This window comes from Sceloporus undulatus, chromosome 3, assembly GCF_019175285.1.
Source record: "Sceloporus undulatus isolate JIND9_A2432 ecotype Alabama chromosome 3, SceUnd_v1.1, whole genome shotgun sequence".
Lineage (NCBI taxonomy): Eukaryota > Metazoa > Chordata > Lepidosauria > Squamata > Phrynosomatidae > Sceloporus > Sceloporus undulatus.
In genome coordinates this window covers 85,734,487-85,878,665 of record NC_056524.1, presented here as the reverse complement: position 1 = coordinate 85,878,665, position 144,179 = coordinate 85,734,487, and the positions used below count along the sequence as shown (strand labels likewise).

Sequence of the window (144,179 nt, the reverse complement as noted above, 5' to 3'; positions counted from 1 at the left end):
GACTAGAAATGTGTTCTTTTGCCTTTCTCTTTGTCAACAACAGGGCAAAACCTCCTGAATTGCTATGCCATAGATCCTAAGAGCCAAACTAGAGGTGATGGTTGCCACATACAGTGGTACCCCGGGATACGAATTACCCAGCTTACGAATTTTTCGGGATACGAAAAAATCCCATAGGGATTTATTGTTTCGGCTTACGAAGGTTTTTTCGGGTTACGAAAAAACCTCGGCGCTATTTTCCGCCACCGGAGGGCAGCAGAGAGCTATTTTTTCCATTAGCGCCTATGGCAATTCAGGTTACGAAGGTTTTTCGGGTTACGAAATTAGCCGCGGAATGAATTAATTTCGTAACCCGAGGTACCACTGTAGTTCATCCAAGAAAAGTGTTACAGTATTTTATTTTATTTTAATAGTAGCCATATGTCTTCACCCCCATGAGAGTCCTACTAGGAAACTGTTCCCTTTGAAGTTAAAGGTTCCATTGAGGTCAATGAGCGTTTTTTCCCCATTGCAAACATCAGATACAGAGGTAAGAGAGAATCATTCAAGCTGTGATGGTAGCAAGGGGAATATGTAGTCTAGTCCATTCCCCTCCCCATTGCTAGTAGCTATTTATTTCTTTTTTTAAAAAAGTAACCACACAAAGGCAAGCTATGTACAGTAATAGATATCATTGTCTCTGTCCCAGCCTTGCCTTACAGTAGCGATCCAAAGTTAGTGTGGTCTTGATAGGAAGCATATTTAATACCAGAACATGGAGCTTATGACTAGAACCTATACTGGCTGAAGGATTCCGGGATATGTAGTGAAAAAAGGACACATTCAAGGTCTGCTGAACAGATTTCAATGGCAGAAGCATCCACATACAGGTTGAGTACCCCTTATCCAAAATGCTTGGGACCAGAAGTGTTTTCAGTTTCAGATTTTGGAACCTGAAGGTAATTTTATATACAATGTTTTTTTTTTTTAAATATTGTACATGAAACAAATTTGTGTATACTGAACCATCAGAACACAAAGGTGTCACTATCTCAGCCACCCATCTGGACAGTTTTTGATGTTAAAGTACTTCAGATAAGGGAGACTCAACCAGTATTTACCATAACTGGGTGTTGGAGACTTGTAAAAAAGCAAGTGAAAACAAATAAAACTCAAGTGAGAGAAAGTTGATAATCCAATCTAAGACACAAGTACCTCTGTCTTCACAAACTGGTGCTTCCACTGTTATAGCCAGAGACAATGGAACAAGATGCAGGGAACAAAGGAAGCATTGTGGGGAAAGATGAAAAATGAAGCTGATCACGATGCCGATAATGATGATGACGACAGCAAACAAAATAGTGTGCCCATATTGTGTTATGGATGTCTGAAAAAGTCTAGCAGTCCACTTTCCTTTCTAAAAGTTGCAGTTGAAATAAACATACTGTATATTACAAATGGTGGAGACCAGATGATTGTACCTTGGCAATGAATCTTGCAACATTCAATTTATGCTTAATTGCCCAATCTATAAATACGATTACTTCGCCTTTCCTACTCTTCCCTACAGGTTGCATTTAAACTCACTGTTAATACCAGAATTATGGCATGGGAAAATTAAGAAAAATGTCAGTGAGCTAGTAAAAAATAGTCAAAACTCTAATAGACTAACAACTATACTTCTGGGGAGTGAGGGAATCAAACAGATAGAAATTTAGTTGAAAGTATTCTGAACTAAAGTGAGAACAGTCAGATGAGAAGGCCAAGTCCTTGGAGCAAAGCCTTGGGAGAAACATCATTCTAATCACAGTGAAGGATCACTGAACCAAACAAATCAGAAGGGCTTATTATAGTTAATAAAGCTACGGAATAGCATTAACACAATCATTGCAAGTCCTGACTTTGAATCAATTAGCATACCAGCTGAACAACTAACATTGAACTACCGAATGGAAAATTAATGGAAGAAATATAGTAAAGTTTCACATTCCTTTGGTGGAGAGAGTACATAAATTTACTGTTCTTTCCCCACCTCAATATAATATAGTAAGAAGCCACTAAACGTACCTCTCTAAGCTTACTAATGTAGTTCTATTTGCATTTGCTGAAGCCCTATAGGAGGTATGAAGGGAAGGCTGAAGGTGTGCCAACACTTCTCCAAATCCTTTGATAGCTTGGATCTTGTAAGAAAGGACTTTCACTCTGGTCTTCAGGGTTCTAGTCCAACTGCCAAACCACTATACCACTGTTTCTAAGAGGAGTGAAAGAGGTGTGATACATCCTTGGTGGAGCTAGTCTAGGGGTGAAAGAGTTGAGCATAATGAGTATGAAATATTAATGTACTGCTAGGCTTGTTTTACTTCATTCTATCTTTTTTATTGTCTTCTATTTCTCTGCATAGACTAGTGTCCCATTGAATAGCTGTAACCAGGATTCTGAACTTATTTCTGGCACCTTCTCATCTTTTGTTAATTGTTTGAAGATTTTCATCTGTCATCCAGTCAGGTTCTTCTTTCTTTTTGGCCTTTTTGAAATCTTCCCTGACAGTGTCTCTGATTTCAGTACAGTGATCTTCTGGTTTCCAATTAATTATGCGTAACAGTGCATATATGTTCTCTATATGTTTTTTAAATTCTACCAGGATGTTCTTCAGATTATATTTTGATACTGTGGTGGATGTAGTGTAGTGGTCTATATTGGCTCCCGGTCTTGTTTTTTCAGAGAGAATGGAGCTTCTCCGTGTTCTGCTTCCAATTATATACAATTGTCTATTTGGCTTTTGTACTGGACAACAGCTGATGTCCATGTATCTCATGCCTGAAGAACATGTGTGCAAAATGTTGGCCTCACAACATTCTAAGTTGCTCTCCTGCTTCATTTCTTGAACCTAGGCCAAATTGTACAGTAGTTTTTGTTTCTGCTCTTGTCTTCTACTTTTGCATTCCAATCCCCTATGATTATTAGCACGTTCTGTTTTGGTGTGAGATCAATATTCTCCTGGACACACACCAGTACACAATCTTTCCACTTTTTCCTCTTCTGGCTCTGCAGATGGAACATAACATTGGAAGATGGTTATATTGAAGGTATGACTTTTTGCTGCCTCCTGTAGCAGGGATAGTGCCAGTCCAACCATGTAGATCCATTTGGCTGGACCAGGGGTAGGCAACCTTCTTGAGCCGGGGGCCGGGTTGCTGTCCCTCAGACAACTGGGGGGCCGAAGCCAAAAAACAAATAATTAAATAATTTTTAAAAAAATTAAATAAATAAATAAACCGGGACAAATGTAGGACAAAATATTCAAATGGAGGACACTTTTTTAAAATGGAGGACATGCGAAAAAATTGCTGATTTAAAAAAAAATGTTAATATAAATGCATGTTTCTGAGGCTTCTATAGACAATTTCCCCCCTTGCCCGCCGCTTGCCCCCCCTTGCCCACCTCCTCCTGATAGGCCAAAGGCCCCACACCCTCACACGAGAGGCCAAAGGCTCCAGCGGCAATCGGCGGCACAACAAGGATGGGGCTGGTCCCAAGGGCTTGCCGGGCCGCATCTGGCCCGTGGGCCGTAGGTTGCCTACCCCTGGGCTGGACAAATGTGGAATTTCCAAGGCCCCATTCCCACTCGGTCATTTGCTCTGGGTAGATCTGGTCCGGAATCGCTAAGCCGGCACCGAATCTACCTGGAAACAAGTTTTCACTACCCTTTACCTTGATCAGTTCAATCTGTGCCTCTGAAGTACACATTTGCAGTACCGCTTTAAAATGGAGCCGCCTTTGTTGTCAATCAAATTCACTTCCATTTTCGTTAAAGGTGACATATCCTACAACCATAGGCCAACGGAATTGGTTCTCCCCCCCCCCCCTTTTTTTTTTTAAACTAGTGGTGGTGTTCGCATATTCTGTCAATATGTCACACCCTGCTTATAAGAGTCCATGGTGCTATAACAGTCAGTTAAGCCTGTGGTTAGTGGAATCTAATTTCCGTACTGCTGGTCTTCACTTGATATGTGCTGAATCAGAGCTCACCATTTTTGAACAAAACATTCTTGCCAAAGCAACTGTATTTGAAGACCTTGTTCATTTCAGAACTACCATTATTGCAAGTGCTAATACCAATCAATTGTGTTATTTTATGCCATTTAAACTCCCAGAAAAAAGCTATGCTGTGGGCAACTCACACAATACTAACTTCAGTGAGGAGCATAATTACAGGTGCAAAATGTTTGTGGTGGAAATGTCAATTAGAATTTATTTCTTATGGCAGAAATCCAAGCTTCACTATGTGGGTTCATACAAACATAATAAGCTAACAGTATCATAAACCTAGTGGTGCCTAAATACCCACAAGTCTGATCTTGGAAGCTAAGCAGGGTTAGCCTTGGTTGTACTTGGATAAGATACGACCAACAAATACCAGGGAAGAAACCACCTCTGATGGTTCCTTGCCAGAGAAATAACTTACAAAATTCCAGGTTGCAGCAAAGGAGTTGGGCCAACCGTGAGCATCTGCCTGGCCTTCCTTGCTGTGGCCGCCATGTGCTTTCTAAGATGGTTTTGCATGCCTGAGAGGGCACGTATGCCACAGGTTTGCCAACACATCTCTACCATCACCTGTCCTGCTTAGAATTTGCAGACCTAGGGCCATTCCTTTCTTGATCAAGTCTATCCACCTGGAAGGTGGTCTTCCTCTTTTCCTACTACCTTTTACTTTGCTAAGAATTATTGTCTTTTCTAGTGAGTTATAACTTGTCATGATATGGCCAACATTGGGAGAGTTCAGGTTTGATTTGAGACCAGTTTAACAGGTGCGGCTTGGGAATTCATGGATTCCATGACAGGCATGGGCCTATCACAATTGGTTTCTGGGCCAACGCATTGCGCAGGTCATATCCTCGATGTGGTCTTCAGTATGGAGCAGGTACTGAAGTGGAGGTAATTAGTACCACTGCACTGTTGTGGACAGATCATTTCCTGGTCAAGGCTGAACTAAAAGCCACAGTCTGCCTCGCTGGAGTTGGAGGACCCATTGGAATGGTCTGCCCTCAAAGGTTAATGGAACCAACTGGATTCCAGAAAGCCTTAGAGGGTTCCTTGGTTGGTAATGCCGGTGATTCTGTTGAAGTTTTGGTTAATACCTGGAACACCAATCTCGCCAAGGCTATCGACACAATTGCTTCCAAGCGTCCTTTCCAACCCGCCTCTAATCGTAAATCATGGTACACTGAAGATCTGAGGAAAATGAAGCAGGCTGGACAATGACTAGAGTGTGACTGGTGTGACACTCGACTCTTATCTGACAGAACTCATCATAGGAAATTTCTTCGTTCCTATACAGAGGCGATACAGGCAGTGCAGATATCTTTCTCCTCTGCACATATCTCATCTGCGGAGTCCCATCCAGCAGAGCTGTTTAGGGTGGTAAGGGAACTGACACAGGTTCCACCTGTGCAGAACCCTTTGTTTAACCTGACAACAGCCTACTGTGATGTTTTTAACAACTACTTTGCACATAAAATCTCTCAGATAAAAGCCGACCTGGACACAGGGATTGCAGCAGAATCAACTGATGAGGTGTCCAGTAAACCCATTATTGAGGTTAAACTAGATCAGTTTGAGTTTGTGAGTACTGATGATGTGGACAAGACCCTTGGAAATATGAAGAAAACGACATGTCCCCTCGATCCCTGCCCATCCCTGGACCCCCTGGATATGAAGAACTACAGGCCTGTATCCCACCTGCTATTTTTGAGCAAGGTGATAGAGAGGGCTGTCGCCCTTGAACTCAAAAGTCATCTTGGATGAAACCGATTATCTAGACCCATTTCAAACCGGCTTCAGGGGAGGATATGGGGTGGAGACTGCCATGGTTGCTCTGGCTGACGATCTTCGTCTAGACATTGACAGAGGAAGCGTGACCCTATTGATGCTTCTAGACCTCTCAGCGGCCTTCAATACAATAGATCATGACATCCTCTTGTAATGCCTGGGAGAGTTAGGAATCGGTGGCACTGCACTCTAGTGGTTCCGGGCCTTCCTCTTGGGTAGATTCCAGAGAGTGATGCTCGGGGTCAGTCGCTCCTCGAAAACAGAGCTTAAATGTGGCGTCCCTCAAGGCACTATACTGTCCCCGATGCTATTCAACATTTATAAGAAGCCACTGGGAGAAATCATTCGCAGACACACTTCTCCATGTCCTGATCAGCAGCTACGACGACAGATGGCATTTCTCCCCTCAATCAGTGTTTTGAGGCGGTAATGGGCTGGATGAGGAAAAGCAAACTCAAGCTGAATCCAGACAAAATGGAGGTACTTACAGTAGGGCCCCCCAAACCAGGTATAGGGTTGCAACCTCCAGTCCCAGATAGGGTAATGCTCTCCACAAAGGACTGTGTTCGCAGTCCGTGGGTACTCCTAGATCCATCACTTCACATGACAAACCAAGTGAATACGATGATCAGGAGCGCCTGTTATCAGCTCTGGCTGATATGCCAGCTGTGCCCTTTCCTGGAAGTAAAGTACCTAGAAAGTGTAGTACATTCACTGGTAACTTCACAGCTTGATTTCTGTAATGCGCTCTACATGGGGCTACCCTTGTGCCTAGTCCAGAAACAACCAAAAACAAACAAGCTTCATTTATATACTGCTTAATACTGCCTAAGCAGTGTCTAAGCGGTTTACAACTGTAAGCTAATTTGCCCCCAACAGTCTGGGTACTCATTTTAGCGACCTCAGAAGGATGCAAGCCTGAGTCAAGCTTGAGCCCTTTTGCTGGTCTTGAACTCGCAACCTTGTGGTTTTGAGTGAGTGGCTGCAGTACAGGCATTTAACCACTGCGCCACCACTTCAACTAGTGCAAAATATGGCAGCCAGGCTGGTCGCCGGAAAAACTAGGAGTGACTGAATAACATCTGTCCTAAAATCTCTTCACTGGCTGCCTATTAGTTTCTGGGCAAAGTACAAGGTGTTGGTTGTAACCTTTAAAGCCCTACATGGCTTGGGTCCAACCTATTTGAGGGATCGCCTACTCTCATATAATCCACCCCGCACACTCAGGTCATCAGGGAGGAATCTATTGCAGCCTTTAAAAACCAGACTAACTGCTTCCTCCCAGACGGCTTTCTCTGCAATTGCTCCTAGACTAAGGAACGGCCTGCCGGACGAGATCCGTCAAATTGCCAGTTTAGACAGCTTTTAAAAAGCTGTCAATTCGGATCTCTTCTGGCAGGTCTTTCCTGAATAAAAGTGTCTGGCCACAGAATGATCGCCCCTCACATCATGTATTAGCCCATTGCTCTGTCCTCATTATATTTTTATTGTGTTATTGATATTTTAATCTCCAATTTTAATTGTATCATGTTTAATCCTGTTTTAAGGAGGGGGGATGGGGGACATAATGTTGAATGTGGATATTTTAATATGTTGTGAGCCACTTTGATTGTCTCGTCACAGAAAAGCAGGATAAAAATAAAAGTTTTATTACTTTATTATTATTATTTATTTGCTGTAGAACTCATTTATTTGTCTTATTAGCAGTCCACGTATCCACAGAACTCTTTTCCAGCACCACATCTCAAATGAGTTAATTTTCTTCCTATCAGCCTTACTCAATGTCCAGGCATCCTTTAAACCAGGGGCTAAATTCTACCCCACCCCAGAACTTTCTAGAAGCTACACTAGGCTGGCACTAGTTTCCAAACTGACATGGACAAACAAATTAGAATTATAAGGAATAGTTAATTTTATATGACATATTTTCAAGATACTTTGTGCTTTACAGTGTCACTCTACAGAATATCATTTTTGAGATAAGGTTTCACAAATAAGGAACTGACAGCCCATGTAGTAAATGCACTACTGATAAAAGGACACCCATTCATATGAAGGAGCTTCCGAGTAAGTACGTGAAATACACATGAGTGTTGATTATGTGTATCCACACTGTATTGTTTTTAATTTGATGTACATTCCCCTCTTCATCCTGCCATGGTCAGGGATGTATATCAAATGTATATCCAGCTGAAATAAATGGAATGTGCAGAGATCATGTCTAGTTATGCACATGGGAGCCACATGAGGGCTTTCAATATTCTCTTCCTTCACATCTTTAGTAGCATATTGCCTTCAGTTAAAAAACAATAACACTAAATGTCCAAGTCACACACTTCAGACATTTTATTGCCTTTCAAAGAAGTAATACATTTCTTGCAAACTGAATTTAGAATACAATGGTTGGGAATGCTCTTCAGAAGAATGACAAATAAAAACAGTTCTCCTGCTAAAATATGAATAGAAAATCAGTTAATTTTTTTCCTCTTCAAGTAGTGAAGTAACAAACATTAAATGTCTAGATTAGGTAAGGTTTCTCAACCAGGACTCCCTGAAATCCAAGGGTTCCATAAGCATTGCTAGGGGCTCTGTGAGAGATTGCGATTGAGAACATGCGTGTGTAGTGTACACACAGACACACACACACACACACACACAGAGAGAGAAAGAGAGAGAAAGAGAGAGGGTGCACTGTAGATATAATAATTTATATGGAGGGCTTCCCTATGACCTGAAGATTATTTCAAAGATTCATCCAGGATAAAAAGGCAGAGAAAGGCTGGTCTACATATTTGTGTCTCATATTTCACAGAATGTGAATCCCTTAATTATTCAAGTTTAAATTTAATTTCAGCCATTCCTTAAGCATTATAATAATTTCATTACATCATAGACATACTTATTGGCATTGTAATATTATAGACCCAGACGGACACAGCAGTAGAGAGCTTTTTTAATTTAACAGGTTTTCAAAGATATGCTGAAGGATGGGTCACGATCATGAGCATGAGCAATATAACTTGCTTCACCCACAAATGTAAGGTGATGCAACCTGCAATACTCAAGCTTACTGAGCTTGCAGTAATATTATGCACAAATCTATTCAAATTAATGAGACCTGATTGATAGAATAGGAAAGGTCCTGCTCCTCCTCCTCTCATCCACCATCTTCACCAACAGATAGCACTCATTTCAACAACTTCAGGTTGTTTAGAGTTTACAATTCATATTTTAATGAACAAACATGTGCCTATCAGGACAATAATCAGCCTCAAAATAAGGAACTGGAAATTTTCACTCCAAAACAAGTAGTGTACCACTCCAATTCATGCACCCTTGCATTCAGAACAGTGTCTCTTTCAAATGTTTCCTTTCTTTCTAACTGGATTCTCTACATCTGTGTAGCTCACATTCAGTTTGTCAACCTCTATTCATTAGACCCAAAATCAAAGCAATATAAAAAGAAACAGATCTTGTACTCCTTGCACTCCTGAAAGCAAGGAGCAAGTCAGCCCAGATCACCTACTTTCACATCCATGGATGTTATGATGTATTACATAATATAAGGTTTCTCCAAGTTGATCAGTGATGGTCCATGAGGTCTTTCTTGGCTGCTAGTCTACAGTGAGTTTCCAAAAAAGAACGAAAGAAAGAAAGAAAGAAAGAAAGGAGGAAACTACTGTAGCTACTGAAGACAAATATAGTGGCAGCATCTGCCATATCCGTGGCCCCTTACTTCACATACTTTTAGGAGAACTGACCTAATAGGCTGTTTCATTAAGAAGAGTTGGGGCTAAACAAAATACAGTTACTAGCAGATTAAGGATATCCAAGATATGAAGTATAGGAACAGGGGAAAAAAGAAAGGCTGTAGTCCTTTTCCTTGACACTACAGTTCCTTTTAAACCACAGGCACTGTCTACTGCTTGATGTCTGTGAGCAATTGATGTTTTGATAACAAATTTAGCATAAGAATTCTGTTCTGTTACTTTATATGAAAATCTATCAAAATCATCTAATTTAACTTCTTCAATAAACAATATTCTCACTTTTTTTTTACAACTGAGTCCACATTTGTGAAAAGGGCAAGTCTTCCTTTGAGATTCACAACAAGTAGATGAACTGGCATGGCTAAATCCCTAATCTTCATCATTTCTGCACTCCTCCGCTCGCTACCTCCTCAATGTAAGATCTTCACTGACTATTGGAAGGGCTGAATTTATGTTTTCTAGAAAAAAATGAACAAATATCAATAATTATTAATGACATTAATAACGTATTTCTCTCTCTCTCACACACACACGCACACACACACCTTTGTTAGTTTGCACTGATTTCATAATATTTTTGTTGAGGTATGTGCACATGTGTGTATACACATACACACTTGGTTGTTACCACCCTACATGAGAGTGAAAAAAACATGCCAAGAAAACTCTGATAAGTTCGCCTTAACGCTGCCATAAGTCAAAAATGACTTGGAGGCACACAACAACAACAACAACAACAACAACAACAAAACAGCTTACAATCAGGAAAATATCTCAGTTCATTCTATATTTCCAACCTGGAAAAGCAGATACATCCTATATCAAAGATTTCTTTGGATTAAAAAAAAACACTATGCAACTATTGGGGTATGTTTTTACTTAAAAAGCCAAACAAAGCACTGCTGTTTAATTACTCTGAATAATGCTGTACTACAGAACATGACACTGTACTACTTTCAAAACATGCTTTCAAGAAGAGAATTTGCTGGCACAGCATTTGCCAGGCAATGCTGAATTGACGTCTCTTACACTGTACGAGCATAAAAAGATACTGACTAACCTTGAGAAGCTTGAAGACTAATGCAAACAAACATAACAGATTTTTTCAAAAAAAATATGTCAAAATGGTCAATGCATTTTAGAATCTCACTTATGAAGTTAAATCCTCTCATTTCAATCACCTTGAAAATATTTTTAAAATCACAGTTTTGTCCTCTGAGAATGTATCTAATTCCCTTCTAAAGTAATCCATGAGTATGCACATCATATCATGTGAGAGTAAATACCACGGGTTAATTATATCCTGTATGAAGAAGTGCTTCATTTTATCTGTCCTGAATCTCCCACCTTTCCACTTCATGAATAGCCCCAGGTTGGAAAGCAGGGAGGAAAAACCTCTTTCAATCTGTCTTTTTCCAGATCAGACATACATTTATGCACCTCTATCTTACCTCTCCTTGCTCAGTTTTTATAAACTAAAAAGGCTCAAACCTTACAAGTTCTCTGAAGATACCAGCCACAGATGCTGGTGAAACGTCAGAAAGAAACTCTGCCAGAACATGGCCACATAGCCCAAAAAACCCACAAAAAACTTACAACTTTTCCTCACAGATTAAGCATTCCATGCCTTTGCTTATGGGTTGCCCTTTTTGTGAATCTTTTCCATTCTACAATATGTGAAATGTGTTAATTTAAGTTGCACAAAGTATTCCATGTGTGGTTGTCTCACAGATTTGTATGAGGCATTGTTATTGCCAGTTTTATTTTTTATTTCCCTTTACAATACAGCTTTTTTTCTATAAATGATGAAACCAGGTTGCATATTAATCAAGTTATTGCCATGAACCCAAGATCTCTTTCTCTGTCAGTTGCTGTCAGGCTAATCTGCATTAGTGTTTATGTGAAAGCGGGCAGAAGAGGAATTGTCTCAATGTATTTCACTTTATACTTGTTTTACAAAGAACTATGCTTATCATCTTAATGCCTAATTCTCCATGTTTAGAGAGAACTTTCTGGATCTTTTCACAATCACAATTTTGTGTTTTAGCCTATATTACAGTATTTGATTTAATAGCATATCACCCTAACCTGAGGTCATTCATAAGCAGGTAAGTAAAATAATCGTGACAAATGTTTTACTTTTAAAAGTGAGTTTCAGAAGAGCGCTCCTGCCAGGAATAGCAAATAATGTGTGTACTTCTTAAGCATCAGGAGTCAGACAGGTTCTCAAGTTTTTGCACCAGGCTTGAATCAGTTGCTTAAATTTTCTGGAGCCATTTATTCTGCAAAGCAACATTTTGAGCTGCACTTGTCCTCTAAGTCTGTACCTTAAGGGGTGTCCACACTGACAAACTGTTTGACTTTGGTGAACTGGAGCCTAATGAAGTCAATGCCCAATAAGTCACACAGCTGCAATACACCTTTGATCTCGGTTAACAAAATGGTGTGCATGTGTTACTAATTAGGACATTTTTGCGTACTAATCACTACCACTGATTGTCCTATGAAGGCCTGCTGTTTTGTGACAAAGCAGTGGAAGATAATTTTTATTTTACTGTACTTTAAAAATAAATAAAATATAACTTTTCCTAAATCTAGATCACAATTGCACTAGATTATAGCACAAACTAATGAAATAGTGAACAGAAAATTCAGCTAACAATATGGTATAAAAGATGTAAGATAAATACTCATCCAGAAACTCTTCCAGATTACAACTTGTTCTGAAGGAAAGTACAGTAGAGCCCTTCCAAAGATAGGGCATTGCAGCTTCTGTAATTACCATACTAGTAAAAAAAATAATAACAATGCAAGAGTTTGGGAGGGAAGCAAATGGAAAGAAGGGGAAACATCAAGGACAAGTGTCCCAGCCTCCAACACATTCCAAGAATCCCTGGGATTCTACGAGCTTAGATTATCTGGTGTGTGAGTGTGTGTAACTGGGTGATTAAATACAAATATTGTTATATAGAGTAATAAGTTTCAAACTCTTCAAGAGTCCCAGATTATGATAACATTTGCATTCAATAAGTAATTCCTGCTGCATTCCCAATGAGTGCTCAATTGGCACCACTTGGACAGCTAAATCACAAATGGCTTAAACCAATATTGCTAGGGTTGTAGAAGTGGCCATTCCCTGAGTGACCTGCAATCAGTATTGCTGCTAGGCAGTAAATCATTACTGTTAAAAGTTAGTACTGTAATTTACAATTCAAGGCCAAGAACAAATGATACAAGTAGACAGGCAACTGATAAAAGAGAAAAATGCAACAGTAGTGTGTCTTCTAAAGGCTTACATACAAGGCTTAATAATCCCATATTTTCTCCCAGAACTGGCACAGAAAAAATGATTGCCATTATCAACCTTTCAAATATGGGGTGGGCTCTGCACCTGCTCAGCAGGCCACAGTGGCACATTTCAGTGTCCCCAAAGTGACACATCACTATTAGCATCCATATTGGCCAATTTGCAGCTGACTTTCTAATATTTATTTTGTTAGGGGGATATTTTGGGGGCTTTGAAAGATCAGAGGATGCCGTTCTGGTCTGGACTCATTATAGGCCTATAGACACACCACCACCCCTTTTCTTTTCTTTTTATTTATTTTTTTTTACTCTGGGAGCTTTGGGAGGTTTCAGAGGCTGCATGGGGATCCCAAGGGCTTCAGTTTGCCCACACCTGCTGCAATATTTAACCTAAGTGGTCGCAGGACTATCAATCTGGCAGTGAAACAGGATCACCAAAAACATGGTAGCTGGATCCTTAGAAAACTACCCAGGTATGCAAAAATGCATTAATCTTGTAAGTTTAAAGCACAATAAATGTTAGCACATATGAAGCCAAACCACTCTGACTCAAACCTGTGTTCGCTGAAATTCAAGGCACAGTTCATAATGTTGAGAATAGCGGTTGATTTTTTTGGATTGGTAAAAGCAGTAAGAATGTGATTGGCTGAGTCCCTAACAGCTTACAAGATGACAAAACACATGTTGTATGGTGGGATGTGCAATTGGAACAGTCACTTCCAGATGCTCTTTTGGCTGCTTTGGGGGAAGTCTGAGGACTTCTGGGGGTGTTTCAACTTGTTGCAAGCATTGGTCCCCGTGACTGGCCATGGGCTACACTTTACCCACCTGATAGGGGTATTTGTTAGTGTGCCTTCAAGTTGTTTCCGACCTAAAGTGAACCTATAAAGGGGTTTTCTTGTTAAGTTTTGTTCAGAGGAGCTTTGCCATTGCCTTCCTCTGAAGCTGAAACCATGTGAAATGCCCAAGATCACCCAGTGAGTTCCATAAGTGAGCCAGAATTGAACACTGGTCTCCAGAGTCACAGTCAAAATCAATACACCATAGTGGCTCATATAACCAGCCATAAAACACTGGGAGGCACAGTAGTGTTAACAGGGTGAAGAAAATGGGGCTAAAGGAACGGCCAGAGGCCATTCCCACTCTGATTGCCCTGGGAGAGTAGCAACCAGATGCCATGGTCCTGAGGGTGCCCGTTGCCATGGCCCCAAATGGGCAGCAAAAGGAAGTGGTAAGAAATTGCTCCTTTTGTGGCTGGTTTTGAGCTGCATTTGGCGTCCTTGGCATGGCCTCAGAGTGATCTGAGGGTATGCATCGTGTGCACACCCCGCCCCCAGATTGGCCTGACAGCAGCCCTTTTGGGCCATCTGTCTGATGCCTATCTTATCTGGATATATGTCCTCTTTCTCCCATCTCCATAATGACAATTGGAAAATGGAGTAGGCAGAAGAGACAAAGGACAGAAAAAGAGAAGAATGAGAACAGAGAAAGAAACAGAGGGAGCACATACATAGCACTTTCCCCAGTGCAAATACACGGAGCACAGTGTCCACTGATATGAGATTCAGCCGCTCTACCAAAGAAGTGTAAGGAGAAAGGCACAAGTTGAGCCAGAGACCATATAGCTCCAAGGGTCACCAAGAAAATGGGCTTCCCCTTCCAGCCATTTGTTTTGGAATAGAATAGTAAAATTGGCCATTTCTTTTTAGGAGTTGTAGAAGTGAGATGCTTGGATGCAGAAATAGTTTGGTGAGCACTTCAGGACAGCCAACCATGTACAGGAGTACCTGTGGACAACACACTGGGGAACCTAGCCTTATTACATCCTAGGAAGAAGCAGATGTATGAGCAAATGTATGCTTGCAAAATTAAAATCTTTCCCTTCACGAGAAAGGTTTTGAGAAGAAAGGGAAAATTCCTGTTTCTTTACCAGCTCTTCAGACACTTCACAGATGGCCATTCTCAGAATACACCAATGCACTGCCCAGGTTAGGGGTTGTCAATGAGATCCAGAACAGAGTTCTTTAATCCTGTTTAATCTGTTTCAGATGGGTTGGAAGACTTTTCTTCTGCAAGCCCTCAAATTACAAGGTTCCTACTTGAAGATAGATGAAACTCCAAATAGGTTTGTGACACACAGTAACAGTTGCTGCTTACAATGGCAAAATGGGGGAGGGCATCACTTACAAACATATATTGATGAAACATGAGCAAGTGTTGTAACCTTATAGATACTTCTGCCTACCAAGGAGACTGGAAAGATGCACAGAAAAAGAAAATATATTCCTTTGGAGATTAAAGAAGAGACCCCATAGCATCCTGGAGGTTTAGGGATTAGGAGGAGGGGTGCATACCTTGGGGTCCTACTAGCCTAGCTCTCAATCTTCACAGCCCGTGCCAAAAAGAAATTGCATCCAAATTGCAATGAGCCACATATCTAGTCCCAGAACTCAGTAATCTTGCACTAACCCAATAGTCCCTAGATCAGTGTTTAAGATCTCTGATGTTTGGAACTGGCAACTGCCCCCACAATATGCCAGGAATCTGTATCACATTTGAGCTCACTGGCTGCAGCTGTTTTTTTCTTTCCTAGAAACTCACCAAGAATCAGCAGCTGATGGTTCAGGGAATGGTATCACTCCACAAGCCACCACTTTGAGATGCCCTTCTGATACCAGCTCTAGTGATCCTATGCCTATTCATTTGATAGCAAAATGGGGCTAACTACAAAGTAGTTATGCTTGCATACATACCAGACAGATATACTAATTTATAAATTAAAAGAAATGGAATGAACAAAAAATATCAGGTCTTGAACTTTGTGTTCAGTGGCCTCCATGAACATTTTATACCATGGTATCAAATACCAGGTGTTGTAGGCTATATTTTGGCGGAAGGAATTGGCATAACCACCTATGAAGATTCCTTGCTTAGAAGACCCTATGAAATCCATGGTGTGGTGATGCCATAAGTTGACAGGTGACTTGACAGCATGTGCATGCACTGACATATCAAATGATATTTTTAAGCAGTGCCCGTCACTTAGCATCAGCTGAAAGAGGGAAGGAATTAAAATAAGAAAGTCTCTCTTTCTCTGATGCAGAGGCAGAGATGGCAGTGTATGTTTCTCAAGCTTCTTAAGTTTAAAAGCCTTCATAAAACATACAAAGAAGATAGGGTGGGGAGAGATAAAGGGCACCTCCCCTTTTCATATTCCCCAGAAACCACCTTCTCCATATAGTTAAAGGCACAAGTCCAAGTACAAACCTGAAACTTTCACAATGGGAATAAAATTTCAGGAGGATGAGGGAAAAGAGACATGTATTTTTCTTCCCACCACTTCTAAAATCCACCCATCCAAAGTAATCTCGTCCATGCATCTCTTCTACACTGGTAGGAGCCCTAGAGAGAGCCACTATTATTTAAAGATTGAGAATTTATTAATCATATCATGACTTTCTTCAGCCTAATGCAAGAAACCACATAACTGATGTCCCTCCCAGCTTTATCCTTGCAACAGTCCTGGGAGGCAAGTCATGCTGAGAGTGTGAAATTGGCCCAAGTAACTCAATTTGATTAAAAAATCAGTAGAGACTACAAAGACCCAGGTTTATGTTTTCACCAGTGGTGGCTGGTGGTTTCCATGTTAGTGAGATGGTAAATCATCGCTGGGTTTTAGTCCAAACTGTAATGGAGCTACCCACTGTGCTAAGCCTATTTTAGTTTAGACCAGGGGTGGGAGGTAGGAGGCTGCATTAGCCACCCAGGAGACTTTAGAGGGTCTTACCCACCTCTCTACTGCACCTCCTGCAAAACATAAACAAACCATTTTTGCACCCAAATGCCCTCTAGGGGAATGAGCACATTTTCACCATACTTTTACATCTTTCTGGACCATTTTAGGCCCAGGAGAGACTTTCTTAAACGAAAGGAAAGGTTTCCCCCCAAAAAAACCTATATTGACCCAGACTCTTCAAAACATTGGGGAAATGCTCTCAAACCCTCTAGAGGGCATTTTGGGCCAATGTTTTGATCTCTGTGGGCCCAGACGTGACCCCCAAACATAATGGAAATGTCCTCCACACCCAGATTCATCACCTCACTGACACAGTAGATATCAGCCACCAACTGAATTGATTTGAATCTGTCTCTCTCAAGTTCCAGCCATTATATCACACTGGCTTTGTGTGAGAACACTTCACTTCCTGCAATATTTAACTACAGGCTTCCCACTTATTAACATCCCATTTCCTCTATGACAGAACTAAGACAGTGTACACAAGTTCTCGAGAACAGCAACCTTGCATCAACACACTGACTAGATTTAGATTTTGCAAGGTGACTTCATCATGTGCTTTCATGAGCTTGGAATGCAGCAACATGCATGTACAAAGTCATTTAGTCATAAGGATAATTAAGAACCTAATGCTAACAAAAGAATAAATCATAACAGGTACATGAAATAAGTACTGCAACATTTCATCCTACAACATGGACAGAATCTGCTACAAGAAGTCAACAGTGCTTCCTTCTGTTCTATATGTTTGTGACTGTATTAAATATTATGTTCAAAACTGCATACTGAAATGGGAGGGGGGAGACTATGAATTAATTCTACAAGTGGTATGGAAAACTGGTTCATGAAAAACAAGCCAAAACAAGTCTGACTATTTAACTTCTGAGGTTTTACTAGCTGGATTTCATATCACTGTCAGCAAAAGAAGCATTCATTAGACAACATGAGATCATACAAAGTATGCCGTTTCAAGATTTACAATATAGTAGTTATTCTCAAACATCTCACTCAATGTGATTCTTCTCTAATCATATTGGCTACCAAAGCTCTGACAATAAGGAGAGAAAAGTACAAGAACTGCAAATCTGTAAGTGCAAGATCTTTCTCTGAGGTGAACATTAGCACTTTAACAACAATACCTGGATACAGCAACTCAAGAATTTCCTGTTGCAAAGTAGCAATCTTCAGGATTTTTAACCTAGCAAAATCAGGTACACTATAATGAAAGATTCTATACAGATGCTCATTAAATTTGTAAACAGCATAATTGCAAAATTGATTAAATTTGAAATTAACCAAAGTTTAATAGAACATTGATGGATTTTAAAATATTTAGTTTATATTTCCCATTTATCCCAGAAATAGCACCAAAGTTTTACACACACACACACACACACACACACACACACACAGAGAGAGAGAGAGAGAGAGAGAGATTAAAACATGAGATTCTACGCACTCACTCTAAATAAAGGATTGTGAAATTATACAGTGCTTCAATTTGATGTGTTTTTGGAACTCCCTGATCCAGACATCGATTATGCTTAATGAATTCAGGGTTTTCCCCTCTTAATTTTTAAAAGTTAACAAGCTTGTTATATGGGGTGGGTTAAATTCACCTATGCTAATAACTATATAACTGTTTTGATATTTACTATTTATGATAAGTTAATGGGCTTTTTGGAAGTCATTTAAAATAAAGGAGGAACAGACAACATCTTTTGTAAGGTCTGGCAGCTTTTTTCGCAAGGAGAAAACAAGTGTATCTGACATGGAATGGCTAAACCTCGGTCCCTTGCTAAAAGCCCAACCAAGGCCCTTGTATCTGCAAAGTGGAGGGTCCAGACTACAGCAGGGCCAGTGGATTAAAGCCCCACATTCCAAGATTAAATCCATTCTATGCACAACTAGCAATTTGTGAAAGAAAGGTCTTGGAACCCAAGACAAACCACGTGACATTAATCTCACATGTACTGTGACCTGCTTAGCAGCTATCTACATGCCTGGTGGCTTCTAGAGCAGGTTTAGCAATTTTGCCCTTCCGAAAAAGCATAGTGATGTACATGCTACCTTTAAAGCAAGCCTTTAAAAATATCCAAGAAGCAGGATTACCACCAGAGGTCAATTGCTTTGGGCCATTTCTGTCTCAGAATGGAGCTTCCATCAGAGCAATTCAAATTCAAAGTCTGCATACTAGGTTACTTGGCTAGAGGCACTCCTTCCACATCAAGCTACAATTATGCCTTCATTAAAAGTACTGAATTCACCTCATGTAACTTCCTACTTTCTCTCTGAAGAGAGACCTTGTGGCAGAATGTCTACACAAGCTTGAATTTTCCTTCAGAGTTCATCAGTTAAATTTCTAGCAGTCTTACCCTCTTGCTTTGATAATCAATTTTGCCTCCAAGAGATGCCAAAATGATGTCAGTTTATAACTGGAAACATTTTGTCCTGTGAAAAATGAAGTTCATGATGTAAGCAGCAGGTGTGACCATCACATTCTATGGACATAGCAGAGAAATATCTTGTTTGTCAACAACAAACAGAGAAAACTTTTGTGGTTCTTTAAAAAGAACAGAGTATTTTTTTATTTTATTTTTTGGTAGCATGAGCTTTCAGAGTCAGACTTCTATTCCTCAGGTGCAAGGAGTGGTCAAGCTAAGGGACAGGTACATAACAGTACAGAAAGAAGAAAAAATGTTGCTTCTTTAAACAAAAGGAGCCCAAAATTTTGTATAATAATGCAAGAGAAAAGTTGTTACATATTATACGACTGACACCTATTAGGTGTTCTTGTTTTACTATGTATTGTTCTATCTCTGATGTTGTTATGTGCTACTCTGAGCATCAGTTACTATGGAAAAGCAGCACATGATGTAGCCAATGATGACAGTAATGACATGGCTATAGTACCTTGCCAAGAAGATGAGTTCATCTCTTCTCGCCATTCTCCAGAAATCTGTTGTCCACAGCTCCATCTATAGACAGGGCTTGAAGGAATGATTTCACATGTCTATTTGAATACCTGAATATTGACAGGCTGTGGGAGCTGGAGATAATATGGGCTACCACTGTTAGCACAGTAATTTTTTATCAAGAAAAAATTAGTCTCATATACATTCTGCCCAAAACTCTTAACAAAACACTACTTTAGAAAATAGTGGTGCCACATGAACTTGAAGACTTAATATTCTTGCCATCCATACATTTCCATATTTTTCTAGATAAATTTAGATTCTGAAATGTTACAGACTGTGATCTTGCTAAAAGCCACATTATTAACCATGTTTGTTCACATTGTGAGTAACTGGGCTTTGTTTAGAATACTGCAGCAATCTTTTCACAAGTTGTCTCCATTCTAGGTTTTTGGTGAATATACCACCTACACTCAAATAGCATCTTGTTAGCAGATAATTCTATTACTTTGGACAGGAAGGGTGAACATTACCAGATCTGAAAAGGAGCAAGGAAATCAAGCCAATCAACATCACTTTTTCTTGAACAAGAAATTGCTCAGGAGACAACACAGAGATGGCAAGGAAGAAAGCAGAGTATGCACCATTTGATCTTGTCTGTAAAGGCAGCTAATACAGAGTAGGACTGCACAACATTAGTTTTCAAGATGTTGTACAACTGCACCTCCCATCAGTACTAGCCAGTATAGCCAATGGGGAGGAATGTTAGGAGACACTGTCCATCATAATCTGGCTCAGTCTGTTTTTGAAGAACCTTTTTGGTGAAGTTCACAAGTCAGGCTATACAACTTGCTGTATAAGTTGAAAAGTGCATACTGTATCTCACTTCTGTATCACTGATGACATCTCCAGATTGAAAGAAAGTGGGAGGCAACCTACACAATCAGAAGAAAAACATGCAGAAACTGTTTGCTATCATATTAATAACACTCTGTCCATAGAAAGCAGGTGTGCCAGGATAAAGAGTTAAACATGATAATTTTTCTGAGGGAAGTGTTCAGATATGCAAGCCACTCTCTGTTATGACATATTACATATCACATAACAATTACACTCTGTTATGATACATTACAATGTAAAACAGAACACATTATGGATAAAAGGTTACTATGGTCAAAGCACCATACAAGTAGCACTACACAAGCATACAACAAAATGAGTTTAACTTTGTTTTTCCTCAGACAGATCTCCCTAAATCTATGAAAACAAAGCATTCCAAACTGAGCAGACAAAATTACAGTGGCACTTGTACCACACCTTCCCTGAAAGCCAGTGTCACCTTCTGTAATTTTGGAAGCTTTCATGGCAGGGTTCACAAGAGACTATTGAGATGATATGCCAGAACAATATTTTGCTACCATATCCTGGTCTACCAGGTATTTAGGTGGTGGCCATTCATTCTGGCCTTCTGCATACATCCTAATAAAATTTCTTCCCCATTCTAGCTCATTGTTCCTCAAATCAGCTTTCTTCTTAGACTACAAGTGCAGTATCATCCCATAGTCAAAATTTGGCTTTGTGACACAGCAATGACTGGAAAGAAATGATTTCTGAACTATTTCTGAACAGAAAGCTATTTCATTGTACAAAGCTGCTGAAATTAGAGAAAGAGAAATCAATTTGTTCATTTATATCAGTTGCAAAAATCTAAATGTCTTTAAAACAAGAGATTAGTAATTAGCATTCTAAGGAAACGTCCATGCTTCAGTAAATTTATCTAACAACCGTTGTCATTTCTTACTTATGATGGCCCTAAGGTAAACCAATTACAGGGCTTTCTTGGCAGAATTTGTTCAGAGGGTGTTTGCTTTGCCTTCCTCTGAGGCTTGGAGACTGTGACTTACCCAAGGTCACCCAGTGGTTTTCCATGGTTAAGCGAGGATTCGAGCCCTGGTCCCCCAGTGTCCTAGTCCAACACTCAAACCACTACACTACTCTGCCTCTATCTGACAGATGTACCAAAGCACAATAGATCTGAGGGTGCCGCACCTGCTGTGATTAAAGACGGTAAAAACCAGCCAGTACTATCTACATTGCACCAATCAGAGGCGGGTCATATGGACAACTCAGACACATTTTTTTTACCATGAAGCTGACCTTGGTTGAGCTGAATAAATACCAAAAGAAAGAAGAAAGGAAATATCCAGCTCTTCTTACACTGTCTGCACAACAAAACGATTGACTGCTATTAGACCCAAGTGCTGATAAAACACTGTAAACATTGCTTTCATAGTATTCTATAATTAAATATCAACTAAAGGGGAAAGTTGGTAGACATGGAAACATGTTGCCCTTTTATCTTTCTCTCCTTCCCCCCTCTTTTTTTCTGCACAAGGGAGGGCTACAGTGTTTCACTCTGAGCATTTATTATAGAACAGCAAATAATAGAATGTAGAATGCAGTTTTTGAACTCTGTATTTCCACCACTCCTCCTTTTTGGGTGCAAAATGTTGACGCTTGAATAGAATATAAATTCAAATATTCCAGAAAATAACCATACAACCAGATGCAAATAGCAATCTGATACAGACCTTGTCAGGCTACATCATCGGTATCACCTGGGAGATTATTTGGAATAAAGCACAACTACTTTCCACTCTGCTTCTGCTCTAGCATTGCACATTTGCATCATATGTAATATCTCCACTTGAAAAAATACATGCTCCCAGCTGTGGCCAATACTGGTACATAAAAGTCCCATATGATACAGAATTATATCACATACAACAGGTCACTGTGTTAAAGCAGTGATGAGTGGATGACTTTACACAGGCCACTTCAAGATTCCCTCTTTGATATATAAAAAGTACTATATTGATGTGAAGCTGAGAAACTTTAAAATGATAATAAAAGTTGTTAAAAACTTTCCCTACCCCTCCCCCCCCCAAGAAGAAAACAAATTCTCTGGCAGAGTAGTCCAGAAACATATTTGCCAAGATTGTTTCACTAACTACTTCCTTTTAAATGAATACAGGTTTGTTACAGGTACGTACAGTGACTTTGGGAATCAGGCAGATTTGAAAGAGACAGGAGCATTTCTGCTCTAATTTATGTTAGTCAGCAACTTTTGTTATGAAAGGTATGGAATGACAGATGCCTAGTAGGAACTTATTACCATTCATCAGGAATTATCTGGCTTTTCAGCAAAATGGCATACATGAGAAATCAATACTATGCATTAAGAGAAGAAAAAAAACCTGGGACAAAGCCTGGAAATCACCTGCCATCAGTTTTTTTTAAAAAAAACTTTGCTGAATGTCAGCTTGCCCCATGTTTCATACGTTTGTTCTATTAAATACCACACATCTTTCCATATGGAGAAAGATTTTCCCCCCATGAATGAAAAAGCAAATCTACATTTTCAGCTTTTATTTCAATATGGGTCTTAGTGCAAATACACCACACGGTTATATCAGCTTCACAACTCTAACTGCCATGGCTACATACAATGGAATACTGGAAGGTATTCTCTGATGAGGCACTCTGAATTCTGTGCTGTTCAAAGAAGTGGGTCAGTGGACCAGAGCTGATCTATAAGTCTGTGGTGAGTTTCCAGGAAAAAAAAGAAAAAGTTGTAGTCAATAGGTACATATATGAGGCAGATACAACAGAAACAAAAAAATTCTCATCTCCCACATCAGATAGTGTGAAAAGCACTATTCCAGGGCAATCCCATGAAATGCATCACTACTGAACATGAATATCATATTATTGCTCAGTCTTCTCTTTTCCATGCTAAACACACCCAACTCCCTCAATCATTCCTCATATGGCTTGGGTCTCAGACACTTTGCCCCCTTTGTCACATCTTTCAGGACACATTCCAGCTTTCCAATACCTATCTTACTGTAGTATCCAGAACTGGACACAGTATGGTGAGCTATGAATGGTGGTATTATTGTTTCTCTTGAGGTTCTGAAGAGGTGGTACAGTATTATTATTGCCCTTTGTGAATCATCTACTGTTGAGCTCCACGGATAACTGTAGACTCAAGTGTTGTCCATCACTACAAATAGTTTTACAAACTTTTATCATATCCCTGCTTTTATCTCTTTTTTTCTAAATAAAGGCCACAATATCATCACCTGTCCTATCCTGACAGGTAGCCTGTTGTTCTAGTTATCCGACCATTTTAGTTACCCTTTTCTGTACTTTCCCCAATTCTATAACACCTTTCCTATAAAATACAGTACAGTAATTGATCCCCTTCCCTACCTGAGAATATACTATGCTTTGTATAGTTTTTGCATACTGAGCCTCTATTTCCACTGTACACTATGACATAAGAATAGTTTCCTGGTGTTAATGTGCATTTTTTATACCAATGTGCATTAGGTAAAGGTAAAGGTTTTCCGTTGCCATGAATGTCTAGTCGTTACCGACTGTAGAGGGTGGTACTCATCTCCGTTACTAAGCTGAATAGCCAGCATTGTCCGAAGACGACTCTGTGATCATGTGGCCAGCATGACTACACAGAATGCTGTTACTTTCTCAGCGAAGCGGTACCTATTTATCTACTTGCATTTTCATGCTTTTGAACTGCTAGGTTGGTAGAAGCTGGGACTAGTGATGGAAACTCAGCCCATTATGCATCACTTGAGCTTTGAACTGCCAACCTTCTGACCTTAAGATTGTCAGAATTGGCATCGTAACCACTAGACCACCGCAACCACAGTGTGCATTTCTTTACTTTTAATTATGCTTAATTATATTTGCAATTTTGTTGCCTTTGATCCTTGCTTGGAGCTCACTGATATCTTTGCAGTTTACTTTTATTTTCACTTTTTTTGCAAACTGGTGAAAGCCACAAAAATTTTTCACCTTCTTCTTCATCATGAAGTCCAGATCACTTAAGGCAATTTAAAGAGTAAAAAAAACAAACTTTTCTCAATACAGATCCTTGTGGTAGTCCACTTTGTACTCTTCCTACATTTTAAGAACTCCTTATTTGTTCCTAGTATTGGTTTCTTATTCTTTAACCAGCTTCAGATCTTGTCTTCTTATCTTTACCTTGACTGTGCTGCACATATTGTTTGTGTGCTATTATTTAAGTGACATTTTAAACTATTAACTGTGTAATTGTATTTTTGGGGGGAGGAGTTGTGGGATATGGAATATATTTTTACTGTAATGTATATTTTAATGTTGTAAGCCACCCTGGTTGTGTTGTGCAGTGGGGCGGGATAAAAATAAATGTTATTATTGTTATTACAGTGGTACCCCGGGATACGAATGCGCCGCCTTACGAAATTTCCGGGTTACGAAAAAGTTCCATTGGAAAAAACTGTTCCGGGATACGAAGGTTTTTTCGGGTTACGAAATTTTTTTCGGCGCGAAATCCAAACGCGACCGCTAGCCGCGCTTTGCAAAAGCCTTTTTCGGCTTGCGAAATGCATCGGGTTACGAACGCCGCGGCGGAACGAATTAATTTCGTAACCCGAGGCACCACTGTATTTAGACTGAGGGACTGAGTTCTTTGCCGTTTGTCAGCTAACCTGTACTTGTTTGGAGCTCCTTTTCCTCACCCTCTGGTTATCTAGGCTCCCAACTTGTGATCAATGGTATAATCTAAACAGGCAGATTTAGAATCAACACTCCTCTTAAGTACATTGGACTTTGGGGATTTTTAACATAGGAGAATGAGCAGATATCTCATATTCTTTTAGGCTAGGCATCTTATTATTCTTTTAGGCCACTTTTGTTAAAATGGGCAAGCATCTCTCCCATACATATGGAAAAACAGAGACTTCTTGTTTAGATTTATAACATCATTAATTTTATAGTGCCTGTAAATCATCAAACATCATATAAACAACTTATTAAGCATTGCTGTGAGGCAGATATATAGACTTACATTTGTAAGAAAGGAGGCATTGTGGTGTAGTGATTTGAGCACTGGACTCTAGAGAACATGGTTTGAATCCCAGCTCAGCCATGGAACCCACTGGCTGACCCTGGGCAAGTCACACACTTTCAGCCTGAGAGCATAGCAATGGCAAAACCCCTCTGAAGAAATTTGACAAGAAAACCCTTAGGCCTTAGGGTTGCCTTCAGTTGGAAACAACTTGAAGACACACAACAACAACAACAACAAAGATGGGGCTGAAATACCCTAAAAGCACCAGATATTTTGATCTTGAAAGCTAAGCAAGGTCAGCTGTGGTTAGTTCTTGGATGGGAGACTGCTAATGGATACCAGGTGCTATAGGCTATATCCCAGAACTTACAAAACCACCTCTGAGTTTTACTTGCCTAAGAAAACGTAATGAAATTCATGGGATCACTATTCACTATTAGTCAACAGGCAATTTGAAGTCACATATATATACACACACACACACACGCAGTAAATCTTTCCAGTTTCTTCGCTGTTTACTATTTTCTCTCCCAGGCTTCTTTCTCTTTTCTTCTTTTTTGGCTTCTTTCTCTTTTCTTCTTTTTTGGGGTTTAATGGCCACATACACAGAAGTAGTTGGTAAGCTGGTATTTCTTATAGAGACATTTGGCTTTTTTCTCCACACACAGACCCAATTATTTTGTTGACATTCAGATTTCAGTTTTCAAAACATGCACCAAATTGGTGGCTCTAACAACTGAAATTCTGGTGAGTCATTTACATATGCAGGAGTCACACTGTATACCTTGCCAACAAAAATAAGTAAAATGTTTACAGGTTTTAGATACATGATCCCAACAGAGACCATATCCAACCCAAACTCTATGCTACACCCTCACAGTAACCACAAAACTCAACACTTATACAAAGAGACCATCACAACATACGTGTAATTTCAGAAAGTGAAGGATGACAAAGCCCCGGTACGAATTTTTTATGTACAGTACAGTACATAATGTGAAGTAACTGGTTTAATTGTACTACTAGACCTTCCTCGTTATTTTTAAAAGAATATTTTATAATCTCCAACTAAATTCATGAGCCCTTAAAAATTAACCCATTGAAGATATCAGAAATAAATTAACCTAGAGGTTATTATCCCCTTCACAAAAAACTGAAAAAAAACATGTTCCCTATGACACCATAGTGTACAACCTGCATATACACAACTCCTAAAGCTTTACTTGCTAACAGAAATAAAATAAAGAAAGTGAGTATCACATGAAAAATCCATGGAATTCTTCGTAACCTTTTACTATTCTATGCTGAGAATGGTTTATTCTTAAAACTACATTCTCCCATTACATCCTACACAGTTGGGCCTATTTCAGTCTTGAACCCTGGCTAGGAGAAAAGACCATGCATGAGGTGGCAACTTCAGGGGAAAAGTGTACAGAAAGGTACATTTCAACCCCCCATTTCAACTGTTACCCATTCTCAGTATTAGGTTACCTGTCCACGCTTGTTTTATTTTCTGCTGTTGACAGAGTTCATGTTATAATAATAATAATAATAATAATAATAATAATAATAATAATAAATGGGCAGCTACCAGAGATTGGGGAACCAGATTGGCTCCCAAGAAGAACATGGAAGGCGGCACCACACACCTCAACGCCCCCTCCCTGCAAAAACCTGTACAGACTAAAGTGAGAATTAAAAAAAGAGTGAAGTGTTCTAGAATCCCCCCAAATACATAGGGAAATAGGCAATAAAAATCCCAGTAAATTTGGGATGTACATTTTGGGGGGGAATCATCAAATTTGGGGGCATGAGAAACTTGGGGGAACAAAAAACCCAAGCTTTGCAGCTGCATGCACTTTATGAATCACACTCAGCCTAATTTCAAAAGTTCTCTGAAAGGGATCACTTCACATCACTAGCAGATCACTCTGTCCCACTATAAGCAAACTGCTGCATGGAGAGGAAGAGAAAAAGAAAGAGTGAGAGGAGGGATATCTGAAAGAGGGGAAGAGGTTCTAGGAATAATGAGGCAGAAGAAAAAGTATTATGCAAAGCCTGCATACTATTGGTAGGTGGCCCCAGATATCTTACCCTTCAAGTGAATTTGGTCCTTTACAGAATATAAGGTCAACCACCCCTGACTTACACAAATGCTGATGTCACCCGTGCCAGGGGTGGCTGCCAAAAGGGCACACTTGGCCCTCCCCTTTGCTGCTGTGGTTGTGGACCCATGAGGAGGCCTCCACTGCCACAGCAAAGCTGGGAGGGTACAGCGGGGGGGGGGGGGGCGACTGGGTGTTACCCCTCTTCTGGGGTGTCACCTGGTGTAGGCCATACTCCCCACACTCCCCAGTAATGCCAATGACTTACATCTTCAAGTGGGGTAGAAATGTTGAAAGAGCCAAAGCACAAGAGTAGCAATCAGAACATGCCCTATTCCAGATGAAAATTATTACAGCTATCTGGAATAAGATATTTTGGGAAAAGGTGCCAACTATGTCTGTTGCAAAGGTTTTTCCAAACTATGCTTTCATACTGAAAAAACCTTCCTGTAATGTTTTGTTCTTTAAGGAGAGATGGGTGAGAAATGATGATGATGATGATGCAGCAACAAATATTTAAGCCCAATAAGAATAGAGTAGCTTATGCTCCCCATCACATGTCTGTGACCAAGGCTGGCACCACTGGTAACTTGCCATAGCCCCCTCTCCCTCAACATCCTTACTGGCCTAGAAGGAAGTCACCTGGACAAAATGACAGGGAAGACACATTGCCGCAAAGTTTTCTAGAGCACAATCCAAAGTATGTTTAATCAAATATATGTCAAGCTGAGTTGAACAGGACTTAATGAGACATTTCTTGGTGGCTGTGCCCAGATTCTGGAATTCCCCCAAAGCAAGGTTACATTGGTTTCGTCTTCGCAAGCCTTTGGCATTGAATCTTGGAAGGGGGTTTAACTGTTTGAGGGATGAGTAACTTTTACTGTTGTGTTTTTTATCAACTGGATTTTATATTAAGTTTTAATCAAGATTTTAATATTTTAGTATAGTTAGAGAACAAGTGTGGTATAGTGGTTGAAACACTGGACTTGGACTCTAGGGACCAGGTTCAAATCTCCACTCAGCCATGGAAACCCACTGAGTGACTTTGGGCAAGTCATACACTCTCAGCCTCAGGGGAAGATGCACCCCCCTGGACAAATCTTGCTAAGAAAATAATAATAATAATAATAATAATAATAATAATAATAATAATAATAATAATAATAATTTGTATTTTCCCGCCTCTCCCAGGTAGATCGAGGCAGGATTACAACCCAACAGTAACAATAAAATACAAGAAAACACATAATTTCAAACATTAAAACAGTTAAAAACAGTGCATTCAACTTTTATAAGATAAAATGTTTTGATCCTGGATAGCAGAGTGAATGATGTTGTTAAAGAAGATTGGGTGAATAGGCTTGCCGGAAGAGATCCATCTTAATTGCCCTCTTGAAACCCTCCAAGGAGGTAATAAGACAGATCTCTTCCGGGAGGTTGTTACATAGTTTAGGAGCCACTGAGGTAAAGGCTCTTTGATAAGTTGAGACCAGTTTGGTTGGATGTCCTTCCAGCAAATTTTCCCCAGAGGTTCTGAGAGTGCAGGGCAGATTATAAAGGGAGAGGCGTTTCTTTAAGTTATTCAGGCCCAAACCATGTAGGGCTTTATAGGTGATAACCAACACCTTGTATTGCACCCAGAAGCTAATAAGTAGCCAATGAAGATCTTTCAAAATAGGTGTTATATGGTCAACTTTCGAAGAACCAATGCCGCGTTTTGTACTAATTGAAGCTTCCGAACTTAGTACAAGGGTAGCCCCATGTAGAGCGCATTTCAGAAATCAAGGCGAGAGATTACCAGTGCAAGTACCACTGCTTCAAGGTCCTTTCGGTCCAGGTAGGGATGCAGTTGGTGTATCAACCGAAGTTGGTACCAAGCACTCCTGGCTGTTGCATCTACTTGAGATGACAATTGTAGCGATTAGTCCAGGAGTACTCCCAAACTGCAAACTTTGTCCTTTAGGGGAAGCGTGACCCTGTCCAGGACAGGTTGACTAATTTCCTTCCCAGGACCTTGGGTACCTATCACTAGTACCTCCATTTTCTCTGGATTCAACCTGAGTTTGTTTTCCCTCATCCAGCCCATTACTGACCCCAGACAGGCGTCCAGAGGAGAGATGCCATCCCTAGTCACTGCAGCAGTAGGAGACATAGAGAAATAAATCTGGGTGTCATCAGCGTACTGATAACACCGTGCCCCATGTCTCCGGGTGATCTCTCTCAGCAGCTTCATGTAAATGTTAAATAGCATGGGGGATAGAATGGCACCCTGAGGGATGCCAGATGTCAGCTCTCTCTTAGAGGAGCAATTATCCCCCAGCCTCACCATCTGGAATCTACCCGAGAGGTAGGAACGGAACCACTGGAGCACAGTGCCCCTAATGCCTAACTCTCTCAGGCATTCCAGAAGGACACCATGGTCTATGGTTTTGAATGCCACTGAGATGTCCAAGAGCACCAACAGGGTCACATTTCCCCTGTCGATGCCCAGATGGAGATCATCGACAAAGGCAACCATGGCCGTCTCAACTCCGTATCCCACTCTAAAACCAGTTTGAAATAGGTCCAGATAATCGGCTTCATCCAAGACAGCCTGGAGCTGGAAAACCCTGTGAAATATTTGCCTTAGGGTTGCCATAACACAGAAATGACTTGAGTTAGTCAATCTGAACCTGACAGAAAAGAAAAGTAATTCTGCTAATAGCATTATTAGTAAAATACTATTGTTTATCTGTTTTGGCAATGCAACTGAGTTTCAGGGCCAAATTGAGTTAACACTGGAGATTGAGGGCCAAGTTGTCACTTAGTCAGTTGGTTAATAAAATCAAAATGCCAAAACCCCTGAAAAGCTTAATATATAAAAATATATAATAAGCTTAATAAACAAACTAAAATGTTCCCCAGTAATTGCACATGTAGAATTACAACTTTAGTAAAAACTTTATGGTTTGATCCCTCCACATAGACTCAATATGGTGAACACTAAATTAATATTTTGAAACAGATACATACAAAATTCCAGCAAACATATAAGCATGGCTTAGCTATAAGACTTGGTCTTTGTACTCAAAGGAGTTTTGGGCTTGTCATCCTCAAAACAACATTCCTTCCTGCAATGTTCTATTTCAAATCCCTTTGGAAAATAGAGGAAACTTTATTATGCACTATGTGCCTGTCAGTCAAAAAGAAAATTCAAAATCCCATAGGACACACCCAAACCCTCAGGTGAACATGTAATTTTTTAGGATTTCAGCCAAGGTTTTACATTGTGTTGCTTTTAAAACAAACAAACAGGGAGAAATATTGTGACTAACATTCTGATTTATTTTATTTTATTGAAAATAACGCACATTTTCTGCAATCTGACTCTGCACTAATCTTTATCCCATTACTAATTTGTCAATTCCTGACTTTACTCCATCTTTATATTTTATATTCCGGGGACCTCAATCTCTCTGTAAAGAACCACACCACCATGTTCTACAAAGCTCCAGGTGCATTTGCAATTGTTAATAATTGGTAAAATATTGAGTTTATTGAGCTGTAACTTTCTCTGAACTCACTTCTCTAAGGTCCAATTTTAGAAGTGATCCACAGTGATTGTATAGTTTCATCAAGGTTCACAAATACTCCAGTGAATAAATATTCTAGAGAAGTCAAATATCTCTTCTAATAATGTGTTGTGTAATAGAAAAGGATATTCCAGAAATACAAGTATTTAGTACAATCCTTGGCACTTGGTGGAAGGACAAATAACCTGCAACCTCTATTTTCCACATTAATAGGCTCATATTGTATGTCAAAGTTAAATTTAGATCTATATCATTCAGTTTCACCTACAAAGCCACCTTAGAGAGAAATTCCAACTCCACACAGGCAATGCTAGTGAATTCAAATGAGCTATTACTGACAAGGTCAGCAAGCTGAGTAAGAACATGAACACACAAATAATTTCTCTCTCTTCTCTAACAAGAAAATCCAGTATTCTTTCTAATGTGTTCAAGTAGCCAGACTCTTGTTCTGTTAAATAAACCAGTGAAGACTATTTATAAGCCCTGATCAGCTTCATAAATTACAATTTCATTGGCATAAAATACTTTAAGCTTACCATATATACTTGACTATAAGAAAAAAAAATATATCCCCAAAATTGACCCTAAAATCCTGGGTTGACTTCTATATGGATCAATACAGTAATATTGCTTAGAAAGGTCCTGAAAGAGCTCTGTCCCCAATGTCCCACTCTCACTGCCACTACAAAAAGTTCTGAAAGAGCTCCTGAAGCACGGAGCGTATGTGAAAGAGGTAATTAACCTTCTCAATCCGATGTTAAAAGCTTTTTTCCCCACCTGCCTCCTCCAGATCTCTCCTGCTCACCAAACACCCCATTTTCCTTCCCTTCTCAATCTGGTTAAAACCTTATTTCCCCATCATCTTCCTCTCTCTCTGGATCTCTCTCCCCACAAATACCCCATTGAGCTCTCCTCCCCTCCCTTCCCAATCTGATATTAAAACCCCACCAGACACCCCATTTAACTCCACTTCCTTCCCTTTTCGATCCGATATCAAAGCCTTCTCCTCCAGCACCAGGGAAGTGAAGTTAGGTCCCGGGAGGGAGTGATATTTTCCTTTTGTTTTCCCCTTTACATCCTTTGCTGCATGCTCCTAGGTTTTACCCTCAACTTATTCATGGGTCATATCAAAATCTAGCATTTTGTCCCCAAAACCTGCCCTCAACTTATACATGAGTTGACTTGTACACAAGTATATACGGTACTGAATTTTTGTTATTACACTAAGCTTTAACTTTAAAATTCAGGAATAAGCAATGTACTTTATTCTGCCTTTCACCCTAGTATTTCTAACTACATTTTTAGTTTACATTTAAGATACTTTTTTCTACAGTAGAGTCCTTTGATTTCTTGGAGATTGTTCCATGTGAATGGTTTTCAATAGCTGTTGTCTAGCCTATGGAGTTGAAACCTGCAAAATAATATTGTCCCCAACTGCCCAAATGAGGTTTTGGAAATAAACTATCACTAGCTGTTAATAGGTTTCTACTAAACATAGATTTTCAATACTGAAATTGTGTATTTGAAACATAATTGAAACATAGTTCATCTTCCAAATACAATGATCTCGCATTATGAGCAGTCAGTATGTGATTCTTGTCTGTAAATCCTAATATATTTGCACATACTAAGGCTTTACCCCTATGCACAGATATCTGGGAATAAGCCACACCAGACAGAGAGAGTTTATATCCAAGTAGATAGGAACAGGACTCCCGTTAGGAATTAGGCATTGTAATGTTACAGACCAAAAGTATTTAGCAGATTCAAAAATGTTATCAAAGCGGGTAATGCTGATTAAAGACAAAGCTGTCACTAACAGTCCAGGTTCAAGGTAATCTGCCTTCCTTGGAATGTCAGTTGTTGGGAAATAACAGGAAAAAGGCAGCTGCCCTCATGTCTTTTTTGTTGGTCTCACTCAGGGCAGACTGTAGTGCAACAATTTGAATGTTAGACTGGGATTTGGGAAATACAGGTTTAGTTCCCTACTGAGCCATGACGGTCACTGTGTGGAGTTGGGCCAATTGCGTTCCCTCTTTCAGCCTGATCACTGAATATACCTGTTATATTCCAAAGTTCATCATAAACTTGCAAAAGAAAGTGCAGGGGGCCATGTAGCAACAACAAACACAAGGAAGCCGCAACAACTAAAGGAGAACAGTATCTTCAAATAGTTCTGGAAAATACTTTTATTAAATACTGAAAAACCAGACGTACTTTATCACAAGATATAAAAATACTGTTTTCCTAACAAGGCAAATTCAATTTTCTCGTACCATTTTAGGCATCATGTGCTTTATTGTTAGCTTGCATCAACAAAGAATAAATGGTTATGTCCTTTGCTTTAGGTTACTGTACAGGGTTTCTTAACACTATTTTAGAGAATAATAACTTGTAGTTGAAATAGTGTGCCTAACGTCCACACTTAACAATAAATAAGGAATCAGGCAAACTGGGAGCTGGTTTATTCCTTATTCCAGCTACATAAATGGAAAAGTGGTAACACTAGAACAAAATGATGGTTGATTATTGCACATTACAAGTGAGCCTTTTTAACTATGACCATTCTATGCTTCTAACGGGTAATGCAATATAATCTGGAAAATTAGTACAGGACATAAAGTTGTTGTTACCTTTGACGAACTAGCTTATTATAGTATAAGATTAATCCTTCAATATTTCAAGCACTCTGAATTACCTCACCTTGAATACTTTGTACAGGTCTGGGAACCACTTTTTCACAAAGGATACTGTCAGGCTAGAACATGTTCACAGAGAAGAGTGACCAAGATGATCAAAGGTCTGGAAACTAAGCTCTATGGGAAATAGTTTAGGAAGCTTGGAGAAGTGAGGATGGAGAGATGACATATTTAAATATCTGAATTAGTGTACAGGATGGAGCAAGCTTGTTTTCTGCTGCTCCAGCAAGTAGGTTTTAAACCAATGGATTATGTTTACAAGAAGAGTGATTTCATCTAAACTTTGGGCAGTTTTTCTTGATTGCAAGAGCTGTTGAAAGGACTGCCTTGGCAGTGGTGGATTTCTTCACTGGAGGTCTATAAACAGAGGATGGATAGCCATCTCTGAGGCATGTTCAACGGTGTATTCCTATATAGCAGAGGGATGAACTAAAGGTCTTGAGGTTCTTCCCAGCATTTTGATTCTGTTATTAAGTGTATGCAAAAAACTGGAAGCAAGAGTGTGCGTAGTTTCTGTTCTATAGTTTGTATTAGCCATCCAGAATGAATCAAAATAGGACACGACCTACAAAAGTTGTATTACAAACAACAAGTATCACCAAAAATAATATAACATTGCTCTTTTTTTTTTGAGGTTTGCATTAAGCCCATCTTCTTCTACACATCCCATGAAAGAATTCAAGACAACTTTTTAACATCTTCCCCAACCTACCCATTACAAGACAGAACAGACTTATTACTAGCTTTTATGGCTAAAAAAACCAATGCTTCTTACTGGATGTGGGGACTGGCAGAGTTTTCCCCCTGTTGGCACCATATTTGTGTTCATTGGCAACAGCTATTTCTTTTTCCCCTGGAAAATCACCACAGACTGGCTGTCAGTGGAGGACAACTTTAACTACATTGAACTAGAGTATGTATGCTTAACCTTGGATGTGGCAAGAAGCAATACCTGTCCTAGATTTTTGTTTCACTGCCTATGCAAGCCAAGCGCTGGGGGAAATTAGGCTGTACCTCTGTTGACAACACTCCTTCAAATATCTGGCAACCAAGTCTGCAATTGTGTAATTATCTTGTGTACATGGGATCTGCCATGCAACACCAATCCAACAGGTTTCAAGATACAGAAAAAGACGTGTAAAGACATCACCCGAAAACCCTTACTCTAAAATTAAAACATTCACCGCTCCTCCTACATATTTCACTGTGCCACTTTAGCCTGGCAGAAAACATTACAGTTTTACACTCCCTACACCAGGGAACGTCAAAGCAAACCTGGTTGACAACGACAGCAAAGAGCAACCCATTAAAGCATTAAAAAGCTTCCCCCCCCCCTTTTCTGGTAGTGAAATGGATTTCAAAAAACAAAACACACAACCAAACCAACTCCAAGGAAAGCAATCCCTCCCTGGCATTTACTGCCTACCATGTGCTTCTCTGACAGCGGACGTCAGCAAAGGTGTGCTGCTGTTTTTTAAATATATATTTTTAGGGGAAGTCAGCAAAGGTTTAGACTACTATCCAGATGAGAAAGACCCACCAACTGTACTGCTATTTTTGCCTATCTTCCCCCACACAAACACAACATCAATGTTTCGGATCTTATTCCCTAAAGGCTGGCAATAAAGCTCTCCTACAAAGAAACCCAGGACAAGAAACAACAATATATAATGTAATATAATATATAATATAAAATAAATATAATATAATATACTGTACATGCTTGACTCTGAGTTGACCTTATTTATAAGTTGATGACAGATTTTGGGGTCAAAATTATGGCTTTTGATACAACCCATGGATAAGACGAGGGTAAAACTTAGGGGCATGTAACAAAGGATGTCAAGAATGAAGCAAAAGGAAACGATGTCAAACAGCTTACAAAATTCCAGCCAACATCCCTGTTTGTGCTCACACTAAAGGCTGGATGGATGAGAGAATAGAGGGGAATCAGTGCTTCCAGGACAGATTAAGCTCTTGCCTTTCATCAGAGGCTGGTTCCCTTTTTTGGGTCAGAGTAGAGCACTTGCACTGACCCTCGGATAAGTCCATCCAGGTTTCTGGGGTCAGTTCTTTGACTAAAATGTCTAGACTTATACATGACTGTATATGGTAGTAAAAGAAATCAAAATCAAAATCCCCTGTCTTGCCGTCTTCTTAGCAGCAGAGCCTCTGAGAGAGGCCTTACGCCATCCTCATAATACAAGGCACACACCTTGCAATGTCCACACTTTGTTCTGGCGCCTTCTGCGTTTGGATGTGCCACACGCCCGCCTTGCTAAGTGCCAGGGCACACGCCCACCCAGCCCTTGCCAACAAATCTCCCTCCTTCTGCAGAGGAGCACCCAGCACCCTGGCAAAGCCACCCAGAGACACATCCCCATAGCCAGCAAGAGGGAAGGAAGGGCCTTTGCTCCAAAAGGGAATACACCAGGCCCCCCTTCAGGGCCCTTAGGCTTTGGCCCCTCATGAGAGGGAAATGGGGGGAAGGAGAGGAAAGGGGGGGGGGGTTCTCTCTGAGAAAGAGGCCCCTTCCCCTGCCCTGCCCTGGGCTCTTTGTCCTCCCAGGGTGACCAACATGAGAGGAGGACAAATGGAGGACCTTCTTCCTCCCAGGAACAAGAACAACAAAAATATAAGACCTTCCTTTTTCTATCCATTCAGACGAGATCCCTGCAGTGTCTTTTCAGGGCAAAATAAATACAATAAATAGCTGAGGACCTTCCCAGCCATTGTAAATGCAAAGCCTGCTCCAAAGGCACCCCTCCTGGGCTGGAGGCTGGCAGGGAGGAAGGGTCCTGCAAAAGGGGGGCCACTCCCCCTCCCCTGGCCGCCTTACCTGAGGCTCGGGGAGAGGTCCGCGTTGCCTCCGCCATCTTCTTCTTCTTCCTCCTTCTCCTCCTCTTCCTCCTCCAGAGCTCTCAATGCAGCTTACTTTGCTCCCTGGGCGCCCAGGGAAAGCACCAGGAAGGCTGCAGGTCCTCCTCCTCCAAATCTGCTGCTGCTAAGAATGAGAACAGTCAAGGTGCTGCTGCTGTCGCTTTCTTCTCCCCCCGGCACCTGACGCCAGGGCTGGGCTGAGGGGCTCTTCTGGGGCTGCTGCTGCTGCTGCCTGGCTGGGGGCAGATATAGGGAGAGGCTGGGGCTGGTGGGGAGGAAGGAAGGGAGGAAGGCAGCCTCTGAGGCGCAGGTGGCCCTGCCTTCCCTCCCAGGTCCTGACTCTCCTTCTTGCTACACTCTGGTTGGAGAACTTCTGGCAACCTGCGCCTGGCTTCCCTCCTCCTGCCTCTGGTCTGGGGCTGCATCCACACTGGAGACATAACCCGGTTTGGCCCCGCTTTAACTCTTCTCTGGCTCAAGGCTATGGATTCTGGGAGTTTGCTGTGGCATCAGCGCTCTCTAAATCTCACAGAACTACCCAGAATTCCCTAGCAGTAAACCAGGCGAGGTAAATTGGTCTCAAACTGGATTATTTCTGCAGTGTGTTTTGGTCCTTAGCCTGCATCCGCACTGTAGAAATAGCCCAGTTCGAAACCACTTTCGCTGCACCCACACTGTAGAAATAATCTTTGGTTTGCAGCCGCACTGCAAAAATGGTCCCTTTTGATACCGCTTCAGCTGCCCTGGCTCAATGCTATGGAATTCTGGGATTTAGTGAGACTTTTAGCCTTCTGTCAGCGAGCTCTGGTGCTACAACAAACTACAAATCCCACGAGTCCCTAGCACCAAGCGAGGGCAGTTAAAGTAGTGCCAAATTGGATTATTTCTGCAGTGTGGATGGTTTGTTGCCAGTGGGATCCTGACATTTTTTGTTCGTTGTGGCACCAGAGCTCTCTGACAGAGACTAGATGTCTCACAAAACTACAAATCCCTGAATTCCGTAGCATTGAGCTATGGCAGTTAAAGTGGTGCCAACCTGAGTTATGTCTGCAGTGCGGATGCAGCCTTACTTCCACACAAAGGTAAAAACTCTTCGGCTATGCTGCCTCCTTGCCAAAGCTCTTGAGCCTGGGAAATGGATTCACAGCTGCTGCTGTTACTGCAGGGTGACCAGATGTCCTCCTTTTCCCCCAGGACACGTCCTCCATTTCGGCCTTCTGTCCAGGAGGAACGTCAAAACGTCCTCCATTTTGAGCCTAAGAAGTAGGGATTTATATGAGTGCTTCAAAGTAGCAGCCACCAGCTGCTTGGCAGGGAGCACTTGCCCATTTCCAATGAATGTATGAAAACCCACACAGACAGGCTGCAGAAACAATCTGGGTTGACACCACTTTAATTACCACAGTTCTATGCTATGGAATTCTGGGTACTATAGTTTGTTATGGCCCCAGAGCTTTGCTTTGTCAGCTGTCAACAATGTCCTAGTTTCTCTTCCCTCTCAGCTCACTTCACCTGCTGCAGCTCAGTTCAAAGGGCAAAAGGTGTAGCTTGCACCCAGTTAACTCCTCAGGGGGAGGGCAGAGTCTCATCCTTGGCCTGGGTGGCCACAGGTCCTCCTTTCCCTGGACCTGTCCTCCATTCCAGCCTTCAGTCTAGGAGGACCGAGAAGCATGGATTGAGATTTATGAATGCTTTTAGCTTTTATTCCCAGTCCTGGGAAAAGAGTGGGATATATATATATTGGTAAGGGCCTACTACATTTTTCTTGAATGCCCTACATTTTGCAGTGCCTTGTCCTCCCTTGGCAGTAGTCGCAAGCAAAAAGCAAACTGCTTCAGCCTCTCCTAGCTTGTATATTCTTCATTAATAACTCCTGCCATCTTGACCACACTCTGATGTTGCTCCTTCACATGTCTTGGTTTTTATCTGTGAATTCTTTTTTTTTTTGGGGGGGGGGGTGCCTCCCTGCTTTTCTTTTAAGCCCTTCGCTGGGTTCAGTATGTCCTTTGCCATTCTAACACCTCATACATACGTCCTGCATTTTCTACTGCTTAGTGTATTGCATGAAAAATACCACCTCAGCCCTGCAGCCTTTAATTTGTTGTTGGATGGCTTCATGTCACAACCCTATCATGGGGTTTTCTTGGCAAAGTTTGTTCAGAAGGGGGTTGCCTTTACCTTCCTCTGAGGTTGAGAGAGTGACTTCACCAAGGTTATCTAATGGAGTTCCATGCTAAGCAGGTATTTGAGCCCTGGTCTCCTGAGCAGCATGGAAACCCCCGGATGATCTTGGGCAAGTTACACTCTTAGCCTTGGAGGAAGGCCAAGTCAACCCCCTTCTGAACAATTTTTGCCAAGAAAACCCCATGATAGGGTCACCATAGGAATATACTGCAGAATAGGGTCGCAATTGGACCCAATGCTCAAACCACTACACCACATTGGCTCCCTAACCTTTAATTACCAGTTACTAATAAATACTAATTTAATTACTGAAAAAGGCAAGTACCAATATTATCAAATTTAAGATAAGAATACACTGCAGAATAAAGCTGTATTTTCAATTAGTGGTCAGGATGACAGAAACTACTGGTTAGACAAGTAGGGAAGATACATTTTGAACCTTTTTAGCAGAAATCAATACTCCCAAGTGAAAAGACAGAATTTCCAGTTACAAAGTGAACTCAGTTTCTAGTCATGATAATGTTTATAATCCACTAATTTCCTCTTCTTTTCATCTCCCCAGTATGCAGACATGAGGCCAGGACAAAGATAAGGACCTGCGGTATATACTCGACTATACGTCAACCTCGTGTGTAAGTCAAAGGCAGGTTTTGGGGCTAAAATTATGGATTTTGATATGACTAGTGTATAAGTCGAGGGTAAAACGTAAAGGCATGTAGCAAAGGCTCTCGAGGAAAAAGCAAGCAGGAAAACATGGAAGAACTTACACAGTTCCAGCAGGCATAACTGTTTGTGCTCATCCTAAAGGCTGTGTGGATGAGTGAAAAGAGGGGGGATCAGGTTTTCAGGACACACTCTTGCCTTTCACAAGGGGATGGCTCCTTTTTAAATAAGAGTTAAAATACAGTACTTTACAATGACCTGTGGATAAGTCAACTTCAGTTTTTTCGGGTCAATTTGTTGACTCAAATTTCTAGACTTATACATGAATCTATAATTCTATACAGTATATTATTTGCACTCCAGAACAAGCTCTCTGCCACAAATTATGCATTACTCCCAACAAGACTCTTTCATTAGGTGCCTGAATCCAAAGCCTTGTTCTTCCACAAATACCAAGTAAATATGTGCTGCCATGCCTTGTCTTGCCAGTATGCCTGCAAAGTTCAGTCATGAATATAAGGCTTCAATATAATTGGCATGGAATATGGCTTTCAACTCTGTCTCTCTCTCTCTCTGCATAATCTTTGGGTTGGGCACAAGGCTAGCAGGCTTTAGTGGCACCTATTATAATTTGGCAGAGTCATAGCCATAACTGAACAGGGGGTTGGCCCTGATGGGGCCAACTCTATGGCCCATAGGGCCCTTTCCAACTCTATGATTCTATGATCCTTTGTGATGCAAAGACACCAACAACTTGCTGATGTCAATGGCCAGGTCTGCCCTTTCCAGGCATTAAATTTGAGTGACTTGTCCACACAAAAATGCTTCAAACCAGTCACAACAGTGAGAACTTGTTTGGAAGTTTCCCAGTAATAAAATGCATTGCAGATTTGGAGTAGGGGATCTTGAATGGGTCAGCCTTTCAGAGTTACTCAAAGCTTGTTTTTAGGTGCAGTATGTGAAAACTACACTTCCTTATTCATGCTGCTTAATTACTTAGGTTGAGTAAGGATCTTGGAACCATCACAACCGCAGAATTCGCCCTCACCACAGGGGAATTTGGTCTTCTGTATCACACCCTCAAGGGCAGGATGCTATAGGAAAACAGCACAACATGGAAAGGTTGTTGTGTTGTACTACAACTTCCAGAATCAGTGGCCATTCTGAGAACCATAGACAAAATGAAACTTTTCTAAGTTCTGGAAGGCAGCAGTAGCATTCCTTTCATGAATGGTGCTGATTTCTCCTTGTACAAAGATGTTTAAACCCCCACTGCAATGTAGTAAAGATGAGCTCCATAAAGTTACTGGGAACACAATGTTGAACCCCAAGAGATGGAAGAACTACATTTTCTGATTGCATGCTGAGCCTTAAAATCTCACACAATAAACAGTAAACAGTGCCCGTTTACGTTAATTGCTTTACACGAAGAAAATTTTGATTCTAGTTGAGAAATGGAATTATTGCATTGGCTTCCAGGAATAACTACAAGGATCCTTTATGAAATCAAATAGCAGCTTTGCTCATTACTGCAATGTGAGAAGAAAAGAAACAACAGAATCAGGAAAGCCATGTTTCCTAATCACTGATTTTTGCCATATGAAAAACTGAAAATATAGATTATTAGCAACATACAGCTGGCCCTCCATCTCCATGGATTCTACATCCATGGATTCAACCACCCACACCTTCAAAGCATTAAAAAAAAAATCCAAAAAGCACACTTAAATTTTGCCATTGCTTATATAGGACACCATTTTAGTAAGCCACTGTATATAATGGGTCCTGAGCATCCAGAGATTTTGGTATCCACATGTTTGTCCTGGAAACAAACCCCAGTGGATACCAAGGGCCCACTGTAGTTCAGATTCAGCAAATCACAAAACTTGAATCCAAATATTCATGTATACTGGTCACTCACCATTCCTCACCTTACTTTTATGTCTGCAAATTATAGCTTCTATACCCTACAAAAGGTTTTACTATGGTACTCCAAACCCAGTGCTTTGAGACAGATTTCTATGAGATTTGTTACAGGACTGATAATCTAGTAAATGCTCTTGTTAGTTCTCTCTCCAAACAGTAGCAATGCTACAAATGCTTGGGCTTCTGTAGCAACAGTGGCTTGTTTGGAAAATTCTGGACAATCGAGTCCTTCTGCCATTTTTTGTCCTTTATCATCCTGCTGTATTATATTCAACTCTGCTGACAACAGATAAAATCAAAAAATTTTGCTTTTTTATTCATCATTAATTCTCTATCACCTCGACATACTCTTTTTTATGCTTCTTGCCTAAGGACTCCTCTGTGGCACATACTACAGTATGTTCATAGTAATCACTGCAAAGATCAGTGTAAAAGAATAGAAAAAGCCAAGCCATTTTCATGCCCTCCTCCATTTTTGAACACTTTCCTTTTGACAACAAATACTGCCCCTATCCTTTTGTATTTTCTTCATTTTTCTAACTCTTTTGTATTTCATTATTATGACAATTGTTTACAAAAACTCTCTTTTGTGAAATCTCCAGTAACTGTAAAGACTGCTTTTGCACCAGATCACCTGCAATCATTTTTCTGAAACTTGGGAGAGCAGCATCCATTTAGAAGAGGCAACTATTGCTGCAATGTCATCTGCTACTGCCAAGAAATAAAAGAATTACCAGCAACCTCTTAAAAATTTCAAACATACCATTAACATCTCACATCCAGCTTTTTGTCTACAAAGAGGCAGGCATAGTCTTGAGGCAGAAAACATGAAAAAGTGTATAGCCATTTGTTAACTTCCAATGTTAGTCGGGGGGAGACGACGTAGATTTAGATTTATGAAATAAGATTCAGACTCAAATTGCTCCAGTTCAATCAGGCTTGCTTTCTCAATCTGTATTAAAATTTGTCAGTAGTGTCCCTGTGGTTGGTGTCACATGGTGTAGGAACTTATGGTGTCACCTCCCCACTGACTTCCTCCCATATCAGAGCATACAGAATTCTTAGTAATTTCTGTGTACTAATATTACCCACAAATCATAATTCCTGCATATCAGTGAATGTAATGGCAATAGTTGTGACATAAAAAAATAGCAAAATTAAAATTATTCTTTTAAATTATAATACCATACACACAGCCCACATGTAGTGATGTTTATAGATTTTTTTACAAGAATATTTTAAAAACCCAGCGCCTCTCCTTTTTCTTCGCACTGAACCTCACCCTATTCACACTACCTCTTTAGTGTTTTAAAGGGATGCAAGTAAATGCCACAGCCCATTTCTGCCCAAACGCAGCGGACTGGGGAGCAGTGGTGTCACCCTCCCTTAGGGTGTCACCTGGTGTGGCCCACACACCCCTAGTATATTTGAATTAACACTGTAACATGACAGAATGCTGTCATTTAGCTTAAGTAGAAGAAAAATGAATACTTCGAACAAATGTATGTTTAGTTCTGTTTTGAATATAACTAACTTTATACTTCACATTTTCATGTTTCAATGCAGGAGTGGTCAGGGGGTTTGTTCTCGAAGACATATATGGCTGGCATGTCTCCCAAAGGCATCCCTAACCCCAATTCTCACTGGCTCACACTCTTTTTATACAGTTTCCCTCTCACTCACCTCTCCACATTCTTACCTTTTCATTAAAAAAACCCTACCTTCTATATGGCAGGCTGGGAAGAGCACAATACACCCCGAGGAAACAGTGACTGTAATGTATTACTTGTGACATTCATTTCTACTGGTGCCAATGTGAAGAGAAATTAGATTTAAAATGTAAAAATAAAAGCTACCTCAAACAACAGTTCTAGTCCATGTTAATCCTTTATCTTGCTCACATATTTCAATGGAATTTACTTTTCGGTGTAATTCATCTTTCAGAGCAAAAGCATACTAGTCAAAGAATGATAAATGATAGGAAGTGCATATAGGAAAATATCAACCTTTCACATTCCACATCACTGGAAAATATGCCTTGCTTAGAGCAGCTCACCACTGCAAGCCCATTAATATTTACATACTCTAATAATAATAATAATGGTTTAGTGGTTTGAGCATTGGACTATGATTCTGAAGATCAGGGTTTCAGCCCTCAGAAAACCCTGTGATAATTCATCTTAGAGTCGCTTTAAGTTGGAAACCTGAGGGCATACAACAAGAACATTCTAATTTTTAAGTTAAAAAGTTGTTTTAACCATATAGGCAGTTCTTCCAGAGGATGAACATAGTAAAGAAGCTAAAAATATGCAATCCACGTGCTAAAGAGAACCAAGTCAAAGATCCTATAGAATCCATTCATCATACTTGAATTTAACACTGGTTGATTTTTAGATCACTCCGCGTTGATCTAAATTATTTTCATCATGAAAATGAGTTCCCTTCTAGAAGCTACTATAATATAAATTTTAATAAAGATGGCAACTGCCTGAAACAGCATCCAGGTTGCCATGTCTCCCTGCAGTGGCTGTAAAAGGTAGCCTTTTTGGTTGAAAGGCAGGGTATAAATACTAAAAATAATTAGTGTGGCTTAATACTTGCATATAGGATGCAGTATTTAATACCAGTTTTGCATGAGTCTCTACAGTAACTCCAAGAGTGACCTAGGCATTTCTCATTCAGCATAAGAACCTGCCCCAAAGGGTGGCAGAAAGATTCTCAGATCCTCCTGTCTTATGTTTCTTTTTCAGATGAGTTCATCAACTACCCTCAACACCTCACACATACTGGATGTATTCAACCTTTCTAGTTCATCCATAATTTTCCACATCCAATAAATATAGGATCAATTAACTTATCCTCAATAAAGAAACTAATTTATATAATAATTACAGAGGCAGACAATCCAAAGCAGTTATAATAAAGTGCCCAGAGTGTCCACCAGGAGTTCGCCAAGTAGAACTGTCCAACATAATTGCAAACAGGGTATTTAAAATCCAACCATAATCCATTCCATTCACTTTGTATTATTTATTTCTTTATAAATAGATAAATAATAGTACACAAGGGGTTGGAATGGAGCAGGATATAGGGATTTATGTGCAGTTAAAAACTATGGTCATGAGATAAGATGGCAAAAATTAAACTTTTGGGGTAGTGATTTAAATTGCTTTTTCCCCCCCTTTATGGGAGTAACAAACCACCAGCAGTGTACTTTAGCAGTTCTCAGAACTGAAGCTGCAGCAGCAGCTTTGGTGATATGAATATATTTTACAGCAATGAAGACTGCATATGATCTACCATTTCACCTATTAGGTTGTTTATGAGAAGAGATCATTTCTGTTTGGAAATGCTTCCAACATTTCTACTTTTAACAGCTTCATGAGGAGATAAGTTACTACTGTTGAGGAATTTGGATCCCACTAAGACACCATATACACTATAAAGCTGTTATCTGCTTTAAGACAACACTGCTATTTCAGCTGAGTTTCATGTCCTTTTAATTACGTCACCATAAACAACTTAATTTTAGGTACATAGTTTGCAACTTTACATGACCAGAATACTGCATTGTTACATGGCATCAGCTTTTCCTTCAAAAAGGAAACAGTTATCTTGTATTCATGCCTTAAAAATTAAAAGTACTGTTGGAAATTAATACATGCATAGTTTACATCTTGTTTAATGAGGAGGAAGATTCATTTACAGCCTTGTTAAAGTGATCTGAACTAAGGGAGACTGGAAACAATATATGGACAACTTGTATCTGACAGATACAGCTTAGATCCAGTGGGAAACAGAGGAAAAGTGGGATGGAGGTCACTGGTAGCCTTGGGTAACTCATATTCTCTCATTTTAAACCACTAGTTTCAAGTTGCTGCAGAAAAAAAAAAGATGCTTCTCTGTACTGAGGGGTCCTTTGAGGTCAGATAATCATTTCTAAGATGCACAGATATCTACCCTTACACTAGAAGTCATTCTTCTGAGCTATAGGCAGAAGGGGGAACTCAGGTCAGAAAAGAGGAAAGAATAGTAGCAAAGCTTATTTTGTAAAAGGTCTAAGGTTCAACCTCCGATGCTTCTACAGCTTAAAAAGTTTCAGATATTTTTGGAACTGTTGTTTGTAATTCGGGTTGTTGTTGTTAAATATATATACATTTGTGTATCAGTTACTTATAACCTTTATCTTAACATTAGTAAAAATCTTTTAGCAGCAAAATAGCCACTCTTACCATCTCTCATGCTACATACCTACAACCAAATATTTGTGCTGTAATGCTATCAGATCACATATTTGTTTATTAAAGGATATTTCTGCACGTTTACTCAGAATTAGCTCCAAGCAACTTCTCATCGCTGAACTCCTGTCACATCCCAAGAAGAAGAAACCACATGCGAAATGCAATAGAGATGACAGCCTTTGTGAATTCAGAACCTTCCTTCTCTCATTTATAAAGGCTAAAACTCATAACATCAAACAATTTACATAATTTGATATCAATACTCATGAAGTAAACAATGTGATAATTTCAGTACCTGTTAGCAAACTCCCAATTTCTGAACTCAATATATGGAGTTCAATTGAACGGTATTGCAGGTGTGCAATTATAAACAAATGTGGCTGAATACAATTCAATTCCTGAAGTTTTCATTTTTTTCAGTTAAGAAATTTTCAATTTAAGAATGCACATTTTCACATAAAAACTATTGCAATCAATATGTTTCTTAACAGTAAATCATCCTTAGTTAAATAGTGAATGCAAAATAACAACTCTAAAGAGACATGAACCCAGTCTAGAACTTTTAAATATTTATAGGACTATGTTAGGATTCAATTAACCTTTTAGGTGAATCACTCCCATTCAAACTTTAAGGTTTCAATATTTTCTCTGACTTACTGATTTCTAAGAGAAATCTTCAGAACCTGTCATTAGATTTTATTCAGGTGTATCTCATAATGAAGGAGCATGAAACCTTATTGGGAGGGCTAGACCTGGACTCCAACATCATCTCAGTGATGGATTTGGTTTCATTTGCCTCTTTTCCTCCTGGATTGGGACAAACATGGAGCAGATGTAGTAGTAACTGAGCCTTGAGGCTTTGAGGAACACTCCAAAGTAAACTACTCAGTTATAAGCCAATTTCATGCGCCACATAATGAAAAAGTGGGGAGGGAGGAACACAACATTAGGCATTTCTGTTCTGGAGGCTTCCAATCCCCGTCACAATTGGAGCTAAAGATTTTTAAAAACTGTATTATTCAAACATCTTTAACATCGTCACCAAAATTTTGGCAATGTTAAAATATTCTAAATGGGCTGGATGCAAGTTTACCCTTCTAAAAATTAAACTGGATCATGATCCTCATGGAAGGGACTGCAATCCAAAAAAGGCTCCATTTTTTCCTTCAGTCTCCACTGTTATAATCCAAACCCTTTTGGATGCTTTTCAGGGATACATAGGGGGGTGGGGGGAAGATAAATCAGTAAAATTTACCTCCTCCAACCTTCTGTGAAAATTCTGTACCCAACAGATATGTATAAATATAAATGTATGCATTAAATTCAAATGGTTAATTTCAAGAGAACAGTATCTTTCTAATCAATCAATAGCTTATATTTAGTGCTACCCAGTGTTTAACTTCAGTATTATTACTACCTAGTACAGAATAGCTGTTCAAACATACACAATTTTTTAGAATTTATTTTTCTTCACTATGGCAAATTCATCTGTGGAAGAGAGAAAATTTATTATCAAAAGCAGTATAAAAATAACAGGCAAATAAAAAATTAAAATGCAGATTCAGCTACTATGGATTTTAATGAAGATTTCTGTCCTTTCTATTATGAAAATCTTACAAGCTGATTTCAAAGGATACTAGGGAAAAGACATAGCCCTAGCAGAGTGGACACTAAACCTGAGCTGGTATTTAATCAAAATCCATGATAATTATAGGACTTTTTTATTTCAATAAACAGGTTCAGTGAAGTATACTGGTGGAAACAGATGAAGCAAATGTGGGAATTTATAATAAGTGTATTTACACACAGATGACAAAGTCTATGGTAAAGAGATAAAAATAGTCATAATATTTCATTTTTTTTGTGAGTCCAACATTATCTGTTTTTTACAGAAATATAAATACTTAAGAGTGGGTGGAGATTGGTTTTTAGTTACTACAAATGTGCAGTTTCAGTCTTCTTAAAGATAGGGATTTGGAAAAAAATAAATCTTGAGGTGCAAAGTTGGAATGTATACCTCTGTTCCATTTAGATCTGTAAATAAAAGAAATGGCATGTGAAAATGTCATGCAACAACACTACTGTAATTATAATTTTATGAGTCTATTCAAACAATAAGTATGTAAAATATGATCCAAGATAAATGTGGTTATATCTCTTCTAACCTTGACCTTACATCAGGGTGGGCCACATGAAGCTACCTGCCCCCTCTCCTGATTTGAAATCCTCAGAGCCAGAACTTAACAATCTGACTCACACCTTTACTACAATGAAAAGTCAACTAAGGCTTGACAAGAGACACATACCCATGGTTGCCTCCCAAGCTGTGCAGATGTCCAACACTGGAAGATGATTCCAGCTCCACATGAGTGGAACCACATGATCAGTTCTGCAATCTATTGCTGCAAGCAAGGAGCCACCCCTCTCTTCCTCTAGAGGGGAAGTAGAAGTGCATCAGCTTCCCTCTATGCCTGAATGGATGCTGGATTGCCTGCCAGCCAGCACAGAGCAAGGCCAATAAACCCAGTAGTACACCTTGACAATTTCTTGTTAGAAAATAATGTTAAGGTGTGTCTACTTACCACTGATCTGAATAAAGTCTGACCTGTAACCACAATTTTTTGGACAGCCCACTCCAACTTCACTAACTGTGCACTGTGAATCTTAGAAACTCATTCCCCGTTGAATAATTTTAAAAAGAGCCAAACTGAGCTGCATGAGAAAAAGGAACCTAGCAGAACTCTCTAGATGGATAATTTTGTAGAAAGAATGGTGGCCTAACAGACAAAACTAATGAACTTGGGCACAGCTATTATCTCCTGCAGAGATGCGTGACTGTGAGATGGAGGACTGACAATCTTCTGCTAACCCATGAAAAAAAATTCAGCATTCGCCTTAGTAGTTTCTGCCTCCCTCAGCCTCCTCAATAGAGTTCACATGCTGTCACTTTCTCAGACCCCAAGTTCCCACTTTTCTCCCAGCAAGTGCCTTCTAGAGCAGAATATGCTCCTAGATTGGACCCATTCAATGCAAAGCTGGGAGAAGGAAAAGTCCTTTGCACCAACTTCTTCAGTGATTTATTCTCAAGACTTAGTTAAGATAACAACTCCACCCAAGACCCTCCCCTTAATAACATGGGAAAGCCAAAGAAGATTGCACTTGATCCTTGTATATCCATGGAAAAACTTTTATATTTCCACTGGATAATTCTCACTGCCAAACTGAGACATAATTGTAGCTTGTAGACTCTGGGCCAAAACAGGCCTTTTAAAGCCTGCTTCCAAAGCAACTTGGAGGCCAGGTGGCCACCCAGACATGAGCAGCTTCAAGAAACTCTGGTGGTGTGGCGTTTACATGCCGCATGCTGCTGGAGCATCTTGAAGCTGCCTTGGGGCTGCGGGGAGGCCAGGAAAGTACGCCCTTTCCCAGCCCAAACAGGAGTGAATCTTTTCAGCTCCTATTTGGGCCGGGTTCATGGCAGATTGGGGCTACGGTATGTGTTTGCCATGGCCCCAATCCATCTTCAGCAGGGTCAGCTTCAAGCCACCCCTTCAGAGCCATCTGTTCCAGCCATCTGAGAAGCAATATTGCTTTCAAGTTAAAATGTAAATTTCAACATGCTATCACCCATTGAATGTTAATGTCAAAGTTAATACTTTATAGGTACTTACATCATCAATATCTTCATCATCATCCCCAATATCATCAAACTGGATTTCATCATCATCTCCAGGCCCAAATGTATCGGTTTCATTAATTTTGGCTATGTAAAACAAATTGGAACAAATTTTAAGCTGATGTTTTACTGTTTTATCATAGTAGCCCTATCCACCACAAACATGCGCACACAAACTCATAATGAGTTCTGACTTTTCTGAGAAATTCTTACCATGCTCTGGGAGCTCTCCATATGCCTTCAGACTTCTGGCTTCATCTGCATTGTACTTTAGAATTACATCAGCCTTGTTGTCCTAATAACATTGACAAGAGTAAATAGAATGGCAAGTCAATTTATCTTGTTAAAAAAGTTAATACTTTTCATCACTACTTTCCTACTGATGCTACAGCCACCCTCCCTCAACCTCTCCTGTGCACGTTTATGGCACAGTGGAAGCTAGGCAATATACATGCCAGTGTCTGGCTTACAGATAAACCAGGCAAGCATAGAACAGAAAGAGAGAAAGGCAAACAACAGATACTGTCATAGGGCTCTGCCCACACATTCACTGCACCGCAACCCTTTACTAAAGCTACTACTGCTTTTTTTCCCAGTGTATGCGTCACAGGACTGAAACCACTTTTCCCAACATTATCAATAGCTTCTAGAAAAGAAGCTGCCTGAATACATCCAGAGAGCAGGCAGTGGTAGGGAGAGAAAAGCCTTCCATCTTGCTGTTTTTACTGCCTTGACTGAAATACAACATTCATTACCTGTTTTAAAATGCAAACTTATCAAAGCTGGGTAACTTGGGTTCTGAAGAAAGCATGCTTAAGCATATGTTCCACAAATTTCAGTTACACTTCAGATTCTCTGCAGGTACCATTTGGGATAGGTGTATTTATAAGAAACATTCCACAGAGTGGACAAAGATATTTGAGTCACAGCCTTTATAGAAATGAAAAGGTTATTTAAAGAAAACAAAAATACAGTACTTAGATACTCATGACAATCTGTTACAAAAGTTCAAAGAAAGCAACATAACACAGTTACCTGGTAGTCTCTTAATCCCACCAATATGATATCTGATGTATTTATCCAAACCTAAAATTTAAAGAAAAGTCTTAGCGGTTGCTTCAGTAGTGATTAAACATTAATCTATAAGGTTAGAAAATTCACTGTAAAAGTTTCTAAAAGCTTATTGTGGATTTGTCTTCATGAACAAGTATGACTGCTGAAGCACTGAGGGCAAATTCTGCCTTGACCCTATACTTGTTCAACTGCTAAGTATGGGGTGAGAATGTGCATGTTACTGCTAAAACAGGTTTAGAACTTGACTCCCCACCCTTGCGTACATACATTTATCATGATTATTTGTGAAAAGTTATAGCAATAGCAATATTTATTACGGCATAAAGCCAGCACAAAAATATTCATGTAAGTACATTATATTCTGGTACAACAAGAAATACAAATACACTGCCATACACCTAATTGCAAGAAAATTAAACAGTGTGCTAAAATATGGCTTTAGACAGAACATCTGACTGTATACTGATAAAATATCTGTTTATCAAAAATACTTTGCAAAATAGGAACATGACGTTAGCCCTTTGTGAAAAGTTAATTAATCTGGAAGGATTTTGGATAGACCCAAGTGTCACTCGGTGTAGTCCACACTTCACGCATCACCCTTGTGACACCACTGACAAGGACAGATTTAAAGCACAAAATTCGAGTTAACTAGACAATGAAACTGATGACTGTTTCAGAAACAGGAGTAATAAAGCTGACAGTATCTAGGTTTTCTTACTTTGTCACTTTAAGTGCCATATCACTTTGCAGATGAAGGTCAAGGTGGCCAAAAATACAAAAAATGGTGGATGCAATAATGAGCATAAGGAAAACTGGAGAACATGTATTCAGGGACAAAAGGAATTAGATGTGCAATGTCTTAATAGAAAAAGAAGTCAAAGATACCCCAACAAATATGAACACCTGAATTCTACCTCCGTAATATGATACATGATTTGCAAGCAGATATAGAAAAGAGACATTGGAGAATGGTGCTGTACCTAGTAACAGCAGCACGAATCACCCTAGCTAAATAATGGAAATCAGAAAAGATACCTAAAATAGAGGAATGGATTGGAAAAATATTAGAATTAAAAGAAATGGACAAAATAACAATTTGGAAAAAAAAACCTCAGATAATTGGGAGAAAGAATGGGAACCTGTGCTAAAATATTTGAAAGATATTTGGTGATTAACAATATATAAGTGAAAATAAGAGCCATAAAGGGAGCAGATATAAGAAAAAGAAGATGAAGGAAAAGAAGAATAAGGAAAAAGTAAGAAAATAATTCTGAATTAAGAAAGATATATATGTAAAGTCATATTACATACTGTATTATTTATGTATTTTTATTTTTTTTATATGGAAAATGAGTAATTTGGAAGCCAAGAAAACAAGAATGAAGATAAGAAGATATGAAGACATGAAGAAAATAAATAAGATAATAATTTATATATAAGCTTTATGTAATAAATCATGAAAATGAAAAAAGATTATTGTAAAAAAACAAATAACAAATATGAACACCTGGCAAAAAGTGCAGAGTAAAAGGAAACAACCAGGGCATGCAGGACTTTCTTTGCAACGAGGAATAAGTGTAAGAGACCAGACTAACATAATGAAGCAAGTATTGTTTGCAAAGACATCTGTCACATCAAGAAGAATGATAGAAAATACAAGTGCTGCTGCATTTGTTCACAAGAAGGCAGTCTTAATCTTTGGTGAGTAACTGGAAAATAGTAGGCAGTGCATTAGGGATAGGTGTGTGCAGAAAGAGTAATGCGGTAGAAAACAGAGGACGGCAGCTACCAGACAGAAATATATGGAAAAGATATGGAGAGAAAGTCAGGAAATTATAAGGAAATCTGCTCTAGGCTAGAAGTACAGAGAAAGAAATCTGTTTGAAGAAATCACCAATAAAAGAGAGCAAGAGGAGAGTGGAGGAAGGAACATCATGCTACTAGCAGAAAATAGCAGACCTGGAATGACAATGGAGGAAAATCAAAGAGGAAAAGGGCAAAGTAACGACCACAGATGATTTACACAATTTTAAAGTGAATGATGAAGACTCTGAAATAGTTAAAGGCTTTCTGTATTGGTTCAGTCATTAATTGAAATAGATACTGCTGTCAAGAAATCAGAAGACTAGAACTAGGAAGAGCAATTATAAAGGAATTAGGTAAGTAGTAAAAAAATTCATTGAATACTAAAGTCAGGATTGTCCATGCCACTGTATTTCCTGATTTCTATAGAAAGTTAGACAGTGAAGAAAACTGACAAGAAGAAAATCAATTAATTTGAAATGTATTGATGAAGGAGAGTTCTATGGATACCATGGACTACTAAAAAGACAGCTGTATGGGCCCTAAAACAAATCAAACCTGAACTTTCTCTAGAAGCCAGACTGACCAAACCAAGGCTGTTGTTCTCTGGCCATAATGTGGTGTCACTAGTGGCATCATCCAGTGCAGTAACTTGTGTCACTCACTCATTACCACACCATACAGAATCCTTAGTAATTTTTTTGTATTGGTTTTACTTGTAAATCATAATTCTCGTATATCACTAAATGTAATGGCAAAATCCAAATGGCAATAGTTGTAACATAAACAACTAGCAAAATTAAAAAGATACTTTTAAACTGCAGTATCATATGCACAACCTAAATGTATTTACATGTGCACTGTTTCATGTGGTTAAAGTAAAAAATTGGTAAGATGTGATTTTTTAAAAGAAAATTTGAAAATATTTGTTAAAAAATTTTAAATTAATTTTTAAATTTTAAATCTTGCTTTTTAAATAAACAATCTGGGGCCTCTCCTTTTTTCCTCCCACTGAGCCTCATCTCACTCACCCCATCTCTTCAGAGTTTTAAAGGGATGCAGGCAAACACCACTGGCTGTTCTTGCCAAAAGGCAGTTGTTTGGGGACCAGTAGTGTCACCCCACTTGGGGTGTCACTTGGTGCTGTTCACCCCCACCCTCTTGTTATGATGCCCCTGTGTGAGATGGCATGATTTATTAGAAAAGCTGATAATGCTTGTTAAAGTGGGAAGCAGTAGGAAAAGAGCAAAACTACATTAAAGGCAGATGGACTCGGTCAGGGAAGCCACAGCCCTCAATTTGTAGGGCAGCTGATACCAGGAGTTCCCTCATTGATAGGGTTACCGTATGCTGAAGCTGACCTGATGGCAATTTACAACAAAGGGAAGCTATATGGAAATTCACACCAGTTCTTTTTTTTTAAGTTTATAGTGGAAAGCAGTGAAAGAACAGGAAAAAATCTGAAGAGCAAGCAGAATTAGAGGACATTGAGCAGCACAACTGTTCAGTGAGGAAAAAGAGCAAGGTCAAAGCAGATAGTATGATTACTGTATACTCAGCTGACCAGTATAGTGTGTAAGGGTGTCACAGAGTCAGCATGGTGTAGTAGTCTGAGTGCTTGACTCAAACACAAGGGTTTGAATCCATTGGAGACAAGGGTTCAAATCCCAGCTCAGCTATGGAAACCCACTGGGTGAGCTTGGGCAAGTCACAGTCTCTCAGCCTCAGAGGATGTCAAAGGCAAACCTGACTGAACCGATCTTAGCAAGAAAACCCCATGACAGCATTGCCTCAGAGTTGCCACGAAGGCACACTATGAGTAAAGTGGACCAAAAGTGCTTTGACTGCCAGACATATTTTCTGAGGCCTTGTCTGTCAGCAAACTAGGATACCATGGGCCATTTAAAGAGGTATTACTAAAGATGCTATCAGTGGAAATCCCTTATTCCATAATAAAGAAAACAACCTTCAAAGTGGTAACTACATGCAACTGAACAGTCCATTCTAATAAGTCATATAAGATGTTATAGCTATTGCTGTGAAATACACATAGCTTTTCAATATTTGCCCATATATTTTAGGCCGACTATGCAGCAGAGAGCTTTAACATATTGTACCTTTTTTCTCAATTTTCCTCTGATATGACATAACCTCTTTACACCATCAAAACATAATGCTTCCAGTCTACCGTTCCCCAACATCTTGATAACTTGAGCATACTCTGGAAAACAGAAGACAATAGTTAATCCTTGACAGTTGTATAGAGAATTTTCCCCCCCAAAAGATATGCATGTAATTACAGTTTATACATTGCTTGGAGGTATCTTGACCTACTAAATCAACTAGAAACAGAATGTCAGGTTTTAAAGAGATGATTGTTGACTTGAAAGTGCCTCAGAACTCAGACATAGACACACCCCAAGCCAGTCAGCAAAGACACATTTCTCAATGCAAGATAATTACAAGTAATGAGCTGCATTCCTATATCTGCCAACAGAGCCATCTTTCAAGCTCTAATTGAACAAGACATACCGTTCAACAAATTTCAGTGCATTTTGGTCATTTTACATCAGAACGAATCCTAAGAAATCACCACAAGTCTGATCACATCCAGAACTTTCTGTGCCTTGTTTATATGACTTCCATGATAGGTACTGATATCCAGAACTACTGCCAGTCAGGTGTGAGGGATTACATGGGTGAAAAAAAAAATCTTGGCAGTGACTGCAGATAAAGCAATAGTTCACAACCCTCTACTCCTAGTCTCAGGTGTGCAGGACAAAATTATATTCTCCCACAGGATCAGGTTAACAGCTTTGGTATTAATATCATTAGAATCATTTTGAAGTCATTCATCAAGGAGACTATTAGAGTATAAAGGAGTCTATTAGACTCCAATAGCCAATTGATACAAAGAAAGATACACGAGGAACAAAATTAAACTAGACCTCTCTATTTCTATGTGCCAAATGCAATATCAGTACTTTCCCCAAATTCTTCCCTTAGCCCATTGTCTTCAGTTCTTGCATAACATGTTCATATCTTTATTTTCCACTGGGGGAGGGGAGGGGGAGGGGGTTCTTTCTGGTCTGTAAAAAAAAAGACCTCATATGGTAGAATATATATTTCTCTGCAATTCACATTTCAGTGACATCTGGAAAAACTTAGATGTTCCCTCACAATAAAACTTCATGTAAATGAGCTTTTCCATGACTTATCCAAATGACGCTAAGATTTCTACATTATTTCATGCATGAAATGGAAGACAACAAAATGATCTCTCACCTTGCCCATCTTCTTTGAACACCAGTTCTCTTTTTTCTGATTCATTCTCATTCTTACCTCGCCTTCTGTTTTTACCTCCCTTACCTAAATTTGCAAAACAAACAAGAAAGGAAGGTTAACCTCAACTTGAAATCTTGCATGAATACTAATATGAGGAAACCAGGCCTCCAAAAAACCCATATTTTACTTTTTCCATGCAGTTTGAAAGTATAATAATTCCATCTAAAAACAATGCAAGAAGTCAGTAAATATGAATTTCAAACACCAGGATGCTACAAGTGTTGACCAGCTGCCATGATTTTGTGATTTCACTAATTTCAGGTCCTTTTACATGATGGGATGGTTCATATATAATGCTACCAGGGCAGGGAAATATGTAGCACTCCAGATGTTATCAAATCCCATCAGCTCCAGCCAACCAATCCAATGGAAAAGCATGGAAACACCCAGTCTCCAATCCTTCCATAAACACAGGTGGGAACCGTGCAGTTCTCTGGCTGTTGTTGGACTGCAAACACCTACAGCATAGTAAGCACAGCCAATGCTATGAAATGTGAGTAATCAACAGATGCTTTAATAGTCATCTTGTCTTACTATTTTTCCTGGATGCTACAGCACTAAACTATGGTTCAGAACTAAATTCAACCATAAAGGTCTTTATATGTTGTTCAGATTTTTAGAGCCTTGTATATTCCAGCTGCCTCTTATCATGACATGTTCCAACAGAAATGGGAACACAATAATACAGACCTATCACCATCAACAATACATACAAACATGGAAAGTGAGAAGTACAAATCAAGAGAAACTAAACATAGGAAAACAAGAAATGGAACATGTACGCAATACATAATACAGTACTTGGAGTGAGCGAGCTAAAATGGACAGGAATGGGATATTTTGAGTCAGATAATAACAGTGTTATCACTTAATAAATTAAAATTTGGCCTAGGATGAAGACATGAAGGAGAGTGACTGACTGAATTTTGCAAAGCCAACAGTTTGTTAATTCCAAACACATTAAAGTACCCAAAGAAGCAGCTGTATACATGGACATGACTTCACGGCCAATATAAAAATTAAAGAAACTTCGTAATTGAAAGCAGAGGATGGAGAGTCTCCGTTCTCTCTGCAAAAACAGGATCAGGAACAGTTTGTGACACAGACCATGAAGTACCAATATCAAAAATTCAGCAAAAGAGGAAGAATAAACCAACTATCTTGACAAAACACCCCCCCAAAGAACAGCTCAGTAGAATTTAAAGGTAATGTAAAAATAGTTTTACTTTACTAAGCCTAACTGACCAGGAGCCTGAAGAACTCTAGAATGAAGCCAGGAAAATCATGAAGGAAGAATGAAGAAATATACTATCTGAAGCCAAAAAGAAAGAAAAGTGCAACTAAATAACAGATCAAAAACTTTAAGCAGGTACGGACAGATTAGAAGCAAAAGTGAAAGGGGACAGAAACCGGGTCCGAATCCTGAATGCAACTGTTAAATGAATTGCACTCATGGACAGAGAGCACTACTATAACAATTAATACAAAGAAATGGAAGACGACAACAAAAAGGTAAAACAAGAGACCTCTTCCCAAGATCCAAGAATTCAAAGGGAAATTTAAACCAAGTGTGGGATGTTCTACAGTCAGCAGGGGAACACATTACATGGCCAAGTTCAAATAAAAAGACAATGGAAACAATACACTGAAGAACTATATAAGGGATGAAAGTATATCCTTCCTTCACGGAAGAATCATTTCAAGATGAACCGACAATTAAAAACAGAAACAAAACAACTCAAAGCAAACCTTCTAATAGTCTATTTCACCTTTCTGGAAGATACAGTCATGTTTTGATAACAATCTCCTCTGGAGCTAGTAACTATAGAGAAACTAATAAATCTGAGGGGGGGGGAAGTATCTGTAGAATACATGAGAGGAAAAACCAACAGTGCCAGTGAAACCACTGATCACTTGCTCCTGTTGGAAGTAGGAATCAAAGAGAAGTGAATAGAACAAAACTGATTTAAGGGCCACAGTCTCAAATCAGCATCTCTAGCAGGCTGCTCAACCAGCAGGATCTCCGAGCTGCATAATCCTCACACTTACATGTAAGGCTCAATCGTGCAAAGAACTGTGCTAATGAGTAACATTACACAGATTTTTAGACCCGCAACCAAACTGAGCATGGGATACTAACTTGGGTCCAAAACACACTGCAAAAATAATCTAGTTTAAGACCACTTTAAATGCCCTGGCTCAGTGCTAGGGAATCCTGGGAATTGCAGTTTATTGTGGTACCAGAGCTCTCTGACAGTGAAGGATAAATGTCTCACAAAACTACACTTTACAGGGCAGTTAAAGCAGGCTCAAACTGGATTATTTCTGCAGTGTGGTTTGGATCTAAGAAAAAGGAACCAGTTCATTTCACCTCCCCTCCAAGTAAGCTGGATCTAGAAAGTTTGGGCCTAAACACACTAATACAACACATAAGATTGTGTTGCACCTGTTGTTGTTGTTACTATTTATTGTATTTATACTCTGCCCTTTAGAAATGCTCTCAGAACAGCAATTATTTGGAGTTCCCATAGGTTTAGACCAAACAATTTGCTAGTCTTTATGGTCCTCAAAGACTTTTTGTCCTTTTTGCCAGAAGGTATACTAGACTTCCAAATCAAGAGGGTGGCTCTTAACAGGTGGATCCAGGGTTACATCTTTCAGATGTGCTTTTTTGTTGCAACACACTAACAGAACTACAAACCCACCGGAAATGTCAACCTGAGATTTAACAAAACGTTCAAGAGGCTGCCGCTGAGGTGCATCTACACTACAGAAATAATGCCGTTTGATGGCACTTTAAGTGGCGTAGCCCCATCAGATGGAATCCTGGGATTTGTAGTTTTACAAGGTCTTCAAACCTCCTCTGCCAAAGAGTGCTGGTGTCTCACAAAACTACAAATGCCAGGATTCTGTAGCATGGAGCCACGGCAGTTAAAGTGGAGTCAAACTGTGTTTTATTTCTACAGTGTAGAGAGAGGCATACCTATGCAAACACAGAGCAAGAGAAAGACATAACATGTGTTACAATCAGGAATATCAGTATGCAAACGGATCTTGTAACAACACCTTTGAGACTAACAGAGAAAGATGTAGCATTGGTTTTGGTAGACTTAGGTCAACACCACACTGCACTGTTGTAGGGTAATTATTCCACTTTTGCTGCTATGAGTGCCTCCTGTGGCATTGTGGGGTTTGTAGTTTAGTCAGACCAGATTTACTCAAATTAAAGGGAGACTAACTGATATCAGCGCTTTTTGGATGGGGAGCCTAAATTTCCCTCACTAAACTTCAAATCCCAGGATCCCTCAGGGAGCAGTAATACAAGGGGAGCAGTGGAGTGTGATACTGTCCTTGGTCACCATGCACCTGAGAAAAGGGACTTTGGACAACGTCACACTACATCTAGTACAAAAGTACAGTTGGCCCTTCCTAGACATGCATTTTCTATACATGGATTCAAGGATCCGTGGTTTGAAAATGTTCAAATATCAAACCTTGATGTTCCATTTTTATGAGGGACACCATTTTGCTGTCATTATATTTAATGGGACTTGAGCATGTATGGATTTTGTTATCGACGGGGGATCTTGGAACCAAACCCCAGCAGATAACAAGGGCCCACTGTACTATCATTCCACTTTAACTGCTATGGGCGTCTCCTGGGTTTGTGGTTTAGTGAGGGAAACTGAACTACGAACCCCAGGATGCTACAGGGGGCAGTTAAAGTGGAATAATGTGCTATTATATAGATAGATAGATAGAGAGAGGGAGAGAATGTGTGTGTGTGTGTGTGTGTGTGTGTGTGTATATATATATCTTGCAGCCAATGTGTTGTACTGATCTGAGTGCTGGAATACAACTCTGGGGACCAGGGTCCGAATCCCTGTCCAGCCACGGAAACCCACTGGGTGACCCTGGGCAACAAGTCACATACTCTCAGCCTCAGAGGAAGGCAAAGGGAAACTACACAGGAAACAGCCCGTGGCCTGAGAGGCCCTTCCTCCTCCTCCCCGCCCGCGTCCCCAGAGAGCCTTGGGCGAAGAAGGGCGCCTCACCTTTATTCTTGGGCATGGCGTCGGAAGCGGCAAAGGGCAGAGGAAGAGCGAGGCAGGGGCAGCCGACTCCTTCTCACGCTCCGGGGCTGAAGTGAGAGCGAGAGAGAGACAGGGAACGCGGCGCGGTGACGTATTTCCCGCGACGGCCGGAACTGGAGCCAAGAAAGGGACGTTTTCCGCGTCGCCGCAGGGCCCAGAATGCATTTCGGGGCGCGTCACTTCCGGTCTCTGCAGTCGCGCCCCCTCCTGGTGGAAGGAGGCGGTGACACTTTCCTCCTCCTCCTCCTCTTTCATCAGCGTTGGCGAGTAGGGAGTCTGCGCATGCGCAAATGGGAGGTTGTCTCTAAAGCTGGCTCTTTCCACACTGGAGAAATAACCCGGTTTGGCAGTGGTTTGACTCTTTAAGCACCCACGTTCTGTGGCCACAGATTGCAGGAGCAGATTGGTATTGATGGACAGTGAGGAGACAGTGGACAATAGCTGCTGGTTCAAAGCGCTTGTTCCACTACTTTACAAGAGGCTCCCAACCTGAAGCTGCAACCAAGACAATCCCAGAGTGTTTTGCTTTGCTTCATAAAGCCTTTACAGATAGGGCAGGTCAGGGTCTAAAGGCAGTCTTCCCATCACATGATACACACACACACCCACCCCCTTGGTATCTGCTGGGGTTTGGTTCCAGGATCCTTTGTGGATACCAAAACCCATGATGCTCAAGTCCCATTAAATGCAGTGGCATAATATGTGTCCCTTACATAAAATGGCAAAATCAAGATTTGGAACGTATGTATTTAAAAAAAACATTTTCAAGGCCTGGATGCTTGAATCTCCGGATAAAGAATCTATGGATATGGAGAACTGTGTTGAAAAAGGCCTTGGAGGTCATACAAAGGAAATAATAAGTATAGGAATGAGAGCCAGCGTAGTGGTTGCGTGGACTATGACTCTGCAGACTAGTGTTTGAATCCCTGCTTGGCCATGTAAACCCACTGGGTGACTTTGGGCAAGTCACACTCTCTCAGCCTCAAGGGAAGACAGTGGCAAACCTCCTCTGAACAAATCTGGACAAGAAAACGCTGATAGGTTCGTCTTATGGTTGTCGTAAGTCTGAAATGACTTGAAGGGACACAGAGTGGCACTATTACTCCCCTCTGTCTAGACACTATGGTCCTGTTCATGCAGACTAGGATCATATTTGTGTGATACTGCTACTGTTATTATATAACATGATGCAGGGCCGGCTCTAGGCATTTGGCCACCCTAGGCGAGAAATATTTTGGCACCTCCCCCCGGTGCAAAAATGTAGGACACAATGTAGGATGTTCAAGAAAAATGGAGGACATGACCAACTAAAAGCCAAAAACATTAATAAAAAACAATGTAAACTCATGTTTCTCAGTCATGCTCAAAATGGAGGACATTTTGACATGCCTATCAGCACAACTGCTAGACCCAGATTCACAACTACTAATTCATTGGGGACAGAAAAAGAGAGAGAAAAACAACAGCACATACAAGGAAGCCTTGGCGCATTCTCTGAGACCAGGGCTTGAATTCAGTCTGAGCCATGCAAACCCACTGGTCTCAGTCACACTCTCTCAGCCTCAGAGAATGGCAAGGGCAAACCCCCTCTGAAGAAATCTTGCCAAGAAAACCCCAGGATGAGGTCACCATAAGTTGGAAATAACTTGGAGGCACACAAGAGCAACAACCATAATATGAGAAGGAAGCCAAGGTCCAAAGTGCACAGCAGAAAGAATCCAGTTTGAGACTGCTTTAACTGTCCTGGCTCAGTGCTGTGGAATTCTGGGAACTGTAGTTCTGTGAGACATTGAGCCTTCTCTGTCGGAGAGTTCTGGTTCCACAATAAACTACAATTCCTAGGATTGCTTAGCACTGAGCCAGGGCAGTTAAATAAATAAATAAATAAATAAATAAATATTATCATTGGCCAGACCTATATGTAAATCATTATGTGAAAACACCTATAGACCATGAAAGCGTATGATAAACATTGTAGACTTTAAGATGCCACAAAACATCTTGGATTTTGTGGTAAAACAGAAATTCCGTATTATCATTCCATATTATTACATACCAATTTTGTAACAAAGAGAAAAAAGTGAAATACACAAACACACATCAATATTTTTAAAAGTTTACTTGCTCTATAAATTCAGTTTCTTTTGAAGAGTACAAAACCTGCCTTTTGACAAGGATACACGCAATAGTAATTTTCCAGGCTCTTCTGTGGTTATGTCTGGAACAATTCTGATTACACATATACAGTACTGTATTCTGGGAAACATAAACAGCTCTCAGTAAAGCAAGGTATTCAGTACATTTTAGCCTTTTGAGGTCTTTCATTCACAAGGTTGCCATAAGTCAAAGTCAACTTGATGACACATAACACAACCAGTATTTCAATTCCATGATGCTAATAAAAGCATCTGATAGATGCTATTTTAATCATCTACTCTAAAGATACAGCACAGTCAAATGCATGTCACTGTATCTTAGATCTGCATGCCATGCTGAAGAAGTCAATATAAAGAATGATTGTACAGAACTGTAGAAAAATATTTTCTGATATTAAAAAAAAAATCTCTTTATGTAGATTCACACCCCACCCCACCCTTTCACTAGAACTGTAAAATAATTACATCCCTCAATGAGTGCACTTTCCCTTTGATTAGGTCAGACATATCAAGATAAAGCTAATCATATACATTACTTTCATGAGTTAAAAGCTATTCATTATCGCCTATGAAGGATTTGCATACCTTAACTCTTTCATTTCATTATCAGGAAAGCAGTGATTAGTTGATCTACTACATTTACAGTAACCAAAAACCCTACATTTCTTTATACCCTGATTTTTTAAAATTTAAAATCAGTTTTAAACTTTCACTAGTTTACTCTTCATAAGCAAGACAGCTAATCTAACTAGGGCAAGTGAAGCAAATCCGTTCTCTTTTGCCCCGGTCTTGAAAACATAAAATCATTTATTATACTTTGCTAGCCATCTAACTGCAGCCCTAAAACCTTTCTCCCTTTCCAGTTCACTTCACATTTCATGGTTTCTAGAAAAAGTATAGGAGTAGTAAGAATAAGAAGCATCAAAAGCCCCCAATACTGGTCAGGAAAGTGGCTTGTTTAATTAAACTTATGCTCCTGACAACCTGTCATAGATTGGTTGTTTTTGGCCATTTGTGTTCTATTATCAGAGATGGCAAAGGCTGATTAAATTTTTCCTTTCAGATGGCAAGACATTTTAAATATGTTCTTCATAGTGACAAGAACATGCCAGCTTTTAAAATGTTAAATAATAGAGCCTGAATGAAAATTCAAAGTGGTAATAAATAAATCTTCTGGCTTAAAACTGCCAAGACTGAATCTCTTGTTGGCATGTCTTTTCTCTTACCACAGTTAGGAAAATAAAGTAAGAATTACTTGTCTAAGTTACAACCCATGAAAGGGTTAAAGAAGAGTATCAGGATATCTTCTCAGTGAATTATTTCTAAGAAACAATTTTGTAGGTGCTACAAGATCCATTTGCACATTTCTTTCTAAATTATATTTAAGAAACCATGGATGAATCAGCAGTCTAAAACGTTTTGGAATTATTCTTTCATATCCATCACTGATCTTGCTTGAAAATCCATTTCTGCCTAGGAAACACAGGATTTCTTTTCATTATTTTGTTTTTTGTACTGTATGCATTGATACTAATTTTTCAGGCTACCAGAGGAGAGATGTAGCAAAGTGGTAACAGTGGTTATTACTCTTAGTCATTTCAAAACTGTTTTCCCCATATTGTAGTACTTTCTCTTATAGTACATCAGTTTTAAATGTTTCAGAAGGCTGACCCAAGGAATGGCGGGCAAGGAAAAAACATTATATAAACATTTTAATCACTTTTAAGAGACAGTATAAACTTTATCTAATGTTATATACTTAAATAGCTTCCTGAATGTGCTGGGAATACAGCGACAAGTAAAATGAAGCCAAAGGGTTTCGTTAAATGTGTTTTTCTTGGTTATAGGATTGTTTTATAGAAAATGAGATTTCCTGATCATTGCTCGTAATGTTCAGGACCAAAAGCTAAGACATTTAATGAACATTGAAAATTTTATCCATTCCATATTAATACATGATCACAAAACAAAGAAAAGCTGGACTTCTTAAGGAATATGTTGTTTGAAAGAAGTCAAGATTATTGCTACAGAACATTTAACAAAAAGCTGGACTGTAAAGAAGAGATCAGACAGGGGGAAGTCTTCATATCTGTGTGAGAAAAAACAGTTGTTAAGATAACTAGAGATGGAATTCACATTTTTCTTCAGTCACATGGAAATGTTCAATGAAAGAAGAACTCATGCAGTATAATCTGACTGCATGTTTATTCAAAGGTAAATCCTACTGTATTCACCATGGCTTACTGCCAATACATGTACTGTATTTCAGATTACAGCCTAAGTGAAATTGGACTAGAAACTGGTTGACACAAAGTCCAAGTGAAGAACATATGAATGGCTATGCCTGAATCTAAATGTGCAATGTTGTTTTGTAAACATAACATTTTAAAAGTATTGTAATAATTTAAATGCCAGACTTCTTTTTTGAGAGAAGTTGAATGCAAAACAAGGAACTTCTATCTACAGAAACAAAATTATGATCATATTGAAACAGCAAAGTGTAAAAGGACTAGCACCTTTAAATCATCTGATAAAATAAATGCCTCCATGAGGAAGCAGTTCCTGAAAAAGAACTTCCTTCACACTAGGCTGGATTCATTTCCCATGAAAATGTGCAGCTAAAATCTGAGAACACAGATGGTAAGAACAAGAGGTTATATTATAATAAATAACTGTTTTCTCAAGGTTTTTTTTCCCAGATTACATTTTATTGTTGCTTAGTTTTCACTAATAAGGGAACAATGACCTTTAACCTATTTTATTTTTCTCCAGAAGGAGAAAATGAATTGCAAAATTTTCAATCTTATTCAATAGCTCTTAAGTGTTTCAGCTTTTCTATATCAATTTTAAAATATGACAGGCATGTTGAAATTACAACTAGCCCATCCATGATAACATTGAATGAACCCAATTCTATAGGAAATCGTATTTTTCCTTTGAGCTGCTTTAAATTTATCCTGGTAGAAAGTAACACCATCTGAAATATGCTCAGGTTTTCAGCTTGCTTCTTTAAAAATCTGGAAACACATCAGAATGTTTGTTTGTATCGTTATTCTTTGGATCATGGTAACTTCAGAGACATTATGGTGCTGGGAACCCAGCATTTGAAGAATATTCTAACCAATGATACATACTGTAGAGCTAAAAATATTAATCTGTAGAAAAACTCTGGAATGAGGGAGAAAATTAATGTATTGATCCAATATTTTATAAACCAAATTCAGAAAATCCAACCAAGAAAATTGGATTGTTCATTCTTTGCAAAGAACACTCCAAATCATATGAAAGAGGAATAAAAAGTATCTGGTGCCCAGAGAATGAAGTACTACTATATCACTAGAAAGTGGTCAGAAAAATCAACATCATGATTAGCAACTATCTTTTAAATTCACAGCAGTGAGGTCATAGTTAAGAGAACCACTCATTTTGGAATTACCACTGCAATGAAGTTGTTATGCAAAAATAATTTTGAAAGATTTTCAAACATAACAGAAGAAAACTGGATCGCAGAACAACAACTAACCAACAGTATAGTTAAAGGCCCCTGGGTGACTAACTTAGTGGCTTCTAGTGGAATTACAAGCAAAAGAATATTTGCAATCTACTCTGATGTTGAGAGAAAATATATATTGATTTTTAAAAGACCAGTTATAAATAAATGCTATGATAACCTGACACAATAAAGTCAAAATATTTGCATCAGCTTGTAAGGCAAAAGTATGAAGCAAAGCAATGGAGGGTACTACAAATTGATCTAAAGTAAACGGAAGACTAACCGTGAGACTCAGTGTTGAAAGGAAAGGCAAGCTTATTACTAATCACTGCCTATTTTGTTTCTGTCTTCCAGCTCAATTTTTCACACTACAGTGAAATTAAGTAATTGACAAAATACAAGACAAAGAAGAAATAATATTACATAAAAATAATTTCTTTGGCAGAACACTGGGATAATCCATCCAAAGTATATTGTTCTTCACAAGATTGTATTCTTCATAATACAACTTCAGTACTTTCCCAAAAACAAACATTCCCAGTCAATTAAAAATGATAAGTTGGGCACAGGGACATTTTTTTCTTCCTCAGAAAATGGAAGAAGGTTCAGAAGTAGGTTCCATTGTGTTCAATGGGATTTAGTCTTTTTCAATATGTTTGATTGCGGCTTTAGATTGTTATAATATACCATAAGTACAAATGTGCTGGTCTACAGACTAGCAGTGCTAATCAAAGAGCCCAATCTTGACAGCAGAATCTCCAGAAATAGGTTGAAGATACCGGGTGCATTCCATTCAACTCATAATTCATTCTGCTTCTGATTGTGTTTTGAAAATAGACAAAGCAGCCTAAATGCAACAGACCTGCCATTAATGATTTCCTGAACACAAAGAATTCTTGCTACTTTACATATTACTGAACAATGCTCTGTATAGTGTTTCCTACACTATCGCTGTTTAATACAGTTGTAGGAATTTTCCCTACATTAAAGCAGCAATGTTAAATGAACTGAAGTGAAATTATTTTGCAATGGTTTCCAATGTCCAATAGAAGATACCCATGATGGAAATATACAATTATTATTTTTTGCTTCAGTACAGAGTTGGCTGCATGAGTGATGGTGAGAAACATATCATGCCATTAAATGTTATAACAGCTCTAGTTTCCCATTACTTCCCACAAAGTGTCTGTGGAAAGACACAGGCAAGGAAAAACATTCACAGAATTACATTCAATAGCTGTTTAACAGTCAAGCTGTTTTTAGAGATGTCCAAACATTCTGATTAAGCATTTTAATCAGATTTAATTCTCAAAACTGATCATTCTAAATAGAAGGCATTTAAAAGGAAGCAGTACAGAAGAGTACTGTTATGAAAAGTTAAAAAAACATATAAAATGCTGGATGGCACAAATTATACAGTGCTAATATAAACATATTGTTTAAGCTAAGTGCTTAACATAAACTGTCCATCCATACATGTAATGAAGAGTATTTTAAAGGGAGAAGAAACATTGCCTATAAAAATAATGTTATTGGTGCCAAGTGCTTTATTCAGTGTATTTAATGTGACAGATGAGAAGTGTTTGGAATCCTCCTTTGTCTCCACAAACAGTTCATTTTCCATTGATTCCACATTATATTCCATCTGAAGGGCAAAGTCTGCCATCAAGAGTTTAAAGGGGGGAAAAGATGAAAGCAGGAGCAGCAGCATAACAGGTACCAAACGGAACAGTGTGCTTGCAGGTACTTTGGATATGTGCTACCTGTTGCCATGATTTGTGCTATCATCTTATTATGGTACCACATTTTTCAGCTGAGGTCACTTCACAGAGCAGTTGAGGTAATTTTTTTGACGCCTCTTCGTTGAGCAAGGGTAGAACGGCCTACTGGCTCTAAAACTGGTGACTGATTGCGGTTCAATGCTGAATATGTAGCAGCCATGGCACCCTAAAAAGAAAAGCATTACAATTGTGATTTGTCTGTCATAAAAATTATGATTGAGGATTACTTTATTTTAAACAAGCTATAATTTTTAATAATGTGGAATTTGACTGCAGTTGACATATTGTTAATCTGTGCTGTCAAGTTGTTTCTGATTTATGGCGACTCTAAGGCAAACCTATCATGGGGTATTCTTGGCAGGTTTGCCATCCTCTGAGGCTTAGAGAGTGTGATGCCCAAGATCACTCAGCTGGTTTCTATGGCTGAGCCGGTATTCGAACCCTGGTCGCCATTCGTAGTCCAGCGTTCAAACCACTACACTACACTGGCAGTTGACATACAATCACATAAATGCTAACTGCATGTCTATATTGCAGTATTTATCTTGTTTTCATTTAGGGTAATTGATTCTCCTAGCCTTTAGAGGTCAGGTACTCTCTTGGACAACTGCCTAAAACCGGGCAGGATCCAACAGTGGATATCCTCTGAGACAACAGCAGAATTCAGCAGAACAGGGAAGGAGGACTCCCCATCCTCATCTCTGTAGCTGTTTTGAGGGAAGCATGGTGAACTGGAGAAGGGAAAGGTGAGATGAAGAATTGAAATTCTGAAAGTTTTGCCAATGGAAAGCTGAATTTACCCAATGGCTAGATGATAAGCGTGGCATAGTGGTTTGAACACTGGACTACAGCTCTGGAGACCAGGATTCAAATCTCTGTTTGGCCATGGAAACCCACTGGGTGGCCTTGGGAAAGTCACACACAGTCAGCCTCAGAAAACTCCATGGTAGGATCACTTTAGGTTTACCATAAGTCAGAAACAACTTCAAGGCACACAACAACAATGGATAATAAGGTGTAATCAACAGGCTTGCCTTTTTCTCTGGTCTTCCTGCATGGGCATTACCTAATCCATATTGTTTCAGAGCTAACTCTGATCTGACCTAATCTGGACTACAGCTAATACTAACACCCTGTTTTCAGCCTTATTTAAAAATAAGTTTAAAACTGTGGTTTGGGCTTACTAAAGATAACATAAGCTCAGGCATAGCACTAAGCGTTGTTCTGATATAGAGAAAGAAATGAATTCCATTGCCAATTTATTTGCATAAAAAGCCCATGTTCTGCTTTGTTTGTGGCCTCCTTGGCCAAAGTCAGTTTAGCCTCCCCACACTGCATGAAAAAACAAAACAAAATAAATGCACACAATTTTTTATATGGCTCTAGTAAGTCCCCACACATTTCTAAATGAAGTTTAGAAATATGCAGAAAAGACTTCCTTGACAGTGAGGTGTTTGCAGGCTCACTTATTACAGTTTTTTATCCTAGTGATGAAACCTTTTATGGTATATGAAAAAAAATTAGCCTTGTAAACAGGTGTTTTCCTAGGAAAATCTAGCAGACATGAGCAGGAAAATGGTAGCGCAGAGTGGAGTGCCATGGGCACGGGGAGCAAGGGCTAAACAATTATGGAGTGAAAGTGCAGCCAGCAACACGATACTCTGGAAAACAGCAGGGAGAAAGAGTTTATGGTTGGTTTTATTTACCTTTACAAGATGTGGAGCATCTTGCCTGTTTAGTTGGAACTGAGGCAACTGGTCACAATGAACAATCCATGGATGTCTTAAGACCTGGGCTGCAGTCAATCTCTGATGAGGGTCAACATGAAGCATTTTTGAAACCAAGTCCTGTGGACAATGAATTAAATTGAACAAACAAGGTTTATGGCTTATGATATGCAACAAGTGTGAAATCCTGAATCTCAAGCAAGTATATACTGTTCTTACATACAAATTACAGAAAATACATGAATATTTCTGAATGTATCCTCTTATTACAAGAATAAACGTTAGCAATTAAGAAGGCAAACATTTTCTGATAGTGATTTAAAAACAGCAAGGAAATACTAATTTTAACACATGACTTCTCCAACAAAATTTCAGATGCCCAAGGTGTTTTAAAAGCCTCTGTGTCCTATTATATTTTCAGGACCTTATTTAAAGAAGGGTGGAGAAACCCAGCGTCTTTGTTATGCATCTGAAACCCCCAACAACTACCAAATTTTAGTATCGTTTTTACTAAAAATTTAAGAAGTGTCACTAAAGAACTTCCAACCCACTCAAACAATCAAAAGGTCAGTTAAAACCCCCAAACTGAGAAAACCAGTAAAATATGTGCCAGAATTCTGAAGATACTATCATGAACATAATCTTGAGGCCAGGTGAGCAGGTGATTAAGTAGACCAACTACTGGCTTCAGCTGGCTTTGTCCTTTTTTGTGCTTAGCCCTTTCTTCCTCCTCTGCAGATAAGGCATCAGAACTTGCATATGTCTGTTGCCTACATCTTCACTCTTTCCTTGTTAAGTCCTGTTCACCTGTAGACAAATCCTGGAGAATGTGACTTCGCAGCTCTAGTTTTTGCAACTTGTTCTTCTATGTATAAATGTATACTTTCTCATAAATCTTGTAAGATTTATAAATTATACTCTGGCTCAGGTACACTTATAGTCCCTTTGCCATTTGGAGAGGAAGTGAAATGGACCTAATGAACTTTTGTCAGTAGGAATACACCAAGGATGGCCATATGCTACTTATTTAGAAATTCATTTATTGTGTCTAAAAATAAAAACAGGAAATCAACTCTGTGCCTCTTTATCCAGAGATTTAGCACATGTTTGTAGTTTGATAGCTCACATTCTAAATCTCTCAAGGTGAAATTTCTTCTATAAAAAGTTCCCTAGATTGAAATACAACTTTAATACTAACTTTGGAAACATAAATCCAGTACACCAACAGAACTGATGGACACAGAATACTGTACCCACAAACAGTAGTGTGCCTGACCTTACACAAAGTGTTCCCAAAAATACATTATGATCTTTTAAAAAAACAAGGTAGACCACAGTCTAACCATTTCAACTGTACTTTCACTTTTAATTGCATTTAATTGCACAAACACACGGACAGAACACACCATGTATGCAAGGTAAGTCTCATACTTAATTGAAAAAGAATCAGCAATTCTAAGGACATCCTGGTAAGTAGCACATTCAAGGAACACAAGCAAACAACATATAACATATAATATTCTGATTGGTACAACCAGACCTACAGAACACCATTCCAGTGTCATTGTGCTTATTGCAGATATACCTAAAAAACAACAGAATTCATAGACCACAAGAACCAAAAAGGACATACTGCACTGTTAGCAACAGCAGCATTGTTGTTTAAGTGGTGCAGTGAAAATGCCAAAATATTTATCTGGGGAAAATAACCAGCCTCTTAAGAAATGCCTAAGAGAACACCTCCACAATATTATTTATTTATTGAATTTCTATCCCGCCTTTCTCCTAAAATGGGATTAAAAGCAGTTTACAATAATTTTAAAAATATTAAGTTAAAACATTTGTTTACAAAAGTTAAAAATAAATAACATTTTTTAAAAAATGTTTAAAACAGTTAAAAACACTTAAAATGTTTAAAACATAATTTCTAAAAAAAGATTAAAAAAATAGACCACACCGCATCACACACTCACTAGTGCTCCATACTAAAAATTTAAAGGCCTGCCTGGATAAAAATGTCTTCACCTCTCAGTGAAAAGAGAACAGGGAAGGGGCCAAGCAAACTTTTCAGAGAAGGGAGTGGAGCAGCCACTAAAAATGATCTCTCTCGGGTTCTCACCAACCTGCCTCCAAAGATGGCTGGACTGAAAGAAAGCCCTCCTCTGCTGATCTTAAAACCTGAGCTGACTTGCATAAGGAGATACGGTCTTTCAGATAGGCTGTACCCAAGCCATCTAGGGCTTTAGAGGGCAAAACCAGTGAATTCTGCCTGGAAATGGACTGGTAGCCAGCAAAGCTGTTTCAACAGGGGAGTCACATGCGTATCCATCTTAAATAATAGCTTGGTAATTTCCACGGGAACCCCCACCAAGATGACACTCACCCTTTCACTCAACTTTTTCAACTCTGTATCCCTATTTTTTGTCTTGAAATTCAATGATCACACACCCAGAAGTTTTCAGGAAATGCAATTGGGTATTTCAAACCAGTCTCAGAATTTCCTAGGCTTGTTTTAAATCCAGGGATTTTGTATTTTCTGGTAATTGGAAGTGCCTTCAGGGGGAGCAGGTGTGACTGCCAAATTTTAGACCTCCCAATATTGGAGGCAGGAGATGGTACAAAATTGGGGCATAATACACAAACTGAAGGGCTACTTTGCCCAATTATGTTTGTAATACAAAAAAAATAAAAATCTAATTGTGCCTTGTTTAATTTAATAATTTACTGAACACTCAATATTTATTTATCTGCAATGATGTTGAAGTCTCAAGAGCACTTAACTGACTAAACAAGGGTGGGCCTCTTTGTAGCCCACTAGATGTTGCTGGACTACAATTCCCATCGGCCCTAGGTAGGATTGCACTACATGTGGAGAGCAAAAAGTAGGTCATCCCTAGATAAAACCATTTTTATACTGTATCTTATACAAAATTAAAAGAATTTAATTTATACTTGCCTTAGCTGTATCAGAAACAGAATTCCAGTATCCACCACTAAGAGAGAACTTCCCACTACCGATTCGTGCCAAAATTTCTTCGGGAGTATCATCAGGACCATTTGCAAAAGGAGTGTAGCTAATGTAAACACAAGTATTGTAGTATTATTTCAAATTCCTTGATGCAATTCAGCTACCACAGGTAGCACTAAAAACATAAACAGAAGCACTACAAATCATACCCAGTCAGCATTGTATAGAGAAGAACACCAAGGCTCCATATGTCACACGCAGCATCGTAGCCCTGTCTTTTTAAAACCTATGGAAAGAAAAATTGTTCATTGTTTCTACAGTAAAAAAGAATTCCTTTGATTTTTGATATTACTCTAAAATTCACTGAAAAATGAAAGAATCAGACTTTTTTCATTGTGTGTTTAAGAAACAATGAATGAATTGTGAAATCAAAGGCTTTCATGGCCAGCATCTATAGTTCTTAAAGACAACTCACTAAAATGAGTACTTAAAGTGAGGGACTGGCACTACAGTCTGAGCAGTACTTAAAGGTCATTGTATCACCACTATAGAAGCATTAAAAAAACAAGAAAATTTTATCCAGAGTAAGTACAGTGTGCCCGCATCATACTCGGGCGCTTTATACGCCGCTTTCAGCATACACTGAAAGTAGCACTATTTCTTCTGATGCTGTGCGCCGGAAGAAACAATAGTGTGTGTGCCTGTGGTGCACACGCGCCGGCACCATACACCGCCGCAACCATGACATTCATTACTTGTAATGGGGCTCGAGCATACCCGTAAAAGAAGGGCACACTGTAATTCATAGCCATGACAGACTAGAGCAATATAAAATTATAAAAATATAGACAAAAACGTTTATATAAAAACACCTTTCATTTTGTGTCTGATCAACTGGCTTAAATTTCTTAAAATGAAGTTCAAGATAGGTTCAATACTCAGAAAGCTTTTTGTTTTGGCAGAAAGAACCTAATATTTACCTCAGGGGCAACAAAATTTGCTGTGTAACAAGGAGTCATTAGGAGGCCATTTTCTGCTCTCAGTTGCTTTGCAAAGCCAAAATCACAGATTCGAATTGATTCTGGATTGCCTGATTCATCAACATAAAGGATATTGCTAGGTTTCAAGTCTCTGTGCACCACCTAAAAAGCAAACAAATAGGACTGTGATTTATACTGAAATCATGGCATACCTTTTTTTGTTTATACTTCACCCATTAACAAAAAGCTATAAAAGGATATTTGCAACATCAGCTTCTATTTAGAGATATTCAGGAAATTAATTTTACAATTATAATGTTTGGTCCTGTGCTTAAAATCTATTCTGAACAAAAGTATTGATTTTTATAAAATTCCACAGAATCAAAGAGTTCACAGAGACCACAAGGGCAATCCAGTCCAACCCCGCCATGCAGGAACACACAATCAAAGCACCCCGACAGATGGACATCCAGCCTTTGTTTAAAAACCTCCAAAGGAGACTCCACTATACTCTGAGGGAGTGTGTTCCACTGTCGAACAGTTCTTACCACCAGGAGGTTCCTCCTAATGTTTAGGTGGAATCTCTTTTCCTATAGCTTGTATCCTTTGTTCCAGGTCCTATTCTCTGGAGCAGCAGAAAATAAGCTTGCTCCATCCTCAAAATGACAACCCCTCAAATACTTAAGCAAGGCTACCATGTCACCTCTTAACCTTCTCTTCTCCAGGCTAAACAAACCCAGCTCCTTAAATCACTCCTCGGAGGGCATGGTCTCCAAACCCTTCACCATTTTAACTGCCCTCCCTTTGGATATGCTTCCATTTGTAAACATCCTTTTTGAATTGGGGTGCCATGTTTTCCACCTTATCCACCATGCCTTATTCTCAGCGTGGCTTCAAGTTTTGGTCTTCCCTTGCCTTCTCATTCTAGTGGTGATATGAATGATACTGAAAATTGCTTTCCTATGGTAGGAACTACTAATGTTGACTTGTCATGTGGACTAGCAATATTCTGTGGAAATATTTCTGACATTCATAATTGGAGGAAGTGAAAACAATGGCTTGGAAATGTTCTGAGGAACAGCATCAATGTGCATTATAAGCCCACAATATATATCAAGAGCTTCCTAGTGGAGCCCCCTCCAAGGGGAAACAGTTTTCAGTGGCAACCATAAAACTGCTGGAAAATTATTATTTACTTTCTTATTGTTTTGCTTTAAAAGTATACCTGCATTAAATACTAGCCTGTATGTAAATAATACTTAAAGCTGAAGAAAGGATAATACAGATTTCAAAGAAATTCCAGTGAAAAAGCACAATGAAAGAATACATCCTACCAAGAAAGAAATAAGTGTCAGCTCAAATAATAAATTTAATAACTCTTCAAGACTTACTCCTTGTGCATGAAGGTATTCGACTGTTTTTGTTATTGTCAAAAGGACAGCACTAGCTTCTCTTTCAGAAAAAAATTTTTGTCTAAGGATTTTGTCCAAAAGCTCTCCTCCTTTCATAAGTTCAGTTACCAGATATACATATTTGCCATCATCATACACCTGGAAAGTAACATATCCTTTAAGTGTTCAGTCATGCCAAACTACAGAAAGTGTCAAACAGAAAAGAGCAAGGCAAATGCAAAACCAACTAATCAACCAAACAAGCAAAAAACAAAGTCAATAAAACTCATGAAGGAAATAGTATTGGCAACAGTACTGGAGAAGAAAAGGGTAACATAGGCCCTGTTTACATGGGCCTTTTAGTATATCCTGACAACGTACTAGGGTTGCCTGGGAGCGTAGTTTTTAGACGCTTCCTAACCCTAGTAGGTCGCCCTGTCTAGCGTCCGCACGGCCCGGCGCACTTGTGACGCCGCAAGTGCGTCATTGGCGCATTGTGGTGTCACATGCGTGCCGCATGAAGAACCCATCTTTTAAGAAGGATGCGGCTTCCCCACGGAGCAAACTAGGGCAGCAGGAGACCACCCGCTTTGGGTAGTCTGTATCCCACCATAATATTGACAATAAATGTGCCCTTGTTAAAAAAGCCATATATGCTAAGCCTATAAGATAAGTCTAAATTACAAATATGATGTTAACATTGACAAGCAATCCATGTTTTTTATTGTCTCTTTCAATAATTGATCAATATCTATTTATACAAAGAACCAAATCTTCTGTTCCTAATGTGTGTCTTTTCCGTCATGCTCATTATTTAAATGGATCATCCAGGAGATCTTAGCTGGAAGAACTTTCCCACAGGGCCTTATAATTCCCCAGAAGCTATAATGTAAATTTCACAAAAATATTGGCATCTCTAAACAGAGAGTGGCTCAAAGCTGCAGGGTAGTACTTTTAAATCAATAACCACTGTATTTTTTTCCACAGGTTCTCTTCTACAAAGTGTGAGAGGCAAAATAATGCTACTAAAAGCTGCTGAGCACCAGCTAAATAAAGTGAGCAGCATCTGAAGAATCCGTAAAATATTCTGAAATGTAGAATGTGCAGTGGTGTCACAGGGTGTGTGTGTGCGACGGTGCAGACTGCACTGGGTGACACCAGGAGAGGGGTGACACTTGGCTGAGTGCCCCCCTCCCCACCTCCCTGCCTGGTATAACTTTATTCTTGAATATAGCGGTGCTGGGCAGGGACAAAGAGGGCCCAGCACACCCCACATCCTTGCCTGGTGCCATTTTATTCACAGGTAAAACAGTGCTGGGCAAGGAGTAAGAGAGTGTGGCCTTTTGGTCCCACTCCTGGAGTCCTCCAAAGTCCTGCTCCAAGACCAGATGACACCCTGGACTGGAACACCACTGAGAACTTGCAAATACTGAATATTACTTACAAACAGATACTACAGTGGACCCTCCCCATACACGGGGATCTGTTCCGGACCCCTCTGTGTATGGGGAAAAATGCATAAGCTCAAACCCCATAAGTTTCAATAGGGGAGCATTCCCACATTCGGCACGGTGCACGCACGATTCATTTTACGGCGGCTTAACCTTCCACATAAGGTTAAAGCCACGTATGGCACGGGCGCACTGTACACTAAATTTGAAAGTTAACAAAATGTAACTAAAACAAGTCAGTATGGTCTATAACAGCGGTTCTCAACCTGTGGGTTGCGACCCCTTTGGGGGTTGAGTGACCCTTTCACTGGGGTTGCCTATGACCATAGGAAAACGCATGGCAAAATTACAGTTATGAAGTAGCAACGAAAATAATTTTATGGTTGAGGGTGACAGGTGCATGGATTGCATGCAGATAACAGGAGGGGCGTGAAGAAAGAAGAGTGTATTACAAGCTTCCATTTTGGGCTTTTGCAGATGCCAGGATCAATATTTCATTGCAAAAGTGTAATAGAACACTTTTCTTCTTCAAATTATCTGTCATTCACAGATAGCTGAGGGAACAAGAACATGGCACTATGGGTGCGAGATAGAGTGATTTATTGCCAGGGAGCTAATGAACAGACTTGCTGAATTCTGACAAAATGTTAAATACTATACATGTCTAAAGCATTGTGTTAGTATTTACAAATGAATGATAATAAAGATACTGATAGAAACTACTCACATCTTTGAGTGTAATAATATTTGGATGCTGTCCATATCGAAGCAGGATTTCTATTTCTTCTGTGGGGTCTCTCTTACTCTTATCTATAACCTAAAGGAGCAGGTACAAATGAACCGGTAATAATATATTATCTCATATTTTTCAAATGACATTTTTCAAATGTAGCACAACTACAAAGGGGGCCTTGTTATCTGCAGGCTTGCTATCCAAGAATTTAAACATCTGCAGATGGCAAGCTTTATAGTTCCCAATGGTGGTGTGTGCACAAAACTACGTTAGCAGCACATGTCACACTGAGATTAAGGGACATGGGATTTGAGATCCCACGTTTTTGGTATCTATGGGTTTTCCCCCCTGTAATGGATCCCACACGGATACCAAGGTCCAACTGCATTCTATCTCTCAGGGCACAGATTCAAATACCATTTTGGTGGGAGAGCCACAATCGAAACCAAATTTCCATCTAACCTCATATGCGTTTTTATTATTAGGTTCTTACGCTTTCCCACTCCCTCCAACAGCTTCATTTGCAGAAGGCAGCTCCATAAACCTCCAATATACTCCTCAGCTTCCTTAACCCAATCTAAGCTATCACAAGTGATGGAGGAATTCACCCATTTCAGTGCTTTATTTTATCCCACCTCAAAACTGTTTCTCTCATTTCCACATAGGTTTATGATTTTTTCCCCAGAAGACTGCATGAAGAATCATAAGCATTTTCTGCAGTTCTTCAAATACACATCTTTTAACAAGGCATTTTCCCCAGTGTAATGCATTTTTGTGAATAAGTTTCTCTTACAGTTTACCCTAACATATGCCTATTTGTATACATTTTTAAACTGAGGGATGCATTGTAAAATTGAAGAAGTGCAAATATCAACATATATCTACATTTCATCAGCTGGTGTACAGATTCAGGAACTACAAACTCATACTTGAAAATGAGCCAAATTTTAACCTCATCCCTATCTAAAATAATTATCACAATAATAATAATAACTTTATTACGGCCAATTGGCCAGCACGTAATTATCACAATGATCTCACACAGTGTCTAACAACACTAATAATATGCTAGAAATATTCAGGCTATAAGAAAGCAATTACCTTTACTGCATATTCCATATTTGTTGCTTTATGAATACATCTCTTACAAACCGAATAGGAGCCAACTCCTATATCTTGTTTGACTTCATATCCATCAGTAAACTGAATACTGTTCCTGTGCAACTGCTACCAAAATAACATTATCAATTAATGAATTCTTTTAGCTCTTCATGTTATATAACTGCTTGCCAGTAAAAAGTGATTTGCATAACTCTTAATATACAAGAAAATATTATCTACAGTAATTTATCCATTTTCCACACTGAACTTATATTCAAGCAAACAGAATATTGTTAAAAGATATACCAAATTATTCCTTGTAGTTTGCAGTGAAAAAACCAAAGCTACCTAATAACAGTTATAACAAAAAAGTGGGCAAATGTTTACTTAATACTTGAAGAATAAAAAACATTAATAACAAGAGCAATGAACTTAAATAAACTGATTATGAGAAAGAATAACATGAGTAACTATTTTTTTGCTTAGAATATGGGAATAACTGAGACATTGGTGTAATGTCTTGAGCACTTGATACTAAGCATCATCTTCCACATCTGGATAGCCTTTATAAGACATGAGTAAAAGACTCATGTTTCCTAGCAACTGGTTTTGAGAGATACAGTGCTCTTGATACTGATATACAGTGGACCCTTGTTATACGCTGGGGTTTGGTTCCAAGATCTCCCGTGTATAACAAAATCCGTGTATGCTCAAGTCCCATTACATATAATGACATAGCAAAATGGTGTCCCTTATAAAAATGGAAAATCAAGGTAAATTTATACTTTTTTGTAACATTTTCAAACCGTGTATGCTTGAATCCGTGTATAAAAAATCCGTGTATAAGAAGGGCCGACTGTACATCCACCATGGCTATTGGGGATTAATAGCTTCTGCAGCCTACCTGCATATGTAGAAAACTTTATTTAATTTGCTTAGCTTATAAAAATAGTTCTTCATTAACAACATTCACCTGAACAATTGAGTGCCCACTGGATGTCTGCATTGCTTGACTTTCATCATCGGATGCAATAGCTACAAAACTGAAACCTCTAAAAAGTTGGTGAGCATTAGCACTAGGTGGAATGCCAGGTGAGTCTGAAAAAGAAAAGAAATAAACAAACAAAATTTAAGAAATATTTGATTAAAAAAACGTTCAGGGCAGTTTGCACAAAACATACATGACAATCACACTAAGAAGTTTGAAAATAGTTCAAATTAACAGTAGGAGACTGAAAATTTGTACCTAGTTACAGTGTACCAAACAATTCTGTTTCTTCTTCGGATCTTTTTTTGTTTGGAGAGAGGGAAGCAAACAACAAGAAATAAAAATAGGGAGTTCTTGTTAAGACTCCATACTGTATTTTTATTTCTTGTTGTTTGCTTCCCTCTCTCCAAACAAAAAAAGAAAGGAATTCAAAAGCACAGATGCCGAATCTGAGAAGACTGTCTTCCATGTCCTCACTAAATGTAACAGCAAGACACAAAGAACAGCTTCTCCTTAACTCTTAGAAAGGAAGACCCGAATAACAAGGACAAATAGTAGCTAACACATAAGCCAAGAATATGTCTATATTGAACTTATTTAACACACTACATACATAGGTGACAGTTCAAAATAGTATACAAGCTTAAGAATAAAACCACATTTTAAGACTTCCTAAAAGCAAAACTGCATCCTACCTTTTGGAGTTTTTGCTGTGAATTCAGGATCAAAATAAAAAGTGTCTTCAGGTCTACCAGTTGCAGGCTTAAATGGTGGACTAATTTCTCTTCTGTATAGTTTCTAAGATAAGCAAATGTAACATATTAGAAAAATTTAAAATACAGTAATTAACATAAGTATGTTGTGAGAGTGCTTTTACTGTACTGTAAACTTACATTCCAATCTATTGTGGAGAAAAATGGATGTCTCTTAATTTCCTCAACACCATCAGGACCTGCTCCTATTAATAAATAGTAATAAGCATAACAGTGCACAAATTAGAGGTCATTATTAGTTTAATAGCAGGGTCAGAATTAGGTAATCTCATTAAATTCTTTACCCAATCTATTTGCAGGGTTTCTCTTGAAAAGCATACGGAGAAGACTTTGAGCTTCTGGACTTAGAAACTGGGGCATTCCAAGTTTGGCTCTATATAATAAAAACACATTGAAAGCATAAAAATATTCATCATAGGAATCAATGTTCATTTGTTCCAACATAACACTGTCTGGAAATGCAATAACTGAACATCTGGTTGTACAAAACAGAAAGTATGAAATGTTCCTTCAGTCATGCAGATATGAAATCTAAAATTTTCTTGTTCCAGCTATAAGACATGGCTAACATAAGATTAGAATCCAACATTCATGTTTCTGCTGAAGTGCGTTTTCTTCTTTTAATTTCAATGGATGGCATTCAGAATCTGAAAAAGAGCACTATGAATGGAGTTTATGTATCTAAAATCTAGATGAGCTAGAGCAGTACTTTAATATGCTACACCAGAAGTTCTCATATTATGTTGAAATATATTCCTGTTTAAAGGAATGGAATTATTCTTAAAACCAGTGAAGTAAGCCATCTGAATCCCCAGAAACCAAGTGGGAAAGGCTGACTGGCTATTTTGAAACACCACAAATTAGAATACTGACTTCCTGGATCAGTGGCTGGAAGCTTTCCATTAGTCTGCATTTGGCAAAGTAATGCTGATACATTTTAGCTCTGCTTACTGTAGAATGAAACAAACAATGTGCTTTGAATGTTAGGATTAAATTTTGTGTATTACAACAGAGGATCTTCTTGGAAATACATGCTTTGTGACTGGTTTCAAATCCAGCTAGAGACTTTTAGATTTCAGAACTCCATGAATGAGAGCTAGTTTATTATTTCTGATAGGTACATATATAATAATGGCTTTAATATAGTGAAGACAGAAAATGCACACAGAAAATTAGTCACTGCTTCACTGCTGATTCATTTAAGCTTCTTAGTTTTAAAATGGCTTCTTATTTTCTGATACTGGAATAAATAATCACCATAGAAAAATAAGTAATTACAAAAAGTACTTCAAAGTTTGTAGTAAATGGGTTATGGCAGTAATAGCAGTTTGACTTTATTATCATCATATTACCATATGCAGTCCCTTAATCAACAAAATACAAACAGACTGATTGTAAGCCTGAGGGCAGGGAACCGTCTAACTAAAAGATTGTATGTACAGCGCTGTGTAAATTTACAGCGCTTTATAAATAAAGGTTAATAATAATAATAATAATAATAATAATAATAATAAGAAGAAGAAGAAGAAGAAGAAAACAAACTACAGAGGTGAACAATAGTTCACACCTTGGATAACCTGGAATTATCTATTTTATATTTATCAGTTGTAGTTTCTACTTAATTTAAAATTACAGAAATATCTGAGAGAAGGGCATTCAAGATATTAGCTAATGCCAGCCTCTCCTTCTTCTGTTTGTTGTTCCCTTCATTTGATGCTTTAAATATATACTGGACTGGATCCAGAGTTTACATTATCAGAACTCCACTCAAGAACATTCCCAATGGGGAAAGAGGGAAATTTTTGCCAATTGTTCCCTGCCCTGAAGTCATTTGTACTAACCAAAAAATCCTCTCTGGGTGAGTGGGAAATCCTTCAGTAGAGTATGAGAATTGGAGGCAGGCATCAGAAAGATGTTGCTTTGAGAAATACTTCTCCCATTAAAGTGGGATTTTCTACTGGATCTCAGATCCTTCTATGAAAAGGAGCCTTCTATTCAAAGAAAGGCCACACTGGATCAAACTTCATGCATTTTTAAAAACTTGCTAGAAGACATTGTGTCAAGGACATTACTTTTTAAAAATTAATTTCTACTCCAAAGTATACTTCCAGTGTATAACTTATCTTTAAATGTTTTATTTTATTTTGCTTCTCTTACCTTCCTTGAAAAAGAAAGCAACCCCCTGAAAATACCCTTTGCTGCGTGTGCTTATAGTTATTCACGCTATGCAGTTGGGGTGGTGCAGGATACACAGTGAATAAAACACTGTTCACCTTAATGATCACATGGTACTGATGCTGTTGCAACTACTGGCCTTATTTATGAAGTATATGGAGGCTGCTGCATTATAATTCGTTAGAACCCTCATCTGTACATCTGTAGTTGGGGACATATTGATAATTTGATCAGACAGGTGTTCCCTACATGATCAGTTGGGATGTGGTAGGTCCAAGGCCTCTTCTAAATATGATCATTTGTCCTGACTATATTTGGAACCCAATTAAGAGTTCAAGCCTACAATAAATAGTCTTTCAATATTTTGTTTTATCTGCCTGATATACCAAACACCTGTATGAAAGTGTACAACCAGTCTTCATTTTCTTTAACTGTTTATCAGGCAGAAATGTTAAAAGTTGTTGAAATAATGTGGACATATTGAGATTATCAGTCAATATTGATAGCTGAATGCCTTTTAAGTTTAAAAGAAAAGCAGGGGAATACCCCAAAGAATAGTACAGTCCGCCCTTCCTTTACACGGGGGATCCATTCCAGACCCCCCCCCCACGTAAAGGGAATTCCGCCTATGCTCAAGCCCCATTTAAATGAATGGGCGCGCGCACGCCATGACCTCTTATACCCCTTATAGGGCGAGCCATCTCTTTTCCCAGTGTGGCTTTCAGCGTATGCTGAAAGTCACATAAGACGTACCCGCATATGACATGGGCGCACTGTAGTTTCTCCCACTTGGGACATTCCCTAAGTTTACAGAAGTACCAATATCTGTAAACTAAAAGATTAAATAAAATAAACCAAAAACGGCACTACAATGGCTTGTGAACTTCTAAGAAGTATAAAATGGCAAAGTACCTGTTACGAGGGAGGGAGAGAAAGAGAAAAAAAAAGGGGGGGGATAAGATGGCTTAGTCCTCTAACAAAAATTGGAGGGAGGAACTGGGATGAGGGATGTGTTACAACAACATTTCTTCTGCCTTACACCAGGTCAGGTTATTTGTTTTTTTAGCCCACTGATTCTCTTCTTTGGCTGGAGAAGACAAACTGGACATCATGGAGAAGATCTTAGGCAGAGATATCTCACATTTTCCACTGTCTTTTACCACAGCAGAGAAGGGCTTCAGGAGACTGTCATCGTGAAAAATTTTGTCATCCCCCCACCTAATGTCCAGAACCCAGAGAAGCCCCCAAACCAGCAGTACAGTGGTGCTTGGTCTATGCTAGTTGAGTCCTTAACAAGAGCACTTATCTTAACAGCTGGGACGACATGGTAAAATTTTATTGCACATTCTGCTTATTTTGGTCTATAAACAAAGATGTTTTACTTGACTTTTAAAAATGTTTGTATCATTCCCATTCTATTGTTGTTTCTGTGTGCTTTGAATTTGTTCCAACTGACATCAACAGCAAAGCTATCATGTTTTCTGGGGCTGAGAGTGTGTGACTTGCCCAAGATCACCCAGCAGGTTTCCATAGCCAAGCAAGACATCAAATTCTGATTTCCAGAGTTATAGTCTAACACTCAAATCACTACAACATGCTGGCTCCCTACTACTCTATTGTGTGTTGTGTGCCTTCAAGTAATTTCCAACTTATGGTGACCATAAGATTAACACATCATAGGGTTTTCTTAGCAATATTTATTCAGAAGAGTTTTGTCAGTGTCTTCCCCTGAGGCTGAGAGCATGTGACTTGACCAAGGTCATTCAGTGGGTTTCATGACAGCAAGGAATTGAACCCTGGTCTCTAGAATCATAGTCCAACACTTAGAACACTACACCATGATTCCCCTGTTTTAATCTCAAAACTTTATAGGAAATTTATAATCAAGAAATTGTAAATAAGAATTACAGTTAGGATACTCAACAGATGTTGGTATAAGATGTGGAATGGGTTGGGAGAAGACTAAAAGCAAAGGAGGAGAAAGTTATACAAAGAAGAAATCTCAGTAAAGTAGCAATCCCTTCCATATGGCTTAAACAGGAGAAGATATGAAAAACAATCACAAATTAAAAAAAAAGATTTGCAAAAGAGAATTAAGCATTTTTAGATCCATATAAAAGTACCATCTTATCACAGGAGTGATACGTAAGAAAGTAGGGTAACCAATGAAATAAGTATTTACATATAGGAACAAGAGCTGTCTAAGCTGCAACAGCAATCAGACAAAGACTCAGGGGAAAGTACAGGTAAATGAATAGGTTGGGTAAACTTCAGTATGATTACATGATACAGGAGTATTTTACAGAATCAAATTTTGTACCAAAAACAGAAGATACAAAAAGCTGATCCTGAAACATTTATTAACACAGGAATAAAGCTTATTTTCATTCTATTACTAGATAATCACTAAAATGAAAATATACATTTAAGTTGTAAGAAACTCAATATGTATCTTAGAACTAAATCAATAGGTGAGGACCTGGGAGGTAGCAGAGATAGGACCAATATTAGAAGGAAGGACCAGTTTATTGGTAATAAGTGAGGAACATTAGAAAAGACAAGAACATTGTCTAAAACTGGATTATAGCACTAGAGATGGAAAAATTAATAAAATGGGAGAATATATCATGGCAGCCAATTTTGCTGAATAATATGTTATTACAAGTTACAGAAGTACTGGACTAAATGTCCTTTCAATTTTTGATAGGAAGGGTAGCAGGGTGGAAAAGAACATTAGTAATATGGATTAGGGAGTGAGGGTTATCTGTACCTTTGAAAATGAGGGAAGAGTAGAAATTAGATAGTGCAGCCCGGAGGGCATCCCCAGTAGAATACCTGATGAAATATATAAATAAGAGTGTACTCACTTGAGAATCATAGTCATGGTTTCTTTTCTGTCTTTCCCTTGGAAAGGTAGAGTACCAGTGAGCATTTCAAACTGTATAGAGTAAAACTTTCATCAATTATATTAAAAGACGTGGATAAAATCTTTATTTACTTTTTGACAAAACTATTTATCAGATTAAAAAAACCAATCTGTACATGTGCTTTTAAATTCTTAGGGTTTAATGCATATTTATTTATTTCAGCCAATATGTTAACATTTCTAGCATTTATGAATGAAATCTTGAGAAACTGTGTTAGCCATGATTTTCTAATTCTATTGTGCCTCTAGAATTAAGAACACCTACTTTTAGTGAGGCAAACTTTATATTTGTCCACTTTCAAGGTAATAGTGATATTTTGTTTTCCATTCATACACCTAAGCAAACACAAACTTGGTGTACAGGTATTTTTTTGAAAAATACCCATACTGATACCAAGCAAAATGAAAATGGCCATGTAATCTCTCAATGACTCATGTATACAAATGCAGAGCTGGAAAGTACACGAACAGGTTGCAACTAATCTTTTATTCTGTAAAGCTGAATAGTTGTACTGAAGCTATAGTCCAATACATGGAGAAGACAACAAATTGCAGAAGGCTTCTGTAAAGTGCCTCCGGAAACAATGTTTCACTCTCACCTTTTACGGATATCTCAATTTATTAAACTGGTCACTTGCAAATGGAAACTAAAATTCAATGCAGCTGAACTTTTGTAACCATTTTCTCTGAAGGCCAAGAAGGCAAACATTAATAGAGACCAGCCATATCATAAGTGGATCATGTATTTTCAATTGCTAGAAAATACTATTTCATCCTACGTGTTCAAATGGCAGAGCCCTAACAACCATCTGATGTTTTTAACCTTTATGTGAAAGAAATATCTTCTAAGTTTCACTCAACTGGGAAACATGCTGGAATGTACTGTCTTCCAAATAAGATCATACCATCATTTTTGAAATATTCCACACATCTATAATCCCGTCAACAACACATAATGAGAAATTCTAACCATGTCAACATTTACTGATGTAAACAGAAGCAGAAGTCAGATGTTCATATATTCACTCATTATATTCACTAATTATATCCTTTTTCTAAAATGCTCTAAAACTGGTTTGAATGCTTTCCATATGGAGTCAAGTATCTGTATCTGAGGACTCCCTGAGGTCCATGCAGTTGTCCTGTCAATACAAAATTACAAGGTTCTTCTATTCTTCTAGACCTTTCTAGATTTAGACATTCCATTTTAGATACATTACCTGTTCAACATCTAAAACAGACATGGGCAACGAACAGATACCCAAGGGTCATACTAGCTGAGGTCTTCAACTTGACCCATGGCCCTAACCTAACTACTATAAAAAGAAAAATTACTCAAAATCCCCCCTTTTGCCTTTTAGCAGACATATGGGGCAATTTCTCCATGTTTTTGAGGCCCCCTGAGTTATTTTGAACTCATGAGAGGGCCCTTTCCAAACCATGTAATAAATCAGAAGTTTGAAAAAAGATAACAAAATTGTTCCACATCACCCCAGAGGATGCAGAGGTAATTAAAAATAAAAGATTATTTTTAATTTTTGGGAAAAGGTTGGAGTGAGAGACTGAGGCTCACAAAAAGCCTTAGAGTGTGTGTGTGCGTGCATACTTCATGTTGCCTAAAGCCATACTTTCTTCATCATAATCCAAAATTATCTTGCTGGTTAACATTTTAGTAAATTTTGTTCCCTATGCCAGCAATTGTGGTACAAGCTTCTTTTACTTTCTGCTGTGGTTTTATTTCCTTTGTTTTGTATATCAGCTATAGATAATAACGTTTTGTGATGGGTTTTAGGGTTTTATAACAGATTTATATTGTTATTGAATTATATTTTATTTATTTTTTATATGGCATTTCATAAATTCAAACAAATAAATTACAAGAAAATCAAAATCTTGAAGTAGCTTTTAGCTGGTATAGAAATAATTGAACAAGTTGTAATGAAAACACTGGGTGCATGCAGTAAAGGGAGCATGCCTCACCATGGCAAATATTTGTCTTGCCTCTAGGATCTGTTCAGTTTTCCATGACTGGATATTTCTTCTAAAAAACTTAAAAGCTTACATAAATGATATGATTCATTTTTACACTCTTTAAATGTAATGGCTTTAAAGATGAAATAGATAAATCATAAAGGCTAGAACCATCATTGGGTGCTAACTGGAGAAATAAATATCATCATCACTATTGAAGTAGTGTAGTTTTGCATATCAGTTGCTGGCAATAAAGATGAGGTGACATTCAGGTTCTGCTAGCAAGTTTCCCATAAATAAATGGTTGATCACTGTGTGAACATTATTGCAAAATAATGTATAGGCATTTAGTTGTTTTTTTTTTAACATACTTATTTGGCTTATGTTAAGGGGTATACAGATAGTGGTACCTTAAATCATTAGTCTCAAGGTTGTGCTTCGGAAACTGATCCAAGCAAACTTAATTTTCAAACAAGAATACAAAATATTTCAGTCAAGACTGAAAAATATGTCAATTACATTTATGATAAAATTAAGAAAAAAAATTATGGAATTACATCCAATTAAAACAAAAATAGAACATTTAAAATATTTCTTATGTTTACAATGACGTATACATAATCAAAATTTAGAATTCTGAGATATGTTCAAAATTCCATTTTTGTTCACACTTATTACAAAATAATATCCCAGTCACAAACACATATGGAAAATAGTGATTTACAAACAGAAACAGATTAATTTTTTTAGAGTAATCAAAATTAAACGTTCATGTTTATCTCCTTCTTTGCACAAAGTTGTGAAGAAAAATCCTCCCCACACACTAAATCTGGACAAAAAGTTGATCAAATGACAATTTCTGATTACATGAGTGGTATTCATGGTGTCAACCCCCACTGACCTCTGTCCCTACCAGACCATACAGAATCATTAGTAATGTTTTTTGTACTACTTTTACACCATAATAATTCTATATATTACTGAATGTAATGGCAAGAATTGCGACATAAACAATTCCTAAACAACTTCTTTGTCATCCTAACTCCTGAAGCTGGAGACTGCTGTCTCCCATTCACACAAGAGACTCTAGCTTCATGAGTGGAGTGCATGAGGAATCCAGGGATTCTTTCTCCTCTTTATTCCTGAAGCAGAAGGCTGTTGTTAGAATGGGAGACAGTAGTCTCCAGGTTTGGGAGTGAGTTGCAGAAGGGATCCAGGGATCCTTCCTCCTCTTAATTCCCAAAGCAGGAGGCTGGTGTGTCAATGGGAGACAGCAGCCTCTAGCTCCCAAAGCAGGAAGCAGCATTGATACAACAGCCTTCTGCTTTGGGAGTTAAGAGGAAAAATCTCTGAATTCCTCCTGCACCCCAGTCCTGAAGCTGAAGGCTCTTGTGTCAATGGCAAACAGAAGCCTTCCTCACACTCATTTGACCCACAATTCTCCTGCCTGCTTCTCCCTCTCTCACAGATGGGGCTAGGCCACACCAGGAAGACAAAGGAACCCAGAAAGCCCTGCCTGGTCTCCTCCTCTTCTCCCACAGGGTGTTTGAAGCTCAGTGGGCAGAGAAAGGAGAAGCCTTGTTTGCCCCAGTATCTGGCCACACACGTTGAGCTCCTCATTTCTTACAAGGTACATTAATGCTATAGCCCATTTCTTCCAAAAGGCAACAGTAGCATTGCTAGGGTGGTGGTCGTGGCATCACCCAGTGCAACCTACACCCCCTCTCCATATCACATAGTGATGCCTCTGCCACAAGGTTAGCATAGGCAAGAGGCTTCTTAGCCATTACTCAGCCAGCTATGTGGTTGCTGGTCCCATGATGACTAGGTGGCAAAGGAAGCAGCAACCAATATTGGTTGTTTTGAATGTGCAGTAGAACAGTAGACTTGACATCAAGAAGAAAGGGGGCAGTAGCCAAAAATGTTTGGGGACCACTGACATAAAATGTAAGGATTCATCAAAATGCAACAGAAATAATATACCTGTTTTATGTCTTTTCCAGTTACCTGCAATGAAATCAACTTTTTTGGAACCAGTAATTACCACAAATATTAATGATTAGATTACTCTATTTCATAAGGATACTATTTTGTAGATAAGGAGTTGGATGTCGATTTCATAATAATTAAGTATGATTAAGTTTGAATCCAACTCAATAAATTAACCATTTTAAATATCTCAGATTTATATATAAACATTTGATTATGTATATGAGGTTTTGGTGGGGGTGCCTACCTTCAAGCTGTCTGACAACTTATGGTGACCCCATGAATTTCACAGGGTTTTCTTAGGCAAGAAATATTCAAATGTGGTTGTTATTGTTCTCCTCTAGAGTATAGTCTAAGGCACCAAGAATTCATTGACAGTCCCTCCCCCTTTATTTTGCAGTAATTTATTGTTCCTGACTTTTGTATTGTTTTGTTAGGTTTGGTTGGGCAGGAATTATTTCATTCATGTTAATTTTATCCATACTATAAGTACTATAGTCTTAAAATATTTATTTTTCTATAGTGCAGAATTCAGTGATGGCTTTGTGAACTGGCAGCAAGTGAGATAGAAGAAGCTTGAGTTACTTATTCTGCCATTTTGCTGCTTCTTATGCATAGTGTAATGTGAGAAGGAGTTGGGGGAATGAAGCTACACATCTCCTTCAAAATGGGGTACATGGACTCCACCTGGAGCTAAAATCTCCCTGACTTCATGTATTATACTGGCAATGTGAAGCTTCCTAGCTTTCTCAGTTTGTTTTTACTTTACCAAGCACACTTACTTGTAAATATATTCCACTAAAATGAATGGAATTTACTTCCAAGTAATCTGCTGTGGATCAAGGGTCCAGAGACTCTTAGCATCACTCCCATTTCACTGGAAACCTACCATTAACACACCAAATGACCACCAGTCTGCACTCTGTGTATGACCTCGCCGATTAACTACTTCTGGTGCCATGTATTCCACCGTTCCACAGAAGGAGTATGCTTTTTTCTCATGATCAATGGACTCTTTACTTAAGCCAAAATCTAGAGGGGGAAAATAACAACATAAGCATTTGTATTGGCAAATTAATAGCTGTGTAGCAGGTTACTGATACTTTACATGTGTCCCACCCCACAAGACTGTTTGATTTTTTTTTAAAGGAGTCTGTATGATTTTATTGAATAAATGCTTGCTCTTACATACCTGTTAATTTAATATGTCCTTCTTCATCGAGTAGTATGCTAGAAATAAGAAAAGACCTTTATTTTGTTGTTTGTAACTTTATTAAGTAAATAGTATTTACAACAATCACATCTGGTACAGAAAGTTATATTGAAGGTTTAAATGACAGGAAAAAAAATCCCTAGTCTCTCCACCCCATTGTTCCAGTGTTCCTAGCACTGGAAATGCTGACCAGCTGGCTTCTCTTACCTCATCACGGACACCACCATTAGGACTACTGAGCTATACATGCCTCAGAGCCCACCTTGCACCTACCTAAACTAGCTTGCCATCACTAGTATCAGTTTCCAATACAGTATGCTTTTGACTGAATGCACACAACATCTCCAACTATGGCAGAAAAAGTTTGGCATGGCCCTGCTTTCTCTATAAATTTTAGGTTCAACTTTTTTTCTTTTATACCAAATAAGCAATTTTTTGGTAATATTTGCAACACTTATCTTTTTTTGTTTAAGATATTAAAGTTTCATTTACAAGGAACAAGGTAATTGATATAATGATTTTTAAAAGTTTATTACAATAGCTCTTTCCGTTTAGAAAATTAACCCACACTCCCTCTATGAAATTCAAAATATTTCTCACTTTTCTGGTTTTAGGTCTCTGTATATTATTCCAAGACTATGCAGATGATCTAAAGCAAGTGCTAATTCAGCCAAATAGAATTTGACATCCTCTTCTGTGAACATCACCTAGAAAGTAAAGTGCAGGGTTTTATTTTTTTTAAATAATATGAGAAAAAATACTTTCATAAGTAGAAAGGCATTTTCCAGTTCAAGAGTAAAATCCAACTCTCAGAAGCTTCATATAAATATTTAAATCTGTTTATAAAAGCTTCTGGTGCTATCAATGGAGTGATTATTAATACATGAGACCTGAAATTCTGATTGATGTGGCTGCATAATCAGCCATCAAATGATATTTCAGCAAAGTATATTTGTTACAGCTCTGTTTTTCCCAAAAGAAAAGATTTTAAAAGATTTTAGAGGAAGAATTCAGTGAAAGAAGAACTGCAGTGGAGAAGAGGAAACACTGAAGAGATATAGTAGTTAAATAAATAAATGTAAGTGGACAAATAATTCTCTAAACAGCTGAGTACATTTTTAAATTAGACTTGATCTTTAATATTTTCTAATCATAATTATAATTTACATATTGTTTACCTCTTTGGACAAGCGTGTAAATAAGTCTCCTCCCCTGAGAAAATCTAAAATAAGATACAACTTCCCTTCTGTTTGAAAAGCTGGTGATAAAAAGAAGAAAGTATTTCAGCATCTTCAAGTCATACTCTTAGCCATGCAGATACCTAATTCACTATTATAATTACAGTGGGCCCTCCTTATCCGTGGACTTGCCATCCGCAGATCTGAGCATCTGCAGATGGCAAGCCCTATTGTCCCCAATGGTGACATGGAGGGAGGAGTGGGGGGGGGGGCAAGGGACTTTTGTGCTGTTTTTATTAATGGTGGCATGGGCGCAAGAACAATTGGACTTGAGCATCTGTGGATTTTGGTATTCACAGGGGAGGGAGGTCTGGAATGGATCTCCTGCGGCCCACTGTATTACAAATACATTTGTTCCCATGTTTAATTATAAATCATTCAAAATATGTAAATACAACAGCTGTGTTCTAACAATTATGGGCAGAATCCCCTCCGCCTATGCCCCACAAACAAGTTCTGGAGGGCTAATTTTCCTGTAGAGGGCAGAAAAACATCACTCTGTGTGCAAAAAATAACAAAATATAACAACAGCAGCAACAAAAAATATGTTTCCTGCATATAAAGCAGTTTATTCTATGCAGAAAACATCTATTCTTATGTACAGCCATGTCAGTTTCTTTTGATTTTGTTCTATGCTATGTATTCCACCCTAATCAAGACCTCACCCACCCAAGCATTTTTTACTTTAGTAATTTTGGAAATTCATTAAACTTACCATAATGTAACTTGACAATAAAGGGATGATTAACTTCTACTAAGATATCACGCTCCATTTTTGTCCGAACACGATCACGTACTGTAAGAGATGTTGATCAGCATTTAGTCAAATTAATACTACTAGCTTAGCTTAGCTGGACCTTTGATCTGTTATGCATCAGTTATTTACAACAAAACTTTAAAGTCTTCAAAAACTATTTTCATCATTGATGAAAAAGAAAAATTGTATAAATATGTTTTTCATTCGGTTGATAAAATAACGCAACTCATAATATTATCTAATCAAACTACAAATGGTAATTCAGACAAAACTAAATGTAATACAATAAACAGTGACAAGACGATTCATAACTACCTAAATTTTGCCCAGCAGTAGATGGCTAAATTGTGACATAGGCAGAAGAGTTTCTAATACTCCTACACAGGAACAAGAAAAACAGTGGCCTTCACTATATAACAGAGTTTACATTCCTACAATTCACTCCCATGCTGCACTCTTGAATAGATCTTGACTTTCCAAACACAAAAATCACACAAGATATTGGAGACACAAGGAAACACAAGGGTGCTATAGCTCTAAAATATTTTAACCTAGCTTCTGTCATATTTAAAGGACTGGCCACTACTTATTTCTTTCATCATTTATTTATTGTATTTATATACTCTTCAGTAAAATGAAATCTATGCAACTAGCATTTAAATACATCTCTAAGGCTGCATCTACACTGCAGAAATAATTCAGTTTGACACCACTTTTAACTGCACCAAATTCTCTGACAGAGAAGGCTAAATGTATCACAAAACTACAGTTCTCAGAATTCCACAGCATGGAGCCCTGGCAGTTAAAGTGGTGTCAAACTGAATTATGTCTGCAGTGTGGGTATTCATTTTAAACTGGGTATTCATTTTAGTGACCTACAGAAGGATGCAAGGCTGGGTCGACCCTGAGCCCCTGGCTGGGACTGAACTCACAACCTTATGGTTTGTGAGTGAGTGGCTGCTGCGTCATCAGGGCTCCTACACTACAGATTATTCCTAGTTGAGGCACTTTTCTAGTCTATATTCCTGTTACACTGACAAAGATAGTTGAGGCACTTTTCTAGTCTATATTCCTGTTACACTGACAAAGATCACACACTTTTCATTTGTAGTAGAAATGTGAAGGGCCAACTCAGTGGCCACCTTCAGACTCTGTAATTCCTGACAATGCAGGCTAAGTTGGCTGTCTCTCTATTGCTCCTCCAATCAGTAAACCAAATAATTTTTCTATTGAGGCAGGCCTTTGGCACATGAGCTGGTCTGCTGCTGAAGGAAGTTTAACTACCTAGGTGTTTTTTTAATTGACTTTTACTTTACATTTTGTGTTTGATTCTATAGTTTAGCCTGAGAGTCCCTTTTTGGAGAAAGGGTATAAATTAAATAAATACATATACAGTGGTACCTCGGGATACGAAATACCCAGGTTACGAAATTTTCGGGATACGAAAAAATCCCATAGGAAAACATTGTTCCGGGTTACGAATGTTTTTTCAGGTTACGAAAAAACTTTTGGTGCTTTTTTCGGCTTTTTCGCACGGAATCGCGGCTTTTCCCCATTAGCGCCTATGGCAATTCGGCTTACGAAGGCTTTTCGGGTTACGAACGGTGCCACGGAACGAATTAATTTCGTAACCCGAGACACCACTGTATTCTCAAAGGAAACTACCTTGAAATATGTAGTTTACATATAAAATGGTGATGAGATTACCAGGTAAACATGCTTTAGATTAAGAACAGAACTTACTGAGCACTGTCTCATGTAATATGCATATAGCAACTGACCAGATGCTTCTGGAAATTGGATTTGCATGGCTTAAAAGTTATTTCAATGTGTAGGGCTTTTATTCGCACTAAAACATCATATGTGGACACCCAATTAAATCACTTCAGTTTATTATGACTCAAGGAGGAAAGGGTAGATGGTACTTCTGCTTATCCACTCAGTTCATATCATTTGGTGTCTCAATTTCACTTTGAGAGATCTACAGAACATCCCTAGGAATACCGACCAGGAAAATCATTTACCTCAATTTGGATTTCTCTAGGAAGCATACCTAGTAATACTTTACATACTCATGAATAAATCTAAAAATTTTAATAAAGAAAATTGAGCCAAAAACCCTGAGTCATCTTATACAGAGGTCAATGTAGATAATCTATTTTAACAGATCAATTTTAATTGTATTATGTTTAATTCTTTTTTTAAGGGGGGTTAGATACTGTACTGTATATGTATCATGTATTGTATATTGGTACTGTTTTAAAATGTAAGCTGCTTTGATTGCCCTGCAGCAGAAAAGCAGGATAAAAATAAAGTTTTATTTATATTATTTATTACTGTACTTCAACTTTTACTAAAAAAGGAACCATCCTCTGATGAAAGACAAGAATGTAATCTGTCCTAGAAGCTCTGATCCCGCCCTACCATCCTCCCAGGCTTAATGCAAGGACACTTATGCCTGTTTGAAATTTCTAAATTGTTTGGCAATGTTTTCCTTTGCTTAATCCTTTATCCTTTGTTACAAGCCGCTAGGTTTCACCTTAGACCTATCCACCTGTCATATCAAAATCTGTAATTCTGGCAAAACCTACCCTTGCATTATACATGAGGTCAACTTAAAATCAAGTATATACAGTAATGTATATTTTTTAACAGATCAGGTTCATGGGCAAATTCTTGGCAGAAAGAGCCCACTACTGTGTCAATTTAGGTGCAGATTCATTTGCATATTTAGGCTAAGGCATATATATTGCACACTGACATACAGGACACATTCTGATAAAACATTTCCAGGACACAACAGGTACATGATACATATAACAATCACAAAATAAGGGTTGTCCAAATATCAGTCAGAGTATACTGTACCTGATACATGAAGTACCTCACAGAAATCTGACACCTTTTTTTCTGTTAGGTAAGTCAGTATCAGGAAGCAGAGCTGCTTTGAAGTGTTAGTTTCTGCAAACTATGAGTGCTCTGATGCCAAATTCACACTTTCATTACTATCTTCTCTACCAAATGCCTAGCCTACTTTTGGAAATCGTATAAGCAGAAGAAACCTATGAGCACAGATTATGAACACACCTATCTACATTACCACCAATATCTTTCAGCAAAAATACTATTATATGTAATTTCTATAACGATAGGATTTCTGTTCAGGTTGCATAATTTACCTTTCAGTGTTGCTTTCTTTAGCACTTTCATTGCATACAGCTGTCTGGCATCTGATCCTGAGATTTTTTTGACAAGGAATACCTGTATTAAGCACATGTAAATTTTTTATTACAGCTAGCTATCAAACAACAGAATTTTAATCAATGAATAGCCCAAAGGCAAGAACTTATATACACAAATACAAACCCTATTCACACACAAATCAACTAAGCACATGGAGGAGGCAGAATGACACACAATGAATCTTTCTCCACGCATGCCTGTCATTCCAACTCCACCTTGGATGTAAGGTATAACTGGATTTTCTTGCATGGAGCCCACCAGTCTGATTCATGTTATTTTTATCCCTGATTTTGAATAAATCAGTATCAATTAACTGGCATCTTTAAACATAGGAGTGGGCAACTTTGGCAAGTCTGAGGGCCCCTTTTCTTTCCTAGGACCCTTCCTTAGTTTGCTGCCTTATCCTAGATCAAAATATGCAATAGTTATTCCTGCATATTTTATTCTAGGACAAGGCCACAAACTAACAGTCTGGACAGGTGGTAAAAAAAAATGCTGCCACCACCATTCTCCAAAAACAACAACAACAACAACAACAACAAAAACTAAACCTGAAATGGTTGGAAGTTCATTCTTCCTTTTGAAAACACCTCTTTTTTTAATGTTAAACAGCAGTGCTTTTCAACCTAAAGATGAATCATCATACTTGAAGGCTTCCATGAGAGGCAATTCATTTTTTTCATTTTGCTTAAAACAGGAGAACTAGGAGAATCAGGTTGCCCCAAGGCCATACTTTGCCCACATGCAGTTTTAAAACATGAATACATAGGGTCAAGGAGAAACAATCTGATCCTCCTCACTTATTTTAAAGTATTATTTTCAAGAGAACTCAGATCTCATGAAATGTTTCAGCCGTCTTACCTAGGCCACTGGGCTGAAACAAAGATAAGACTGTTCACTGTTTATCTACAGAACAGAAGTCAAGTGTTGAGGAAATTATTATTTGAAAACATAAATGTGTGGGAAACCACTGTGATTTTAAGGAATACATTCAGCTCATACAATAGTTATTCCTGCATATTTTAATCTAGGATAAGGCAGCAAAAACTAACAGACAATTAAGGAGATTAGAACAAAGGATTCACAAGGTGGCATTATAGAACCAGAGCATTTATTTTGGGAACACAGCTCAGAAAAACCCTTCTGAGCACTGCGACAACTTGTATAAATCAAAAAGTGCTTCCTCACCTTTCCAAAAGATCCCTGTCCTAGTACTTTAAGGAGTTCAAACTGTGAAGGATCTGCTTTTTCATGGCCTTCTTTGACATGGTATGTTATTGCAATCTCTTTAATATTGCCTTCTTCCTGAAAAATAAAATAAAAATAAGTATCTATTTAAATGTCTGGAGTTTATGTCAGGAATATTTTTAAAGGTAGGTATTCAAAATTCACATTCACAGAATTACACATGTTAATAATATAAATACAGATTTCAGTCATTTTAGTGTTTGGCTATTAGAAAGAACAAAAATGTAGAGATTCCAGAAAGAGTTTTATTTCCTCAAATTTAGGGAAACCATCAATTGTGCATGATCATTATTATATTTCCAGATGCACACAGAATAAAGAACTACAAAATAGCAGAAGCCTATGGCTTACACATAATATCACATTGGTAGCTAAGCACTAGTGCAATGGAACTCTCCATCTTTACATACATATGCCCATGGGAAACCAGTACCCTAATCCTCTGGAGGTGTTTGGGAAGGCTAGAGTTAGAAGGGGATTAGCCCTCTCCCAATTCTACTGACTAAAATAGTTCCATCAGAATAAATACCACATTATGAACACCTTTTTTTCAAAATTAAGGCAGCTAAAAGAGAATAATAATAATATGGCAGTATTTTTAGCTACACAGCAGAAATTCTAAAGTTAGACCATTACTGTATAACATCTTTTTAAAGTGTCTTGTAGACTGTTTTCGTTACAAAATATGCAACTGCTACACTATCAGCACAAATGGATCTTCAAAATTACAGCCTTACTTGTTCATGCTAAATGTAGAGACAGCAAAAGCAGAACTACAAGTGATTTGGTTCTATTTTTGGTGCTGCGTACGAAAGATGATTTGTGGATCTCACTGCAAGAAATACACACAATTCCCACTATGAACATTGCAGGAAAAGGAGAGATAGGAGTCTCTCCAACCTCTTCTTTCCTGTTTCTCTATTATGTATTCACTGGTTGGAGATGCATACCCCACAGTGCAATACAGTCAGCCCTCCTTATACACGGATTTTTTATCCACAGATTCAAGCATCCACAGCTTGAAAATATTAAAAAAAGTAAAATTCCTGATAGCAAACCTTGATTTTCCATTTTATATAAGGGACACCATTTTGCTCTGCCACTGTATTTAATGGGACTTGAGCAGCCATGGATTTTGTTATTCACAGGAGATCCCGGAACCAAACCCCAGCAGATAACAAGGTCCCACTGTATTTATTAAAATGCAAAATATGTAATATGTAATTCATACAACTGCACAAAAGTTGTTATATTTGTATCCAATTCCTTCAAGGAGATTAGCTAAGGCAGAACACATAGCTTAATCTCACAATTGGCCTGTGAGGTATGTCAAGATAAATACAGTAAGACTTTGGTATCTGTGGGAGAACCATTCTGGACCCCCTGCCCTGTGGATACCAAAATCCGTGGGACCTCAAGTCCTGTTGTTCCCGGTGGCAGCACATGCATGGCTGCGCCACCATTAAGGACAATGGGATTTCAGGTGAAGTTCCACTGTCCCTAATGGTGGCACAGCCACATGCATGTGACGCCACTGGGGATGACAAGTCCGCAGATAATGAGGCACCACTCTAACAGGCTTGCTCAAAGCCACCCATTTTTTAACAAATAAATAATCCCACCTTTCTCCCAATATGGAACCCAATATGGGTTCCATCAAGCTACCTGGCTGAATCAAATATCTGATATGTCAGTTACTACAAAATTACTGTGTAATATGCAAAGTTCTCCATACATATAAAAGATGCCAAGAGTTTCAGAACTGTATTACAACATGACAAAATACCTGGGTTTTATATTTGTAAGTGATGCATAACATAATAACTGGATATTTATTGGTTTATCAAGCAACAAAAGTATTGCTTGATACTTTTGTTGTTTGATTAAGCAACAAAAATAGTTGTTGCAGCCCCTTTAGCTGAGCGAGTTCAACTCACGGTGTACAGAGAGATAAGGACCTTCTTATCCTGGAATGTCTGGGAAACTCTTCCTTTGCTAGAAGGGGTGATTTTCTCCACCTTTGTCTGTGAAAGTGTCAGCACTTTTCAGAACAAGAGAAGGAGGCTATTTAAAGTTTAGGAAAAATCGGGGTACCCGTCTGGTCCTAAGGGAATTGATGTGGGCATAATCCAGTCCAGGAAACAAGTCTGTGGGGCAGCATCTAATCCATCATGAGGACCCCATTAGAAGGCAGCTCTAAAAAAAGGGTCACCGAATAAATGTGAGCTAGATTTGCCTTTGCTTTAGCTTTTAATTGCTGTATCCCTTTTAAGATCTTTACATAATCAATAAATCATCATTTTATTGCACCTGCGACTATAGCATTTTGATAGGCCCTTGAGCCTGGTTGAATTGAAACCTGTCTGGACCAGGAGCCCAGAACTTTTACAGATACTGCAGACAAAATCTTTGTGATTTTGTACAGTATTTCACAACAGTGTAAACCAGGAAGTGCTGTCCTGTCAGCAGCTGACTTAATGCTACTTGTTAACATGATGACAGAAGAAATACTGCACAATTTCAAGGGATGCAATAACTATATATAGCCTTTTGATCAAAGGAAAACATGCTTCATTTGTCCTCTACCAAAACATTTTATTAAGTCAGGTATAAATCCTTAAAACTCAAGCACACAAGCAGAGCAATATAAGCAATCTGTAACAATGCTTCAAAATAAAGAGCTAAGTGTCTTACTGTTACTGCAGTAGAACTGTGATTTTTCACATTATTCTAGACCTACCAGTGAAGATTCCCCCCCCCCCCCCGTTTAAAACCTGTCTAAGCAATGTTTCCCCTGTCTAAAGCTTTAGAACAATTTTGTACATAATATTTTGCTTTACAAAATATCCAGTAATTCTGACAGAGTGCAACTATGCTTATGTTATTCAGTTTCAAGCCAATACACAGGAATATGAACATCGGCAATATTTTCAATCTGTAAAGCCATATGGCCAAACTGTTTTTTCCCCCTAAGAGCTTCTGCAACACAGAGAAAGTGAGTATTGCACTGTCAATATGCTACTCTCCCCACAAACCTTAATACAAACCATAATTCTATGCCTGTTCAAGTACCTTGGTTACCTCCAGACAATTGCTTCTTTAATGTACCATGCAGCATTAACATTTGCAGTGAGCTAGCAAGCCTGCCAGAGTTACTTTTACAACAGGAATGCAGGTTGGTCCTTAGAATGAATTTATAACATGTTTGACTACTTCTTTATGGAAGTTAAATCAATAATCCACATTTTCATATTATGTTATATAAGGAAATGTGGACTTCCTAAGGAATTTCTGAACAGCAGCTTGGTTTAGGGAGAGTTTCATGCTACAGTGAAGGAAACAATATGACAAAAAGAGCAATTTGAACTGTGTCACCATATTACTAGTTTTTATCCTGTGCTAGCAGGGATATATTTGCTGAATCAGCATGTCAGGCACCTGAAAAATCATCTTCTTTGAAGACTTACCTTTCCTAGTCAAGACAGTGATGTTAGACATTTGCATACCTCAGTGTAAAAGGATATAACTGACATTTATTTGCACTCCAGCATGTACACACAGGTATACAGCATTCCTCATTCACTTAATCAAATGAAAAAGCTCTCCTGAATACAGGGCTTTTGTTTATATATATGCTAAGGTGCTCTGCAAAAGGTTCAAACATGGAAACAAAGGTCACAGACAATCAACCAATCACTCATGTATAAAAGTAAATAAGCATGCCCCCCCCCCACACACACACACAGAGCCGCCCTTCTTATACACGAACTTTTTATACACGGATTCAAGCATCCATGGTTTGAAAATGTTAAAAAAAAGTATAAATTTCAAATATCAAACCTTGATTTTCCATTTTTTATAAGGGACACCATTTTGCTATGTTCCATATTTAATGGGACTTGAGCATACACGGATTTTGTTATACGCGGGGGATCTTGGAACCAAACTCCAGCATATAACAAGGGTCCACTGTATATGCAGTGAGATTTGCTATCTGTAGTGAACTGGCAATGACAAGCCTGGGTTATCACAGCTCAGAGAAAACACAAACAAAGAAAAGTGGCAGTGAAACAGGAAAATTTCACACTAGGCCTTCCTGACAAAGGCCTGTTACAGACTGCCAAAATAAAGTTGCTTTGAGTCTCTTTGGAGATATGCTATTTAAATGATGCATGGGTCCTAAGAATCTGGAAGCTGCACCAAAGCTGCACTCCAGTGCTTAGGAATGGAGTGTGGCTTTGGCGTGATCTCCGGACTCTTAGGACCCATGCATCATTTAAATAGCATATCTCCAAAGAGACCCGAAGCAGCTTTATTTTGGCAGTCTGTAACAGGCCAAAGAAACTGAAAGAATACATCTTATGTTACAAAGCATAGTAGATCCAAAATACAAGTCTTGTATTATTTATTTATTTGTATTGTGCTTCCTCCCAAAATTGGGACTCAAAGCGGTGTACAATCTAAAAATCCAGTACAATTAAAACTTACAAAAGTGACAATTAAAATGGAAGTAAACTATTACAATATTAAAACAGATCATTTGTTTAAAAATAAAATACAATTTAAAAAGATAAAAGCACCTAAAAACAAAACACTTAATCACTGGGAAAGCTCTGGAGGCACTGTTTTACAATGCTTCCATTCCATTCCTTCATGGAGAGGGCAAGCCTAGTTGGAGGTGCTGCAGGGCTTTTGTTTGACTCCTTGGATGTTTGTCTGTAGAGCCCCCTCAGAGTGCCATTCTGTCCTTCATACTATTTTAGCATTTACAGAAAGACATGGGAAAAGGTTGTTTGGAGTTTTGAGATCCAGTGATACTTTCTTTTTTTCCATGTAATTCCAAGGAAGCTGTTTAGGTTCTGAATCAATGACTGCTATTATGGTAGTAATGAACTGGACAAGAGAAAACAAATTGAACCTTCCTCCAGACAAGGCAGGGGATCTCCTGGTCTGCTATAAGGAAGATCAATGAATAGCAATTCAGCCTGTGTTGAATGGGGCTATACTTCTCCTAAAGATGGAGGTTCACAGTCTGGGTGTGCTCATAGATTCCGTCCTGAGCTTTGATGTTCTGAGTTCTGCAATGGCCAGAAGTGCATTGGTAAAAATAAAACTAGGGCACCATTTGCACTCGTTCCGGCAAATGTATGATCTGGCCAAGGTGACAAAAGCTTTAGTTACAGATCATTTGTTTACTGAAACATAATCCACATTAGTTTGCTTTGAAAAGTGTGGATAAACCTCAAAGTTGCCACTAGAGTAGGTCAACAGCTCTACTGGCTATTGTTTTGTTCTTGGGCACAATTCAAAGAGTTGTTTGTGACCTATAAGACCATATATGCCTCAAGTCCAGGCCATCTGCAGAGGATATTTTCCCATTCAAGTCTGCCCAGGATTTGAAATCTGTCAGGGAGGCCCCCTGTCTTGGTCTTGTCACCCTCACAGGTTATGTGGGAAATTCCTTACTGGTGTCTACTGTCCAAGCTCTAGAACTCCTTTCCAAAGTCAGCTAGATTATCTTCCCACTTGATATCCTATTATCAACAGATGACCTTTTTATTACATTAGGTTTTTGGAAATTGACTGTTTTATAAGAAAAGAGCTTTTAACAGTGTGATGTCTTTGCCATTTAAATGAATTTGTTTCAATTGATTTTCACTGTATAGAAGGTTAAATTACATTTTAACATTAACTTTCTGTTTTTATTTATATGTGTTTTTATACTTTATCTGGCATCTCCTTTCATTTCTGTAACCAGCTTTGAATGTCAACTCTGAGGGGAAATGGGATGCTGAAGGTAGTAGTAGCAATAGTAGTAAGTTATAACAGAACTTGGATAAATCCAATAAAATTAATTAGTAACATATTCAGAAAATAACAAGAACTACCTTAGGGAATTTATTCATTGCCTTTGGTATTTTAAAAGAATTAGAAAAGCTGATGGAGAGTATATTATCAAGGGCTGTTCACAGAATGTGCAAGTTAAATTGCTAGTGCACCTCTGAATTTTAGGCAGTAGATCAAAGAGTGCTAGAAGGCCTACTGTTTCCACATCATGCTTGTGGACTTTCCAGAATCATCCAGCCAACAAATGTGAGAAATAGGATATATGATGGTCAAAGGCTTTCCTTCTATTCCTAAATATACATAGCTTCCTTCTGCACAATGCATTAATCATGAATATGGATATAGTAACAATAAATAAAGATCCCCAATACCCTTTGTCAGTTATGCTCTGGCTGTTCTATTTCGAAATCTATCAAAGACATAAGCCAGGCATTTTAGAGGATACATTGCCTCCAAACAACCTGGGATCTTGTCTTAGAAGAAAGACAATCAATGCCTTTAAATCACTTCAGTCATGCCCATACTCTTTGTAGATGAGAAATGGGTGCTGAATGAAAAATGGAGTGGGTACTCCAGCAAGGGATATCAAAGAAAATTCAAGTATAATACTACAAGCTATGGAGGCTCCTCCACAGATATCCCAACCACAGCAATGACATTTTGCAGGCATTTAACTTTCCATTAATAATGAGATAGTTTTGCTGCTTTTTATTCTATCATAACATGTCAAATGGACAAGTTGAAAATAGATGTAAATGGGTTTCCTGGCTCCTTTCCCACCCATACTGTTATATGTAAAAAATTCTTGGCACATCATACTTAACTCTCTCAAGAGTCTGCAAAATTTTAAATTCTTTAATGAATGTCTGAGCAAGGACTTTGAAAGATTACCTGGATTATAAGAAATGGCCTTTTATGGAACATCTCAAATGATCTGGGACAATCTTAATGTTTAACAATAAGGTAACCCATCATATTTGTAGTTATGGAGTCATCCCAAATAAGTGTTTACACCAAAGTTTTAGCACTCCTAGTTTTTTTTAAATTAAAATACAAATATTAGCATTATCAACTTATTTGTAAAGCAGTAAAATACATCCTAGCAGACATAGGAATGTTTTACTTAACCATTTACCTGTAATATATTTTAAATAGTAGTTTGAAGGCTAAAGACAGCTTTCAGTAAAATACTATAGTACCAGCATAAGCAATAAACCTAACATGCACAATCTACAGCATGCTACAAAAGAGAAATACCTCTTCTAACAGCATGGCTATTGTTACATAAACCTTGATTGCATCTCGATTACATTACTGTAATGTTCTTTAACTGTGGACTGCCTCTGTGGAAATGTCTGTTTGCCAAGAATGTATCAGATAATGAAATCTGCCTGAGGCTATATTGCACCATTTCATCTGGGGCTCTACTTCACTAGCTGGGTGACAGGCCCTTCTTAATAGTGGCACCATTTTGTTGAAGTCTTTGTCAGTTCAGTCTATTACTTTAACCCAGGGGTAGGCAACCTTTTTGAGCCGTGGGTGGGTTGGTGTCCCTCAGACAACCGGGGGGCCGAAATCGGGGGGTGGAGCTTCCACCCCGGGGGCGGGGCCACATGCTGGAGGCGGAGCTTCCACCCCTGGGGCGGAGCTTCCCCACCCGGGGCGGAGCTTCCACCCCCGGGGGCCATGCCACCTCCTCTTTGCCGGCCCCTGACGGGGCCCCAGGCCCTGTCAGAGGCCAGGAAAGACCGGCGGGACCGCCAGCGCTGGAGGCCTCCCCGTCTTTGCTGGCCCTGACGCCAGGGCCCCGCTGCCGCCGTCGGAGCCCTCCTGGAGGGCCCTGCGCGACGGCAACTGGCCCCCCCGCAGGGCCCCTGGGAGGCCAGTTGCTGTCCCTTGGGCCCTCCAGGAGGGCTCCTGTGACTGCAGCGGGCCTCCCAGAGGGCCCGTTGCCTTTGCTGGGGTTCCTCCAGGAGGCCCAAGGGACAGAAAATAGCCTCCCAGGGGCCCACTGCCGTCACAGGAGCCCTCCTGGGGGACCCTGGTGCAGGCAACGGGCCTCGGGGAGGCGCTCTGCCGTCGCAGGAGCCCTCCTGGAGGCCCAAGGACAGCAACTGGCCTCCAGGGGCCCGCTGCCGTCGCAGGACCCTCCTGGGGGCCCCAGTGACGGCAACTTGCCTCCCAGGGGCCCGCTGCCGTCGCAGGAGCCCTCCTGGAGGGAGCCCCAGCAACGGCAAACTGGCCTCCCAGGGGCCCGCTTGCCGTCGCAGGAGCCCTCCTAGGGGCCCCAGGGCGGCAACTGGCCTCACAGGGACCCCCTGCCGTCGCAGGAGCCCTCCTGGGGGGCCCCAGCGGCGGCAACTGGCCTCCCAGGGGCCCCCTGCCATCGCCGGAGCCCTCCTGGGGGCCCCGCGGCAGCAACTGGCCTCCCAGGGGCCCCCTGCCATCGAGGAGCCCTCCTGGGGGCCCCAGGGCGGCAACGGCCTCCCAGAGGCCGTTGCGGTCCGGAGCCCGTGTCGAGGCTCCAGGGACACAGCGGGCTTCCCAGAGGCCGTTGCGGCTTCTGGAAGCCCCGTTTCGGGGCTCCGGACGTCATCAGCTGGCCTCCCAGAGGCCCGTTGCGGCTGCTGGAGCCCCGTTTCGGGGCTCCGGAGGCCGCAGCGGGCCTCGTAATGGGCACCGCCATTTTGCCCTTCAAATGGCGGCGAAATCTGCGCACGTCTTTTTGGTCGCGCGAGATTTCGCCGCCATTTTTAAAGAGCAGCAACTGCTTCCAGGGCCCGCTGCCGTCGCAGGAGCCCTCCTGGAGGGCCCCAGCGATGCAACTTGCCTCCAGGGGCCCCTGCCGCCGTGGAGCCCTCCTGCAGGGACCTGCGCGGCAACGGGCCTCCAGGGCCCGCTGCCACGTTGGAGCCCTCCTGGAGGACCCTGGTGCAGGCAACGGGCCTCTGGGGGCCCTCTGCCGTTGCAGGAGCCCTCCTGGAGGGCCCAAGGACAGCAACTGGCCTCTCAGGGGCCCACTCGCGTCACAGGAGCCCTCCTGGGGACCCTGGTGCTGGCAACGGGCCTCTGGGAGGCCCTCTGCCGTCGTAGGAGCCCTCCTGGAGGGCCCAAGGGACAGCAAACTGGCCTCCCAGGGGCCCACTGTTGTCACAGGAGCCCTCCTGGAGGGCCCCAGCGACGGCAACTTGCCTCCCAGGGGCCCGCTGCCGCCGTTGGAGCCCTCTGCAGGGAACCTGCAATGGCAACGGGCCTTCCAGGGGCCCACTGCCGCCGTTGGGAGCCCTCCTGGAGGACCCTGGTGCAGGCAACGGGCCTCTGGGAGGCCCTCTGCCGTCGCAGGAGCCCTCCTGGAGGGCCCAAGGGACAGCAACTGGCCTCCCAGGGGCCCGCTGCCGTCGGCGGCGGGAGGGAGCAGGGGCCAGCGGAAAGGCGCCCGCGGGCCGGAGGTTGCCGACCCCTGCTTTAACCTAATAAGAAAAACACTCTTATTTCTACATGTTTCAGTCATAAGTTTTGCTCAATGTGACCTACTTTTATTGAGATTCCTATCAACTTTTTCACTTCTCCTTTGGAGTTTTGCTGACTGTCATTTTATTTGTCACAACTGGATACTGGGTTTATCTTCTTTTTCAAAGGTTTATGATATTTGGATGACACCATGTTTTTAAGAAGATGACTCAGTTCTCATATAAACCTCTCCTGTGCACAATTTCCTTTTCCTCCATCCCCTTTTATTCAGGAAAAGATTTAGAATTTTTTTCCAAAATTCATTATGTAAGCAAGGTTTAGTTTGTTTTAGACAAGCTGGCCTTAAATATACTGGTTAAGTGTCTTGAAAGCCTACACAAGACACAAAGTGCAAATAAGCATTGTTATCATTCATTATAAAATTCAGATTGTATTTCTTAAAGCATTCACACTCTGTCCTTCCAAAGTAAGTATTCTAAAACGTTATTAATTGAATCACATGTTGAAGATTTAAAACTAAAGTTTGGGAAACTCAAAAACATAAACCAAATATTATTAGATCAGTAATAGGTCAGTAATATTACATACTTACTTTAAAAAAATTAATTACAAACTTGCTGAAGAGTTGAATAGCAATAGCAATAGCAGCTTGATTTATATACTGCTTCATACCACCTATTCTAAGTGGTTTACAACTGTAAGCTACCACCAACAAGCTGGGTACTTATTTTAACGACCTCAGAAGGATGCAAGCCTGAGTCAAGCTTGAGCCCTGGCTGGTATTGAACTTGCAACCTTAAGGTTTGTGAGTGAGTGGCTTCAGTACAAGTACTTAACCACTGCACCACCAGGGCTCCTGAGAATGGTTAAAAGAGAAAAACTTGACTAAGTTCAAAGTGACCATGCAGCTCACATCCACACTGTCAAAATAATCCAGTTTAACACAACATTAATTGCCATGGCACAATGCTATAGAATTCTGGGAAATTCCCAGAATTTCATAGCACTGAGCCATGGCAGTTAAAGTGGTGTTAAATTGGATTATTTCAGCAGAATGGATGCAGTCCAAGTGACATAACCTCTAATCTCATGCTGTTTCTCTAGGCGCAAGAGGTGAAAACTGCACTGCAATGGGGAAGGGCCAATACAAGATATTTTGCTGACTCAGGCAAAAAACAATGTGACACCGTGACATGTACAAAAGCCAAGCCCAGTGAGTTATAGTTCAACACTGAGAACAGAACACAATCTATCACACCCAAAGGCAACAGACTAGCTTTGGCAGCACTACCTTCCTCATATCTCACTAGTGCCACATTATATAACTCTGGGAACAGAGACAAATATGATCTTCATTTTTTTCTAGGAAGCAGTCAAGAAGGACTAGGACCTAAATTCAATTGTGATATATTCCAACACTTTAAAACATTTCTGTTACTAGGCTTGATTTTCATTTCTCCTTTACACAGAAATAAAGACAAAAATAAAAAAAATGTATATTTAATGAAGCTAGGTGGCAAGCACAAGCCAAAGGAGATTGGTAATAATGTCAATTTTATCACATAGTCCTGGCCCGCAAGCTAGCCCTCAGATGTAACAGATGCTTTTCTGTCACCAGTGTAGAAACTGGGGGCCAAGGCAGCTCGGTAAAACTGCCTTCCGGGTAGCTTGGGAATGTGGAATATACACACCGCACACCCCCAAAACATCTGGAAGCCACTGCAAGATGCAGGGAGCGACTGCAAGATACTCTGGGGGCATCTGTTTCAGCCTTAAGATTTTGTTGACCAGTATAATATTTGAGACAAGGACAACTTCAGCACAGTCTGGATAAAAATCACCCAGCTACAGCTACGTACATAGCAGAGTATAAAAGCAGAACTCCCCAGCTATTGGTATTAGCAGTGCACTGATTACTTTTCACACTTAAAAGAAACAATAAACAACAATTGATTCTTCCAATGTTCCTGGAGGTTTTTATCTTCAATTATAATATATATATACACACACACACACACACACACACACAATACTGCAAATACACATACATATATACATACACACCTCTCTGACTTATAATCAACTTCAAAGTCTGCTTCACAGCGCCAAACCTAGTCACACACACACAAACACACACCACAATAATCACACACTGCTGCTTCAGCCATAGCTCTTAACCAACCAAACATTCCAATTGTCAACTCTCAACAGTCATCTGTCAATCAAAATATATTTCTGTTGTTTAGAGACATATTACACCAACAGATTTACTTGTTATCCTATAGAGCAGGGGCAGGCATCTGTACAGGGACTGAGTGCCATTGCCCACTCTGCACCTACCTAGAGGGCTGCACCAGCATGTTCTAAGTGATATGATATTCCGGTTGCCATTTTGGCCAATTTACAGCCATTTGTTTCAATTTCTTGTGCTTGGCAGAGGTTGGGAGGCTTTGGAGAGAGTTAGGGCATGTCAACCTTGTGGCTTGGGCACATCTGGAGCAGTTTTCCAGCAATTTTTTTTCTTTTTGGTCTGGGGGCTTTGATAGGGCTTCTGGGAAGCTGCATGGGCTGTACTTATAGCCCCAAGGGCCACGTGTGGCCCACAAACCACACTGCTCATTCTTGCTATATAGTATTATTGACAGTGGAAGAAGCAATGATGTAATAACATGTAGCATCTTAGAATGTATGAAGCACATCACATATTAATTTGCTGTAAATTTAAACCAACTCTAGCCAACATTATTTTTCTTCTCATCGAAATCAGGGTGGTGTATGAAACTGAGAAATAACTTGCTGAAAATCTCTACAGAACTCATGACAAGAGTGATATTCCTTTTTTTTTTTTTTTTTACATAATTCCAATTAGGATCATTCTGTTCTGTAGCTCAGCCCTCATCAGTTTTGTGGCAGTAACTCAATATTATCTGCACTAGAAAAATTACCAACAAATGTCTCAATAATTATTACTGATGATCACAAGGGAAAGGTGACATTCCTAAATATGATGAATCGCTATGCTTATGGAGTTACAAATTACTACTAGAAACTTACTAAAACTTCCAGCAAGCATATTCCAATAAACATATGGTTTTTTTTACATTTATGAGATTCACAATTCATTGTCAATATTCTCTTATGAATTTGGAATGTAAAATTGATGCTCATAGTACATTGGCATTGTTATATTTATTAAACAGAATGAACAGCAGTCTAAAATAAACTACCTGACATCACAGAACTGGGGAATGCCATATAATACCTAAAGTACATGTGGTTCCAATATATTTAACTGATATGAAGGGATCAAGATCTGCATCTCCCCTCCTGACTAGGACTTTTTTTTGGTGACTTAACTATAGTGAAGTCAAGCAGGCAGGTCAAGTTGCAGGTAGGAAACTGTAGCAAATAGAGAGACAATATTAGCCTTCTAATCATGTGGCTAAGCCAGAAATATTATTTAGGGACATGATTCTTGCTTAGGGTGGCAAAGATCTGAATTCCATTTCCAGATAAGTCTGTTTATAAAAAGAGAGGGGGCCATATCTTTATTTAAATTTATGATGATACTCATTAGCAAAAGAAACTTGCTCTGATTCTCCATGTATCTTGCTATTAGCTGACATCAGCTATAATGGATAAATGGAAACTTCACATTCAGAGCAGAGCTTGAAAAGTTTTCCCCCCCCCCCATAACTCCCAAAATTCTCAGCCAGTTCACTAAGCTTGTCAAAAATATCAGTCACACACACACACACACACACACACACACACACAATTCTGTAGTCCCCCCCCCTCTCTCTATATATATATTGATGGGACTACAGAATTGTAGATGCAATAGTGGTAAAATCTGGGAGGATTTGAAATACAGTTGCCCCTTGGAACTTGTGGGGGATCTGTTCTGAGAGCCCCTGCGAGTTCCGAAATGCATGCATATTCAAGCCTCATAGGCATGTGGGGCACGCGGCACAGGTGTACCCCCATTGGGGTTAATGATGGACTTGCCTCCACAGATTTCCAAGTCTGTGGATTTCAAGTCCGTTGACTTGGAGGAGCGACTGTACGTACTTAACTTATTTTTATGAGAACTAGATGTTAAGAGATAATGCTGGTTTACTCATGAATACTTAATTTTACACTTTTGCTTTTAATGCAATGCTCTTTTCATCAGATAAGACCTCAAAAAACAAACAAACCAAAAAAAAAAAAAAACCAAATGAAGATTATGTTTTAAGTTCAAATATGCTTACATACATATTTAGTCTACTGAAGTACAAGACTGATATCAAAATGATTAGAGCAAAGCAATTATAATGTAGTCGAACACTTTAAATCCCAATGACCTTAAATGGGAAAACTATGTTCTAATGAGCTTAAAGAACCTAACTTTTAGTTACACTGAACCTATTCTTCAGTTAACATCAAATTAAAGGGAAAAAATTCTAACAGAATCTTACACATTTCTAGCCTGAACAAAGTACAACCAGGTTTGAGGGCCTTTGCATCCCACTTAATGCACTTAAGACTGTAGCTCTTGTCATTTATATGACTGGACCACGCCAACCCACACTCAATAATGCAGTGCAGAAAATTACTCTTATACTACATCAGTCTGGTGACATTTTTGTCAATGCTCTGCAATTAAAAATGAGGAACTTCAAGGCAACTGTTGTAAATTCAAAGGGAATTTGATTGAGTCCAGTCATGTCATAGAACTGCTCCGGTTGGAAACGATTTATATTTTCAATTAACAAAACTGCCTCATATTAGTGAAAAATGAACATAATCAATAAACTGATTACTTTCTACTAAGATTCTGTGCAGAAATAATATTCACTTTGGTAATTTATATGGAAAGTTCTTACATTTAAAATTACATAAATTAATTCCAGTTCTCAAGGCCCCAAACTACCCAAACAATGTGTGAACTCTTAGGTTTTACTCACTGTTTGTGGGTTTATCTCTTCTTCTCCCATAGGTTCATCCATGATTTGCTGGCCATTCTGAAAAAAAAAATTAAAAAATGAGTGTTTAAATAAAACTTTTATACATGAGGGACTTAATGTATGAACTAAGCCCTGACATGACAGCTGTAATATGGGATGCCACTTCACTGGGGGGGGGGGAGAATAGATTTTTTAAAAATGTCAAAAATTATATTACTGTGTAGTCAAGGAACAAATTTTAAAAAATACAAGTTTCTCTATTAAGTGCTTAATCACTTAATAGAGAAACTTGTATTTTTTTAAATTTGTACTTTTGAAAATTTATTGTTAGCCACCGTGAGTCACTGTATCAGGAGAAAGGCAGGATAAAAATAAATAAAATAATAAAAAATAGTACTTTAAAAACTGATCAAAACAGCAAATCTCAATTATTTCACACTGAAAGCACAAATGTTGAAAGAAAACTCATATCCTGCAGACCATATGAAAATAATTTATTTCATAAATAAATTATTTCTGAAAATTACATTCCTGAATTACTAGCGATATCAAAGCAAATAGCATGAGATGGTAGAAGGCACAGAAGGATTAAAGATGTCTAACGTCATTGTATTATAACCATGCATAAAGTGGGACTACAAGGTTGTGACCTAGCAGGAAACTATAAGGAAGAACGAAGACGTATGGCTCTGATCAAAGCTAACACAACTGCCATCTTAACTGGAGCACAAGATTTGCTTGCTTGAAGGCTTTCTTCAAAGCATACTGCCCTCCCTGAGACTAAATAAGTGTAAAGATATGTGTACATTAAACACTCCTCTGAGTAAGCAGAACTGAAGGATCATGACCATCCCAAAGGGGAAAAGAAAGACTGTACAAAGGCCAGAATCTTGTTATTGGCTACACTTTTTAAGGCTCTGATCAGCGTATTTCTCCAACACTTTTCTCGCTTCAAAGCAATTGTGCCTGCAACCTTTTCCTCCTGCTGTTATGCCAGAATAAGAGCATAAACAAGATTCCAGGTTTAATGCTGATACTAAGAAACCTTAGTTCAGTATTTAAGATGGAATCATGTCGGCATCAAACCTTAGGCCTGTTACAGACAGCCAAAATAAAGCTGCTTCGAGTCACAGTGGAGGTATGGTGTTTCAATGATGCATACGTCCTACGAGTCCAGAAGCCACACCAAAGCCACGCTCCAGTCCTTTGTTTACAATTTTATGATTACAGTACTTTAAATGATCAAGTCTATTTTATTATTTTTTACCTATGGTATCCTGTCCTCCAATAAGCTCAAGCTCACAATAACTTTGTAAAGAAGGCCAGGTAACTGGTCTAGTGTCACCCAGTGAGTTTCATCAGGGCTTGAACTTGGAAGTTCCAATGCTCTAACCACTACACCAGTGGTCTGCAAACTACAGGGCAGGATCTCTGGAGGGGCACGAGTATTGCTCAAGGGGTGTGTGCGCAAGACTTGGAGGCCCCGATCCCTCCTCATCCTAAACTTTTTACATGTAAAATTTACACATGTATGTGTTCAGTTAAATATTGAATTTACCTAAAAAAACTTGTTCTAATTTGAATGTTTTTTCCTTATAAAAGTGTTAAAATATGAATGTGCAAATGAAAATATGCACGCTAAATGGATTATGGGTGGACTGTACATCAAGGGGGGGGGCAATGTCCACAGGTAGATGTAAAGGGAGGCCCCAAGGGTAAAAAGTTTTGAATATCACTGCACTATACCTTACTGGCTCTCACATTTTTAAATTGGGGCTTTGTTAAGTACCAGTAAAACCTAACTTTCTACAAGCTGTCCTTCAGTGTTATGCTTATCAGTTTTAGGATTCATTATACTGCATCCATTTCCAGCCTTGAAAATATGTTGATCATTTGCCTCCTTTAATACTACATAAATCTACCCAACAGAGCTGTTGCAATCATATTACTGGCAGGAGGAGGTAAATAACATTAACTATAACTGCAGGTTGAGAAACATGAACTATGAATATATGTCAACAGTTTAATCATCACTGTTACATCACATAACTGGTCAATTTTTGGTTCCTACAACATTTTAAGATAATTAGCAAATATTATTAATATTATTAAATATTTAACAAATTAAGAAATTTTAGTTAAACTATTTATAGGGGCTTGAGTGTTGGGCTACAACTTTGGAGACCAGGGTTCAATTCTCCACTGAGCCATGAAACCTGAGTGAACTTGGCTAAGTCACATGCTCTCAGCCTCAGGGGAAGGTGATTGATTGCAAACCTCCTCTGAACAAATCCTGCCAGGGTAGGTTTGCCTTAGGGTTGACATAATTTGGAATACACATTTTCCATATCTTTTCAGCTATTCATAAATTTGCATGGTAATTTTGCATTAGTACACCACAGTTTACCTTCTTACAATCTATTTTCTGGAGCATGAACTTAATACAACAAACAGAAGTAAAGATTCCATTATATGACTATCTGCAGCCAAGAACAGCACTTGTGCTTTGATGTATCACTCAATCATATTAGATTGGTTACTCTAATTTAAGAAAAGATCCAAAGATTATGAATCTTTTAAATCATAAAGATCACTCAGAACAAATATTATTCTTGACTATCAAGAATCAGTCATTATTATGAGGATCTCTAAGAAAACCTTATTTAAGCAAACCTTACTGGCCTGACAGGAAAAGTGGGTAATGACAAGTATTTTCCAGGTTATACTGTACTGTCAACAGTACTTTTTGAACAGTTAAAATGTAGTTGATGGGTCAATTTAAATCTAGCTGTTCCCACGTGGAGATGACTAAAAGATGCTTCTGTATAGAAGCACTCCGTATTATATTTAAAAGTCCTTCCATTGTGCATTCACCCAGAAGTACAAATCTTGTTTACAACAGGGCTGGCCACCCTCTATGATTTGTGCAGATGACAGAGATCTTAGAAAAATGAAGCTGGAAGGCAAACATCAAACCACCCTGCTAATGCAGACTATATATTACAGAGTCCCTGACATGTGCCATCAAGCCTCTGGTTAAAACACTAACGAAGAAGAGGAGTACTTTACCTTTCAAGGCAGTCTGTTCCACTACTCACCACCTTGTAGCATCAACAAGTTCCAGCTAATGTTTTATCTAAATTCTTCCCTGCTTGTAATCTGAACTCACTGCTTCAGGTCCTACTGCCTGGAGCTACAGACAATAAATTTCTTTCATCATTTTTGTCACAGCCCTTCACATATTTTAAGATGGCTATTGTGTCAACCACTCAAACCTCTTCTTCAAATCAAATCAAGCCAATTCCTTCAACCTTTCCTTAGAGAAACTGGTCTTCAAGCCTCTCTACACCTTTGCCAGACACCCCAGGCATGTTCTACTTTGACCACACTTCACCACACTGGCTCCACCATTACTTCTACAGAAAAAAGTAATGGGGACCAAGACTTCTGTTTTAATGCAGGTGAGAACTGCATCATGCAGAGATGTGTTTAGGGTTTTTTAAAGTGACACTTGTGATGTGCAGCCTGAACAGAAGACAGTAATTTGTTTTACTGTACCACTATAACACTTCAGAGGAAAACTGAAAATAGTTTCTTACAAAGTTTAGTAAATAAAGTATCATGAATGGGAAACAGAATGGAATTTAATTGTTTTGATTTAAGTGATTTAAACATGTTTAGAAACTGGGCAGTTTTAACTCTGGCACTTTCACAACACTTTAAAGGAATTGAATTTACAAAGCATCTGATCTGAGGGCCTTCTCAGAAGTATGTTCTGCAAATAGCTCATCAAAGCAGATTATCTCAATTTAATCAAACCACAAGAACGAGATAAAGAACGAGATAAAGAACAAGTCATCGTGTGAAATCTGGAAAGGAAAATGTGGAGACAATGATCACCAGTTCCTATACTTGTGCCTTCCACTTGAGCGGAAGCAGGAAGTAAGGATTTCCCTTTTCTAAGAAGGGGGGAAACTAACTTTCATGTACAAACTTCCTCCTCCTTGGTTAGAATCTATGTGGAGAGGAAGTTGACTATCTTAACAAAATGGGGGGGGGGGGGGGAGAGAGCAGGAAAAAAACCCACAAGATGTGAAAGTAATGAAACATCAGCACACAGAACAAAGCTACAACCCTGCAGTTGTCACCAAACATCTGACAGCAGCCCTCTTCAAGCTCACTTAAACCGGATACTACTGTACTGGCTTCAGAAATACTGGCAGGGGTGGGGGAGATTCCAGGGATTTACACTCTTTGGTTGCTCCTTCAATAAAAATCAAACCCGTGGCAATATAAATCACTAGTGGGTGTACAAGGGGAAGTCCCTTTGCTTTTTCCCCACCCACCAGCCTTCACTTGACCTGGAGCCACTTTGCAACCCTCAGGGTATTCTCCCCCTCATTTCTTCTGGCCACTGTCAGACAAACGCACAAAACCAGATTATGAGATGGGATGTGTGGCAATGGGGAGAGGAAGTCTGCACAGCCAAGATCACACTTTGTACTCTGAACTAATCAAGCCAGATTTATCTATTCCTCTGTGTATGGCATATACACTAGGAGATGTTTGGTTTATGTCTGTAGCATCTACAAAAGTAATATCACATTTGAAGATGAAGAACTCTATTTCTTTTATTTTTGAAGCACAAAATGAACCACATAAAATACTGCAGGTAACTTTTTTAAAAAAAGAAGCTTTTAACTCAGTGCATAAAATGCAAATTAAATTGAGCAATTATATTCTAATTTATTCAGAAAAAATGAGTGATGACTTGTTACTCAAAGACACAAGCCACTCTTTGTCACACATTTTGGGGGAGTGGGCACCCCAGGCGGGAATGCAGAGTGTATGAAGTTAAAAAGCTAATAAGGTCTAGAAACAGAGTGGAGTTACAAAGCCACCTCTGAGGTTCTCTCCACCTGTCTGTGGGTGAAAACAAGACACTAAAACTAGGAGCATCACAGGGTTAAAGAGAGCACAGGAGAGATGTGTATCAGTCCATAGAACAACAGCTATTCTTGTGGCGCCTGAAAAAAACTTTTAATTAAATTTGTTGTAGCCTGAAGCTGTCGTTGAGTATGATGGACTTCACTGGAAGTAGAAAACATTATCCCTAAAAGCTGTCCAGTACAGAAAGAGTCCCAAACACACATTATAGACACACAGGGCACAGTGGGAAACCAGCGGGTGGGACTGTAAGCCCTGAAGGACAATGCGGAGTACCTCTCCATTGTGTACTCCACTGTTGTGGGACAAGTGGGGCGGGGAGGAAGGAAAAGCGGAAAATTGGAGACAGATACCAGTCGGTGACAAAGCAAGCTATGGATGAGAATTATTCCAACAGAGGGGCAGGAAAGCAGGATGGTGAGGATTCCTTCAACACTCCTTTCAGAGCAATGCTCTGAAGATTTGGTGATTTGAGGAGGGAAGAATTTGGAAACCCACTGGGTGACCTTGGGCAAGCCACACTCTCAGCCTGAGAGGAACACAACACACACAGCTTAAGGTGATCCAAGAGGCTGGATCACCTCATGGCCATTCCACTGGTTTTCATGAGCGATTCCTTGCTTAAAATTCCCTGTGTTGTACTCCGTATAACCATTTTCTCTATTTTGTGCCAGTTTTAATTTTGAAGCAATTCTTTACGGCTTTAAGGTCACCATGAGTCGGAAAAGACCTGAAGGCACAGAAGATGTGGAGATTTGTGGAGGGAAGGAAATTTTGAGGAGGAAGGGAGAAAGGAAGGAGGAGGGAGATTTAAAGAGCAAAGAATCTAGAAACCTACTGGGAGACCTTGGGCAAGACACACTCTCTCAGCCTCAGAGGAAGGCAAGGGAAAACCTCCGCTGGAGAAACTTGCCAAGGAAACCCTATATAGGCTTACCTTTTGTGTTTGTGTATAAGCCTCCCAGTCACTTGTCTACTTATGGTGACCCCATAAAACATGGCAATCCCATTAAATTCATAGTGTTTTCTTCGGCAAGGAATGTTCAGAGGTGGTTTTGCCAGTTCCTTCCTCTGAGATATAGTAGCTAACATTCCTTGGTGGTCTCCCATCCAAGTCCTAGACCTTTTTGTTTAACTTCCAAGATCAGATAGGATCTGGTGCCTTTAGGATATTTAGGCAAATAGATTCTCCTTAGGGTCGCCATAAGTTGGAAGTGACTTAAAGGCACTTAACCACACAAGATGTGGCGTTCTGGAGAGGGAAGGAGATGTGCAAAGGGAAGAACTTGGAAACCCACCTTGGGCAAGCCACACCCTCAGCCTTGGAGGACTGCCATGGCAAGACCCCTCTGTACAAATCTTGCCAAGCAAAAGCCCCATAAGTAGGTTCGTCTCAGGGTCGCCATAAGACAGAAATGACTAGCACACAACACACAGAGCTTGAGGTGATCCAGAAGGCTTTGGATATCACTTCTTGGCCATTACACTGGTTTTTCATAAGAGTTCCCTTGCTAAAATGAAATAAAATAAAATAAAATAACTTTATTATTATTATTTTTTTACCCCGCCTCTCTGTCAAAAGACACCCGAGGCGGCTTACAATGAAAATAAACCCATAGAAAAACCCAACATATCCCAGTTAAACAGACTGATAAGCTTTCTCTCCATACTCCCGACATAGGGCGAGCTTAAGGCGAGACTCTATCACGGGTTTCCTGGGCTTCTATTGTTATCCCTCTGAGGCTGAGAGAGTGTGACCCGCTCCCCCTTTCCCCCGCCTTACCTCGGCGTTTCCTGCGCTCTCCGCCGCGCTCTCCACAGCCATTTTCTGCCAAGGGTCCGCTAGCTGCGCTAAAGGCATCTTGGCTCTTTAACTCTCCTTCTTCTTCTTCTTCTTCCTTTTCCTCCTCCTTTTCCTCTTCCTCTTCTTCTTCAAAGTGCCACTTCTTCGGCTCCGCAGGGTCGGGATCCTTCTTCCTCCTCCTCCCCGCGAAGGGGAGGAGACGGCTGCAGCAAGGCGCTCCCCACGGAGGCTTAAAATGGGCGCCCGCCCAGTGCCTCTCTCTCTGATGAGACTCAGCCGCAGCCACTCACTCACTCCGCTTCCGCTCCTAACATGGCGGCGCCCGAACCCTACCTGCCTGTCAAGCCGAGAGTGATGGCGTCATCCCCGGAGGCGGGGCTGGCCCCAGCCAATCAGAGGCAGGCTCAGGTAATAAAGACTGAGGGAAGAGGGAGAGTGGGTTCAGTCTGGCTGCGGCGGGCGTGGGAGGAGGATCGTTTATGGGGATACTCCATAACCCACTTTGGCGGCGCTTTAATTCTTTGTTTGAATCTTTGCTATGGAATTCTGGGAGTTGGAGTTTGTTGTGGGCCCAGGGCCCACAACAAACTCCAACGCCCAGAATTCCATAGCCTTGAGCCAGACAAAAAATTAAAGCGCTCCCAAACCGGGTTATTTCCCCAGTGTGGATGCAGCCCTAATGTCCTCACCTCATGAAAAAAATATGAGGGGACATGAGTAGAGAATGGAATAGAATCACAGAACTGTTACTTTTTCACAGATATTCACTAGTCACAGTTTGGAACTGTGACTGGCTTGAAGGCCAAACTGTGATTTTCAGTGACTGTGATTCATTCTGTTACTGAGTTCCAAACTGTGATTTTCACAGAACTGCTACTTTTTCAGTGACTGTGGCTGCATCCACACTGCAGAAATAATCCAGTTTGGCACCACTTTAAATGCCATGGCTCAGTGCTATGGAATTCTGGAAACTGTAGTTTTGTGAGTGAGACATTTAGTCTTCCCTGTCAACAAGCTCTGGTGCCACAACAAACTACAAATCCCAGGAATCCATAGGATGGAGCCATGGCATTGAAAGTGATTGAAACTGGATTATTTCTGCAGTGTGGATGCAGCCACACATTCTGCTACTGAGCCTCCAAACTGTGAAGTGCTACTTTTTCTGTGACTGTGATTCAGTTACTATAGTGTACAGAAATCACAGAAAATCACAGTTTTGAATCACAGATATTTTAAAATCACAGTAACAGTTTTCACTGATATCTGTAAATCACAGTTATTCCATTCTCTAGACATGAGCAAATAAAGCCTTTAACACACTCATAACGTTACAAAATAGAAGATAAAACACCGGTCCTAAACACACACCGCGATAATAATCTACTTTGAGACCCCTCCATCTGCCCTGGTTCAATGCTAGAGCATTCTGGGAGCTATAGTTTTATTAGACATTGAGCCTTCTCTCTCAGAGAGAACTCTGGTGCCACAATAAACTGCAGCTCCCACAATTCCCTGGCACTGTGTGGTGACAAATGAGACATAGATATAGATCCAAAACACACTGCGGAAATAATCCAGTCGGAGACTGCTTTAACTGCCCTGGCTCAGTGCTAAGGAACCCTGGGAACTGTAGTACTGTGAGACATTTAAGCCTTAAGGTCTGGTGCCACAATAAATTACAGTTCCCAGGATTCCCCAGCACTGAGTGAGACATAGGTCCAAAACACACTGCAGAAATAATCCTCTTTGAGACCGCTTTAACTGCCCTGGCTCAGTGCTAGGGAACCCTGGGAATTGTAGTTTATTGTGGCAGCAGAGCTCTCTCTGACAGAGAAGACTCAATGTCTCACACAAAAAACTACACTTCCCAAAATTCCCTAGCATTCCTCAGCTGGGAATGTTGTGCCCTGTAAACTTTAAGGCTTGCATTTTTGATATATATTGTTTTAACTTTAAAATGGTTTAATTGGGTTTTTTTAAAAAACTTTTATATTTCTTACATTTTAATGTGGTATTTTTTTTAAATTGTAGTGTTTTAAATCTGCTATTATTATTATAATATTTATTTATATTCCGCCTTTCTCCCAGGGTTGGGACTCCGGGCGGCTTACATCATTAAAAAAACCACCGCCTCTGGCTCCCACTCCCGCGTCATTTCCCGCCCTTCTTTCTAGCCCTCTCCCATAATTATCCGCGTCACTTCACGCTCTCCTCCTCCTCCTCCCCCCCTTTGAGTCATGACTACAGAGCGGTTAAAAAAACGTTGAAATCATCGTCCTCTTCCTCATCCGCAGGAAGCGATTAAGTGGCTGAGACTCAGAGTCTTTCGCCTCTGCCTCAGTCTCTTCAGAGAAATACTGTAGTCCCCAAACCGTGCCCTTTAAGAGCTTGTGGACTTCAGCTCCCAGAATCCCAAACTATTGGCCAACATGGCTGAGGCTTCTGGGAGTTGAAGTTCAAAATCTCATAAAGGACACAGTATGGAGACCACTGGTTTTAAAGCCTCAGTAAAACAGGGCTTGGAAGCCCACTTTGGGCAAGAAGTCACACTCTCTCAGCCTCAAAGGAAGGCAGTGGCAAACTTCCCCTGAGCCAATCTTGCCTTGAAAACCCCATGATAGATTACTATTAGTAATAGTAACATTTATTTATAGAGCGCTGTAATGATTGCACAGCACTTTACATAGCAAGGGTCAAATAAAAACAAAAACTTGCCAAGCAGCGTACAATATAAAACAACAATGACATTACATGATTAAAATATGTCTAAAAGGATATAAAAACTAGTAAATAATAATAATAATAATAATAATAATAGATTCACATTTATATCCTGCCTTTCCAAAAGGATCAAGGCAGGTTACAAAAAAATAATAATACATAAACAATACATAACACGTGCACAACTAAAAATTAGATATCCCTTTATCCCTTACCTTAACTAAAACACCAACATCATAATTACAAATTAAAATTAGTTTAAAATAAATAAAATTTAAAATGGACAGAATTTAAAATAGGCAAGATTGGGGAGAGATATTTGGGATGACTGGAGGGCGGGTATAATAAAAACAAAGTAAGCAATAGGTTCACTTTAGGGTTACTATAAGTTTGAAACAACTTGAAGGCGCCCAACACACACACACACACACACACAAACACATATTCAGTCAGCTAAAGGCTTGCAGAAGACGCATCCCTTTCCTTGTGTGACCTGTCTAGATTGTAAGCCTGAGGGCAGGGAACTCTTAATTAGCTATTTGTAAGCTGCTCTGAGAGCCCTTCTGAAAAGCAGGGTATAAATACAATTATTATTATTATTATTATTATTATTATTAACATTTATTTATAGAGCACTGTAAAGTTTTCACAGCGCTTTACATAGCAAAGGTCCAATAAAATAATAATAAGGAAAAAAAGAATTAAAACCTGCCAAGTGGTGTACAATCTAAAACAACATTACATGATTAGAATATCTCTAAAATAATACTAACTAGTATACAATAAAAACAAAGTAAGCAACAGGTTCACTTTAGGGTTACTATAAACTGGAAACAACTTGAAGGAACACACACAACAGACACATATTCAGTCAGAGCTTCCAGACGACAGAACCCTTTCTTTGTGTGCCCTGTTTCTAGATTGTAACCCTGAGAGCAAGGAATTATCTTAATTACCTATTTATAAGCTGCTCTGAGAACCTTTTTAAAAAGCAGGGTATAAATACAATAAAAAAACAAACCCTGAATGTGTTTTAGCATTGGACACTGAAGTGTCCCTGTGGCACCCTAAGGACTTAACACATTTATTCTAGTTTTTGTGTGTTGTACCCCAGTTCCACAGAAGGACTCATTTTAGTCTTGTTACTACAAGACTAATAGGACCACTCATTCAGAAAGTATGGTTATAATTTATTGCTGTTGTTGTTGTTGTGTGCTTCAAGTCTTTTACAACTTATGGTACCAGGGATGTAGCCAAGGGGGGGTCCGGACCCCTTCTGTTAAATACAGTGAATGGCGTGCGCTACTGCACTGCTGCACCCAAGCCCCATTATAATAGTGGCACTTAGTCTAGATTCCCCCCTTCCCAAAATCCTGGCTACATCCCTGATGGCACCCTTAAGGTGAACCCATCATGGGGTTTCTCAGCAAGATTTGCTCAAAGGAGGTTTGCCATTGCCTTCCCCTGAGGATGCTGAGAGAGTTTGACTCTCAGTGGGAGTTTACCTTTGCCTCCCTATGAGGCTGAAAGACTGTGACTTGCTCCAGGTTAGGTTTCCTTGGCCAAGCGGGGATTCGAACCCAGGTCACCAGAGTCCAAGTGTAATGCACAAAACCACCACACCATGCTGGCTCTCATGGTTATTATTTATGAAAGCCCAAATATGTAATGGTGCTTTATCACTTTGTGTTTTATTATAGTACTGCACTACACTGTTATAGCTCAATTATTCCAATTTTACTGCTATAGATGCCTCATATGGCTTTCTGGGATTTGTTGTTTAGTGAGGCCTAAGAGCTTTCTGGCCAAGAATACAAAATGCCCCTCCTAAGCTGCAAATCCCAGGCTTCCACAAGAGGTAGCAGCAAAAATGGAATAAGCGCTATAACTGCACTGCAGTTTTGTTTTTCTATAGTGGTTTTATCACTTTTTGTTTCTTTGTAGTAGCCTAGCCTACTAACAGCTACTATACTTTGCAGAATACCCTTCCAACTCTGTGATTCTATGACTGTATGACACTTATATTTTTTTAGGTTCACTGTTGGGCTTCTTTTATTAAGGATCAGTTTGTTTTGATTATTTTGCCCTATGAAGTGCCATGCTTCCTTCTTGTCATGTAAATAACTGCTGGGTTTTGTTGTTCTGCATTACAAATTCATCAGTCCTAAGACCTGAACTAATATACACAGCCAGTCCTGTACAGGACAACTCTTGAAATAGCTGAGGCTGTAATCCTTTGGATGGGCTTTAACTTAGGCTTTTTTCCCCTCGGTAAACATACTTCAGATTGTACTGTAAAGGTACAGTTGTGCTCCAACTCAGTGGGACATCCTTCTAACTAAGCACGCATAGGATTGTGTTTTAGAATAGATTTGAAAGTGGCACAACCCAGTATAGGGAATGCTGCAGAGTAGGAGGGGAGGGGGGAGATTTAAAACTCAGCATGGGATGGGAGAGCTCTACCCTTTTTCTGCATGTGATTTCCCCCTGAAATTGGCTTTGTTTTTTGTTTTGTTTATTTTGCTGTTTTTCTCACAGCAGGATTTGCATGCTATCAAAGAATCTCACCAGGAGAGAAATAGCTAAAAATACAATTTCAGGGTTGAAAGCAGACCTATGCTGCACTTTGAAGCGTTTTGACTACACTTCCTGCTTTATAGAGGTTTGGCAAGGAGTACTCAGTCCTGACACACAGGTCTGCTGCTACCATTACATCCAATTTGGCGCTTGTAGTTGGACATGAACATCCAGGCTTTTCTTGAACTACCGCCAAGGAGGAAGCGTGTTCTCTTACTTGATTGTTTTGAAGAGAGAGAAGCACGTGCTTCTTTTTCCTGACCTGAACGAAAACATGAAATACCATTTCAGAATGGCCAAACGAGCCTCTTACTTACCTCTCTATACATGGCTTTTTGCCACAGAGGCATATTGATTCCTTCAGTTTAGTTATTATGAAAGGGATGAGGTGGTTATAAACCCATTTAACTAGAACTGAGCTCTGTTAAAATGTTTATTTTCAAACAAATGTAAGTAGTGTTAAGAAGTGAGTATCTGGATTGGCGTGATGCATTCTTACAGTGACTTTATTTCCACTGACCTTGCAGTGACCAAGTTTTTTAAAATGATGAGTTTGTAGTGTTGGAAAGGGCTGTACAACAACAAATAGTCCAGGGATGTTATTTTCTTCTCTGTATGTATGTGGTGGCTTATTTTTCTCTGCTCAGACTGATGATCAACGTACAGATACTCACATGAGATATGTTATTATCTGTCAGCATGTGAATGGTTTCCTATCTTTTTGCTCTCTACAGTGTAATTTGTCATCCACCAGAAATGTAGAATTCTTGCCAGTGTGTTCTGATGTACTCTTGAGAATGTGGATGTTTTTGGGATTGTTGCAGCCACAAGCGGGAGTTCTAACGAAGTACATTTGAATAAACAGGGATGTTCCAGTCCTAATTTTCACTATGGGAGAAACACCAAGTGCTATTTTGGGAGATCATCCAAAGATAGGGTTGCCATTTCACGGTGGTGGGCGGGACTTTCCTGCCCCCTGGGGGGCGTGCCCGGTCCCATCCTGCCCCCGCCCCGCCCCGCCCCGCCCCGCCCCGCCCCGCCCCCGGGTGGCTGCCCAACTCTGAGCTCCCAGGGCTGCTGCCTGCCTTCTATAGAGTGCTGCCTGTGAAGCATGCCTGGAGCAGCAGCAGGATGACTGAAACCAGCAGGGGCGGGGTCTGCTGCACTGCCCTGCCCTGCCTCTATTGGCCAGCCCTCTGCTTCCTTATTTGGGCAACATCCATGCAGGGAGGAATTTACATTCAGGCGAGCTGCTGCTTCCCCCTTTCTCTTTCCCCTCCTTCTCTTCTTATTATTGTTCCATTTTTTTTCTTCTCCTCCTTTTCCCCTCCTCTTCCTCCTCTCCTTTTTCTTCCTTTCTTCCCCCTCCTCATCTTCTTTTTCTCTTTCTTCCTTTCTCTAAGCCCCCCTCCTCTTCTTCTCAGGGGTCCAGGGCTTCTCAAGGCTTTGCCCCCATTAGAAAAGAAAAAAGGCTTTGGATCTGTCCCATAAATCCCTCCTAAGTTGAGACATACCTGGGAAAAAGAGGGGGCGAGGGGTTTGGGGGGGTTGGAGGGGGCAAGGAAAAGGTGGAAGGGGGGAATTCCTAAGAAGGCTTGGGAGTGAGAAATGTAGTTTTCAATGGCACAAAGGACTGCCTGTGATCTTGCAAATGCTATGCCTGCTTGGAAGTGGGAAATGTAGTTTTCAGTGGCACAAGGGACTGCCTGTGATCTTGCAAATGCTATGCCTGCTTGGAAGTGGGAAATGTAGTTTTCAATGGCACAAGGGTCTGCCTGTGATCTTGCAAATGCTATGCCTGCTTGGGAGTGGGAAATGTACTTGTAGAATTGGAGGGGGGGTGTTTGGCCAGAAAGAGAAGTACATTTCAGCCTTCTGTCTAGGAATAATGCCAAAATGTCCTCCATTTTGAGCATGCCTAAGAAACATGCATTTATATTAACATTTTAAAAAAAGTATCAATTTTTTCATGTGTCCTACATTTGAAAATTTTGCCCTACATTTGTCCTACATTTGTCCCAGTTTGAAGGTCCTGCCTTATGGCAACCCTATCCAAAGAAGAGATGGCTCTTTTTTCTTTTCCATTTCTTCTGAGGGAAAACAAGGGAACACCTATATATATAGTCGGCCTTCTATATCCACTGATTCTTTATCTGCAGATTCAAGCATCTGCAGCTTCAAAATATATTTTTTAAAATTATAAGTTCCAAATAGCAAACCTTGATTTTGGCATTTTATATAACGGACACCATTTTACATTATTGTATTTAATTGAACTTGAGCATTCATGGATTTTGGTATCCACAAGGGGTTCCTAGAAACAAACCTCAGCAGATACTAAGGGCCTACTGTATTTATGTATATATATGCGTCACACATATTCAAAAAAATAAAATGGAGAGAGAAGTTTGAATATTTACCCTTACAGAAGAACTATGATAGTAATCATAAGACCGGTATAGCATACTGTACATGTACATCCAGCTTTTCCATACAAAACCTCAAAGACAGTATACATGGTTGTACCTCCAGTCATCTTATCCTAACAACCACCTTGTGGGGCAGAGATGGTTATTGGCGCAAGTTCCTCCAATGAGCTTCATGGCTGAGTGTGGCCTGCATCTTCCTACTACTAGTTCAACACTCTGAACCCTATAATTCCTTATTATTATTAGCCTAATAGGTGACATCTACCTTGATGGTTTGTAGTTTCATCACTGCGGGTAGTTCCTTCACAAATGTAGATCACAGCGTTTTCATACAACTGTTTTAAAATGCATCTGAGGAAGTAGACTGAAATCTATGAAAGCTCATGCTGCCAACTTCTTTCTTTCAGATAGTCTCAAAGGTGCTACAGGATCTCTCTACATACTAATTCTTCAGACTAATACGACTCTTTCTTTAAATTATACAATTGTTGTATTCACAGTTGCTATGATCAGTTCACTTGGTGGCCACTTGTTGGGTGGTGAGACTTGATGTCTTACCAGTTTGACCCAGTATGCTAAAGCTTCTGCTCCACTAGCATGGCCTTCAAGACCCCATAGTCATCTCTCTGCCATAATGAAGAGGAGCAACAGAGCTTTGTGGCGAATAGGTGACATTTAAGTATAATAAGTATCTTATTTATCTGTTTACCTAATTTATATGTTGCCTTTCTCCTAGAGTGGAGTCCAAGGCAGCTTTCAGAAACAGCAAATTAGAAAACGTTGACAATACATTTAAAAAACACACTTTAAAATCCCCATATTAAATACTATAAAATAATTTAAAAGCCATACAAAAGTTAAAAACAAATAAAACAGACATCTAAATAAGAACCTTCCCTGCTTAAATCAAAATGTCTTTGCCTGTTGGTAAAAGGAAAGCAGAGAGGTGATCAGTCTACCCTCCTGCAAAAGGGATTTCTGGAGGTTGGGAGCAGCATGTCTTTTCACCAAGGGAGCCTCTGATGGTGACAGGATCAAGAGAAAGCTGCCCTTCTCCTATAGATCTTAGCATTTTTGCAGATTCATATGGGGAGATACAGTCTTTCAGATAGTTCTAAGCCATATAGAGCTTGATAGGTCATGGCCAGCACTTTGAATTGTACCTGGAAACAAACTGGTAGCCAGTGAAGCTGTTTCAAAAAGTGAGTTGTATGCATCATATGACTGGTCCTGGTCAGCATTCTGTAGGATTTGAAACATTATGATATGCAGGAACAAATATTTGCAACTAGTGATCCCCTAATTCGCTTTATACTATTAGCCATGATACTATTTATTGACTCACTCTAGTGACTATTAGCTCTTATTAACCTTGTTAGTATGAATTTTAAATGTATTATTCTGTAATGAGCTCATGATGCTCCCCTTTTCTGATTTTTTTTTAAACAGCAGTGTTCAGTTTTAGCAACTATGTCAAGTCTTAACTTATAGCTGTGTTTGATCTGCTTAAGAGGACATATCTTGGCCTGAAATCACCCTGCTGCTAATTATTAGTTTAGAGAGGAAGCCAGAAGTCACTATGGCAGGAAGCATCTCTTTATAGACCTGAATCATTGTCATGTTTAGAATGACATGGTGTTCATCAGTAAGGTGCATCTCTTAGAAATGCTATAGACATCACACATTATGCTATTTTGTGGCCAGCAGGTCTATGTATATATGTTGTATCATCTTTGGGCTGAGAATACTTTAGTGCACTTTGACATTTTTAAAAATGCTGGCTGTGAAAGCTCAAACTGTCAAGAACTACTTACTCTTCCCCACCATAGTTCAGGCATCCAATCTTGTTTTTCAAACAGTAAAACTTTATTCCAGAAACCATAACTATTGGCAGGAAGACATCTGCAGACAGAACTGATATCATTTCCAAACACCAGCCCAATATTCTCTTTACCCTGCCCTACAGTTTTGTAGGCTTTTAAACAATCTGTCCATAAATCAACGCAACTTGTGTACCACTCTTCTTCACCAAATTGCCCAGCCACCCTTTACTACTTTTGGTTTACGTTGTACAGAACTCTCTCATGGGAAACAGTATCTCCCACACAGTTGTGCATTCCTGTGCCTGGCAATTATCTTTAACAAGGTACCAACTAGTGTCTGGGTTATTGAATCACTACACTTCCCATCATTCAGACACACACACACACACACCACCACCACCACCAACAACAACATTATATTTATAACTATCAAACATTAACTACTGTATAACTATTAAATATAAGCATTCAACATAAACCAAAATCAACCAATACATGACAGAGTTGATGAGATTCTGACAGAGCCTTGAGAATCTGGAATATGTCACTGAAGCTAGTACGTAAGTACAGCTATCTTTGAAAATTGTTTGGAAAGCTGAATCAGAATGCCACTGAGTCACAGTACAACTGTGGAGATTTTAACTATTATATCTGAGACCTATTCAGTCAGTATTCTCCATGAAATTGTAATTGCATGGGCAGTTGAACAGGAGGTGTGCCTGTTGGCCCTGTCCTCTCTTCTTGTGTTGCAGCACTTCTATTGTACACATGTAGAGTACCAATTCAAGGAGTGTCAGGATATTGGAAAGGGTGTCATCTCTTAAACTGCAGTTTTTAAGTTAGTCCCAAGAGGCCTGCCTCTTGCTCCCTCCATGCTTCAGAAGTGAAGTGCATGTCTACTAGAGAAATGTTTCTCATGCTCTATGATGTCAGGGACTGGCTGCCCCTTCCATATGTGCCACGGACTCGCAGCTGGTGGCTCACAGACTGACACTGGTCCATACATAACCCCTTTGAGTAGCACGGTATTAGAGCAGTGGTCCCCAAACTTTTTCTGTTTTCCGGCCACTTTCCTCTTGGGTGGCTACTCTAGTGCCCCATTGATATTTCTTGATATTAGGTCTATTGTTCTTCTCCACATTCAAAAGAGCCAGTCTTGGTTGCTGTTTCCTGGGCACCCTGGGAGCAGCAACTGAACAGCTGGCTGACCAGCATCCAAGGATCCTCTTATGCATGCCACCTCTCCAACAAAGGCCAGTGTGGGCAAGAGTCATTGCTCAGTCAGCTGCTCAGTTGTTGCGCCCAAGGTGATTAGGTGCAAAGGGAAGCGCTTCTCCCTTGTGCAGAAGGACTCTCAGTCCTTTGTTGTGTGTTGAGGGTTTACAAAGGCCACATGCTTTGGATTAGAGACTGGCATGGATGGGGAAAGGGATAGATTTTAACTATAGGAACCGCTCCAAGCTGAAGGACTCTTTCCAAGAATTGACCCCAGATACTCCTCTCTCTCCTTCACCAGAGACATGTCTTCCTCACACAGCTTCAGGTGCCCCCCCCCCACACATACACAAACACTGCTTCTTCTGTTACATCTTCTCTCAACCTGTCTGATGAAAGAAGCAGGAGCAGCAGCACAGCTTCAGCCTCCCAGCCAAGTCCTGGCAAAGCTCACAAAGTTTAAGCAGGATCCCAAATGTGAAAGCAGGGTCCTTTTCACCACTGCTTCTCCCCCACCCACATGCTCTAATTCCTTGCTCCAGTCAGACAATCTGTCCCAAAATGGTGCTGCTCTGAGCCATAGAAGTGATGTCCTGCACCCAAGCCTCGCAAGAGGTTCCCAAATACCACCGCCAGTGAAAGATGCAGATAAGGGAGTAATGAGCTTGTGTGGGCAGGTGGAGAGTGAGAGACACCACCATATGAAATTATCAATAAGATTGCATGGTGGCTTTAAGAGACCCTGAAAAGAAGTTTCATGCAACCATCTTCTCCAGGATCCTAAAGCCTGCTGGTTGCACATGTCTTTCTTGCACACCAATACTTTGACTGAAGACTCCCCTACCACTCCACTTTCCCCTCAGCACCCCCTGCTGCCCCCTTTCTTCCTTACCCCGATTTTTCTACTGCCTCCTGGAGGGGGTGTACTGGTCACTTTGGGAATCACTGTACTAGAGCCTTCTCAATATTCATGGCTCAGTTATAGAACTCCTTCCTCCTATCAAATACCAGGTTTGTTGATCTTTAAACACTAGCTAAAACAATTATGTTTTTCTTCGCTTTTAATCATTTTAAAACCTGTTCTTATTGATTTTTTCCCCTTTCCTTCCAGTATTGTTCTAAAATGCTGTGTAATGTAGTTAGGTTTTTTAAAAATTACTTTTTGGTAAGCTGCTTTGGAAATCCTGCATTAGAAGATAATATAATAAATAAATACACCAGAGGAATAATATATATTAATCTGTTTTTTAAGCTGTTTTGGCTTGGATGCTTTGTATCTTAAAGTATAGTCTGGTTTAAAATCCCAGCTCCATCCTATAATACAATGCAGGATAAAATTATTCTTAAAAGTTGGTCTTGTCTTGCTAGAATTCTTCTATTAATCTCCATTTTCAAAGGAGAACTACAGAACTGAGATTGCAATGTTCCTCTAATCGTATGGTCCACCCACCTCACACACATTACATTTCCAGGTAGGATGAAGTATGAATTAAATGTGTGTGCCTGCATGGGAAGTGATACATAAACATTACAATGTGAAGTTGGAATTGTTCATGGCCCTAGTAGACTGTCCTAAACCTGGGTTTATTGTAACAAGTGATTCAGCCAAGATGGATCCCTTCAATTGATGATATGTTAGTTCTATAGAAATGATACAAATAAGAAGTAAGTACAGAAAAATTGTACTCTGATTATTTCCGTGTATAAATCAGCACATATATTATTTGTCAATGGCAAATCACAAATGTCTCTAAGACATGAGGAGTGTCACATAAGCAGCAGGGATAGGTCTATTTGGGTACTGCTGCAAAAGCCACAATGCTGTGGTAACTGATATAAGATTCTGTGACATTCTTCTAGCTTTAAAAACAAATAGCTGGTTTGTAACCGCTGAGACACAATGTTGGATGACCAGGGTTGTTCTGCTTAACATATTAGAACAGAGGTGAGCAAAATGCAGTCTACATTTAATACTACTACTACTACTACTACTACTAATAATAATAATAATTTATAGCTTGCCCAATCACGAAGAAGCCAGGTTGGTTAACAACAGTAAAAATACATTTAAAAATACAATAAAATAAAAAATTAATCCCTACCCAACCCCCCACTCCGATGGTAAAACTACAATTAAATAATCAGAGTTAAAAATAATAAAATACAATATACAATTAGCTTAAAATTGGAGGAAAAATTTGGCGAGCGGAGAGACATAAATCACAGTTGAAATCATACTCATAAATGGGGAGAGGAAGCTATAGTTTGTTAATCCACCCAGTTAAATAGAACTGAGTTCATGATACAACACAATGATCATCCTAGAATTCCTTAAAGTATTTTGCAAAAGATGTATTTAAAATGCATATCTTAAACTTTCATATCACACTTCTTTATTTACTCAGGGACTACAAATACTCCAGATTATCTGAGCATACCTGGTATATTTTACTTTTAGATTTTTTCTGAAAGGCACTGAATGTATGTTGAGCAGTAACAGAAGATTTTGTTTACACAAACCGACTTTAACCCTGCAAGGTTGTTTTTGAAATCCCTGACACTCCCAGACAGCTTTTCTTTCTGACAGAAAAAAAAAATAATTAAAAGATTTATAGAAGTATCCTTTTCTAGAAGCCTCTAGGGACAATAATTTAACACTTCAAATGTGTTGCTTTCTCCATATTGTGCTAGTGTTCCCAGACCTCAGCACTGGGCCGAGCAAAGAGTCTGGATCACTTCTGTGGTCCTCTGGGTAGGGATTTCAGGGCAAGAGAACTGTCTTAAAATCTGTGTATTCACAAATACGTGCATTCTCCTTTGTTAGACTTTGGTTTTCTAAAATTATTTGCATGATATACTCGGAGAAACTGTGATGATGTTTAATGACATCACTAGGAGCTTTCCTGAGGCCTCTAGTTTGAACCCCAAAATTTCAGATTTGCAGTGCCCTTACCTGGCAGTTCTATCCAGCATTGTTTAACATGAAAGAAACAAAACTTGAATTGGATTTCAGGTAATCCATACAACCCTTCTGATATGGATTGCTTCTCTGAATTCACACTCTATCAGGGTTTATTGCTTAAATTTAATACAATTTTAAAGGCTTTTCCTGTTGATTAGCAAACTGATTAAATGTGGAATAGACACTAACAGGTCTAATGGATCCATAACTGGTCGGAAAACCATACTCATAGAAGATTCATCAATAGCTATGCTTCAAACTGAAACAAGGTCTTGAGTGGAGTGCCTCAGGGTTCTTTCCTAAGGCCATTATTCTTCAACATTATTATCAGTGATTTAAATGACAGGGTGGATGACACAAAATGGGGAGGGCTAGCTAACACATTGGAAGATAGGAAAAGAAAGGAACGAGATAAGCTTGAATAGTGGGCAGATGTTGACAAATGAAATTCAATAGAGACAGATGCAGAATTCTATATTTAGGCCACAAGATTCAAATGCAAATGCACTGGTGTAGGATGGGCAATACTATAGCTCAGCAGTACTATGTGCAAAAAGGACCTTGGGATTATTGTTGGTCATAAATTAAGCATGATCCAGCAGTGTGGTGCTGCAGCAAAGAGGGGAATGTTGTTTTGCCTGGATTAGCAGAAGCATAGTTTACAAATTTAGGGGATTAATAGTCTCACTATATTTTCTGTTGAACAGGCATCACCTGGAGTACTGTATTCAGTTCTTGGTGACTAATTTTAAGAAGGATATGGGTAGTGGTTTGAGTGTTGGACTTGGACTCTGGAGACCAGGGGTGCAACAGAAGGGCCAAATAAAGAGGCATGCCAATGAAATGATGCATGCCTCCAAAGTGTCCAGAAGCCATGCAGAAGCCACGCTCTGATCCTTAAGACCAGAGCAAAAAGGAGCCAGGATAATCCGATTCCTTGTGGTGCCTGCGTCCATGGCCCACCTAGGAAGTGGGCTGTGTGGACAGTGGGCAGCTGACTGCTTCGAGCAAGAGTGGACTTGGGCAACTCTTTTGTGCCCATCTACTCCGGACCTAGGGTTTGAATCCTAGCTTGGCCATGAAAATCCACTAGGTTATTTTGGGCAAGTCACTCTCTCAGCCTCAGAGGATGGCAATGGCAACCCCTTCTGAAGACACTTGCCAAGAAAATCCCATAGTAGGTTCGTCTTAGGATCACCATAAATCAGAAATGGCTTGAATCCACACAACAATAACATGGACAAGGTAGAGCAGGTTCAGAGAAGAGCAATGAGGATGATAAGAGGTATGGAGAACAAAACATATGAGGAAAGGTTGAAGGAGGTGGACATGTTCAGCTTGATGAAGAGAAGGCTGAGAGGTGACATGATTGTACTCTTTAAATACTGCCATAGAAAGGATGGGGCTGTCTTCTTCTCTGCTGCTCCACAGGGTAGGACCAGGCTTAATAGTTTGAAGTCACATGAGAGTAGATTTTGATTGAACATTAGAAGGAACTTCTTGGTAGTAAGAGTGGTTTGGCACTAGAACCAATTTCTCAGCAATGGAACCAAGAGGGTTGTGGAATCTCCTTCTCTTGATGCTGGATCAAGGCAGATTTCCTTTATTACGAAGGATGTCTCCTATGTGAAGGATGGAAAGCTTTTCCTTTTGTACAGACTGAACAAAATGATTCTGTGACTACTAGGAAGTAGCTATGAACAAGTTTGCGTGCAGCCACATGAAATTGTTGATTCCAACCTTCACATAGGAGACACTGCCCACCCCGCTGCACAACAGTCTCCCTTCCTGAACTGACCGGAGTGATCTCGGGGTTGGTATTGGAATCTCCACATCTATTAGTGCTAGGGGACTTCAACATCCATGCTGGGACTTCCCTTTCAGGAGTGGCTCAGGACTTCATGGACTCCATGACAACCATGGGTCTATCCCAAGTAGTATCTGACCCTACTCATGCTGCTGGGCACACCCTGGACCTTGTTTTTTGTGCTGGGTGGGATGATGATGATCTTGGTGTGGTGGAACTCTCCACAGTTCCATTATCATGGACAGATCATTATCTGGTCAGGTTTAGACTTACTGGGACTCAGAACCTCTGCAGGGGTAGGGGACTGATCAGGATGGTCCGCCCCAGGAGGCTGATGGATCCAGATGGATTCCTGAGGGCTCTTGGGGAGTTTCCTGTCACCTTGGCAGGCGATTCTGTTGAAGCCCTAGCCAGCCTTTGGAATGGGGAAATGGCCAGAGCGGTGGACACAATCACTCCTGAACGTTCCCTCTCACGGAGTGGAGCCAAACCAACCCCCTGTTTCTCTAGGGATTTGATGTTGATGAAGCGAATGAGAAGGAGACTAGAGCGACGTTGGCGAAAGACTCGGAGTGAATCTGATCGAATACGGGCTAGATCCTATTTGAAAGCCTACTCTTTGGTAATGCGGGCAGCAAAGAAATTATTTTTTGCTACCAGCATTGCATCTGCAAGGAGCCAGTCAGCAGAGCTGTTCCGAGTGGTCAAGGGTCTTTTACACACTCACCCTCAAGCAGAAAATGCAGACCACTCAAAGACTCACTGTGAAGAATTTGCTCAGCATTTTGCAGATAAAATCACTCAGATTCGGTCCAAATTGGATGCTACAATTAATACAATGTCAGTGGATGTTACCTTGGCTCCTGCTGGTCCAGTGTTGATGGATACTTTTCAACTTGTGCAGCCTGATGATGTGGACCGAATCCTTGGAAAGATAAGAGCCACCACATGTGTCTTGGACCCTTGTCCTTCTTGGCTTATTAAACAGACCAGAGGGGGACTGACTGAGTGGGTAAAGGCAGTAATCAATGCCTCCCTACAACAAGGCAGAATTCCATCCTGCCTAAAGGAGGCTGTTGTGAGGCCTCTGTTTAAAAAGTCATCATTGGATCCCACAATAATGAATAACTATCGGCCAGTGTCTAACCTACCATTTCTGGGCAAGGTTCTGGAACATGTGGTGGCTTCCCAGCTCCAGGGGTTTCTGGATGAAACGGATTATCTAGATCCATTTCAATCTGGTTTCAGACCTTGTTATGGAACAGACCTGGTTGTGCCGTTCCCGAGCCCAATTCAAGGTACTGGTTATATCCTACAAAGCCCTACATGGCTCAGGTCCACATTATTTGGCAGACCGTTTCTCCTGGTATGAACCTGCCCGGACTCTGAGATCCTCTGGAGAAGCCCTTCTCTCCATCCCAACACCTTCACAAACACGTTTGGTGGTGACACGAGAGAGGGCCTTCTCAGCTGCTGCCCCTGGACTCTGGAACAGCCTGCCTAGGGAGATAAGAATGGGTACCTCCTTGATGGCTTTCCGACGGCAGGTGAAGACCTACCTGTTCAAACAGGCATTTAAGGAATCACTATAAGAACAGGCAGAAATGTTGGACTAGTTTAATCATTCTGTTTAATGCATGTCATTTATCTATTTATTTTTAAAATGTTTTAATTGTACTTTTTGTTTGTTTGTTTGTTTTTTAATTGCTGTGAAGCCGCTCTGAGTCCCAGTCCTGGGAAAAGAGCGGGAAATAAATACATAAATAAATAAATCCTTCATAATAAAGGAAAAACCAACTTCTTAGTAGTCATAGGCCACCAAGTCCAACCCTCAATGCAGGCTCTCCAGCTAAAGCATCCATATCTTTATTGGGTCCAGTCCCCCTGAGACCTTCGGAGAGTAGCAAAGATATTTTTTCGGGGGGAAAAAAAGGAAGGAGAAAGAGAAAAAAATATAGAACGTATTTGCTTTTTATGTTAAACAGTGTGGAGGAGCCTTGCAATATAGCTAAAACATGAATGACCTTTCTTGGAGACTTTTGGAAGAGGAAATATTTTGTCCCCCCAAAAAATAAAATCAGGGAGAGTTGAGAGAGATTGGGGTCAAAAAGAAACATGGGTGGCTGCTGCGTCTCTTGACCTGCACCATGCTGAGGTAACTGCATCTACAGCATAACAATTTTAAAAAATAAATAAAATGACAGAGTCCTGATTTGCTATTGTGCAACTGAGTTAGCATGCTGAAGAACTGGTAATGTAGGAGAAGTGAAACAGAGGCAGTGCTATTTATTGACCTGAATGTTTACCTGTGGTTAAACTATAAGCAAATGAGATCCTGCAGGTGATTCCTACCTCCTGAACAGTGATGTGGAATACATTAAAATACCATCTGGCATCAGACTATGTGGCTTCAATCCAGGCCTTCTTGTTATTTCTTTTGTGCATGAGAATAAACTAGTATTGACTTTATCTATGCAAAACAGAATTTGCGAAACACTAGTGGGAGCTACATTTATATCTAGGCTCTAATGTCAATTGGTAACTTCAACTACAGTAGACCAATTGAATCAATGCAATTTACATAAACATTGCGGATTATTGAGTAATTGAATGGGTCTATGCAAGTTGGAGCAGCTGGATTTAGGCCACTCACTCAATTACTGAATGAAAACACAATAAAATACTACAGATTCAATAGGTCTAACTGGGATGAGCAACTGGATTTAGACTTGCATCTAGTTCTCCAGGGCAGCTTACACTATGGGGACTTTATAACCTCCAACTATCCCAATTTGGCAAAGACAATCCTGATTAATCTTTTGGTGTCCTCCCTTTTCATCTGTTTTGCAAATGTCCTGGCTTCTTTTCCTCTGACTTTCCCTCTTCATTCTTGGCTTACTTCCATTGGTGCATTGGTAGTTTGCACTCAGTTAAATCAGCAGTGGGAAGGGGAGAAGATGACATCTTGCCTTTTCCAGGAGCCTCTAGTAGCTTATTATCTCTTCTTCTTCATTAATAGCTTTTGCCATCTTTACCACACACTGATGTTGCTTGGCTACATAAGTCCTGGTTTTCATTTGTGAAAATTTAGCAGATATGAGATTTACGTCATTTTAGGCTGCGTCCACACTGCTGAAATTATCCAGTTTGACACTACTTTCATAGCCATGGCTCAATGCTATGGAATTCTGGGAATTGTAGTTTTGTGAGATATTTAGACTTCTCTGTCAGAGAGTTCTGGTGCCACAATGAACTACAGTTCCCCAAATTCCATAGGATGGAGCCAAAGCAGCATGTGGATACTGCCCTGGTTGCTTGGATTTTTTTATTTTTTTTTATTTTTGTTTTGGACAAGAAAAACCTGAAAATCCAGTCATATTGTATTTCCCCCCCTAAATCCGCCAGAGGAGTATTTCCACCTAGCACTTCCCACAACCATGATTTGCATCTCCTCCTCCTTAAAAAGCTCATCTGCTTAGGTCTGTGTATCATTATTTGAAGGTTGTTGTTGTATGCCATTGGAGATTATCATATGGGGATGGGGACAAGATGGGATGGGGCAGGAGCGGATTGCTGTCCCATCCTTAACCTGTCCATGACCTCTATCACACAAAAGAAATTCATACTTGTCACTCAGCGCAACATCATATGAAAGTCTTTCATTCAATCACTGTCAATGGGACAATCCAGGATCGGTGCAATATCATGTGAAAGTTCTTTCTGCGACTATGCAGGAAGGACGGGGCAAGGATGGGACAGAGTTGTCCTTTTCCCTGTCTGATAACCTCCTTTGTCTTTTCCACTTTATGATGTCCCAATAACAGGGGGTTTCTGGCAAGATTTAAGTGGAGGACTGTCATTGCCTTCTTCTGAGGCTGACCTGTCCAAAGTCACCCAGTGGGTTTCTGTGTCTGAATAGGGATTCAAACTCTAGTCTCCCAGAGTCAGGCTGTCCACTATCTGAAGTATAATTGGTGAAAATGTGAAAGAGCCTTCTCTCTGCTGCAGTTTCAAGGCTATGATTTCCCCTGTGCCAGAAAACTCACCTCTCTCTTTTTTGTTGTTCTGACACTAGCTTGAAAGTATCTTTATTTCACAGACATGCAGTCTCTCTACTTATTATTATGTTAGGAATATTGGGTAAGCTGTATATATCAGCTGTATCCTTAGTGAGGGAAATTGTAAGTTAATGGTACAGGATGCCTGAAAGATGTTTCTTTTATGAGAGCTAATAGTTAGAATATGGTCCCTTGATATAAAAAGTATTTTCTCTTGAATGTTCTGAATGGAGAAAGCCATTAGTTGGGGGAAGGTGATACCACTTCCAGATAAAGGGAGAGTGCATCTAACTGCACAGAAGAGAATCAGAGGTGGGTTAGGAGGGGTGAACTGGAAATGAAGGCTTCTCTTAGTGCATATACATTGCTCTGCAGAATGTTGGATTTATGCACAAGTTAAATAAACTAAGGCTTAGGCCCTCAGATTATGAAGGAACTCAGTCTAGATAAATACGAAGAGTTCTAATTATGGACATTTTCCAATAAACCTATAGGGACTCTTTAACGTGGCACAGTTTAGAGCTTCAATATGTATTAATCCTCTCTCTGGAGATCTATGTAGGGCAGCAGATTTGCTAGGAGTGTTCCACTTATGCCAATCTACTTTAATGAATGGCCAGGGAGTGGGGTGGGGTGAGAGTGCAGAGTCAAATGTTATAGAAATACCATAGATCACCGATGATCTTTCTTCAAAGGACCTTTGTCATTTTAAAAAACTAGGAGCCCATAACAAGATATCTCTCTCACTCCATCTCTCCACCATTCTCTGTCTGTATCCATATATTGCATGCACATGCTCCAATGCATATCACCCAAGATTAAAATAAATTATAGGCAGATCATTTAGCCTGTTTTCCATCCACTAACTTATAACTGGATACAGTTTGAGAGCTAATCAATGTCCTTCCTCCTACACACCAAAATACCTATCAATAAAATGATAGTTCATGATAGTTTTTAATATTGTATGGATCATACAATACAATATCCTGTATGTACAATACTATAATACAGGATACACAATATTATATCCTGTATGAGTCATACAGTGACAGATGCATTTATTTAATTCTTAGGAGTTGTATATATCTACATATGCTATTTTATACTCACATCTGTGCTAGTGTACATAGGAAGTCCAAAACTGATTCCAGCTGCCTTGTGTAGTCTAAGTGATCCAGCTTTCACTCCAAATGGAAATCAGTGTCTGCTGAAAAATAGTAAGTAGGTTGTGTGGAAGATGTGTTACAGTTTATATTTATTAAAATATTTTAAAATATCTCTCATCAAATGGTCAAGTGTTTTCAACCTGTAGTCCATGGACCTCAAAAGGATCCATGGATAGGCTTCCAGGGGACCAAGTGAAAGGGGAAAAAGATTTCTCACTTTTAAGTTCTATCCTAGAACTCTAAAAATAATGTTTTGATAAAGGTAAAGGTAAGTGTTTCCCCTTTGACAATGTTGTCAAGTCATGTCTGATTGTAGGGGACAGTGCTCATCTCTGTTACTAAGCTGCAGTGCCAGCATGTGTGGCCATGTGTGGCCAGCATGACTGCACAGAACACTGTTCCCTTCCCATTGAAGTGGTACCTATTTATCTACTTTCACTTTTACATGCTTTCGAATTGCTAGGTTGGCAGAAGCTGGGACTAGTGACAGGTGCTCACTCCATCACACAACACTTGGGCCTTGAAGTGAACATTTGGCGATTTTGCAATTGTCAGGGTTAGCATTCTAACCACTAGGCCACCACATACACCTCATTTCAGTACATTTCCCCAAATAAGGGCCATATCTTTCATTACATTCTTGGTGAGATGCCTGTGTTAACTTAGGGCTCATTCACACTGGTGGCATTGCTCTGGAACGAACTGGTCAAATTCGGGGGGGGCTCCCTCCCAAATCTCTCCGGAAGCAAGTGCTGACTACCAATCAGGGGCATTTTAACACGAATGTCCTCTTGGAGAATTCGGGTTTGAGGTGAAGGTGCCTGGCTGTCAATCAAAGTTAGTTCCGCGATGGTCATAGGTGACGTTTCCAGCACTGATAGGGGCATCAGAAGTGTGCTTTCCACCCCTCCCTTTTTTTTTAAAGGACCAAGCACCACTTGTCAAATTTAAAAACCTCTGGGGTGTGTGTGTGTTGTGGGCATTTGGGTCAGTGTTGTAGACTATGATCTGCCCTTGGCCCCATTTTCAACCCCAAAATGAAAGCTAGTGCCATCTCTGTAGCCTGTATCCTACTCCCTTGGCACCCCAGAATGCCTCATACACAGGTAACAACAACAACAACAACAACAACAACAACAACAACAATAAAATTAATTCCTCACCTCGGAATGCCAGAAAAGGATGCTTTTTTTTACTTTCCCTAGGCTACCCCTGAATTCCTTAGAGACAGTAGCAAAAGCTGTATCAATTTGCCAATTTGCCTAATTGGAAAAAGAAGCATTACATTCGATTTCTAACATTCATTCGCTTTGCAGCAGTTATTCCAAAGGAAAAAATAGGCTACCCCTGAAGACAGTAGCAACAGCTGTATCAATTTGCCAAGTTGCAACATTACATTCGAATTCTAATGGGCCATTCATTCTCATTGCCATTCATTCTCATTGCAGCAGTCATTCCAAATATGCGCATTTTTTGCCAAAATAATTTAAAAAAATAAAATCCAAAGGAAAAAGGTCTCTGCTGGATAGCAGAGGCTTCCCTTGCTGTAGTGCCCTGACTTGCCCTGACTTGACCCTTGCTCCTGCTCACAATCTGTCTATATATCTCTATATCTCTATATCTCTTTACCTACAAACATGCACATTTTTCGCCAAAAATAATTAAAAAAAAAATCAAAGGGAAATGGTCCCTGATGGATAGCAGAAGCTTGGCCTCTTCTGCCCCCCCGACCTGCCCTGAATTGACCCCATCAGTCACCCCCTTTTTGCCTCCTGTCACCCTTTGCATCCAGCGATTCCCCTTTTTTCGGCTCTTTCCTCCTCCTCCTCCTCCTCTTCCTCCCCCTCCCTTCTGATGAGGGGAGGGAATGCTCTGACCTCTGCCCGCCCCCTGACCCTAATCCCTCCCTGAATTTGCCCCGAACATGATCGAGGGCAAGTTCATATTTCGCTGAACCCGGGTCTTTTGAGAAAAGATGGATTTTAGCCCGATTCTGGATACCCTGGGGTAAGGGGCATTTCCTTGTGCAAGCCTCAACATGGATTGTGACAGAATCAGGCCCAATATGAACTTCACGTGCAAGAATCGATTTCAAAACCGATGTAAAAGGTAATGTGAATGGCCCCTTACCCTGTGAAATTCAAGGAATCCAGTGCAGAAGAGTCACATTGTGAAAGGCTCTGGCTACAGATTACGATTGTCTCCCCAAATCTGAGCAGCTAGTTGATCACAAATTCTGGAAAATGGGCTCCCACCTCAGCTGGAACTGGGCAACACCAAGGAGAATCCCCATTCCTTTGCAGCATGTTGATAGGAACAGGAACAGCATCAAAGGAGGACTGCCTCTTGCAGAGGCCTAAATCAGAAAAGTTGAGCAATCAATCAGCCATTAATCTCAAGGTCAGGTAGCTATACATTTCTCAGCAGCTGCTGGGAGTTGTTATGGTCACCAACTGTTTGTTCTACTAGGCTTTTTGTACTCTGTGATCATGGATTTATTTTGGATTTTGATCATTGGACTGATTTACAATTCATGTATCTTGGGCACAGGTTATTATGACTGTTAATTTCTTGTGATGGATTCTGGAACAGCTGAGCCCTTACTACTGTGTGTCTCTTCAGCTTCAGTGAGTTCCCTTGGTTGCCTGATCTAGCTTGACTCCCCAGTGATGGCTTCCCCTAATATACCCTGCCTCCTCTGGCACTTGCTGCCTATAGACACAGTACAGTTCCTGGTTCAAGAACCATTGAAACAGACATTGGGGTTATACAATACCTTCAGCCAGTTGAAGTCTCACCTAACAAACCAAATGAAGCTGAAAAAATGGTGCTATGTGTTGCTCTTCCCAATAGCAAGAGAATATAGCTTCCCAAATTAATTTGAGTAAAAAAAAATCTGGGTATTTTTCTACATGACATATTCTGCATTTGCTTCAGGCTTAGATCCACTTAGTCTTGCCTTGTTGTGTGCTTTAGCAATAGCAATAGCAGCTTCATTTCTGACTTAAGGGAAACCCAAATGCTATCCTATCATGGGGTTTTATTGGCAAGATTTGTCCAGAGGAGGTTTGCCATTGCCAGCCTCTGAGACTGAGAGAGTGTGACTTGCCCAAGGTCACCCAGTGGGTTTCATGGTTGAGCTATGAATCAAATCCTGGCCTCCAGACTCCTAGTCCAACTCTCAAACCACTATGCCACTTGGTTTAGATCAACTGAAATCAATGTGATGTAAGTTACGTATGAATCATAACTTGAGTCTCATTGACTCAGGCTAAAGTGTAATTGTCAGTCCTATCAAGAGCAAATTCAGTGAATGAACAGGAATTTCATAAATTGATATTTATGTGTGCTCCATGAATTCAATCGATCTGTTCTAGTTTGGGCTAGCAATTGAATTTAGGTTAAAGTTTAAATCCATTTCTCTGTCATGAAATGTCAATAACAACTGCAATCAGCTATCACGGTTATTATTAGCCTAACAAAGAGTAGTCTCTCAGCCTCTGTAACAGACTATGGATGGACTGTTTGCTGGAGAAACAAGCCATTTTGATGTGTCACTTAAAGAATAAGTTATTGAATCCGTCTTAAGTTTATCAAGAATATTTGGCCCTTGTAAAGTTTTGCTGTCTGGAGTGGGTGAAATACTGAAAGAAAGGCTTTAATAGGCACAGATGCTGGAAAGGTAGGAAAAAGGGAATCATGGGATTTTAAATACAAACAGATTTATTGTCAGGCACCTTTGTTGGTAAGAGCTCATTTTATCAGGTGCATGAAATGTTATCTTGGTTGGCAGATAGACTACAAATACGTTTTTTGTGTAAGATGTTCACACACAGGGATGGGTATACAAAAAGAGAATGGAGAGCCAAAAAACCATTAAATGTTAGAGTACAGGCTTAAGAAGAAGAAAGAACAGTGCTGTAGTTTTGCCTTCAGAACAAATGATTCTTGAATTCTAATTAGCATCTTCAGTGATGTATCAGAAAACCAGATTGGAAAGGGCAGGGACATTTGGTTTGACCTGCTGGACCATTCTGCCAATATTTAATTTCTTGCTACAAGATGAATATAGTGAACATACGTCACATGCCTTATTAAAAACCCAGATGGATTTTCCTTTTGTCCTCAGCTAATATTTGCAGTAAATGGAATGAGTTTTCTGATCATGACTCAAACTACATGATACTGCCAGGGAAGACTGATGCATCTCAAACCACCAAAGAAAATGTCAGGCCAAATGTGATGGGTGGCGCTTCTATCCTGATCTGTTTTTAGTTACACTGGACTATTAACATGTATGCATTTCACATTAAAATTTTCCTGAGAACTGTTTTTTGGGTGTTATCTAAAAACCAGACAAGAACACTATACCTATAGAACATTTAGCACAGAAGTAACATGAAGTACAGTATTATTACAGCAAATAATATTGAAATATTATTACAACTAATTCTAATTACCCTAGATTGATGTTTGGCAACTGTGGCCTTTCAGGGTTTTGTTTTGTTTTGTTTTTTTGATGCCCCCATTTGCTGTGCTGTTGGGAACAACAGTTAAATGCATCTTGCTGGGCCACAGTTCTGCTCTTGATAGTACAAATCGCAATGACATTGCATTCTCTGGTGCAAAAAAGTAGATCTGCTGCAGATGTTACCATCCTTTCTTCTGGAGATCTACAAAAGTTCATGCTGTCAACTTCTTTGTTTCAGTTAGTCTCATAGTTGCTACATTATCTCTCTACATTCTGGAGATCCTGTTTGATTACTGTTTGAGGGCATCTGACTCTAGTTTGTGGAGGTCACTTCCTAAACAGCTGACATTCTAGGATTTTGATGGATTGGGTAATGTAGTTGGAGTCTCCCTTATCCACAATTTTGAAATCTGAAAAAACAAAACAACAATAACAACAACAACAAACCCAAAACTTTTTTCATGGGTCAGTGACACCCTTTGCTCTTTGATGGTTTACAAATTTTGGACCATGCACAAAATTGTTTAAAGTATTGTATGAAATTACTTTCACGCTCTGTTTATAAGGTGTATATGAAACATAAATGAATTTCATGTTTAGACTTAGGACCATGTACAGGCAAATAGTCCAAAATCAAAAAACAAACAAACATCAAGACAAAAACACCCCAAATCTAAAATATTTCCAGTCCCAAGCATTTCATTTAGGGAGACTTGACCTGTAGTGGGAATTCTGTTCTCAGCATGGGATGGTCTGTATTATGAGTTCAAATCTGTATTTGATGGGACTAATTTTGACCATGTCTGCGTCTTCAATGCTTTTACAGGGCAGGTTATATATGCAAAAAGGGCCAAATAAAGTGCTAAACACAACAAAATAAATAAGGGGTATAGTGTATTTACATCAAAAACAAAGGGTGTGCGTCCACATATGAGTGCTTGTGTATGTGGGTGTGGAAACTGTCAAAAGAAACAAAAAGATTAGAACAGCAATGGGACCAAAATACATTAAAGGTAAATAGTCTTCCTCAGATTGTTTTAATAGTTGCCAGTTCTGTAGATTCAGATTATTTGCTGTCATCCTTTAGAAGTTATGAACTCTTAGATCTACAGTTATTTTTGGTTGTTTGTTATTTCTCACTGCACATCCACAAACATTAGTGCCGGGAGCAATACCTTCCTGTTTCACACAGTGATATTTAGATGCAAGATGACTCAGTTAAGCATTTTTTGTATCTAATTCATTTCATTTATTTGGGCTGAATTCCTAAACATACCTGCTAAGAAATAAGCCCCACTGAGTTGAGTGGAATTTAATTCTTTTTTTACATGGATAAAATTTAACTGTTAAGGTCCAATGCCTGCCTTTCTTTTCTTCTGGGATGCATTTCTAAATTGATGTTTAGTTTGAATTTAAATATTTTCCAAAGCACCTGCCATGAGTCTGTTCCATGATGACAAGATTCTTATTGCACCTCTGAGGTGAACAGATTTATTTTAGCATTAGCTTTTGTAGATTACAGTCCACTTCCTCAGATGCATTAATACAATATTCAAGTTTCACCACACAAGTTATAAGGGTACAAGTTATAAGGGTAAATTCAGAGTGGCATTGGCTGTATATTTAAAAAAATGTGATGGCAATGGCAACCCTCCCCCCCACCCTTTGAAGTAACTTGCCAAGAAAACCCTATGATGAGCTTGCCTTAGGGTCACCATAATATGGAAATGACTTGAAGGCACACAACAACAACAACTAGTTCTAAACAGCAGAGACTTTCTCTTAAAGCATCCTGGCCATCACTTAACTCATGCCAAACAGCTCTGGTGTGAGTCCAAAGGCTTTTCCCC

At 39.6% G+C, this 144,179-nt stretch overlaps 3 protein-coding genes across 13 annotated transcripts in view; all 3 read right to left on the bottom strand.

The window, feature by feature from the left end:
- MAP7D2 (MAP7 domain containing 2) overlaps nucleotides 1–37,178 on the bottom strand; it is an 89,071-nt gene extending 51,893 nt beyond the window's left edge. For 4 of the 9 annotated variants that reach the window (XM_042458855.1, XM_042458857.1, XM_042458858.1 and 1 more), the window contains exon 1: nucleotides 36,728–37,173. In XM_042458855.1, the coding sequence (XP_042314789.1) occupies nucleotides 36,728–36,764 (37 nt within the window). In that variant the 5' untranslated portion in view covers nucleotides 36,765–37,173. Of the gene's footprint in view, nucleotides 1–36,727 lie in introns of all 9 variants that reach the window. The other 5 variants (XM_042458862.1, XM_042458863.1, XM_042458856.1 and 2 more) reach the window with 4 other exon arrangements.
- Nucleotides 37,179–45,024: 7,846 nt separating this feature from the next.
- Nucleotides 45,025–59,900, bottom strand: EIF1AX (eukaryotic translation initiation factor 1A X-linked). Of its 2 annotated transcripts, XM_042459714.1 has the most exons (8): nucleotides 59,739–59,900; nucleotides 55,624–55,707; nucleotides 54,456–54,559; nucleotides 50,494–50,544; nucleotides 49,672–49,753; nucleotides 49,454–49,545; nucleotides 47,800–47,816; nucleotides 45,025–47,270 (listed from the first exon to the last, which is right to left on the bottom strand). In XM_042459714.1, exons 1-7 carry the CDS (start codon nucleotides 59,752–59,754, stop codon nucleotides 47,811–47,813), a joined length of 435 nt encoding a protein of 144 aa, XP_042315648.1. In that variant the 5' UTR covers nucleotides 59,755–59,900; the 3' UTR covers nucleotides 45,025–47,270; nucleotides 47,800–47,810. The 2 variants fall into 2 exon arrangements, with proteins under 2 accessions (XP_042315648.1, XP_042315647.1); XM_042459713.1 differs by lacking the exon at nucleotides 45,025–47,270 and having other exon boundaries at nucleotides 47,343–47,816; nucleotides 59,739–59,899.
- A 1,981-nt stretch (nucleotides 59,901–61,881) lies between these two features.
- On the bottom strand, nucleotides 61,882–117,441 carry RPS6KA3 (ribosomal protein S6 kinase A3). 2 transcript variants are annotated; one of them, XM_042456651.1, is made up of 22 exons: nucleotides 117,077–117,441; nucleotides 110,347–110,403; nucleotides 96,020–96,136; nucleotides 94,768–94,849; nucleotides 91,547–91,627; nucleotides 90,772–90,851; nucleotides 90,194–90,300; nucleotides 89,573–89,610; nucleotides 89,270–89,412; nucleotides 84,362–84,432; nucleotides 79,604–79,692; nucleotides 79,440–79,504; nucleotides 79,242–79,344; nucleotides 78,532–78,656; nucleotides 77,559–77,684; nucleotides 76,452–76,541; nucleotides 74,274–74,432; nucleotides 72,883–73,044; nucleotides 72,112–72,188; nucleotides 71,891–72,008; nucleotides 68,914–69,054; nucleotides 61,882–67,373 (listed from the first exon to the last, which is right to left on the bottom strand). In XM_042456651.1, the coding sequence occupies exons 1-22, from the start codon at nucleotides 117,152–117,154 to the stop codon at nucleotides 67,251–67,253; spliced, it is 2,232 nt and encodes a 743-aa protein (XP_042312585.1). In that variant the 5' UTR covers nucleotides 117,155–117,441; the 3' UTR covers nucleotides 61,882–67,250. The 2 variants fall into 2 exon arrangements, with proteins under 2 accessions (XP_042312585.1, XP_042312587.1); XM_042456653.1 differs by having other exon boundaries at nucleotides 77,559–77,681.
- Between the last annotated feature and the right edge of the window lie 26,738 nt (nucleotides 117,442–144,179).

Bases quoted from the DNA above. Each gene is read 5' to 3' on its own strand.
- EIF1AX (XM_042459714.1), bottom strand. The intron at 50,545-54,455 runs GTACAATATGTT...TTTAAATTTTAG, and splicing joins GAGGAAAATTGAGAAAAAAG to GTTTGGATAAATACATCAGA. The intron at 49,754-50,493 runs GTAACTGTGTTA...CAATGTTATTAG, and splicing joins TGGGATTAAGAGACTACCAG to GACAACAAGGCTGATGTAAT.
- RPS6KA3 (XM_042456651.1), bottom strand. From the start codon at position 117,154: ATGCCTTTAGCGCAGCTAGCGGACCCTTGGCAGAAAATGGCTGTGGAG. The intron at 90,301-90,771 runs GTAAACAATATG...TTTACTTTCTAG, and splicing joins TTACACGCTTGTCCAAAGAG to GTGATGTTCACAGAAGAGGA. The intron at 69,055-71,890 runs GCAAGTATAAAT...CATTGTCCACAG, and splicing joins CTGTTTCTGATACAGCTAAG to GACTTGGTTTCAAAAATGCT.